This window comes from Symphalangus syndactylus, chromosome X (genome assembly GCF_028878055.3).
Source record: "Symphalangus syndactylus isolate Jambi chromosome X, NHGRI_mSymSyn1-v2.1_pri, whole genome shotgun sequence".
Classification (NCBI taxonomy): Eukaryota; Metazoa; Chordata; class Mammalia; order Primates; family Hylobatidae; genus Symphalangus; species Symphalangus syndactylus.
The window spans coordinates 62,541,386-62,679,210 of NC_072447.2; the positions used below are offsets into that span (position 1 = coordinate 62,541,386).

At 50.6% G+C, this 137,825-nt stretch overlaps 7 protein-coding genes and 1 non-coding gene across 27 annotated transcripts; 1 reads left to right on the forward strand and 7 right to left on the reverse strand.

Moving 5' to 3' along the window:
• Window positions 1-10,887: 10,887 nt before the first annotated feature.
• TIMM17B (translocase of inner mitochondrial membrane 17B) lies at window positions 10,888-15,242 on the reverse strand. 2 transcript variants are annotated; one of them, XM_055268136.2, is made up of 7 exons: window positions 15,136-15,242; window positions 14,163-14,262; window positions 12,748-12,897; window positions 12,477-12,540; window positions 11,536-11,664; window positions 11,339-11,449; window positions 10,888-11,256 (listed from the first exon to the last, which is right to left on the reverse strand). In XM_055268136.2, exons 1-7 carry the CDS (start codon window positions 15,159-15,161, stop codon window positions 11,168-11,170), a joined length of 669 nt encoding a protein of 222 aa, XP_055124111.1. In that variant the 5' UTR covers window positions 15,162-15,242; the 3' UTR covers window positions 10,888-11,167. The 2 variants fall into 2 exon arrangements, with proteins under 2 accessions (XP_055124111.1, XP_055124113.1); XM_055268138.2 differs by lacking the exon at window positions 12,748-12,897.
• Window positions 15,243-15,330: 88 nt separating this feature from the next.
• On the forward strand, window positions 15,331-20,563 carry PQBP1 (polyglutamine binding protein 1). 6 transcript variants are annotated; one of them, XM_055268131.2, is made up of 7 exons: window positions 15,331-15,504; window positions 15,904-15,988; window positions 18,609-18,720; window positions 19,349-19,461; window positions 19,652-19,936; window positions 20,152-20,215; window positions 20,348-20,563. In XM_055268131.2, the coding sequence occupies exons 2-7, from the start codon at window positions 15,922-15,924 to the stop codon at window positions 20,502-20,504; spliced, it is 798 nt and encodes a 265-aa protein (XP_055124106.1). In that variant the 5' UTR covers window positions 15,331-15,504; window positions 15,904-15,921; the 3' UTR covers window positions 20,505-20,563. The 6 variants fall into 6 exon arrangements, with proteins under 6 accessions (XP_055124106.1, XP_055124105.1, XP_063490545.1 ...); XM_055268130.2 differs by having other exon boundaries at window positions 15,331-15,493; XM_063634475.1 differs by lacking the exon at window positions 15,331-15,504 and adding an exon at window positions 15,560-15,580.
• A 41-nt stretch (window positions 20,564-20,604) lies between these two features.
• On the reverse strand, window positions 20,605-30,108 carry SLC35A2 (solute carrier family 35 member A2). Of its 6 annotated transcripts, none has more exons than XM_055268106.2 (5): window positions 28,966-30,108; window positions 27,237-27,419; window positions 23,831-23,982; window positions 22,178-22,920; window positions 20,605-20,885 (listed from the first exon to the last, which is right to left on the reverse strand). In XM_055268106.2, the coding sequence occupies exons 1-5, from the start codon at window positions 29,054-29,056 to the stop codon at window positions 20,858-20,860; spliced, it is 1,197 nt and encodes a 398-aa protein (XP_055124081.1). In that variant the 5' UTR covers window positions 29,057-30,108; the 3' UTR covers window positions 20,605-20,857. The 6 variants fall into 6 exon arrangements, with proteins under 6 accessions (XP_055124081.1, XP_063490540.1, XP_055124084.1 ...); XM_063634470.1 differs by lacking the exon at window positions 20,605-20,885 and adding an exon at window positions 21,033-21,819; XM_055268109.2 differs by lacking the exon at window positions 20,605-20,885 and having other exon boundaries at window positions 21,033-22,330; window positions 27,237-27,420; window positions 29,279-30,108.
• Window positions 30,109-30,577: 469 nt separating this feature from the next.
• Window positions 30,578-36,515, reverse strand: PIM2 (Pim-2 proto-oncogene, serine/threonine kinase). The gene is made up of 6 exons (XM_055268133.2): window positions 36,182-36,515; window positions 35,944-36,053; window positions 35,192-35,242; window positions 32,403-32,775; window positions 31,779-31,955; window positions 30,578-31,678 (listed from the first exon to the last, which is right to left on the reverse strand). The coding sequence occupies exons 1-6, from the start codon at window positions 36,240-36,242 to the stop codon at window positions 31,515-31,517; spliced, it is 936 nt and encodes a 311-aa protein (XP_055124108.1). The 5' UTR covers window positions 36,243-36,515; the 3' UTR covers window positions 30,578-31,514.
• A 3,128-nt stretch (window positions 36,516-39,643) lies between these two features.
• Window positions 39,644-76,255, reverse strand: OTUD5 (OTU deubiquitinase 5). 7 transcript variants are annotated; one of them, XM_055268096.2, is made up of 10 exons: window positions 75,208-76,255; window positions 61,815-61,908; window positions 52,654-52,718; window positions 52,393-52,564; window positions 52,161-52,309; window positions 43,293-43,496; window positions 41,289-41,490; window positions 41,071-41,184; window positions 40,577-40,738; window positions 39,644-40,354 (listed from the first exon to the last, which is right to left on the reverse strand). In XM_055268096.2, the coding sequence occupies exons 1-9, from the start codon at window positions 75,793-75,795 to the stop codon at window positions 40,614-40,616; spliced, it is 1,713 nt and encodes a 570-aa protein (XP_055124071.1). In that variant the 5' UTR covers window positions 75,796-76,255; the 3' UTR covers window positions 39,644-40,354; window positions 40,577-40,613. The 7 variants fall into 7 exon arrangements, with proteins under 7 accessions (XP_055124071.1, XP_063490512.1, XP_055124075.1 ...); XM_063634442.1 differs by having other exon boundaries at window positions 40,577-40,735; window positions 75,208-76,254; XM_055268100.2 differs by having other exon boundaries at window positions 40,577-40,735; window positions 52,408-52,564; window positions 75,208-76,253.
• Window positions 76,256-77,377: 1,122 nt separating this feature from the next.
• On the reverse strand, window positions 77,378-77,481 carry LOC129476542 (U6 spliceosomal RNA). The gene has a single exon (XR_008654978.1). It is a non-coding gene; the product is annotated as a U6 spliceosomal RNA (small nuclear RNA).
• Window positions 77,482-79,567: 2,086 nt separating this feature from the next.
• KCND1 (potassium voltage-gated channel subfamily D member 1) lies at window positions 79,568-92,099 on the reverse strand. Its single transcript, XM_063634421.1, has 7 exons — window positions 90,623-92,099; window positions 87,655-90,504; window positions 85,396-85,558; window positions 85,213-85,296; window positions 85,028-85,126; window positions 84,505-84,755; window positions 79,568-80,945 (listed from the first exon to the last, which is right to left on the reverse strand). Exons 2-7 carry the CDS (start codon window positions 88,773-88,775, stop codon window positions 80,720-80,722), a joined length of 1,944 nt encoding a protein of 647 aa, XP_063490491.1. The 5' UTR covers window positions 88,776-90,504; window positions 90,623-92,099; the 3' UTR covers window positions 79,568-80,719.
• Window positions 92,100-92,239: 140 nt separating this feature from the next.
• GRIPAP1 (GRIP1 associated protein 1) lies at window positions 92,240-121,317 on the reverse strand. 3 transcript variants are annotated; one of them, XM_055268085.2, is made up of 26 exons: window positions 121,240-121,317; window positions 118,511-118,577; window positions 118,311-118,372; window positions 117,229-117,255; window positions 116,305-116,412; window positions 112,536-112,686; window positions 109,699-109,883; window positions 109,458-109,505; window positions 108,744-108,775; window positions 108,607-108,654; window positions 108,383-108,482; window positions 106,901-106,978; window positions 106,607-106,699; window positions 104,069-104,203; window positions 102,588-102,683; window positions 102,041-102,253; window positions 101,796-101,909; window positions 100,609-100,686; window positions 100,410-100,505; window positions 100,229-100,285; window positions 100,028-100,127; window positions 97,129-97,259; window positions 94,745-94,867; window positions 94,530-94,623; window positions 93,674-93,828; window positions 92,240-92,801 (listed from the first exon to the last, which is right to left on the reverse strand). In XM_055268085.2, the coding sequence occupies exons 1-26, from the start codon at window positions 121,279-121,281 to the stop codon at window positions 92,709-92,711; spliced, it is 2,526 nt and encodes an 841-aa protein (XP_055124060.1). In that variant the 5' UTR covers window positions 121,282-121,317; the 3' UTR covers window positions 92,240-92,708. The 3 variants fall into 3 exon arrangements, with proteins under 3 accessions (XP_055124060.1, XP_055124061.1, XP_063490469.1); XM_055268086.2 differs by having other exon boundaries at window positions 93,674-93,810; window positions 121,240-121,311; XM_063634399.1 differs by lacking the exon at window positions 121,240-121,317 and adding an exon at window positions 120,238-120,256.
• Window positions 121,318-137,825: the final 16,508 nt, after the last annotated feature.

Genomic DNA, 137,825 nt, shown 5'->3' on the forward strand with positions numbered 1-137,825 from the left:
TTTTTTCTGCAGCTGGCTACAGAGAGAAGGTCGGAGTAACTCACCAGACCCACCCAAAGTTAGGTGTTTTGTTAGCTTATGTATACAATTCAAACTCTATGCCTACGTGCAGGAGTGTTTCTTAATTAATCTAATTTTTTTTTGTTTTTTGTTTTTTTTGAGACAGGGTCTTGCTCTGTCACCCAGGCTGGACTGCAGTGGTATGATCTCAGCTCAGTGCAGTCTAGACCTCCCCGTCTCAAGCATTCCTCCCACCTCATCCTCCTGAGTAGCTGAGACTACACACCAGCGCCACTACACCCAACTGATTTTTAAATTTTTTGTAGAGATGCGGTCTCCCAATGTTGCTGAGGGTGGTCTCGAGCTCCTCCTAGGCTCAAGTGATCCACCCGCCTCGGCCTCCCAAAGTGTTGAGATTACAGGCGTGAGCCACCTCACCTGGCCATCTAATCCTCTTACCTAGGGGTCTGAAGGTAGGAAAGTTTATTTCTTTTTTTTTTTTTTTTTTTTTTTTTTGAGATGGAGTCTCGCTCTCTCACCCAGGCTGGAGTGCAATGGTGTGATCTCAGCTAACTGCAACCTCTGCCTCCCGGGTTCAAGCGATTCTCCTGCCTCAGCCTCCTGAGTAGCTGGGATTACTGGCAGGCACCCACCACGCCCGGCTAATTTTTATATTTTTAGTAGAGATGGGGTTTCGCCACGTTGGTCAGGCTGGTCTCGAACTCCCGACCTCGTGATCCACCCGCCTCGGCCATCCAAAGTGTTGGGATTACAGGCATGAGCCACTACGCCTGGCCGGAAAGTGTTTTTTTTTTTTTTTTAAACGAAGTCTCACTCTGTCGCCCAGGCTGGAGTGCAATGGCTCGATCTGGGCTCACTGCAACCTCCGCCTCCCGGGTTCAAGTGATTCTCCTGCCTCAGCCTCCCGAGTAGCTGGGACCACAGGCACATGCCACCACGCCTGGCTAATTTTTGTATTTTTTAGTAGAGACGGGGTTTCACCACATTGAACAGGCTGGTCTTGAACTCCTGCCCTTGTGATCTGCCCACCTTGGCCTCCCAAAGTGCTGGGATGACAGACATGAGCCATCGTGGCTGGCCAAGTTTCTTAATCTTAATCCTAAATGGGTTTTGGTAGGGGTCGCATGTGTAGGAATGCTTTTATTACTCTATCAGGTTTTGAGGTTGAGAAATCCAGGAGGGGTTTTCATGGTTTGTTTTTGCATTTCGGCTCTGGTACTCAGGCACCAGTTTTCCCAGGTCAGTATTCATTTTTTACTCCTGCTTTAATGTTTGACTTATACACTCATCATTACAACAAGGGGCTTATGGAGACCTGGCCTGCCACAGTTCCTGGAAAAGATGGAGTGGATACACTCCTCCCTGTTTCTCCTACAAAGTACAGCTGAAACCAATGGATGTTACATAGAAAACAAGCCTGAGAAGACTGCAAGGTACGGAAGAGCCAGCAGATGGCTAGGGATTCTGACTCGAGAAATGACATGGTGCTGAGCCCTGTGGGTTTTCTTATGCATTCAAGACCAGGTGCTGGAGAAAGCAGCAACCCAGAACACCAAGCAGTGCAGAAAAAAAAGACCCAGGAAAGCCTGGCGGGCACAGTGGTGCATGCTTGTAGTCCCAGCTATCCAGGAGGCTGAGGCAGGAGGATCGCTTGAGCCCAGGAGTTTAAATCCAACCTGGGCAACATAGTGAGACTTCCATCTCTAAACAAACAAACAAAAGACTCAGAGACCTGGGGAAACCTCTTCCCCTTAGCCAAAGGACCAGGTAAGGGGCAGCCTCCTAAGAGGGTGTGAACCAAAAAGTATCCCAGACAGGTCTCAATCAATGTTGAAGTTTACTTTGCCAAGGTTGGCCAGGTGAGGTGGCTCATGCCTGTAATCCCAGCACTTTGGGAGGCCGAGCCAGGCGGATCACTTAAAGACAGGAGTTCGAGACCAGCCTGGCCAATATAGTGAAACTGCATGTCTACTAACAACAACAAAAAAACTAGCCAGGTGTGGTGGCACATACCTGTAATCCCAGCAACTTGAAAGGCTGAGGCATGAGGATCGCCTGAACCCAGAAGGCAGAGGTTGCAGTGAGCCAAGATCTCGCCACTGCACTCCAGCCTGTGTGACAGAGCAAGACTCCATCTCAAAAAAAAAAAAAGTTTACTTTGCCAAGGTTAAGGACAATGCCCTGGACACACATCTGTGCCTGTGCCTTTCTCCAAAGATGATTTTGAGGGCTTCAATATTTAAATGGGAAAAGCGGGCTGGCGGGGAAAGAGGGAGGGTGTGGTCATCCACAGGTTGCAAGAGAAAAGGAGCAGGTATTTGAGATGGAGTCTCACTCTGTCGCCAGGCTGGAGTGCAATGGCGTGATCTCGGCTCACTGCAACCCCCGCCTCCCGGGTTCAAGCCATTCTCCTGCCTTAGCCTCTTGAGTAGCTGGGACTACAGGCGCCCAGCACCATGCCCGTCTAATTTTTTTTTTTTTTTTTTGAGACGGAGCCTCGCTCTGTCGCCCAGGCTGGAGTCCAATGGCGCGATCTCCGCTCACTGCAAGCTCTGCCTCCCGGGTTCACGCCATTCTACTGCTTCAGCCTCCCGAGTAGCTGGGACTACAGGCGCCTGCCACCATGCCCGTCTACTTTTTTGTATTTTTAGTAGAGACATGGTTTCACCGTGTTAGCCAGGATGGTCTCGATCTCCTGACCTCATGATCCGCCCGCCTCAGCCTCCCAAAGTGCTGGGATTACAGGTGTGAGCCACCCCACCCAGCCACGCCCGTCTAATTTTTGTATTTTTAGTAGAGACGGGGTTTCTCCATGTTGGCCAGGTTGGTCTCGATCTCTTGACCTCGTGATTCGCCCGCCTTGGCCTCCCAAAGTGTTGGGGTTACAGGCGTGAGCCACCGCGCCTGGCCAGGGGATTAATCAACTATGTATTATGGCTGGGCGCGGTGGCTCACTCCTGTAATCTCAGCACTTTGGGAGGCCAAGGTGGGCGGATCACTTGAGGTCAGACGTTGGAGACCAGCCTGGCCAACATGGAGAAACCCCGTCTCTACCAAAAATACAAAAATTAGCTGGGCATGGTGGCGGGTGCCTCTAATCCCAGCTACTTGGGAGGCTGAGGCACAAGAATTACTTGAACCCAGGAGGTGGAGGTTGCAGTGAGCCGAGATTGTGCCACTGCACTCCAGCCTGGGCAATAAAAGCAACACTCCATCTCAAAAAAAAAAAAAAAGGGGGCTGGGCGCAGTGGCTCACACCTGTAATCCCAGCACTTTGGGAGGCCAAGGCGAGCAGATCACGAGGTCAGGAGATCGAGACCATCCTGGCTAACATGGTGAAACCCCATCTCTACTAAAAATACAAAAAATTAGCCAGGCATGGTGGCAGGCACCTGTAGTCCCAGCTACTCAGGAGTCTGAGGCAGGAGAATGGCGTGAACTTGGGAGATGGAGCTTGCAGTGAGCAGAGATCATGCCAGTGCACTCCAGCCTGGGCAACAGAGCAAGACTCCGTCTCCAAAAAAAAAGGGCTGGGCACAGTGGCTCGCGCCTGTAATCCCAGCACTTTGGGAGGCCAAGGCGAGCGGATCACGAGGTCAGGAGATCGAGACCATCCTGGCTAACATGGTGAAACCCCATCTCTACTAAAAATACAAAAAATTAGCCAGGCGTGGTGGCGGGAGCCTGTAGTCCCAGCTACTTGGGAGGCTGAGGCAGGAGAATGGCATGAACCCGGGAGGTAGAGGTTACAGTGAGCCGAGATCGAGCCACTGCACTCGAGCCTGGGCGACAGAGCAAGACTCTGTCTCAAAAAAAAAAAAAATATGTATTCTGAGTGTTTTGAGAAAACCAAAGCTTTAGCAGCAAAACACCTGGGAAAGCTTCAGCAGAAAGTCTTTCTCCACCACAACAATGCTCCTGCCTACTCCTCTCATCAAAGGCAATTGTCATTTCATTTTTCCACACTTTTTGAAGTCCCCTTGTATTGTGGCTATTCATCCTTTGTCAACCATATGTGTTTGAAGCTGACTACGTCTTTCTGGGTAGACATATCTGTATGTTGTTCTAGGCAGATGGGCCCCACAAAACCACTGCACTCCTGTTATGGCTGGGAAGAGCAAGCAAATATTTCCTATGCCTCTAGGGGATACAGATTTAACCAAGAGTTAGACCTGGAAATACCCCATAGTCAGTTTGAAGGATAAAGCAGGAGCATCATACATGAGTCAACATCCAAGGACCACATAGTATCTGGCACATCTCAGAAGATGCCTGTATTGGCCGGGCACAGTGGCTCATGCCTGTAACCCCAGCACTTTGGGAGGCCAAGGCAGGCGGATCATTCAAGCCCCAGAGTTCAAGACCAGCCTGGGCAACATGGCAAAACCCCATCTCTACAAAAAAGTATAAAAATTAGGTGGATGTGGTGGCGCATGCCTGTGGTCCCAGTTACTCAGGAGGCTGAGGCAGGAGAATCACTTGATCCCAGGAGGTTGAGGCTGCAGTGAGCTGCGATGGCACCACTACACTTCAGCCTGGGTGACAGAATGAGACCTTGTCTCAAAAAGAACGAAAGAAAGAAAGCCTGTTTGAACTGAAAGGGAGCTAAGTGGGGGACAGATCCTAAAGGAATCCTTTGATTTTGTAGAAGGAAAACATAACATGCTCATTATTTCACTGAAATTTAAAGAAAATCCTCTTTGCTGCTATCCTTTGTATTTTGCAATAAAAAATTAGCTCCATAGGCGTAAATGTATTTTCTTTTTAATATTTACCTAATTAAATTCCAGATCCAGACACTAGCCTTAATAATGATTGTCTTTATAATTAACTAAAGGAATCTAAGTTTCCTTTTGGCTGTGGGGGGAGAGAGTCCAATCTCCATCATAAAGTTAGTTTACACCATCTGATTTGGTGAAGTGCTGAATTGAGAAACTTTGACAAGAATGTCTGTCTTGAGTCCCTGTACAACTACAGAACCCTGTGAAATGCCCAGGATCGTTGCCAACGCCATCTCCATTAAGTCAAGTCTGTCCACAGTGGGGAGAGCAAAAGGTTGGTTAACAAATACAAAAGTACAGCTATAGGCCAGGTGAGGCTGCTCCCGCCTGTAATCCCAGCACTTTGGGAGGATCACTTGAGCCCAGGAGTTCAAGAGCAGCCCATGCAACATGGTGAGATCTTGTCTTCAATAAAAAATAAAGGCCGGGCGTGGTGGCTCACTTCCGTAATCCCAGCACTTTTGGAGACTGAGGCGGGCGGATCATGAGGTCAGGAGATGGAGACCACCCTGGCTAACATGGTGAAACCCCGTCTCTAATAAAAATACAAAAAAATTAGCCGGGCGTGGTGCCAGGCGCCTGTAGTCCCAGCTACTTGGGAGGCTGAGGCAGGAGAAAGGCGTGAACCCGGGAGGCGGAGCTTGCAGTGAGCCGAGATTGCGCCACTGCACTCCAGCCTGGGTGACAGAGCGAGACTCCGTCTAAAATAAAATAAAATAAAATAATAAAAAATTATCCAGGCATGGTGGTGCACACCTGTAGTACCACCTACTTGGGAGGCTGAGGCAGGAGGATCGCTTGAACCCAGGAGGTTGAGGGTGCAGTGAGCTATGATGGTGCCGCTGCACTCCAGCCCAGGTGACAGAGTGAGATCCTGCCTCAAAAAGAAAAAGTCACACTGTACCCCATAAATATTTACAATTATTATGTGTCTATTAAAAATAATAGGCTGGGGCCGGGCAAAGTGGCTCACATCTGTAATCCCACCACTTTGGGAGGCCAAGGCAGGTGGATCACCTGAGGTCAGGAGTTTTAGACCAGCCTGGCCAACATGGTGAAACCCCATCTCTACTTAAAAAAAAAAAAAAAAAAAAAATACAAAAATTAGCTGGGCATGGTGGTGTGCGCCTGTAATCCCAGCTACTCGGGAGGCTGAGGCAGGAGAATTGCTTGAACCCAGGAGGTGGAGTTTGCAGTGAACTGAGATCACGCCACTGCACTCCAGCCTGGGTGACAGAGCAAGACTCTGTCTCGAAAATGATAATAATAATAATAATAATAGGCCACTACACTTGTAATCCCAGCACTTTGGGAGACCGAGGCGGGCGGATCACTTGAGGTCATGAGTTCGAGACCAGCCTGGCCAACATGGTGAAACCCCGTCTCTACCAAAAATACAAAAATTAGCTGGGCGTGGTGGGATGTACCTGTAATCTCAGCTACTCGTGAGGCTGAGGCACGAGAATCGCTTGAACCCAGGAGGCAGAGGTTGCAGTGAGCCGAGATTGTGCCACTGCACTCCAGCCCAGGGAACAGAGAGAAAACCTGTCTTAAATAAATAAGATAATAAAAGCAAAAAGAGGAATGTTTGTCCTTGAAATTATTACTTTAGCAAAGAAGGCTCATAAAACCTTCAAATGACACCTGAAGTTATAATTGAGAATATGTTGTCTATGTTGTAAATGATATCTCTGAAACTCTAAGTGCTGTAAATAAGGATTTTGAACTCCTGGCCTCAAGCGATCCTCCCATCTTGGCCTCCCAAAGCGCTGGGATTACAGGTGCGAGCCACTGCGCCCGGCCGTGGATTTCAGTCCCAGCCTTGCCCTTCTGAGGCAGTGTAGTCATGGGAAGTTGCTTCGCCTTTTTGTGTTTCAATTTCCTCAAGTGCAAATGAGGACAAAAGGCAGTTTTGTGTCACCTCAGACGTGGTCCTAAATGGGCGCACTGGGATGGTTCGCATTTTTTAACGTCAGAGCATCAGTCTCTAAAGATCTGCCCCTAGGTTGGGGTCAGGGGTGTCAGAGCTGCCCTGCCTGTCAAGCCCTGTTCTCCAACTGCCACTAAGAGAGCAGCGGAAATAGGAACACTGAAACCAGCAGCCCCAGACTCAAGGTGAAGTGCGTGCACCTCTCTTCCGTCTCCCTTTTGCTCCTCCTCCCTCTGCATTGACTCCATCTCTTGCTCCTCTGCATCCGTCTTACCTTCTCAATCTCGTTCTCTCTCTGCTCCTGTTTTTCTTTTTTCCCTGTTATCTCTGTCTTGTGTCTTTATCAATGTGTCTTTCTCCTTCTTACTTGTTTTTTTGGACGGACCAGGCTGAAGTGCAGTGGCGCGATCTCGGCTCACTATAACCTCCGCCTCCCGGGTTCAAGCAATTCTCCTGCCTCAACCATGCAAGTAGCTGGGATTACAGGCACCCATCACCGCGCTTGGCTAATTTTTGTATTTTTAGTAGAGATGGGGTTTCACCATGTTGGCCAGGCTGGTCTCAAACTCCTGACCTCATATGACCCGCCCACTTCAGCCTCCACAAGTTCTGGGATTACAGGCATAAACCACTGCACCTGGCCCCTCCTTCTCACTTTTTTTTTCAAGACAGGGTCTCATTCAGTCTCCCAGGCTGGAGTGCAGTTATCTGCAACCTCTGTCTCCCAGGTTCAAGCAATTCTCCTGTCTCAGACTCCTGAGTATCTGGGACTACAGGCATGTGCCACCATGCCCAGCTAATTTTTGTATTTTTAGTAGAGACGGAGTTTCACCTTGTTGGTCAGGCTGGTCTCGAACTCCTGACCTCAGGTGATCCACCCACCTCGGCCTCCCAAAGTGCTGGGATTACAGGCATGAGCCACCACGCCTGGCCTCTTGGTATCTTTTTCTGCATCTCTATCTCTCCGTAAACTCTGGCTTCTCTTTCTATGTCTTTCTCCCTATTCTTCTCTTTCTGTCCCTTTGATTCCCCCATGTCTGTCTCTTTCTCCCTGATCTGTCAGGGTCTGTCCCTGAGGAAGTGAGTAAAGTGATCCCACACCTGTCAGGGCTGGACCCCCTTGCTTTTCTCTGATCCCACCCACCTCCTTAACCCCTCTCGCCCACTGACTATTTCCCTTCTCCTCATGCAGACAGGTGGGTGGCAAACTCAAGGGCTACCGGGGTCACACTGTGAAAGCACCAGCCAGGGAGACTGCAGCAGAAAAATGAGGATGCGGAGCTGAGAGATCAAGACAGATAGAGGCAGAGACTAAGGGTTTAGGCAGGGAGGAAGCAGGAAGAAACAGGAGGAGAGCCGCTGAAGTCCTTGCTGGAAGCAGATGGGATTAAATGAGAGAGGAGACTGGGAGAGTGCCAGAGAGAGACACCAAGAGGATGCAGGTGAGGTATCTGTCCCCTGAGGCCCCGCAGCTAGAGTGTGGGTGGGCGGCAGCCGGAGGAGGCCTGGCCTGAAGCCAGCTCACAGCTCACCCGCTCCTCACTATGTCTCCTGTGTTTGCCTGTATCTGACGTGGTATTCCCCTCTACCTGCCTGCGTTTCTGACCCTCACGCAGCTTCTTCTATTTCTTAGCGTCTCTCTCCTTCTTTTTGTCTCTGTCTCTTTTCATTGATCTCTTTCCACCTCTCTGTCGGTCTCTACCTCCCTACGTGCATGTCTGTTTCTATTTCTCTCTCTCTCTTCATCTCTCCATACCCCGTCTTCCCTTGGTCTCGGTAGTCTCTTCTCGTCGAAACAACCGAGGGTCTCACCCCGTATTCCCTTCTTTTAGGAACAGAGGCTGCCGGCCCCCGGCCTAGGTCAGTCAGAGGGCGGGGCCTCAGGGCTCGCCCCAGCCGCGCCCCAGCTCGCGAGCCGCGGAAGACCCAGGGCGCCCCAGCCCCACCTCGGGGCCTGGTGAGCCCGGGTGATGCCGTTGACGCCAGGCCTCCACGGAGTCCCCCCTCCCCCGGCACCGTCCCCAGCCGCCCTACGACTCTCACGCGAGGCCCCTAGCCTCGGTTTCCCAGCCCGCTCCCTCGCTTCTAAACATGGTGCTGGTCCCGCCCCACTCCAGGTGACTCCGGCCTCCCAGCCCCGCCCCAGCCAGCGGCCGGAGGAGGCCCCGAACGTCGCCGCAAGCGGTCAGGCCACCCGGGCCGAGGGCGCGCTGAAGGACCGCTCCTAGGCCCCGCGGGTGGGTCCGGCCGCCCCCAGCCTGGAGACTGCGCAGCGGGCCCCGCGCGCAGGAGAGGGGCGGGGCATGGCGGTGGGTCCAGAGGCTGTCGAGGGCGGGAGCCTGCGGGTCTCGGGGAGCATGGAGGGGCGCAGCCTCAGAGGAGCAGGGTGGTTGTAGGCAGGTGGGGCCCGCCGCGGCCTCAGGGGACGCTGCTGAGCGAAACGACCAGGGCGGGGCCGAAGACCCCGGGAGCGTGGAGCCTCCAGCACTCTCGGAAGGGAAGGGCCTCCAGGAACTACTCTCCAGGGGCGGCGCTAGATCCACGCAGGTGAAGGCCTGCAGGGGGCAGGGCCGGCACAAAGATCCAGAAGGGGCGGGACTAAAGGAGGCATTGGCCGGGGCGGGACTAAAAGAGGTATTGGCCCCAGGACACAAGGAACTCCCTGGGTCTGACTGGCGCTCCGGTCTCAAAGATGCATGCCTGATGCTGCCGCCACGGTACTTGTGGAGATGCCGGGCCCCGCGCTGCCCTCCCTGGTCCCTCAGTGGCGTGGCTGCGCCCTGCCCCGCACTGGGTCGCTCAAACAGGTGTCACAGCTGTCACCGCTGAGGACTCTTTACATTCCCACAGACCAGTTTTGTAAGGGACTGGCTTGCAAGAAAGGGACGGTCTTCATGTCTCTCGAGGTCATTCGCCACTGGAGCGGTTTGTGCAGAGGAAACCTTTAACTCCTCAGGAAGCTTTTGAGCCTCCCCGTGGCTTCTGCACCCCAGTGTAGGCAATGTTTGCCCCACCCATGTAGAGGTTTTCGCAGAAGTCACAGCTTGGGGGCGGGGGCATGTCCGCCCAGAAAAATCTCCTAGCTCCCCCATCCCAAAATGAAAACTCATTTCTGGTTATTTTGTGGTTACCCTTTAAAAACACTTGACCTGGCCGGACGCAGTGGCTCACGCCTGTAATCCCAGCACTTAGGGAGGCCGAGGCGGACGGATCACCTGAGGTCAGGAGTTCGAGACCAGCCTGGCCAACATGGTAAAACCCCGTCTTTACTGAAAATACAAAAATTGGCCGAGCGTGGTGGCTCACGCCTGTAATCCTAGCACTTTGAGAGGCTGAGGTGGGCGGATCACTTGAGGTCAGGAGTTCGAAACCAGCCTGGCTAACATGGTGAAACCTCGTCTCTACTAAAAATACAAAGTTAGCTGGGTGTGGTGGTGGACGCCTGTAATCCCAACTACTCAGGAGGCTGAAGCAGGAGATCGCTTGAACCCGGCAAGTGGAGGTTGCAGTGAGCAGAGATCACACCACTGCACTCCAGCCTGGGCGACAGAGCAAGACTCCCTCTCAAAACAACAAATAAAAACACTTGACCACACTAAGCAGAGAAGAACAGAAAAGCAGCTCTGTGACAGAAGGGGAGGCTGATCCAGGGCACCTTCTTTGAGGGAGCTAAGTCTCCTGGCCCCCTTCTTCCATCCCAGATCCACCCTGAGGCCACATGGAGGGAGGGGAAACACCTTCACAAATGCCATGCTAAGTGTCCAGAAAGAAGGGACTCCTGTGAGGCCACATTTCCTAGCCTTGGTGACTGGGGCTTGTGGAACAGGAGTCAGGGGTATTGGGGTGTGTGTGGGGGATGGGGTCAGGGATGCAACATCCAGAACCACCCCCGCCCCCAGCAATCCTGGTGTTTATTCACTTCTTTCCCAAGCTTGTTCCTCTGACAGCTAGGACCCATCACCAGGCCCCAGACAACCTTATTCATGTCCCTAATTAACATCTTCATTCTCCCTTCCTGCTCATCCATCCCACAGACGTTTACTAGAGCCCACTTGCTGTGGGCCTCCAAGTCCTAGGGCTTCCGAGTCCCTGAAGGAGGCTCTGCCCCTTGTCCTAAGGAGGGGCCCCATAGGCAGTTCAAGGAGTCCACACATAGGCATTTCAAAACGGGCTTTAAATACTCATCAGGGTGCCACACAAAGGAGCTGGGGTGAGAACTTCGTACATGTGTGTGTGGGGCTGGGGTGCCCTGAGAGAGAAAAAGGGGACCCATCTGTCAGGGCAGCTGGGGTGCCCCACCCCCACCCTGGGACTAGGGAGCAGAGTAGAAGCCCTCTCTGGAGGGTCCCAGGGCTAACTGGGAGCCAGCCCTCCCTTCGAGGTAGATCATCGGGGAGGGAACCGAGAAGTAGCTCCCATGGTGGCAGTGGCTTCCTCAGTGGTACTGCTGGTAGCTGGGGTAGCCTGGGGCCGGGGTGCCATCCTTAGGGGGCAGCTGGCTGGGGTCCTCCAGGAATGGGGGCGCTGGAGAAGGGAGACTTGGGTAAGGATGAGTGGAAGAGGCCAGGTGGAGCATTTCCCACTCCCCCGACCACCAGTTACTCACCATTTCGGAACTGCTGGGCCGTGTAGCGAGTGAGGAGGATGCCAACGCCCTCAATGAGGGCCAACAGGATGCCCCCCATCATCGCTGAGCCCACCATGGCCAGTGGGCCACCTGGGGGAGTTGGAGGCAGAGAAACAGAGGTGAGGGCAGGCAGAACAGGGTGGGAGGGGCTTGGGCCAGGGCCAGGGGTCACTCACTGCGGGCAGCCAGCACAGCCCCGGTCAATGCTCCACTGGTGATAGAGTTCCAGGGATCCTCCTTGCCCCGAAGCCGCACCAGGCCACAGTCGATTGTGGAGAACAGGCCACCCCACACTGCGAAGCTACCTGTAGTGGAACCGAGGCCTAATTAGTTCCTGGGAAATTCTGAGAATTCACATCTCAGGGGACTTCCAAGGCCTGAATGCTTTGGCCAAGAACAGGGAGAAAAACCCAGACACAAATGCAGATAGCAAACCCACACAGAGTATTTCCTATCTGTCCCCATCCTGTGGTAGCTCCCACTTCAAGCCGTCTGTAATCACCATCAACATTCCCTTCACCTTTATGGGGAGCTGACAAATGTTTACAAGCAGGTTTATCTTCATATGGCTTTTAACAGAGCAACTTTGAGCTTCATAATCACCACACAGAGTTGGAATTCTGATTTGGGTTTCAGTGAGAAGGAAATAGGTTAGGAAACCCAGTTAATATGATAGTTAAAATGTTTACTGAGGGCTTACTGTGTGCCAGGACCTGTTCGCGGTACTGTGTTATTTGACTTCTGCAATTTTAAATTAGTTAATGTTATTAAAGTGTTTAGCATAGCAACCAGCACTTAGTAGTATGTAAATTACATAAACTATAAAACTACTGATGAAGTGGTTACTGTTATCACCACCCCCACGGTACAAGTGAGATTCAGAGAGGTTAAGCCACTAGCCCAGGGTCACACAGCAGGGAACAGTCAGGACCTAGATTTAAACTCCAGAACCCACTTTCTTCCCCTCCATATTCAATTGTTGGGAAACATCACCCCGCTGGAAAGTCTCCGGCAGGCGCTAGAATCTGAACCCCCAACTTGCAGCCTAGACCCAAAGAATCAACCACTCCCACATTTGCCAAAACATCTCCTATATCTATCTCCCCAAGCCCCTCACCTCCAATCTGGGGGGCTCGGATCCTCACAGCGTTGGCACTACCTCTCAACCGGTGCCGAATTCCCTGGGGAAAGGAAGGAAGGGCGTTAGGGCAGGGCTGAAGCCACTGGCAGACAGGTTTCCAACTTTTAAGAGAGGGAAGAAGATGGGGGACCTGTTAGAGGTATCAGCGGTAGAGATGTGGAAAGTGGCCAAGAACTAGTAGCCTAGTGCTAATTCATTCATACGTTTGTTCGTTCATTCATTCAGTGAATGATTAACAAGTACCTACTATATGTGCCAAGCACCATGCCATATGCAGGGATACAGCCATGAACAAGGTAGACCTGCTCCCTGCCCTCTCAGAGCTCACATTAACGGTGGGAGACACAGATCTTGAGCAAGGGCAGATAAACAAGGGAGCTTCAGACAGCAATCTGCACTGTAGAGGAAATGCCATGAAGAAATATGACTGGGGCTGAGGGGTCAGGAAAGGCCTCTTGAAGGAGGGGGAATCTGTGCTGAGACCTTGATGACAAACTTGGGCAAAGATCAAGGGAGGAGAGTTCCAGGAGTCTAGGGGAGGGACGGGGCTACATACATAAATTGCAGAGACCTTGGCTAATAGATGGCATTTAAAGTCATGGCATTTGCGATCTTCTGGGAGGGGGGGTGGTCAGAGAAAAAGAATTATGTTAAAAGAATTCTCTCAACTTTAAGGCAGTCTTCCCTCTGCCAATTAAATTCCTGTCATTTTCCTCTATCCAGGTTTCTGAGCCAGAATCTGCCTCTAGGTAAAATGTGTCTGGTCCTGGCGCAGTGGCTCACACCTGTAATCCCAGCACTTTGGGAGGCTGAGGTGGGTGGATCACTTGAGTACAGGAATTAGAGATCAGCCTAAGCAACACGTTGAAACCCCGTCTCTACAGATAAATAAATAAATAAATAGCCGGGCGTGGTGGCGCAGTCCTGTGGTCCCAGCTACTTGGGAGGCTGAGGTGGGAGGATCACTTGAGCCTGGGAGGTGGAAGCTGTAGTGACCCATGATCAGGACACTGCACGCCAGCCTAGGCGACAGGGCAAGATGCTGTCTAAAAAACAAACAAACAAACAAACAAACCTGGCCAGGCACAGTGGCACACGCCTATAATCCCAGCACTTTGGGAGGCCGAGGTAGGTGGATCACCTGAGGTCCAGAGTTCGGGACCAGCCTGGCCAACATAGTGAAACCCCATTTCTACTAAAAGTACAAAAATTCGCCAGGTCTGGTGGCACATGCCTGTAGTCCCAGCTACTTGGGAGGCTGAGACAGGAGAATTGCCCGAACCCAGGAGGCAGAGGTTACAGTGAGCCGAGATCGTGCCACTGCACTCTAGCCTGGGCAACAGAGCAAGACTCTGTCTCAAAAAAAAAAAAAAATCTGTCTGGCTTTGCACATACATTTAAAATTTGGTGATGACTCTTTGAACGACACAGCAGTTCCACAGAGGAGCTCCAGTTGGGTGGGGTGGAGGGTGGAAGACAGAGGCCATGTTTGCAATCCCTACAAAATCCCAGATACAGGAGCCAGGCTCGGCACATAGTAGGTGACTGGGCACCAGAATGAATAAGTGCACGTGACTGGCAGCTCCAAGCAGTTTTCAGAGCAGCCTCCCTTGTGGGCAAGACAGCTGACCCCACACCAACCCAGGGAAGGCCTGGACTCACAACAGGGGCATTGCGGAAACCCTTGACGGCCTGGAAGACTCCGCCACCGATGACACCCATAGTGAAGGCTCCACCGCAATCATCCACAATTCGCCATGGGCTGCAAGCAGGAAGGGAAGGACGGGGTTAATGTAAGCCCTCCCCCAGGTCCTGTCACAGGAACTCTTTTCTAACTGGGAGAAACCAAGTCACCAGAATGGGAAGTTCCTAAGTAGGAACAAACACTTCAGATAATAAGGAGCTAGTTCTGTCACGCTTTTTCCACACACCCCCCCATTAAGGCGAGAAATGGGGCAAAGGGGGAGAAATATTAGTCTTCGCCCTGTCTACCAACCAAGGAATCAGCCAACTGTTTTACTGTGATCAAAGATTAAATGAATTGGCACACGCAGAGTTGACGTTTCAATAAGCGACATAGGCGTGTTAACTAGCCAAGACAGACTGTCAGCAAAGCAGGACCGCGTCGCACCCCTTCTCCGACGGTGAGTCCGTCCAACCATGCCCCGCCCCTTTTCAATCCGGCACAACTGGGAAAAACCAAGAGCGACCCCGGGAAGCATCCACCGTCCCCGCCAACCCTCAACAGGCTCATCCGTGCCCCGCCCCCACTGACAAAGGCGACCTGGGAAAAACCACCCGCGGCAACTCTGGGGATTTCCGGTCAACACCGTACCACCCCTAGCCGGGATGGATCGTCCAGCGTGTCTCTTTTCGTTAACAGGGACTAGGAGATTACGAAGTCAGGAGAAACATGGCGTGGTTCGGCCTTCGCCGCACCTTCTGAGGGCAGACGGTTGTGGCCCCTCATAACGGAGCCCGAGTGACAGGAACCGAGTCGGGGTAGCGGGAGATACGTTAAGAGTCCCCCGAATCTGGTACATGGTTCTGTGCGGCCGATGCCTCCCCCGCCCGACCCCCACGGCTGGCCTTGGCGTCGCAGCAACAGTCCGGATGCCAGTGCCCATCGCCGTACCAAGGCTCCCGAGCGTACTCCTCCATGGCGCTGGCGTCTGGCCGCGCAGTCAGGCCACGCCCCCAGCGTAGACGCACAGCGGCGTCGGAGCCTTCCGCCTATTACCGGGCAGCGATTGGGTCGCTATGCCGCATGTCACGCCAAGGACGCACTGTCATTGGCCAATCGAGTTCTGCCATTTGTTCATTGCCTCCTGAGCGTAGTCCAGTTACTTTCAGGTTCGGGGAGTGAAGACCTCATTGAGAGAAGGTCTCATTCTGTGTTTTGGGAAGAGAGTTGTGCGGGCCCAGGTATCGTAGCGGCGACACGAGAGAGACGGCCGGTGTGACAGCCTTCCACTACCTGCACGAGTGTATTGGTAACGTTGGGGTGGGTGCACTCTTTTGGAGCTGGAGGAAGTGCTGCCCTCTGCTCCCCCATCCCAGCGCTTTGGTTTCTCCCACCGGTCAGTCTTTGGGGGACGCTGGATGAGCCCATTTCTGAAGTGCGGAGGGGCCGGGCTTCTTAGGCGGTGGGCGGAGCCTGGGCCTGGGCGAGGAACAGGGCCCTGGAGCACCTGGTTTCGGGACAGTAGGGTTGGTGGGAGTTGCGATGATATTGCCACCTACCTCTTACATCTTTTAGTGCGTATGTTCTGTCCACCCAGCTACTGGTTCATTTGAGTAGATGGGAGTCAGATGAGTACATGTTTACGGGAGGCGCTTGGTTACGGGATCCAGATATGAATCTTTATCTGAGCTGCTTGTCAGTTTGTTCGTCTGTCCCTAGGTCTGTCCGCTATCAGCTATGCCGCTGCCCGTTGCGCTGCAGACCCGCTTGGCCAAGAGAGGCATCCTCAAGCATCTGGAGCCTGGTGAGACGGCTAAAAGCAGATGGACCTAACACGTGCCAGCCTCGACAGGCACTTTTGTTGTTGATACTGACGCTTGATACCTAGCATGGGCCAACTGTGCACCAAGCAATGGGGTGGCAGGCATTTTTCGTTGTTAATGATATGGATTCCTGACATCCATCCCTACCGCGTGTCAAATGGAGGGGGTTGGGGGAATAGATATTTCATTCTTTTTTTTTTTTTTTTTTTATTGAGGCAGAGTCTCATTGTGCACCCAGGCTGGAGTGCAGTGGTGCGATCTCGGCTCACTAAAACCTCCGCCTTCCGGGTTCAAGCGATTCTCCTGCCTTAGCCTCCCGAGTAGTTGGGACTACAGGCACGCCCCGCCCCACCACACCGGGCGATTTTTTTTTTTTTTGAGACAGAATCTCGCTCTGTCGCCCAGGCTGGAGTGCAGTGGTCGTGATCTCGTCTCACTGCAACCTCCGCCTCCCGGGTTCAAGCGGTTTTCCTGCCTCAGCCTCCCAAGTAGCTGGGATTACAGGCACGTGCCACCACACCCGGCTGATTTTTGTATTTTTAGTAGAGACGAGTTTCACCGTGTTGGCTAGGATGGCCTCTAACTCCTGACCTCAGGCCATCCACACCGCCCCCCCCCCCCCCCCCCCCCCCCGGCTTTCCAAAGGGTTGGGATTACAGGCATAAGCCACTGTGCCCGGCTGATATTTCATTCTTAACAATACTGACTGGCTGGGTGTGGCGGCTCAAGCCGCTATTCCCAGCACTTTCGGAGGCTGAGGCGGGTAGATTGGTTGAGTTTAGGGATTTAGAGATTAGCCTGAGCAATGTGGCGAAACCCCATCTCTACAAAAAAATACAAAAATTAGCCGTGTGTTGTGGTGCATGCCTGTAGTCCCAGCTACTTGGGAGGCTGAGGTGAGAGGATCGCTTGAGCCTGGGATGTCGAGGGTGCAGTGAGCCGAGATTGTGCCACTGCGCTCCAGCCTTGCCGACACACGGAGACCCTGTCTCAAAAAAATCCAAAAAAGAACAGAAAATAATACTGACCACTTAATGCCTATTTGGGGCCTACTGTATGCCAGGTTAAATCCATGGATTACTCTAAGGGGGTGATGACATAGTATCTAATAGGAAGTACTGCTAACCTCTACTGCTGTCTCCTGTGTGCCAAGTGTAGTTGCAGTGAGGATCTATCATTTAGGCCTACTGTGTTCTGGCTGCAAATCACACCTTATTGTCAGTAATACTAAAAACTGGCATCTATTTGGGGCTATAGTGTGCCAGGCACTGGAAAATGCATCTTCTCCTCATTGATAACTGACATCTATTACAAGCCTACTGGGTGCAAGGTATAGACCTTGTGGTTAATAAAATTGGCAATGATCCCAGGCCGGGCAGGGTGGCTCATGCCTGTAATCTCAGCGCTTTGGGAGGCGGAGGTGGGCGGATCACGAGGTCAGGAGATGGAGACCATCCTGGCTAAGAGGGTGAAACCCCATCTCTAATAAAAATACAAAAAAATTAGCCGGGCGTGGTGCCAGGTGCCTGTAGTCCCAGCTACTCGGGAGGCTGAGGCAGGAGAATGGTGTGAACCCGGAAGGCAGAGCTTGCAGTGAGCCGAGATCACGCCACTGCACTCCAGCCTGGGCGACACAGCGAGACTCCGTCTCAAAAAAAAAAATAAAATAAAATTGACAATGATCATTGATTTACTTTTTTTTTTTTTTTTTTTTGAGACAGAGTCTCGCCCTGTCACCTAGGCTGGAGTGCAGTGGCGCGATCTTGGCCCACTGCAACCTCCACCTCCCGGGTTCAAGCGATTCTCCTGCCTCAGCCTCCCGAGTAGCTGGGACCACAGGCGTGCTCCACTGTGCCTGGCTAATTTTTGTATTTTTAGTAGAGATGGGGTTTCACCATGTTGGCCAGGCTGGATTTTCTTTTAAGCCTATTGAGTGACCTGTGCCTATGGTATATATATTATTTATTATTTGTTTAGAGACAGGGTCTCACTCTGTTGCCCAGGCTGGAGTGCAGTGGCACAATAATAGCTCACTGCAAGCTCAAAGTCCTGGGCTCAAATGAGCCTCCTGCCTCAGCCTCCTGAGTAGTTGGGACTACAGACGTGTGCCACTGTGCCCAGCTAATTTTTTTTTTTTGTACTTTTTTGTAGAGACAGGGGTCTCACTATGTTGACCAGGTTAGTCTCAGAGACGGGGTTTCACTATCTTGGCCAGGCTGGTCTTGAACTCCTGACCTCGTGATCTACCCACCTTGGCCTCCTAAAGTGCTGGGATTACAGGCGTGAGCCACCACGCCTGGCCAAGATGAGTAAATTTTTTGATGAATCCCTATCAACTCTGAAACCAGATAGCTTTGGCTAACAGTAGAACTCATCATCTGAACCCAGAAACAGATTTAGGTAACCTTTTTTTGTAAACCTCCTAATACAGAGAGTGGGATTTGGAATGTGAAAGATAATTCATATGCTTCCTGGCACACACACACACGTGTCTTTTACGTGTGGCTTGTGTGAATGTGAGTGTGTGTCTCTAGGCTCTACATGTAGGATGAGGTCCCCTGGTCCTTATCTGCTCTCCTCATCCCCACCTTGTTCTACCAGAACCAGAGGAAGAGATCATTGCCGAGGACTATGACGATGATCCTGTGGACTACGAGGCCACCAGGTTGGAGGGCCTACCACCAAGCTGGTACAAGGTGTTCGACCCTTCCTGGTGAGCCTGGGTGAGGGGGGGCTAACTTCTGACTTCACCCTTCCTGTGCTGACCTTGGTTGTGAGGTTTAGGTGGACACAAGGGAGGGAGCCTTGGGTGGAGGGCGTTGGCGTTAGGTATCTGCAGGACTCAAGTTGCTGCCCGCTGGGGCCTGGCTCCTCTGGGGTTGGAAGACTGTCTTTTCTCTCTTTTTTGAGACGGAGTTTCACTCTCGTTGCCCAGGCTGGAGTGCAATGGTGTGATCTCAGCTCACTGCAACCTTCGCCTCCCGGGTTCAAGCGATTCTCCTGTCTCAGCCTCCCAAGTAACTGGGATTACAGGTGCACACCACCACACCCGGCTAATTTTTGTATTTTTTGTAGAGATGGGGTTTCATCATATTGGTCAGGCTGGTCCCAAACTCCTGACCTCAGGTGATCCGCCTGCCTCGGCCTCCCAAAGTGCTGGGATTACAGGCATGAGCCACCACGCCCAGCCGACAGTGTTTTCTCTTCAGGAGAAGAGATTCTGGGGATCCTGCCTGTGGGGTCCTGACATGGGGCAGGTATAGGCAGAGACTGGGGAGACAAGAGTTGAGGATCCAAGGCAAGGACATCTGTGCTGACACTTCTTTCCTGCGGCCCCACAGCGGGCTTCCTTACTACTGGAATGCGGACACAGACCTCGTATCCTGGCTCTCCCCACATGACCCCAACTCTGTGGTTACCAAATCGGCCAAGAAGCTCAGAAGCAGTAATGCAGGTGAGTTGGCAGGTACAAGGGTGCCGTGAGTGATCTTAGCAGTTCTCACAGAGAGGCCAAGTAGAATGATAGTGGATCAGAGGGGCAGGTGAGACCAGGCGGGCCCAGCCTCAGGCAAGGGAGGTTGTTGAAGGCAGAGGCTGCTGGGTCCTGGGGTGGCAAGAGGTCACTTCAAAACTTGTGTCCTCAGATGCTGAAGAAAAGTTGGACCGGAGCCATGACAAGTCGGACAGGGGCCATGACAAGTCGGACCGCAGCCATGAGAAACCAGACAGGGGCCACGACAAGTCAGACCGGGGCCACGACAAGTCTGACAGGGATCGAGAGCGTGGCTATGACAAGGTAGACAGAGAGAGAGAGCGAGACAGGGAACGGGATCGGGACCGCGGGTATGACAAGGCAGACCGGGAAGAGGGCAAAGAACGGCGCCACCATCGCCGGGAGGAGCTGGCTCCCTACCCCAAGAGCAAGAAGGGTAAGCTGGGCAGAATGGGGCTTGGTGAGACCAGCAAGGTGCAGGGCGCACTGTGTGAGGAAGCCTGCCCTCAAAAAGATGCCTGGACCTGGGGCCTAGAGGAGGGTGCTGTGGTACATGGCAGCCAGGGGCTTCATTTCTTCTTGTGGGGTGGGGCTCAGTGATCAGGGGCTCCTGGTGCCTCTATTGAAGACTTTGCCCTGCCACTTCCACAGCAGTAAGCCGAAAGGATGAAGAGTTAGACCCCATGGACCCTAGCTCATACTCAGACGCCCCCCGGTAAGTGACAACCCCTCTTGACTCAGTACGTGGACACCATCCTCCGGCCTCCTTGCTCCATTCCTCATTGGGACCAGGTGGGCCGTGTCTGCCACATCACCCATCCCCATCCCCTGACTCTTTCACCGGCAGGGGCACGTGGTCAACAGGACTCCCCAAGCGGAATGAGGCTAAGACTGGCGCTGACACCACAGCAGCTGGGCCCCTCTTCCAGCAGCGGCCGTATCCATCCCCAGGGGCTGTGCTCCGGGCCAATGCAGAGGCCTCCCGAACCAAGCAGCAGGATTGAAGCTTCGGCCTCCCTGGCCCTGGGTTAAAATAAAAGCTTTCTGGTGATCCTGCCCACCATGCCTGAGTGCTTCCTTCGAGGCTGCCCAACCCAAGTCGGCAAGATGCACAACACATTTTATTTGCAAAAACTCAGCTAAGAGATAGTGTGAAGCTGGCAGGGGCTGGGGGGGCTGAGCTGAGCTGGGTCATGAGAGGGCTTAGTCATGTCGGCCCTGTGTGGGGCGGGGATGGTGGGGACAGGGAGTGCAGTGTCTACCTCACCCTACCCCTAATACTGATCAGAGTTTGGTCCCAGCTGGGCCAGGGCAAGAAGAGAGAACGAGGCCAGGCCAATGTCTTCAATCCCAGCGGCTAGGAACCCTTCACCTTGGTGAGCAACCTGTGGTGGGAATGGGGAGGAAAGAAAAACACAAAGCTGGGCTACGCCGGCAGGCGGGTTTCCTGAGCAAGTGAGGGCGGCAGTGGTGAGGCTGGTAGTCCTGGGGTTAGTAATGGTGCCCCCCTGGTCAGAAAGCTACACGTGGACTAAATAAATACAACATCTTTATTTGGCATTGGATATCCTGACATTTGTTCATTACAGTTCCTTAAAAAACAAACCAAAAAATCAGAACAAATTAATCAATCAAAAATAAAGATCCAATGGCTCTATTTACATATAGCAAAGACAGCCCAGGCATCTTCCATGCACACACACACCCCGCCCCGATACAGTTAAGGGGTTAATAAGCTTTGGGGAGCGCAAGAGGCAGGTTCCACAGTTCATCAATCCCAAGACACCCCCATGAGGTAGGGGTGCTTCACACAGCCAGACGGATATCAAGAGTATGATTGGCAGCTTTATTTTTCCTCTCCTAGACGTCTCCAAAAATAACCCTACATCTGGCAACTGACAGTGTTTTAAATACAATGAGATTCAGCCACTTCAAGGACCTCCATTTTTCCCACACCCTGGATCAATAATAATATGATTATACCACAAATTCCAAGTCAACTAAAAAAAACAAATGGCCCCTACCACACCTTCTGCCAGAAGGGCTGATGCAAAAATCTTAGCTCTTGTCCCTTTCTCCCTGGGGACTCACAAGAAGCCCATCTTCAAGGTGTCAAGGAAGCTGGCCCAAGGCCACACAAAAGACGGAACTGGTAACATGATCCAGAGCAGTGGTAAGGGAGAAGAGAAGGCCTCAAACTATGGGCAAATGAACGCCACAGGTAGGCATCAGTCATTCCTGAAGAGCTGCGGGAGTTTTGTCCAGTGTGTCCTTATGGAGGTGGAGGGACTGCTGGGAGGGACTCTCCCAGACGAGACACTTCCAGAAGAGGGCACAGGGTCGGGGAGGGGACAGACAAAAAAAAAAGAGGCCTTGAATGACAGTACCCCCAACCCTGCCTCCAAAGAGGTTAGAGGGAGCAGAGGTGGCAGCTCTAAAACCCCCTCCAGGGGAATGGGGTCAGCCTACCAGGAAGGGTTCACGTGACAGCGAGCTCTAGTCCCACACCCCTCCAGAAGTCTCAGTGACCTGGGAGAAAAGACCATCTCCCAAACCCAGAGGAGCCAGGCCCCGGAGGGCGGCGACTTGGGTCCTGCAGATGCCCAACACCCTCCACCCCAGTCCCCCTCCCTTGTGTCCCCCCATTGCTGCCAGCCCTCACTTCACCAGCACTGACTTTGGCAGAAAGGGCTCCGTGATGAGGTCTCCACGGTGGGAAGACAGCTGCGGTGGCGGTGGCTGCCCGGGAGGCTGCTGGTGAACGCAGGGCCCGGAGGCGGAGGCAGAGGCAGAGGCAGAGGCTATGGCTTTGGCTGCACCTCGGGGAAGGCTGTAGAGGTAGACAGCACCAATGACGAGTCCAGCGCCAAGGGCAAATAATGGGTCCACGTGGAAGCCAAAGAGGCGAATGGAGGCAACAGTGGACAGCACAATGGACAGGGAAGTGGCAAAGCCCTTGAGGATATTGTCAGCGTACTTGACAACCACAGCCACCAGTAGCCCGCCGAAGGCCTGGTTGAGCACCACGCCCCAGACAGCAGGCGTGTACCCAAAAAAGAAACCGCGGGTGGCCACGGCGGTACCCTCAGCCCACCAGAGCCCCACCAGGCCCAGTGCTGTGCCGAAGAGGCCCAGTTGCAGGTTGCGCAGCCACACGGAGCCTGAGCTGCCTTTGAGGATCTTCTCAAAGTAGACACCTGCGAAGCCGGAGGAGAGACAGGAGGCCACGACGGCTGCCAGGCCTGCCCCAGGGTTCTGATCCAGTGGCCGTGGGCCTCCCCCACCGGCTTGCTGTGCCTGGACAATGGCGACGCCAGTGAAGAGGAGCAGCAGGGAGGCCCACTGCAGCCGGGAAAGGCTGCGATTCAGCATGAGCACGGAGAACAGCGCTGTGGTCAGGATCTTCAGCTGGTATGTCACCTGCGAGTGGCACGTGGAAGGCACTGAGGGCTGACCCTGGCCTCCAACAGGTGCACATGGGGGGCAGCACCCACTGTGGGCCCCCAGGCACAACGGAGGGACAGGGTGGGGGGTATGACAACAAAAGCAGCAAAAGGAGCCAGCCACTGGCCATTGGCTGAGCTGCAGCGAAACAGTTCTGAGGTCTCTCCCAGCAAGTGCATAAAAGGATGGCTGTGCCAAGAAATCCACATCCCAATCCCATTTCCTGGCTGTGTGACTGGGGACAAAGCACTTGCCCTGTCTGAGCCCTGGCATCATCCTCTATAAAAGATGGCTGAGGTATGGAAGTATCTTTGTGATGAGGGACTTGATACAAATGAATCAATAGCCACAACAATGTCGGCAAATACTTACATAGTGCTTACAATGTATCAGTGTGGTTCTAGGCACTGCACATGAATTCATTCATTTAATTCTCACTACACCATTCTGAAGTGAGCACCACTGTAAGCCCCAATTTAAAGGTGGGAAAACTAAGGCACAGAGAGGTTAGGTGACGTGCCCCAAAAATCACACAGCTGGAAAGTAGCAGAGCTGAGATTTGAACCCAGACAGCCTGGCCCCAGAATCCAGGCTCTTTAACCACTTCACAAAACTGCCCACAAATAGCCTAAAGCTTATCTGTCGCCAATCAAGGGCTCTTCACGGGTATTATTTCTTTTAAGTATCCTAGCATCTCAGTGAACAGGCATTACTATTTCCACCCCCAATTTTCACAGACGAGAAAAGGGAGGTTGAAGGAGTTCCAAGGACATTCTGAAGATGACATAGCCCCTGTCCTCTGCAACACCCCCCCACCACGGTATTCCCATACTCCAGTCCCCAACCTAATTAGTTCCTCTGGGGCCATGCTGGGCTTGGGGCTCACCTGGAAAGTGGCAGCTGGTAGGTTAGAGATGGCAACATACTGGAGGTTATTCTGCAAGGTGTAGATGAGAGAGGGCACTGCGAGCTTGAGTGTGTCCACATACTGCACCAGGACGGCCTCATGGAGGAAGAGAACCAGGTGCTTCACGTTACCTAGGTGGGAGGAGGAGAGCCCTTCTTAGCACTGACAGCCATACATGGGGAACCCCTGAAGGCTGGGAACAGGCCTTGCTCCCGTGACTCCCCCATCCACCCTGCTGTCCAATCCCTGGGGGCTGGAATGAAGTATGTGATCTCACTTTTCCCTAGAGTACAACCATGTTTCCAGCAAGCTTTTCTGAGACTCAGTTTAATGGCAGCAAAAGTATCAGCCATCCGTGTCTGCTAATCACAGAGCATGTCACTCATGTTAGAGCCTACCTCCCTGGCAGAGAGCCCCATTCAGGGCAAGCACTCAATACTAAATACATTTGTGTACAATGAAATAACCATCATTAGGCCAGGCGCCGTGGCTCACGCCTGTAATCCCAGCACTTTGGGAGGCCAAGGCGGGTGGCTCATGAGGTCAGGAGTTCAAGACCAGCTGGGCCAACAACACTGAAACCCCATCGCTACTAAAAATACAAAAATTAGCCAGGTGTGGTGGCACGCGACTGTAATCCCAGCTACTTAGGAGGCTGAGGCAGGAGAATTGCTTGAACCTGGGAGGCGGAGGTTGCAGTGAGCTAAGACCATGCCATTGCACTCCAGCCTGGGCAACACAGTGGGACTCCATCTCAAAAAAAAAAAAAAAAGAAATAACCATCATTAACTTGGAGCTTATGAAATAGAAGCCCTAGGAGCTCGGGTGGAGGGCTGTCTCCCACACAGAAGAGAAGTTTAGTCTAGACTTTTTTTTTTTTTTTTTTTTGGCACAGTGGCACCATCTCGGCTCACTGCAACCTCCACCTCCCAGGTTCAAGCGATTCTCCTGCCTCAGCCTCCCAAGTAGCTGGGAATACAGGTGCGTGCCACCACTCCCAGCTAATTTTTTGTATCTTTAGTAGAGACAGGGCTTCACCGTGTTAGCCACGATGGTCTCGATCTCCTGACCTCGTGATCCGCCTACCTCGGCCTCCCAAAGTTCTGGGATTACAGATGTGAGCCACCACACCAGGCATAGTCTCGACTTTTAGACTTATCCTAGCTCCTCACTGACCCATGTGCCATCCGAGGGCAGGGGCCATCTCCCCCTTGTTGCATCTTTCTGTCAGCCCTAGACAGAGTTGCCTCTGCCACATGGATGAATGCAGGCTTGACCATTAAGCAGAAGTCCGCTTGGGACCTGCTCCAGTGAAAACATGATAATCGGGCTGGGGGCAGTGGCTCACGCCTGTAATCCCAACACTTTGGGAGGTTAAGGCGGGTGGATCACCTGAGGTCAGGAGTTCAAGACCAGACTGGCCAATGTGATGAAACCCTGTCTCTAGCAAAAATACAAAAATTAGCCTATAATCCCAGCTACTCAGGAGGCTGAGGCAGGAGAATCTTTTGAACCCGGGAGACGGAGGTTGCAGTGAGCCAAGATCGTGCCATTGCACTCCAGCTTAGGCAACAAGGGCAAAACTCTGTTTCAAAACAAACAAAAAACATGAGAATCATTTCCTATGTAACAAGGCCTTTGCAAAGCTCGCCCCACTTTTTGGCAGTTCATCTTTTTTTTTTTGGCGGGGCAGGGTGGGTGGGTGGGTGAGGAGTCTTGCTCTGTCGCCCAGGCTGGAGTGCAGTGGCGTGATCTTGGCTCACTGCAACCTCTGCCTCCCGGGTTCAAGCAATTCTCCTGCCTCAGCCTCCCAAGTAGCTGGGATTACAGGCATCCGCCAACACGCCTGGATAATTTTTGTATTTTTAGTAGAGACGGGGTTTCACCATCTTGGCCAGGCTGGTCTCTAACTCCTGACCTTGTGATCCACCTGCCTCTCGGCCTCCCAAAGTGCTGGGATTACAGATGTGAGCAACCACGCCCCGCCAGCAGTTCATCTTTTAAGTCACAGCTGGGTGTCACTCCACAGGCAAAACTTCTTCGAACACTGAACAAGGTTGTCCCAGGAACTCCTACTGATGTTCATTCACCAAACCCTGTCCACTCCTGGTCTCCAAACTTGAATTCAGGGGAAAAAAATTCCGGGCGGGGGAGGGAGGGGTGCTGAAATTGTGGCTAAGAGATGAAGGCCTGTGATTAAGTCTGTGGCTATCTGTTATTTCCATCTTCCATCAGCAATGAGGACAAGCTGCTCCTCTGCATTGCTAACCTATCTACCCCCACGGCCTGAGGCAGTGTTCACATCTACACTGTTCACAGAGTTAACAAAGGTAAGAGCAGGTCTCTTGTTAACCTGGAGTTAACAAGTGGGTGAGAATGTTCTCTTCAATGTAAACAAAGGGCAAAGGTGCATAATTCATCTCCATCCCTTTACTTATGCAAGACCTTTTTAGAGAAACAATTGGGCAACACTTCAAAGTAGAAGACCTTCAGGGAGATGTTGAAATTAGTAGATAAACCCAACTCCCAATTTACAAGATATGTAGAAGACAGAATATTTGTTAAATTTTTGAGAATATTTGCCTCAGGGAGGCAGTCAGCAAAATCCAGACTACCCAAAGTCTACAAGACAAATGACCTGTTTTCTCCAACAAATTAATTGCAAAGACCGAAAAACCCCTAGAGATTAACAGATTTAGAAGATACCAAAGAAGGCCAGCGTGGTGGCTCACGCCTGTAATCCCAGCACTTTGGGAGGCTGAGGTGGGTGGATCACAAGGTCAGGAGTTCGAGACCATCCTGGCTAACATGGTGAAACCCTGTCTCCACTAAAAATACAAAAAAATTAGCTGGGCGTGGTGGCATGTGCCTGTAATCCCAGCTACATTTATTCAAGATAATTCAGGGAAATTTACTTCCATACAATATTACTTCGTGTGGGATTTACTTAAAAATAATAAGGGGATAAGGACGTAGGTAGACATAGAGATTGGCAGTGAGTGAACAATCACTGATGTTGTTTAAAGCGGCCATGAGTTGCTAATTGCTGACTCTGGAGGATGGGTACACGGATATTTTACTATTTGATTATTCTCTCTGATTTTGCATGTATTCGGAATTCTCCATAATATGAAGCTAAATCACATGTGAGAGACCCCTGCTACTTTATAAGCATAGACAATCTCACTCCTACAGCCCACACAGGCCGGCTCCCCGGCTGTTAGGGCTAGAAAAGTGTAAGATGCCGCTACGCATAGCTGGAGTGGCGCCCCAGGCAGGTTGAGATTTGGAGACACTCCTGAAGCAAACCGTCTGTGTGAACACACACACATACATGTGGCGTCTCACCCACCGACCCCAGTGCAGCCCCGTCCCTGGCTCGTACCCCTCTTCTGTGCGAAGAGCAGCAGCAGGCAGGTGAGACCTTTGAGCACTTCCGCCATGACCACAGCAGTGGTGGCAAAGAAGCGGTCCCCTGGCAACGTGCGGGCGTAGCGGATGCTGAGGATAAGGGAGGCATTCTGGACCACCAGCACAGCTAGGGATATGTACTTCAGGCGCCTGTGAGCTGTGGGGAACGGAAGGGGCAAGGGGGAAGGACGGAGTCAGAAGCCGCTGGGGCACAGCCACACCACCACCCACCCCCTTTCCTTTCTCACCCAGGACCCTCCTAGCCACGGCTACTTGCTCCCTCAGCCTGCCTGCCCTCACCCAATGAGGGTCTGACTCCTACCGGCTTACTGCCTCACCACGAGCAGGAAGAGCCAGAAGGGAGAAATGGGCCCCACCCTGTCCAGTCCATACCTGGAATCCTTACCTAGGTGTCAGGTAATGGCTGAGGCAAGCCCTGGCCACGCGCCTCGGCTTCCTCCTAAGTGAGAAGCAACTCTTCCCCAGACAGAATACTGACAACTACATTCTCCACATTTATTGAGTGTTTACTGTATGCCTATCACTGGGTTAAGGAATTTCTATGGATTACCTCAATAGACTCATATCACTGTCATCTCCAAAAGAACTGCGAGGATTCCCATTTATGGATGAGCAAACTGAGAATTTATATGAAATGATGCTCCTGTTTAACAAGGGACTGTCTCATGTAAAGAATAATACATCAATGCAGGGAATGAGGCCACTATATGAGGTATGTTCACCCCTAAGAACAGTCCTTCTCCCATCTAAGAAATGATTCGATTCCCTCACACTGAGAATGGCCTACATCCCATATGGAATGATCCTCCTCATACCCAGAATGGTCTCTCCAACCCCTCACTCCTGTGACAACTGGTTCCTCTCGAACCAGAGTAGTCTACTAAATACAAGCAATGATTCCCACATGCTCCCAGGGACTGAATCGTGTATCAGGAATGGTTATCCCACCAAGAAAGGTCTGGCTCCCTCAACCACACGAGGAAATATTTCCCTGCACTCCACATGGTCTTCCCTCCCACCACCACACACCAACCCTCTAGCTAATGAATTTTTCCTTGCTCTACCCACACTCACAATGAGCTCTCTCTGTTATAAGGAAGGACCCGGCACTCTCAGAACGTTCTTTCTCCACCATATAACGGTGAGCCCTCCCACCTGAATGCACAATGAACTCTACCTCCATTAGGAAGGGAGCCCCCAGAACGGTCTCCTCCGCACATAATGAAGGACACCCCCATCCTCAAAATGGACCCTCTCTAGTCACATAAAGAACGACTCGCCCCACCCTAGCTCACAATAGTCTCTGTCCCTTTATAAGGAAGGAACCACCACCCTCAGAATAGTTTCCCCCTTCTTCAGTGAGGAACTCCCACACCCGCAGAATGGTCTCTTCCACACGGAAGGACTCCACATATTCAGAATGGTTTCGGTGGCCTTAGCCTTCCCAAAAAGAATTACCCACCACACTCACAATGGTCTCTACTCTCCATATGCGGAAGGATCCCACAATCACTCAGAATGTTCTCTTCCCCGCCCCCAACACACAGACAATGTGCACACACAGACACACACACACGTCGGTCCATACGGGATGCTCCCGCTCACTTTAGTGAGGAACATTCCCGACTCCCAGCGATCCCGACCTCCGCCTCCCATGCGACCGCTCGGGCACAGACTCTCACCCGCACTCGCGGTCCCCGGCTCCAATACACCCGCGGAAACCGCCCCTGGCCCGGGCGCCGCGGTAGAACCACCAGCCCCAACCGCTGCCATGTTGGCATCTGCCTGGCCCGTCCCCTCGGCAACAGAAAACCACTTCCGTGTTCGTCACTTCCGCTGCCGGGCCACCTAAGTAAAGGTGGTGCGAGAGCCGGGATCGTCGGGGTGGTGGCTTTTCTCCTCCGCTCCTAAAAGCTCAATGTATGAGTAGCCCCGGGATTTCCAAATTCCGTCGGGTCGGGACGCCGAGGACACGGCCCGATCGGCCTACCCATCGTCCCTACAGAGCTTCATCGGCCCATTCCTGTCACTAGACCGGCCTTGTCCTGCCGTTCGTCCACTTCACTGATCGCGCTTTCCAGATCACCCCCCGATCCTGTCTCCTAGTCTCATTGGCTCACCCACCCCTTTCATCTCGGCTCTTTATTGGCAGCTTCTCCATAAGGCACCGCCCTTTCCGTATCAGAAACTAACAGGTGCTTCATGGTTGGACTGAAGTTCCGCTTTCCCGTCTTCCAGCGAGGCCCCGCCCGCTGGAGAGCACACGGGAATCTGGGGACGAAGAAACTTTGACCTGGTGGGGTCGGGTGAGGGCGTACCGGCATCAGGTGCGAGTCAGGAATGTAAGCTAGTAGATAAAAGCAGAGCAGGTGAGGATAAGCAAGTGAAAATGCAAAGGAAAGTTGACGCACAGAAAGGAAGACAAGTGAGTCACCACTGAGGATGGCAAATAAAGGGGACAGGCGAAACGCTCACAGGTTAGCTAGCACTTGGAAGCAGGGCAAGAGTCCGGACCAGAGGCGGTGGCTCACGCCTGTAATCCCAGCACTTTGGGAGGCTGAGCCGGGCGGATCACCTGAGCTCAGGAGTTCCAGCCTGGGCATCTCAAAAAAAAATTACCCGGGCGTAGTGGTATGCACCTGCACCCAGCTACTCTGGAGGCTGAGGCAGGAGAACCGCTGGAACCCGGAAGGCGGAGGTTGCACTGAACCGAGACAAGCAGGCCAAGAGAGGGGACAGCTGAGGTCGGAACAAGTGAAACCAACATGGAATAGGGCAGGCCCGGTTAAGTCAAGTGTTGGAGAAATTAGAGGGATGGGTATGTAAGGGTAAAGATGGGGGAGAGGCTAAAGATTAAGAGCAAAACAGGTGACTATACCCTGGACAGATTCCAGTCAGCGCCCAACCCCAGCCCCGCCCTCGCCAGTACCCTGATAGGGCTTTTCCTCTCCAACAGGGAAAAGGGCTTCTTCATTACCCCGGGGTGCCAGGTTAGGTAGTTTTTCTGCTTCTGAGATGGCCATCTTGATTGGGGATGTGCCCTAAACACCTTCAATATGCACAGTTATCTCCAACAGAGAACCCTTCTGCACATACTGGGCACTGTGTAAGATCAGGGGCAGGAGGAATCAAGATTTTTGTGTGTGTGTGTGTGGTGCAGCTTCAAGAATCCTTAAAGCTCTTTAGGATGGCAACATAAGACTGTGGCTTCCTGAGGACAAAGCAGAGGGACAGTCTGTCTCAGTGCACAGTAGATGCTCCATAAAAGCCTCACACCTACAAATGGCCAGCCTCTTCTGATTCTATTACTTTTATTAAATAGTGGGTTTCCACACATGGCTTTTTAAATAATCCAGGCAGGAGAAGAGAGGAGGGCACACTTTGAACTCCCCTCCCCACAATACGTGATTATTTACATTTTAGCAATTGGACAATCCCGGCTCAGGAGGAGGTTGCAAGAATCTGCAAAAGTTGGAGGGGGCGCCCCAGGAGAACAAACAGCAAGCCTTATTTCCCCTAGCCCATCCCCCAAAAAACCATCCATCCCATCCTAGTGTCTGGTGGTGTCCGGTGGTGTCCATCTTCCATTCCTTCCCAAATTATGGAAGTAAGGTTCTTCTCACCAGAATAAGAGCACTTGGGATAACAGAGTAGGGTCCCCTCACCAAAAAAAAAAAAAAAAAAAAAGCAGCCTTGGGGTAACAACAGGGCATTACCTCCTCCAGAATAACGAATCCTGGGCTGAGGCAGGTAAGCAGCTTGACCCAATATGGGACCCTAGGCTAGGGGAAAGGGTCCCTTTACTAAAATAAAAGCTACTGGGGTATTGGAAGGAAAGCACCCTTGCCCAAGTAAGAGCATATGAACTAAGTTTGTGTGGTGGTAGTAGGAGGTGCCAATAAAGGGGTGACACATCAGAATATGAGTCCCGGGGCTCAGAATGGGAACAACTTCACCAAAATAAACTTCCTTAGCAAAATGAGAAGCAAGAAGTTCCCCCTCCAGAATCAGGGACCACAGGTTCTGGGAGGAAGGCTCCTTTGTAGGATTGGGAAGGGAACTGGGCAGACTTGGTTTATGTCTTCTAACCCCTGATCCTCAATCCCTTACCTTAGTAATACTGGATTTTAATGACCGGTAATGACCTGTAAAACCAAGTCAACAAATGTCCATCTATCCCTGTGACATGGCCATGGGATGGCTCTTCCGACCACTGGGGGCCAGGCCAGGCTTAGGGTAGCAAGGACCAGGCCAAAGGGGCGGGGCCTCCTTTGGAGGGGTTGAGGGGTGCATCCTCGGCTGGTGTTTGCATCCAGGGGTCCAGCAGGATCTCTTCCAGTGAGGGTCGGGAAGAAGGTTTGGGGGCCAGGCACCGGCGGATTAGGGCACAGCAGTCTGTGGGCCAAGAAGCAGAGAGGGAAGATTAGCAGTCAGTAGGGGGTACTGGTCCCTGAGAGGGATGGAGTCTTCTGGGCTGGGGTCAGTGAGGCCTCACCTGGGGAGACATGGGCAGGGAAGTGGAGCTCAGCTTCCAGAATCTCCTGGTCCCTCTCGAAGGGAATGTCCCCACACACCATGTCATAGAGGAGGATGCCCAGTGACCAGACAGTGGCCGGGAGTGCATGGTACTGGTGTCGAGAGATCCACTCCGGGGGGCTGTACACCCTTGTCCCTGCACACAAGCCAGGGGTTAGACCACTCAATCTCATGATGCTCTTCTCCAACCCCAAACTCCCCAGGAAAGATGGCCTCACCACAATTAAGAGCACTCAAGATAAAAGCAGAGTCCCCTCACTAGATAAAGAGCAGCTAAAATAACAGAGTCCCTTCAACAGAATAAAAGCACTGAGAAGTAACAGGATCCCCTTACCAGAGAAAGAATACTCAGGATGGTAACAGGACCCCCTCACCAGAATAGGAGCCCAGAATAAGGTTAGCACACCGTTAAAAGATGGACTTTATCAGAGGGCAAGGCTGAGAATCCCCAGTATTAGCAATTGATCATCTTATATAATGCAGTATGAGTCAAGGATTACAGGACACCCCACCACTGGAGGCCAACGGTCACAAGGCCATCAAGTAAAAACAATCCCTCTGGGGAGATTTAGAGAAGCCTTACCATCAAAGTCAGTGTAGGGTTCATCATGAAGCAGGGCACCAGAACCAAAATCAATGAGTTTGGCACAGCCACGGCGTAGGTCTATCAGGATGTTCTCATCCTTGATGTCACGATGGACAACTCCACGGGAATGGCAGTGCTGGATGGCTGCCACTACTTGGCCAAAGAAGCAGCGGCTTGGGCCTTCACCCAGCGGGCCCTTCTCTGTGATATAGTCAAAGAGATCCTGGGCGGGCAAAGGCCGCTCGAGGACCAGCATGAAGCCCTCCTGTGTCTCAAACCAGTCAAGCAGGCGGATCACGCCAGGGTGCCCACCGCCTGCACCCACTTTCCATAGCAGTGCCACTTCGAGTGGGCATGTGACTGAGTCTGACTGGGGACACAGGTGGGGTGGGAAGCAGGGAGAGAAAAAAGACAGATGTCAGGGCAACAGCTCTGAGGCTTTTTACCTAAGCTCAACTCAGGGCCCCTTTTCCTGACAGTGTGTCCTTGAGCAACTCACTTCCCTTCCTGGGCCTCAGTTTCCCTAAAGACACAAACACACAGCGTTTTAGAGGGTGAAACCAGCAAAGAGTCTGCACAAATCTCTCATGTAGTAGATCAATAAACATTTGAATAAACAAAAGAAGTTCAGCCGGGCACAGTGGCTCATCCCTGTAATCCCAGCACTTTGGGAGGCTGATGTGGGTGGATTGCTTGAGCCCAAGAGTTCAAGATCAGCCTGGGCAAAATGGCAAGACTCCATCTCTACACAAACACAAAAATTAGCCAGGCTTGGTGGCATGCACCTGTAGTCCCAGCTACTTGGGAGGCTGAGGTGGTGGGAGGGTTGCTTGAGCCAAGAAGGCAGAGGTTGCAGTGGAGATCCACCACTGCACTCCAGCTGTCTCAAAACAAACAAGCAAAAATAGAAAAATCTGGTTATTAACTTAAGGCTTTCAGCAGAAGCAGCACCACCATTATGTGGTGTTTTGTTCCTTGACATATCCCAGATTAGAATAGTACCTTACACAGTAGGTGATCAATAAATGTTAAACAGATGACAGCACTTAATAGCATGGGCTCTGACAAGCAGTTAGCACTCAGTAAACACTGTTATTGTGTAATAGTTTGTTTTGTTCACGGACGTATATGAAGCACTAGAACAGTGGCTGCTAAAGAGTAGAGCTGAATAAGTATTTGTTAAACAGGTGAAAACAATTAGTAAAAAAAGGACCTAGCACAAAATGAGCTCTCAATACTTATGTAATACTTTGCTGAGTGTCTAGAATTATGTCTGTCATATAGTAGGTGGTCAATATACCTAATTTGTTTAACAGCTGAGTGATTTATTGCAAAGGACTTAGCACAAAAGGACTTAGTGTTATCATGTGTTTTGTCAGCATCACCAAGCACCTAGAACCAGCCAATAAAAAGCCTAAATGTGGCCCTGCGCAGTGGCTCACGCCTGTAATCCCAGCACTTCGGGAGGCCAAGACAGGCAGATCATCTGAGGTCGGGAGTTCGAGACCAGCCTGACCAACATGGAGAAACCCCATCTCTACTAAAAATACAAAATTAGAGGCCGGGCACGGTGGCTCACGCCTGTAATCCCAGCACTTTGGGAGGCCCGAGGCGGGCAGATCACTAGGTCAGGAGTTCCAGACCAGCCTGGCCAACATGGTGAAACACGGTCTCTACTAAAAATATAAAAATTAGCCGGGCGTGGCGGCGGGCACCTGTAATTACAGCTACTCAGGAGCCTGAGGCAGGAGAATCGCTTGAACCCAGGAGGTGGAGGCTGCAGTGAGCTGAGATCACGCCACTGCACTCCAGCCCAGGCAGCAGAGTGAAACTCTGTCTCAAGGAAAAAAAAAAAGTCATAAATGCAGCCGGGCGTGGTGGCTAATGCCTGTAATCCCAGCACTTTGGGTGGCTGAGGCAGGCGGATCACCTGAGGTCGGCAGTTCAAAACCCGCCTGGCCAACATGGTGAAACCCTGTCTCTACTAAAAATACAAAAATTAGCCGGGCATGGTTGTGCGCTCCCGTAGTCCCAGCTACTTGGGAGGCTGAGGCAGGAGAATCGCTTGAACCCAGGAGACGGAGGTTGCAGTGAGCCGAGATCGCGTCACCTCACTCCAGCCTGGGCAACAGAGGGAGACTGTATCTCCAAAAAAAAAAAAAAAAAAAAAAAGTATAAACGCTACTGGCCACAAAAGCCGCCCCCCACTGCCTCCCCAAGCCCTGTGCAGGTACACTTCGAGCAGCAACCTTCTGGGCTGAGGTAGAGCCCTCTCCTGGCCAGGCTGCTGACTTGCACAGCAGCAGACGTTTTCTCACCGAGATGCAAAAATTCCGATATTGCGCAGGCGCACCCTCTCCCTTTGGGTCCCACGGACTGCGCAGACGCAGTTTCCCCTAGAGCCCGCCAGGGGGCGCTCCCAACTCTACAACTTGCCCAGACCCGCCCTGATGTCCGTTAGCGTTATAACGGCAAGAGAGAAGCAGCCACCAACACCATGGCAACCAGTGACCTCTGCCCCTTGTTCCCCACCAGCATGCCCTGCGGGCAGTCCCCCAGCAGTGTTTGGAGGGAGGATGGGAAAGGTTTGTTGGAGGGGAGAATCCAGGGCTCTAGGGGAATTGGGGTGAATCAGAACTGTATGTCACCCCAAGGGAGTATAAATGGGCTGGCAGTATTCTCACTGTTACAGGGCCCAGGGAGTCATACATCCCCTGGAAAAAGCAAGGAGGTGAATTCATCAGTGATGGAGTAGGTAGGTCAGGAAGGGCTCCGAAGGTACTCACCAAGGGGGACCAGCCCAGCACACGATTCCGGGGAATCACTTTGATGGCCACCTGGAGAAGAGGGCCGTGATAAGGAGGCCAGCAGGTGATCCCCAGATCCCTCTCAGTCTAGACCTTCTGCCTACCTCCAGTATTCCTCCATCTACCAGCACTCTAGTCTTTCTGGTCCCCAACCACAGCACCCCACAGAACCCATACCAGGGCGTCTCCCCTGCCCTCCAGGTCCTCGGAACCAAGTTTATCTCTCCCACCTTCCTTAGCCCTGGGCTCTCCGTTCTCAGGCATCAGGACTCATCACTCCAAGTCCTGAGTTCTAGATTTCCTGATAGCCCAGGTCCACAATCTTCCTATTTAGCTCTACGATACCCCAACTCTGTACCAGGGTCCTGGTCCGCATGGCTCCACACTGGACACCTACCTCCAAAATTCCCACAAATCTCACATCTAGGTCCCCGCTTTCACACACATACACAGCCTGGACTCTGGGGTCGAGGACCTCCGGAATCTGAAGCCCCCTGCCCCCCCCATAACCTCCTAGACCGACACACACACCCGCACGCACACACACCTGGCCCTCTACACACACTGCAGGCTCACTCCTCAGACGGACACACACACACACACACACACACACACACCTGGTCCTCTACACACTCTGCAGGCTCACTCCTCGGTCAACCAGCATTCCAGGGCCAGGACCCCCGGCCCCCGCCACACGCACCTGACCCTCCCAAGACCCTTGTGACGGATACCTGGAGTCGATCTGTGAGGCGGTGTCCTGCGAAGACGGTGCCAAAGCCCCCCTTACCCAGGAGGGGGCCGAGTCGATACTCGGCCTCGAAGGCTTCCCGATCCTTGCCTCCTACGCAGGCGGAGGCGAGGAAGTCAGGGTGGCGGCGTGCTGAGCCCAGCCACGACTCCCTCCCCCCGCGCTGCAACCCATCATTCCAGCCCACCCCGTCTGGTTGCAGTAGGGGAAGATGTACTCACCTGGCGGCGGCGTGGGGGTCACGGGGGGCGCAGGAGGCCCCTGTAGAGGCTTGGTCAACATGGAGGTGGCGCTGCGCAGATTGAGCCCACTGAACCCGCTAAGCCCGCAGGGCGTGGACGCCCGGGGCAGCGCAGCTGGGGAGCCAGGGCTGGGGGGCGCCAGGGTGGAAGGCAGAGAAACTGGTGGCCCGGAAGCGCCCGCAGACGGCGCAGCGTTAAGATTCGCCGCGCGCGCCAGCCCCAGTGCTACTGAGCCTGGGCACGCGCCTCCCGGGAGAGTCACCCTGGGCGACAGCCCCGCCCACCTGGCTTTGATCAATCCGGACGCGGCACCTGCTGTACCACAGCCAATCGGAGCCAGTTCTTATTTGCATACCACCCTCATCGTTTCAAGGGCCCCCTTATGCAAATACACGCTCGATTCTTCCGAGGAGGCGGGGCCAGCATGTAAATGAGGGGGCTTGAGGTGGGGCTCACACTAAGAGGAAATCGGTTCTGGGAATCCCTTTGCAGCACCACGCTTGTTTTGGTTGTTGCGCGGGGTTGTTGTTGGTAGTGGTGGTGTGTGTGTGTGTGTGTGTGTGTGTGTGTGTGTGTGTGTATTTACACTTAAAAAATAACTGCGCAGTATCCTTTCCTGGGAAGTTGGTTTGCCGCCGCTGCCTGGATATTAGCAGAGATAGCGCCAGGCCGGGCTTCTAACAATTCGCGCCTGTGGCTATCAAAGACCCCGTCTCGAAAGGTGCTTGTCGGACTCCTTCCGGGCGACTGGCGGCCTTCATTGGAAAGCTGAGGCCAGGGCCCTGGAAATAGCTGGTAGCCAGGGAGGGGGAACCCCTACCATCAACGCCACGGGTGTACATTGGTCAAAGGCAGCATTGCCTGGTGAGTGTTTATTGGAGCTTTTAACCCTGAGCCCTGGGCCCAGTCAGCAGGTCTAGAATCTAGAACAGCAGGGGGTGGTTCTTGGGGGATGGGGGTGAGCCCAGAGTGGTGGTGGCATGGGGCTGCATTTGGAGTTGAGAGAGGCAACGACTGAGAGACATGATAGAGGCTGCTAGAGAAGTGGCAACTCTCAGACACAAATTTGTGAAAAACACCCAGAAAAGGCGCCACACCCCAGGAAGAAAAATGCACTCCAAAGACACATGAATGCCAAGATATACACAAACACATACTGTCAGACACATTCACAGAAACGACCTAGATACACATGCAGCCAGAGACTGACATACACTTTCAGGCAGGCACACTGTCAGAAAAATAGTTATGTCCTAGAATGACACCCAGAGACACACTTACAGAAAGGCACTCACGCAGACCTACATTTGCCATGTGATGACATAGAAATGTCCCGTCAAACACACTGGCAGAACTTGTCACAAACACACTGTCACCATCAGACATGCACTGTCACAGCAAGACTTGTACTGTCCCAGAAATGAGAGACGCAGAGTCTGTCACAGGAAGATGCACAGATGCTCCAGGGACACACATGCACTGCTCTGAATGCAGACATGTACTGATGTGATAGAGTCACATTTTGTGGCAGTGTCACAAAAACAGACATGGATAGACCTGTTCAGACACAGACACACATACACCATGACACATGCAGTTTATCAATGGAACAAACTGTCCAGAAATAGCTACCCAGAATCTGTTGCAGGAACACAAACGGACATCCACCCCATCAGACAGAAACCACAGATGCACTGTCACAGACAGACCCACGCAGGCATGCACGCATCTTGGATTTAGACACAAACTGTCAGAGATAAGAGTCCCACACTCAGTCACCATCTGACACACCTGGAAACAAGCCCTTCATCACACACACAACTGGAGACACTCTGTGAGCTGCACATGAAGACTTGGACTCACCACAATCACACACACACAGACAACACCAAAAAAGCATACATGTACTCTCCTTTGTTCACCCAACATTATTAGGGGGTGGTTTGCTATAAGCCTGCCAGGCCTTGGTGGGGATGTTAGTATCAGAGATGTACAGATAAGTCAGGCATCAAACCTGTGCCATGAAGTTTATCTGTAGTACAGTTACTGGGGAGATTTTTAGATAGAAGTGAGAATGTGAATGGGCTTCTCAGCAGGTGACGCTCTATCTGTCTTGAAAGACAAAGAAGGTTGGTGGCTCAGGACAGGGGAGGGCAAATTGCAGGCAAAGGCCAACAACACTGGACCGAGCGGCGAGAGATTGGCAGGGGCCAAATGGTGCAGAAACTTCTACAAAAAGAGTAATACTAACATTTGTGCTCTCTCAATGTGCCAGGCACTGTGCCCAGTAGTACATTACTTTGATCATACATATTCCCTCTAGATGATCACAGCAGAAGCATGAGGGAGTAGATATCACTTTTTTTTTTTTTTAAGACGGAGTCTCGCTCTGTCGCCCAGGCTGGAGTGTGGTGGCACAATCTCGGCTCACTGCAACCTCCACCTCCCGCGTTCAAGCGATTCTCATGCCTCAGCCTCCCAAGTAGCTAGGATTACAGGCACGTACAACCATGCACGGCTAATTTTTGTATTTTTAGTAGAGATGGGGTTTCTCCATGTTGGCCAGGCTGGTCTCAAACTCCTGATCTCAGCTGATTCACCCACCTCAGCCTCCCAAAGTGCTGGGATTATAGGTCTGAGTCACTGCACCCAGCCTAATCACCTCTTGTACAGATGAGACACTTGAAACAGAGAAGCAATTGACCAGGGCCACACAGCTAGAAAACACCAGGAAGGTTTCAAAGCAACTCTACAACAAATACATGCTTGGCCATTGGGTTCCAGACACACTCCGCAGACAGCCACTCAGCTAGCCATGCCCTCAACTGCAGAACCAGACACACATCCTGTCAGAGGATCTCCATTATCATGGCATGGTGAAAAACCTGCTTGAGAAAACCTGAGGGCCAGCCAGCCTTCTTTACCTTGGATTTACCCCTAGGGAAGGCAGGGAAAGAGGTGTCAGACTGGGGGGACAAGAACAAAAAAGGGTTTAGCCATCCTTCACCTTCTAAAACCTAGTAGGTGAGGCCCCTCCGGTTACTTCCACTAAACTCATGTTGCTACAAAGTATCAGTTGCGCTTTTCCAAGGCTTTTCTTCATCAGATCACAAGAGCAGCATTCACGGTGAGAGGCAGGCGGAGAAGCTGGAATTCAGGCAGGAAGTTCAAGCTCACAGTCCTCTGCTACCATCACACCCCCAGGAAATAGGGTAGGCAGGGGTGGGGTCTGCAGGCAAAGACGCAGCTTTTCCAATGGTAATAGGTCCAGAAGGAGGTTTAATAAGCAGCAAATCAAATACAAACTCCAGGCCCCCAGACAGACCCTGCTGGAGAGCATTCACACCTCTGAGGTCAAGCCAAGGTCCGTGTCATTGCATTGTCATTGCATCCTCTGCCCAGAGGCCCGCCCAACCCCTGCCCCAAACAGAACAGAGCCGCTCAGGGAAACTGACATTTGGTTTTATTGTGCCAAGGACATTACAGATGGCGGATCTTGTCAACACCTGCAGGGCACGGGTGCCCCATCTGCCAAGGCTGCTCCCACACTCCCTACACTCAAATCCCGGGTGGCAGCCATTATCCCCAAAGATGACCCCCACCCCAAGATTCCAAAGAGGCTAGTGGTGGTGGAAGCAAAAGGAATGCAGCAAGGTCAGGGTTTCATTGTCCAAGCCGGCCTGACACCTGCCACCCTGCCCTTGCCCAGTGCACACCCTAGACCCTGGGCCGGCCTCCATGCAGCTGGAGGCCAGAAGACAGCAACCCATATCTTTGCAGCCTCCTCCATGCCCCATGGCCTGCCTGCCCAGAAAGATGCCACCTTCACAGAGCCAGTGCTGTCGTTTATATCATTTTTGATTAGTTGATTTTATAAGATAAAAGTATATTTTAATAAAGAAAAAATTCAACATTGAAGGCTCAGACGTTCTTGGGGTTCTGGGAAGGGAAATTTCCCACTTCTTCCTCCCACCTCCCTGGCATCAGTGTCGGGGGGGAGGGGTGGTGGCAAGTTTTTCTCATCTTGGAAGGAATGAGGGGCAGGGAGACTTTCCTCTGTCTGAATGTCTCTCTCCTCTGGGGCTGCCTGGCTGCCAGTTGGTCTGTCTCTGTGTGCCTCTTGTCTATCTTCGGCACCCTTGCCCGAGTCCCCTGTGGAATGCAGGGATGGTTCTGTGCGGGGTAGGGGGGCAACAGGGCACGTCAGCTGGCAGAGAGACAGGTGATAGTGGCAGCGGCAATGAGAGGGAGCACAGGGGTGGGCTAGCCAGAGGGAAGTGAGGAGGAGGGAAAAGAGGGGAGAGCAGAAAGAACAGAAGGAGGCAAGAGGGAAGAAGCCAAAGAAGGTGAGGTGGCACCGGAGAGCAGGAGTACTGGGGTTGGGAGATGGTGTCCCATCCCTGGGTCTCCATCAACTCTTGTCTGGGGGTGGGTCTCTGTGCACTTTGTTTTTCTTCATACTGTCTAGGTATTCCTGTTGGGACACTGCCAGCACCGATGCTAGGATCTCATCATCATCCCAGTCATTCAGACCTGCTGGGCGAGAGGAAGAGGAAAAGGATGATGGAGCGCTCTCAGCCTGCCTTCTCCTCACCGTGCCGACATCTGGGGCTCTGGAGAAATCCCATAGGGCCCTTCTCACTCCTTTCTCAAAACAGAAGGATCTGCTAGGCCTGTGAAACCCCACTTAGACCCCAGACCCTTCTGGGGCAAATTCCTTGGGTCTGAAAAATCCCCTCCAGTGCCTCTCCCTTCTTTTCTTGGGGAGATGGCCAGAGGCTCCAGAAACCCCCTCTCAGGACTTGCCACTTCTTCCAGTCTCTCCCAGCTCCTAGCAGCCTCCATCCCCCCAGACAAAGGAGGCTTACCAAAGGCAGAGGGGGACATCTGCTGAATGAGGGCCCGGCACTCCAAAGCAGGGTAGAGGGACACAAGGGGGGAAGTTGCCCGGTCGGCCCCTGCCGAGAACTGACTGCTTGTACCTGAAGCAGACGGACAGTCAAAGGTAGGGACCCAGGATCCAGGACCCAGGACCCAGGCAGTGCCTCCTAACTCCCAGCACATTCCCTGTGGGCAAATCACTGACCTGGCGCACAGGGTGAAGGAGGTTTGGCAAGAGCTAAAACAGTGCCTGGGGAAGGGGGCTTCATGCCCAATTCAGCATGCAGCTCAGGGTGCTCAGGTGACGAGGCTGAACTCCGCTGCCGCGGGGACCGGCTAGTCCACTCCTCCAGGCCACTGGAGGCTGCTGCTGTGGCCGAACTGCATGTGGCGCTGGCTTTCCGGGGCTGCAGTGGGGAAGGAAAATGTGTTAAGGACCACCAGCAGCCATGACCTTCCTGTGACCCATCCTTGAATGCTGGCTCCCTTCCCAGGACCTTGGCTATGATACAGCTTCTACACAGGTCAACATCATCCCCACTCACACGGTGGACCACAAGGCTCCTCACAGGACAGAGGTGGAGCTCCTTACCCTTTCTCTCACACCCCTACAGCCAATCTGACAGGAAACCCTGTTACCTCTATCTTGAAAATAGATCCCAAATCCAACCCCTTCTCACCACCTCCACTGCCAGCACTGGCCACCAGTCACCTGGCCTACTGCAGTAGCCTCCTCCTCACTGGCCCCTGCTTCTGCCCTCACTCACCAGACTCCACTGGATGACTAGCAGGCAAGGCGATCTTGTTAAATCTCCAACCACATCCTGTCTGTCCTCTGCTCACAATCCTCCCATGGTTTCTGCCTCTCTCAGAGTAAATGCCAAAGTCCTCGCCACAGCCCACAAGCCCCTACTCAATCGGACCCACAACCTCTCTGACTTCATCTACTACTACATTCTGTTCGGACACACCGGCCTCCCTCTGGGCTGTGCCTGAGTTGTACCAGGTGTGTGGGTCTGCTGTCCTCCCCTCCATGTGCACTCAGCTAACTCTCACTTTCTGCAAGGTTCAAATCTCACCTGCTCTGAGGCCTACCCTGACTGTGCTATTTCATACCGTGAACGCACATTCCTGCTCAGCCCCTTTATCCTGGCTCTACACTTTCCATCCACAGCATTTCCAAACTAATTTATTCATTATATTTATTATTTTATTTCACTCTGCAAAACTGTGAGCATCACAAGGACGGGGATCTTGGTCTGCTGGGCTCACCTATGTATCCCCATATACTGAAAACAGGGCCTGCCACAGACTGGTAGTAGGTATTTGTAGAATAAAACTCAGCTCCTTCAGCCGGGTGCGGTGGCTCACGCCTGTAATCCCAGCACTTTGGGAGGCCAAGGTGGTCAGATCACGAGGTCAGGAGATGGAGACCATCCTGGCTAACACGGTGAAACCCCATCTCTACTAAAAATACAAAAAAGTAGCCGGGTGTGGTGGCGGGCGCCTGTAGTCCCAGCTACTCGGGAGGCTGAGGCAGGAGAATGGCGTCAACCTGGGAGGCAGAGCTTGCAGTGAGGCGAGACTGCACCACTGCACTCCAGCCTGGGCGACAGAGCAAGACTCTGTCTCAAAAAAAAAAAAAAAAAAAAAAAAAAAACTCAGCTCCTGCCAGCCAACATCTACAATCACTCAAAACTCCTTGTGATTTTACAATTCCTCAGATGCTTCTCTGCCCTGCCCCTCCCCGCTTCCCTAACAATTCAACCTTCCTCTGTGAAGACTAACCGGAGCCCCAACCTCCACTGATCTTCCAGCCAGGGTCAAGGACCCCACCAATGAGTTGTCTCCCCCAACAGATGAGATCCTTGAGGGCAGAGTAGTCCAGATCTGATGTTACATTCTCAGTAGAGACCTGGCACACAAGGGCAGTCAACAAAAGCTTGTGTCTCTGAAGCTATCCATTATTCCCTTGTGTCACCAGCGGCATGGCTGCCCTCCTCTCTCTCCTTAAGTGCCTGTTCTGCACAAGTATTTAAAGTTCCAAGGTACAATGCCAAAACTAAGACCAAGATGAGTTACAGATGGTGCCGGATGCTTCCTTCCCTCCCAGATATCAAAACTGCTTAATTTTTTTCTGCTCGCTTGAGGGCAAAGCATGAGAAGTAATGAGTTTTTGGCCAAGCCTGTGACAGAGTCCATGACCCACCTGGCTGGGGCCTCGGACCTGGCGAGCCTGTTTCTCCTGATCCCGCAACCACTGCAGGTAGGATTCCCGAGCCACCTGCTCCTCGATGGCCTCATTTGTGGCCTCCCAGTCCGTGGCCCGTTTCTTGTCTTCTAGCATCTGCTGTTCGATCCATGACTCCTCCGACGTTTTTATGGCATTCTTCATCAGAGACTGCTCTGCAAACTGCAAGGAGGGAGAGGAACAGGGATGTGCAATAACACTCTGAACCTGCCCAAGAGCCAGAACAGGCTCAGCGAGGTAGGCCCACAGGCCCCAGAAAAAAAAGGAGACAGAAAAGCAGGTACTCCCACAGAGCAACACTCTGCAGACTACCTCTTGATTGGGGACCAGGGGAAAGCAGGCTTGGGATGTGGGACCTGTCATTCCAAACTCCTGTGCTTGTAAGACCTGACGTCAACCCCTAAACCACCTCAACTGAGGCATTGAGACTGCAGCAGTCAGGTGCCTTCCAACCTGGGACTTTTTTTTTTTTCTGAGACGAAGTATCGCTCTGTTGCCCAGGCTGGAGTGCAGTGGCGTAATCTCGGCTCACTGCAACCTCCGCCTCCCAGGTTCAAGTGATTCTTTAGCCTCAGCCTCCCAAGTAGCTGGGATTACAGGTGAGTGCCACCACTCTCGGCTAATTTTTTTGTATTTTTAGTAGAAATGGAGTTTCACCATGTTGGCCAGGCTGGTCTTGAACTCCTGACCTCAGGTGATCCACCCGACTTGGCCTCCCAAAGTGCTGGGATTACAGGCATGAGCCACTGCACCTGGCCCTGGGCCTTAATTTAAAGAAGCCTCATCCAGTGATGACTGTTTCATAATGTTGAGGACTTTCTCACACATGAGCAGATGAGACACATACAAAAATTAGCTATGTGTGCACAGGGTGGAGGGAGTATTCAAGCATGGGAGGGGTTGGGGGAAGTAGTGGGTGTGTGGGGGAATAAGGGGGCAGTATCAACATGGTGTGGGGTGCTATGAGTTACAGGACACTACATCAGAGTACTGTTTTTCAGGCTGAGATCCAACAGCATTTTTAAAAAATAGAAAATATCAGAGTATATCCCAGGGAATAAGTGCAAATGTTGTTTCATGAAGCTTTAGTTAACATTATTTTAATGCACATATACACATCACACACAAATGCATATATGCTAAGTAATCATGTAAAATGTATTCTTTTTCCTGCAGACCTTGCATTCAGATAAAATGTAATTTTTTACTGTGAATAGTTAAAAACAATTCGTAAAACTATGTTAAAACAAGCCAATTAAAAAAATAGTCAAAAAATCTAACCACTCTGGCAGTGTTAAACACACTCCAAGTGTTTTTTCTACTCACTCACTCAACAACAATCAACACAGGAGACTTCTGTGACCAAGTGTGCGGGCTGGGGGGGGAGGGTGTTTTCCCACACAGCAAGCAGCGGACACCTGGTGTCCGTCCTCCAATGCAATTCAATACCCAGAGACAGCCTGGGATCCCACAGGTTGAGGGCTCAGTCCCACAAGACTCCCCCCACCCCCCCTTCAAACACCAGTCGAAAGTCTGGGCCTCCAGAATTTCTGACTGACCAGCTATAAACTGGGATTCCCACAATACTTTTTGGGGGGTTCAATTAACTTGCTAGAGCAGCTCACAAAACCCAGGAAACACGTCTGCCAGTTTATTATAGAGAAGATTAGAAAGTATACAGATGAGATGCACAGAGTGAGATATGGGGGAAGGGACGTGGAGCTTCCATGCCCTCCCTGGGGTGCCACCCTCTAGAAACTTCCATGTATTCAGCTACTCAGAAGCTCCCAGAACCCAATCCTTTTGGGATTCTTTGGAAGCTTCATTATGCAGACATTATTGATTATGCCATTGGACATCGGTGATCAACCTAATCTTCAGCCTCTCTCCCCTCCCCAAAGGCTGGGGGATGGGCTTAAAGTTGCAAACCTCTAATCCTGCCTTGGTCTTTCAGGTCACCAGCCCCCATCCTGAAGCTACCTAGAGGCTGCCAGCCATCAGTCATCTCATTAGCATACAAAAAGGCATCACTTTGGAGATTCTAAGGATTTTAGGAATTGTATGTCAGGAAGTCACAAACACAATTCACCAAAGAAGCTATACAGATGGCAAATAAGCATATGAAAAGATGCTTAACAGCATTTGCCAATAGGCAATTGCAAGTTAAAATAATGAGATACCACTACACACCTAAGAGAATGGCTAAAATCCAACACAATGACAGTATCAATTGCTGGTAATGCTGAGCAACAGGAACTTCTAAATCGTTATGGTGGGCATGCAAATTATACAGCCACTTTGGAAGACAGTTTCTCAGTTCCTCATAAATCAAAACATAATCTTACAACGCAATCCAGCAATCTTGCTCCCAGCTATGTATACAACTGATCTAAAAACTTAGTCCACAAAAAAACCTGCATGCACGTTACAGAAGCTTTATTCATAATCATCAAAAACTGGAAGCAACCAAGAATGTCTTTTAGTAGGTGAATAATTAAACTGGTACCTCCATAAAAGGAACATTAAGTGATAAGAAAGAAACCAGCTAACAAGCCATGAAAGAACATGGAGAAACCTTAATGCATACTGCTAAGTAAAAAGAAGCAGTCTGTCACGCTGACCATTTTAATTTCAGGGGGAAAAAAAGCAAATTGGCTGCAGGTGGCTCACCCCTGCAATACCAGTACTTTGAGAGGCCAAGGCAGGAGGATCACTTGTCCCCAGGAATTTGAGATCGGCCTGAGCAACACATTGAGACCCTGTCTCTACAAAATAAAAATATTTTTAAAGTTAGCCAGGCGTGGTGGTGTGTGCCTGTGGTCCCAGCTACTTGGGAGGCTGAGGTGGGAGGATTGCTTAAACCCAGGAGGTCAAGGCTGCAGTGATATTGTGCCACTGCACTCCAGCCTGGGCAACAGTGATACACTGTCTCAAAAAAAACAAAAAAAAAGCAGTATGAAAAGGCTACATACTGTATGATTACAATTATATGACATTCTGAAACAGGCAACTCACAAACACAATAGATTAGCGTTTGCAGGAAGAGGGAGGAAGGGAGGGGTAAGCATATGGAGTATGAGGAATTTTAAGGGTGGTCAAACTATTCTGAATAATACTGTAATAGTAGATACGTGACATTATACATTTGTCAAAACCCATAGAATGTACAACACAAAGAGTGGACCTTAATATATACTATTTAAAAAAAAATTAGGAAGGCTGGGCACGGTGGCTCATGCCTGTAATCCCAGCACTTTGGGAGGCCAAGGCGGGTGGATCTCCTGAGGTCAGGAGTTCGAGACCAGCCTGGCCAATATGGTGAAACCCTGTTTCTACTAAAAATACAAAAAATTAGCTGGGCATGGTGGCGCGTGCCTGTAATCCCAGCTACTCAGGAGGCAGAGGCAAGAGAATCACTTGAACCAAGGAGGCTGAGGTTGCAGTGAGCCGAGATCGCACCACTGTACTCCAGCCTGGGTGACAGAGCAAGACTCTGTCTCAAAAATAAAAACTAAAATTAAATTAAATTAAAATTAAAAGATCTATGGCCAGTGCGGTGGCTCACGCCTGTAATCCCAGCACTTTGGGAGGCCGAGGTGGACAGAGCACCTGAAGTCAGGAGTTCGAGACCAGCCTGGGCAACATGGAGAAACCCCGTCTCTATTAAAAATACAAAAATTAGCCAGGTGTGGTAGTGCATGCCTGTAATTCCAGCTACTCGGGAGGCACGAGAATTGCTTGAACCCAGGAGGTAAAGGTTGCGGTGAGCTGAGATCATCGCACCACTGCACTCCAGCCTGGGCGACAGTGAGACTCTGTCTCAAAAATAAACAAAAAAAATATTAGGGGATCTGAGATCCCAGCATAGAATGCAAAAATGTGACAAAATAATACAAATGTATTACAAACATGAAACAATCTTGGCTGGGCGCGGTGGCTCACGCCTGTAATCCCAGCACTTTGGGAGGCCGAGGCGGGCGGATCATGAGGTCAGGAGATTCAGACCATCCTGGCTAACACAGTAAAACCCCGTCTCTACTAAAAATACAAAAAATTAGCCGGGTATGGTGGCAGGTGCCTGTAGTCCCAGCTTCCTGGGAGGCTGAGGCAGGAGAATGGCGTGAACCCGGGAGGTGGAGCTTGCTGTGAGCTGAGATCACGCCGCTGCACTCCAGCCTGGGCGACAGAGCGAGACTCTGTCTCAAAAAATAAAATAAAATAAAATAAAATAAAAATAAACACCCTCATTTGAAGGGGGTGGGGGCAAAAGTAGGTCACTTTCAAAATGAATGGAGTCTGTAACACCAAAGGCAAAAAAGAACTATATGTAGCATTGTGTTGTAGTGATAAAGTTGTTTCCCACGGGGGTACGAGTGAACAAGTGTGATTCTGCTACATGTGTATGCGGAAGCGAGCAGTTACATAAATGGATGGTAGGAACCAGTGCATATAGAGTGGGAATTTGCAGAAGAACAAGGGGAGAAGGCTAGAATGAAGCATGTGATAATGGATCTGAGTTGGAGACATCAGTAAGGATTCATGTTTAATATAAATACTGATGGTTACAGGTAGAAATATTTATAGATATGTGTACACAGGCCACTATACATACATGTAGCTCCTTGCTCTATCAGCTGAGAGGGCCTAGAAGCATGGACAACCTGATATCGAAGAGCATATTCAACACCTAGGTCTTGATTTCTGTTAACAGTCTCCAATACATTCCAGGGCTCTTTAAAGAAATGGCTGATTCAGCTGGGCACAGCAGCTCACACCTGTAATCCCTGCACTTTGGGAGACCGAGGAGCGTGGATCACCTGAGGTCAGGAGTTCGAGACTTCAGCCTGACCAACACGGTGAAACCCCATCTCTACTAAGCAATACAAAAATTAGCTGGGTGTGGTGGCGCATGCCTGTAATCCCAGCTACTCGGGAGGCTGAGGCAGGAGAATCGCTTGAACCTGGGAGGCAGAGGTTGCAGTGAGCTGAGATGGCGCCCTTGCACTCCAGGAGCCTGGGCAACAAGAGCGAAACTCTCTCTCAAAAAAAAAAAAAAAAAAAAAGACCATACTGATGTAAATAAATAACTGGAAAAATTAATAAATTAAGGATGAGTTAAGGACGAGAGACAGATCCTCCTTGAAGAATTCCAAATAATCTATGTAGACACTCTACCCTCAAGGGGATGGGGCATAACCATTTCTTAGGTGTGGGCTGCACATAGTGACTTCCTTCCACACAGTACAGTATGGGAAAGATGGGAAAGAGTAACCTTAGGTGGAGAAACCTAACAAACACTACTTCTGCCAGTTGATAAAGGGTAACACCAACAGGCATAAATGACACTCATAGTATAAACCCTTGAAATGATGTAATGAGAATGGCACTTTACCTCTGTGATCTTCCTCCCTAAGACCCACAACCCTAGTTTAAACATGAGAAAAAGTCCAAAAGAGACATTTCCTACAAAATATTTGATCAGTACTCCTTAAAACTGTCAAGGTCATCAAAACAAAACTGAGAAACTATCAAAGATAAAGGGGCCTAAGGAGGCATGCAGACTTCATTTAATAGCAACGTATTAGGCCGGGTGTGGTGGCTCACGCCTGTAATCACAGCACTTTGAGAGGCCGAGGTGGGTGGATCACCTGAGGTCAGGAGTTCGAGACCAGCCTGGCCAATGTGGTGAAACCCCGTTTCTACTAAAAATAGAAAAATTAGCCAGGTGTGGTGGTGGGCACCTGTAATCTCAGCTACTTGGGAGGCTGAGGCAGAAGAATCGCTTGAACACAGAAGGCGGAGGTTGCAGTGAGCCAAGATCGCCTCATTGCACTCCAGCCTGGGCCACAGAGAGAAACTCTGTCTTAAAAAAAAAAAAAAAAAAAGTATTAATATTGGTTCGCACATTGTAACAAATGTACCATAATCATCTGAGCTGTTAATAATAGCAGAACTGGGCTGGGCGCTTTGGCTCACGCCTGTAATCCCAGCATTTTGGGAGGCCGAGATGGGTGGATCACCTGAGGTCAGGAGTTCGAGACCAGCCTTCAACATGGTGAAACCCCGTCTCTACTAAAAACACAAAAATTAGCTAGGGCCGGGCGCAGTGGCTCACGCCTGTAATCCCAGCACTTTGGGAGGCCGAGGCAGGCGGATCACAAGGTCAGGAGATCGAGACCATCCTGGCTAACACGGTGAAACCCCGTCTCTACTAAAAATACAAAAAATTAGCCGGGCGAGGTGGCAGGCGCCTGTAGTCCCAGCTACAAGGGAGGCTGAGGCAGGAGAATGGCGTGAACCCCGGGGGGCGGAGCCTGCAGTGAGCCGAGATCGCGCCACTGCACTCCAGCCTGGGTGAAAGAGCGAAACTCCGTCTCAAAAAAAAAAAAAAAAAAAAAAAAAAAAAAAAATTAGCTGGGCGTGGTGGCAGGTGCCTGTAATCCCAGCTACTTGGGAAGCTGAGGCAAGAGAATTGCTTGAACCTGGGAGGCAGAGGTTGCAGTGAGCCAAGATTGAGCCATTGCACTCCAGCCTGGGAGACAAGAGAGAAACTTCGTCTCAAAAAAAAGATAATAATAATAATAATAGCAGAACTGTGTTTGGGAAGAGGAGGATATGTGGGAATTCTGTATTATCTCCTCAATTGTTCTGTAAATCTAAAACTGCTCTAAACAATTAAGTCTATTAAATACAAAAACTTAAAACAATCATTTTTATTTTTTCTTTCAGACAGAGTCACGCTCCATCACCCAGGCTGGAGTGCAGGGGTGAAATCTCAGCTCACTGCAACCTCTGCCTCCCGGGTTCAAGCAATTCTCCTGCCTCAGCTTCCCAAGTAGTTCGGATTACAGGTGTGTGCCACCACACCCGGCTAATTTTTTTAGTATTTTTAGTAGAAACAGGGTTTCACCATGTTGGCCAGGCTGGTCTCGAACTCCTGACCTCAGGAGATCCTCCCACCTCAGCCTCCCAGTGTTGGGATTACAGGCGTGAGCCACCACACCTGGCCAGAACATTCATATTTTTGAAGAAAGAAAAAGAGGAAGCTGGGTGCAGTGGCTCATGCCTGTAATTCCAGCACTTTGGGAGGCCGAGGCGCGGGGATCACTTGAGCCCAAGAGTTCAAGGTCAGCCTTGGCAATATAGTGAGACCTTGTCTCTACAAAAAAAAATTTTTCATTTTTTTATAAAAAATTTTTTTAAAACACTGGCCAGGCATGGTGGCGAGCACCTGTAGTCTCCCAGCTACTCAGGAGGCTGAGGTGAGAGGCTTGCTTGAGCCTGGGAAGTGGAGGCTAGCTACAGTGAGCCTAGATTGCCCCACTGCACTGCAGCCTGGGTGACAGAGTGAGACCTTGTCTCTCCACCCGCCCACCAAAAAACAAAATGAGCCATTAAACCAGGACAAGTCACAGATGAATCTTAAATGCATAGCGTTAAGTGAAAAAAGCCAGTCTGAAAAAGCTACATACTGTACATTTCCAATTATGTGACATTCTAGAAAAGGCAAAACGAGAGTCAGTAAACAGATCGAAAACAAAAACAAGAAAATTCTGAGAAACTGTCACAGCCAAGAGGAGATAAAGGGGACACAACAACTAAATATAATATGGCACCCTGGATGGGATCCTGGAACAGACAAAGGTCATTAGGGAAAAACTGAGGTAATCTGAGTCAAGTATGGTCTTTAGTTAATAATATGTCGATATTGGTTCATTAACTATGACAAATGTACTATGTTAATACATTAATCATAGTGAGGCATATGGGAACTCTGTAATATATTTGCAACTTTTTTTTTTTTTTTTTTTTGAGACAGAGTCTCATTCTGTCGCCCAAGTTGGAGTGCAGTAGCACAATCTTGGCTCACTGCAACCTCCACCTCCCAGGTTCAAGTGATTCTCCTGCCTCAGCCTCCCGAGTAGCTGAGATTACAGGCACCCACTGCCACGCCCAGCTAATTTTTGTATTTTTAGTAGAGACAGGGTTTCACCATGTTAGCCAGGCTGGTCTTGAACCCCTGACCTCAGGTGATCTGCCAGCCTCGGCTTCCCAAAATGCTGGGATTACAGGTGTGGGCCACCGTGCCCGGCCTCTTTGCAGTACTTCTGTAAATCTAAAGCTGCTCTAAAATTAAGTTTATTTAAAAACAAAACAAAAAAGAACCCTATGTTGGAAGGTGTGTTGGTGTCAGGCTATGTGTTTCCGAAAATGAAGGAGTACTTTGTGTTTGTAGAAGTGAAACCTGAATAGAAGATACCAAAATCCTCAGCAGATGACTATGAGAGAGAGAGAAATGAATGAGAATCTATCAGTATGTGCTGCGAAAATGCACTGCCACCTTCTGAACACCTACTAGGCCCCAGGCCCAGTGGGAGGTGCTTTCTGTTATCAGCCAAGCTGCTAGCCTGGAATACTTACAGAATCTGCCTAGATCACACAGCCAGTGAGTGGTGGGGCCAGGCCTGTACCCCATGTCTCTGTGACCATGGCTGTCTGTAACCACTATGATCCCGGGAGAAAGATCCATGCCAAGATGCCCAGAGCAAGCCCTGGCTCACTGCTCCCAAATAGGACTCCATATCCTAAAATGCCAGCCCTCAACGGGCACAAAAGATAGGTAAGCCAACTCAGACAGGCAAACCAAGACCAAAGAACAAGCCCTGAGAGATCACCTTAAGTAACTCCCTATTTTTTTTTTAATAAGGGTGAGACCTCAGGGGAGAGAGGAGACAGGATATTTTTGTGAGTTAGGGGCAAAACAGACTCCAACAGGTTTCTGACCTCTATATCCAGCAGCCATTCTGGGCACAGGGACCCACTCACCCCTGGTTTGAATGATGGCAGGCCCAGCCCCACACCAATGGTGGCCTTGTTAGGATTCACCACTGAATTATAGTGGATATTCCGATGGTAGCTAACACGAATGGGTTCGTCCTCGTTTTGATGTATCCCATGGAATGTGTTGATGGGTTCTGCAGAGAAAGAGAAGGAGGGAGCATCCACAGCAGGCCAGGTAGGGCAGGCTCGAACAAGGCGCCATCTTTCCCTCACCTACCCACTGCAGAAGTACCTGTGCTGTACTGGTACACCTCCACAGGACGGTTGTACATCTCTGCCATGGCCTGCATCTCAATGTGGTTGCCATGGCAATTGTTTTTCCGCTTCCTGTTAATGTAGGTGGTAAAGTCCTCTGTGACATAGTTGGAGAAGTAGTCGGCATTCTTCATCTGCAGAATAGATTGGAAGGTTAAGGTCTGTGTGGAGAAGAAATCCTCCCACCCTGCCCCTCCCCCAAAGGCCTCCCCCATTTTCTCACCAGATAGTCCATGCAATGCTTTCGCACAACCTCATGCATGTCCTGGTCTCCATACACCTGGTCAGCTGTGGGGGCAGAAGAAAGCAGCAGCTAGGGTCAGAGATGCCAGAGAAGAGCTCTGCATCATAGAACATCCTTTGGGGAAGAGGAACTGGGGGACCAGGGAAATTCCCTTTTCTACCCCAAGGCCTGGAGAGTTCTTGCCCTTGTAGGCTAGAACGGGGTCATGGAAAAATAAGGCAGGCAGGGCCAGACTTGAAGAACAAGAGAGTGCAGGTGAGAGGAAAACAGCCACACGCCTCTTGGGCAGATAATAACTTTGTCTAGGGTACACGTGGCCACTCAGAGAAATCAACAACATTCTAAGTTCCACAGGTTGGCCTCAAACGCTATTGATTCCCACACCCCCCCTTTGCTTTCCACATGAGGAAACTGAGGTTCAGGGGGAGTTTGTGGTTTGTCCAAGGTCACAAAGAGTCAGTTTGTGACAGAGTCAACTCTGAATTCAGTTTTCCTGACTCCCACGAGTCAACATGGCCTTTGTAGGTTGGAAAAAAAAGGGAACAAAGACAAAAAAAGGAAAGAAAAAAAAAAATGGGCTCCAAGCCCAGTTCTGCCAGATACTAGAGAGCTGAGTGACCAGAGGCAAGTGACCCAAGTGTTCTGAGCCTCATATACCTCATCTGTAAAATGGGAACAAGAGGGATAACAGGCCAGGCGTGGAGGCTCACACCTGTAATCCCAACACTTTGGGAGGCCAAGGCGGGCAGATCACTTGAGGTCAGGAGTTCGAGACCAGCCTGGCCAACATGGTGAAACCCCGTCTCTACCAAACATACAAAAATAAGCCGGGCATGGTGGCAGGCGCCTGTAATCCCAGCTACTTGGGAGGCTGAAGCAGGAGAATCGCTTGAACCCAGGAGGCAGAGGTTGCAGTGAGCCGAGATCATGTCACTGCACTCCAGCCTGGGCAACAGAGTGAGACTCTGTCTCAAAAAAAAGGCCTTTTGTGGGGATTAAATGAGATAATGGGTATAAAATAACTACCACTGGGCTTGGGACAGAGTAGCCACAGAGTAAATCAGAATTCCTTCCTCCATAGGGAGGCCTGAATGTGGGGTACTGTGAAGGTGACAGAGGTGAGTAAAATCCTGCCCCTACCTTCGGGGAGCACACAGTCTAGTAAAAGAGGTAAGACACACATGCAACTAACTTTAGCTTAACTCAGGATGGGCAGCCTGTGGCCCGAATAGTCCAGGCGTCGTGAGATTTGGTCAAACTAAGGCGAGAAGGAAACACACTCCCTCTGCTTCGCTTGAGGATCTTCACACATGCCGTTCCTTCTCTTCAGGACGCTCCTTCCATCCTCGTCAGCTGCCTACTTCTCAAACACCAATGTGTTCTTTATTTATTTATTTATTTATTTATTTGAGACAAGGTCTCGCTCTGTCGCCCAGGCTGGAGTGCAGTGGCGTGATCATAGTTCACTGCAGCCTTGATCTCCTGGGCTCAAGCGATTCTCTCGCCTCAGACTCCCAAAGCGCCTGGATTACAGGTGTGAGCCACCGCGCCTGGCCCAACATGTTCTTTAATACAGTTCCCCACTACCCAGGGCACCTCTATCACCAGATTTATCAAAGGTGTGCATAGACTTCTGCCCGACCACACTGGGCTCCCACAGAAGGCAAAGGGCAGTTCACACCAAAGTCCACCCCCAGTTCAGGGCCCGATACAGTAAAGGAAATCAGGAAAAGTTTACTGAGCAAATGGATAGGCTGGGTAAGCCAGGGAGCTCTTCTCCCTGTGAAATTAAAGTGGGCCTGAAGATCATGCAAGTCTGATTTCCACTGGTTTTGGGAATTTCCCTTTGTTTCCCCAGAAGACCACTGCTCTGATGGGATCTCCCTGGGGCACGGGGCTAGGGTCAGGTCACACAGGAACACTCCTGAGTTCTTCCCTGTCAGTCTACCTCTCTGAAGAACTGTCAGAAGAACGCCTTCCCTGCCTTCCCCTTCCTACCCTGAAGGGTTCTGTGAGAAAGGCTACTCTGAGATAGAAAATAGGGCCCACGTTTGTCTCCAGTCCTCTTGGAGGTGAAGAGACCTGAAGGGTAAGGGGGTGTGGAGGTCGTGAAGGCGGGAAGGGGGTAGCCCCTTCACCAATGTAAACAAGGATGTGGGTTCTGCGGCCACACTCTCCCCCGCCCTCCCCAGCGGCATTTCCAGCAAGTCACATGTCCTGCGCACAGGCTGGGGGCCCCCTGCTGCTGCCTTTCTTAGAAGCCAGGACCACAGAGCCCGCACAGTGAGCTACTTGAGGAGCTATTTCTGTAGGCTGAGCTTGGGGTACTGGGAGGCAGTGCTGTTGGCAGCTGCAGTAAACAGGAACAAAGATGAGAGTGAAGGGGTTAAATAGGGGTTGGCTGGCCAGGCTCAGAGAGATAGGCTGAGGTGCTGGAGAAAGCCCATCTCCTATGGAAAGGTCAACTGTCATTTCCAGGCCTGGGAGTTCTATCTTCAAGAGCTAGATGCCAGATGCAGGAAAATGTGGGAAAGAGAGGAGACTGTGGAACAGGGAAGGGATCTGGGGGAAAACCCCCTGAGGGTCCCATTTCTCTGCCACTGACCCCTTTGCCTGGCAGAAAGGCTCTGCTGCCTCCTAGCTATGTGGCAATGGATAAGGCCTTTAACCTCTCTAAGCTGAAATGTCCTCATGCATAAGGTGGAGACAGTAACTCCTCTTCCATCTGCTGGGTGTTGTCAAAACTACACAGGAGGTTTGCCAAGCACCTAAGGCACAGTAGCTGGTCAAGAAACAGGAACACAATTTGTCATGACGACAATGATTCCTTCATATGCTAGTTACCCACGAGTCAGCCAGAATGTTGCCATAACCACTTATGGAGCCTTTTCTCATTTCTGCTGCAAATCCTCAGCCAGAGGAAAGCCCCAAATGCAGACCTAGGATGCATGTCCTCTCCTGGCTCTCTACCTTTAGTGAAACCAAAGGTCCAAAGGTCTACCTCTAGGCCCTTAGTTCTAACAAAACTTCAGCAGTTAAATTAATATCAAATTAACAATACAGGCTTCATAAAACAGGGTCCTAAAGTATGGACGAGTTATGACATTTCTTTACTTATCTGTAAAATGTAAAATACCACCTTCTCTCCTCAATCCGATGATGCAACTGATAGGTGATATGGTATAACATGTACCTAATCACAGCTTTTGAGGGGAGAAACACACCACACTGATTATAAGGTATACCCTAAGTTTGGAATCATTAATATGGAAGAAAATATACATCTCCAAACCAAGGAAAACAGCAATAGTACCACCCCAACAAGGGAGAATAGAAAGATTTCTCCAATAATATAAAGGCAGGAAAAGCATCTAAGCACAGAGCTAAACACATAGGAAGTACTCAACAAGAATTCATTTTTGGCCAGGTGTGGTGGCTCATGCCTGTAATCCCAGCAATTTGGGAGGCCAACGCAGGTGGATCACCTGAGGTCAGGAGTTCGAGACCAGCCTAGCCAACATGGTGAAACCCTATCTCTACTAAAAATACAAAAAAACAGCCAGGCGGGGTGGTGGACGCCTGTAATCCCAGCTATTTGGGAGGCTGAGGCAGAAGAATCACTTGAACCCAGGAGGTGGAGGTTGCAATGAGCCAAGATCACACCACTGCGCTACAGCCTAGGCAACAAGAGCGAAACTCTGTCTCAAAAAAAAAAAAAAAGAATTTGTTTTTCTGACTTTCCTAGCTCCACCTCTGTCCTCCAGAAGGCTGGCACACAGGGCTGGGGGCCAGGCTTGACTTCCCTGTGGAGGGGTCTGAGGTTGGGGGGATGACCTGCAGAGGTAGGGGAATTCAGAGAACTTGTTTTGATAGAAACTGAAACTCCTCCTCTTGCTGACGCTGCACTTGTGGGCAATCTGCACCTGTTCTCCCCTCCCAGAGGCCAGCTGGAAGGGGGTCCCCCACCATTCTACCTCTGTTCCCATCTCCAACAGGGCTCAGAAATCCTCAGTACAATACTACAATTGGTCCCACACCAAAGACTTTTCACACTCCAACTCATTCTATCCTTACCAAAATACTCTTACTTTACCCAGGAGACACAGAAATGTGGCAAAGCTTGCCTGGGATCACAGATTTAGGGGGGTGAAGGGGAGGCCAGGCTCTCAAAGGGTAACTGCTGGCCCCAGCTGATATTACCACCCTCACCCCAATCTAGCCACCATCTTAGTCACCTTACTCCCTGGAGCAGGACCTGATCTTGTGTGCCTCAGTTTCCACACCAGCACAAGCAGGAATCAGCTAGAACCCAGGAAAGGCATGGGAGAGGGCAGAGATTATAGATATCAGGGGCTGTATCTCTCCCTAGGGCCACAGAGGCCAATATGAACCTTACCCTCCCCATACGCACCCCACTTCTTTCCTTTTTCTGGACACACAGAGACACCAGTATAGAAATGCGCATGTGTATACACATACAGCAGAGCCTGCCAAAGATGCTCCCTGAGGCCAAATGCTCACCCAACAAATCCCACAACAGAGAACTATCACATTCAATGAGTAGATGCCCTTGCCACTTCAGGAAAGACTGAAGATGTGAGGCTCTATAAACTGAGGGACTCCCTACCCCACCAACCTCCTTCCTGGCCTCTGGCAGAGTAGGTGGAGGGCAGGGGAAATAACCAAGAGCTCTAACAGACTAGCCTCAACCTCTCTCCTCTGTTGCCCGGGGGAAGTCCTTATGTAACTAATGTAATGTAACCAATAATGTACCCGGATTTATGTTAAGAAGCAAGACATGAGACCCTAGATTATCTTCCTATAGGGTCCTACCATTTGCTTTAGAGACATCTGAGAACTGTCTACTCCCCAGGTAGCTGCCTGCCTCCCAGAAGAGCCACAGCAAGTCCCGCTAAGAGCAAAAAAGGAAGCTAGGTGTCTACAGGGAACCTAAAAACAAACCACACAAATGTGTGTACACACAGCTGCAGAGGGAAACAGGGACCTGGTCTGCTCCCCACTACCTTCCTGGTCCAGTGGGAACCCTGGGCCCACTGAGAACCAATCTCCTGAGGAGATGAGCCAGGACAAAGGTCTCACTTGCCTGTCACGCAGCTGTGGTGTGACCTGGTCTGTGGCCCCAACTACCCCAATTAGCATACCCTCAGTGGGAGAGACAGGAGTACTTATCCCCCTGGATAGTCTGGTTCCTGAGATGTGTGCTCCTCTGCTCAAGGATTCCCACTGCAAGGATGAGAAATCTGAAGGATACAGGGGAGAGAGAGGCTGAAGGAAGCTGGTGTTCAGGAAATGGCCCATGGGAATCTTCTTTCTGTGGCCTGGTTCAACCTCAAATACCAATGTTCTGACACTGGTTGTATGACCTAGATAGGGTAGGGTCTTGGCTTTCTCTTGAGGCCTCAGTTTCCCCATTTATAAAACAATCAAAATTGATCTCAGATCCATCCCTCCTAGTGCTGATGGTTCATGTTCCAAGACCAAAAGGCCCAGAAGAGTGGGCCTAGCTAATAATGTTTCTGGGCCTCATCGTGGTAACATGCACAGCCCTTGCCACTCCCCCATGGGAGTGGCATGTAGAAACAACCATGTGGCCTCCACTCTGCCCACAGAAGCTAGCACCAGGACCCTGGTCAGGGTTAGAGGTTTCTGCTGAGTCAAAGCCACGTGGAGGGAGGGAGCAAGGGAGAGATGCAGAGTCATGTTTCCAGGATGAGGTTATCTGAGCATAACAGGGACAGGGTGGGCCACAGGATACCTCTGAGGCTCAGGTTCCCACCTCCACTCCACCCAAGCCTTCACTGATGCTTATGAATTCCCAATAAGAGGAGGTGGGAGAGAACTGAGCGCAAGCAATGGATATTGCTTAACTCAGGGGAACCAATGACAGGCAGGCAGCTACCTGGGGAGTAGGCAATTCTCAGAAGTCTCTAAAGCAAATGGTAGGACCCTATAGGAAGATAATCCAGGGGAACAGAAGGCAGAAAGCCACCTGCCTCAAGACTCCCAACAACAGAGGGCCACGTGCTCCTACTTGGAGGAGGTAAGGTCCAGAGAAGTCAAGGAACACAGCCAAGGTCATCCAGCCAGTTGACAACCAAGCTAAGAAGCTAAGGATCCTAGGATCATAAAAAGAATGTGTCCTGGCCGGGTGCGGTGGCTCATGCCTATAATCCCAACACTTTGGGAGGCCAAAGCGGGTGGATCACGAAGTCAGGAGTTTGAGACCAGCCTGACCAACATGGTGAAACCCTGTCGCTGCTAAGAACACAAAAATTAACCAGGTGTGATGGTGCATGCCTGTAATCCTAGCTACTCAGGAGGCTGAGGCAGAAGAATCGCTTGAACCCGGGAGGCGGAGGTTGCAGTGAGCCAAGATCACGCCACTGCACACTCCAGCCTGGGCGACAGAGGGAGACTCCATCTCAAAAAAAAAAAAAAAAAGAATGTGTGTCCTTTGGACACCTCTGGGTTCCCAGGCCAGCTCTGGCTAATGGCCCTGAGCATGTCATTTCCCTTTCTATGCTTCAATCTTTTCACCTGTTTCATGGGATAATGATCCAAGTTTTGCAGTGAGCCTGAAGCACCCAGCTGAATGCCTAGCACACAGCAGGGGTCAAGGAAACAGTGCCCTCTATGTTTGCAACCTCCCACCCCAACTCCAACTCTCTGCTCCACGTTCCTTCCACTATTCAACACATGGCAGGAAGTCAGCCTGTAGGGCTTCACACTACAGTCTAAGCTGACTGCCATCTGTCCCCATCCAGGCGAGGCTGGAAACAGGGGGGCAGCAAAAAGCCCAGGGACAAAGTCCCCTTCCCAGGCACATGTATTATGCACTCTGTACCAAGGAAACCTCCAGATAAGGTCTGGAGACCAAGGGCCATGTACTTCGGGGGAGAGGCCACAGGACTTCTGAGGTTTTACAGAGAAAAGCCAAAGGCAGCCCAGTCAGGGGAAATGTATAGCCATAGTGCCGATAAGGAAAGGCCTTCAACCTGCCCTGGTCAGCTCTTCCTGTAAGTAGAGGCCCCTTAATGAAGGCCCCAGTGGGAGGAAGGGTCGAGGGTATTTGGGGAAAACAGCTAGATACACACACACACACACACACACACACACACACACACACACACAAATACTGCTCTTGATACGAGTTACTACAACAAGCCAGGTCCTCACTAGCTAGCCCCAAGGGTCGGGGGTATTTGGGGAGAACAGCTAGATACACACACACACACACACACACACACACACACACACACACACAGCTCTTGATATGAGTTACTACACAAGCCAGGTCCTCACTAGCCAGCCCCGAGGCTTACCCTCAATGACTGCCCAAGACTCAGATGCCCGCTGCATTTTCTAATCCTAACTCCACCAGAAGCTCTGCTTACCCTACATCCAGCCTGAGGTCTCAACACAGGGCCTAGCATCTAACAGGTCCCCACCTATTCTTTCTTTGCCTTTCTTTTGTCCAAGATGCCCCAAAACGCAGCTCTTCCTCTGGGAAACATCCCAGGGAAAACACAAACTTGAGCCAGAGGGGTAGGAGAGGTAAGTTTTTTTCCCAGTCCAATAGAGCCCATTGCCTGAGCCTCTTCTGCCTGGCAGAATAGAGAGGAGACCACTCACTCCACCCTTTCAACAAACACATGTGACTCTGAGGCACCAGTGAAAATGGCATCTGGGTTTTACAAATGCTACTGTTCCATTAGGTTCTACTATATGTGTCAGGCACTAAAGGGATTTACCAAAGCAACTTCATTAAATCGTTACAGCATTAGGGTCTTTTAGCCCCATTTTAGAGATGAAGAAACAGTCTCAGGAAAGAAGAGCTGCTTGCCTAAGGTCATACCAAGAATCAGTTGTGCAGCCAGGGATGGAGCCTAAAACACCCCAGCCCACCAATAGACATGGGGGGTACCCACAGACGGAGAGAATAGCAGACCAAGAAGGAACTCAAGGAGGCATTGAGAATCAACACCATTTCACAGACGGGAAGAGCAAGGCCAAGTGTCACAGCAGTTATGAGTCAGGGACAGAACTAGAAGGTAGGTCTTCTGACTCCCAGCTCAAAGCTCCTATCAGAGGGCACTTTTCCTTGGTAGATATCAGAGCACCAGAGGGAGGATCAGGTCACATTCCCAGCTTCCCCTTCACCCTAGCACAGGACCTCACAACTACTTGTTGGGTCACAGATTCACAGCCAAAATGGCCTCAAAGATCCAACTCAGACTGGATAACAGATGGTATTAAGGCATTATTAATTCTGTTAGGTGCAGTAATGGCATTTTCATTATGTTAAAAAGAAGAGAGTAAGTCTGTATCTGTCAGAGAAACATACAGAAATATTTACGAATGAAATGATCCAATGTCGGGGTTTTGCTTTAAAAATACTCTTCTTTCAGGGGAGTGAGAAAGAGTGGGCGGGATAGTGATGAAACAAGGCTGGCCACGTATTGACTATTTTGAAGCTGGATGATGGGTACATGAGGGTTCATCATTCTCTCTACTTTCATATAAGTTGAAAAAAAATTCTATGATACAAGAAATTTGTAAAGATCTAGTCTGATAGCCCCCATACACACAGACTGAGGAACAGAGACCCGCAACACACCAGAGATGGGATCTGGGTATAAACCTAGGGGTCATACAGCCCAGGGTGGCAGCAGTGTGCTATGGTTAAGAGCATGGGCCTGACTAATCTAACCCAGACACTGAATCCCAACTCTACCACTTATTATTTTATTCCAGATAAGTCACTCACCATCTCTGAGCCACTTTTCTCATCTGACAAATGGAAGCAACAATAGTCCCTACACTCACCTAGCTTAGAGGGGAATCAAAGAGGTTTCCTGTAGCACCTGACAGAACAATGTGTCCCAAAGGATATTATTTTCTTTATCACTCTTCTTGCTGTTATTATTCATATTAATCTTGCACCACTACAATATCTCAAGACCCACGGCTAGAGGTCAGATACCAACTTGAGGCTGGAGCCTAGAGTCCCTAAAAGATTAGCTAGCTCTGCCTCAACCCTGTCTCAGGGGCTATTCCTGATAACTGGGACACAGCTTAGGGGCAGCCCTAGGCCCTTAAGGACTAAGGCAGAGACTCACCTACAGCCCGGAAGAGACAGGCGCCATCCTCCTTCATCTGCTTGATGATGAAGCCCTTCTTGTCTCGTAGGGCCTTTTCAAACCAATGCTCCTGCTGGAGGGAAGAGGTGGGGGTCAGCAACAGGGAAACCCTGTACTCCCTCCCCAGGGCCCCGACCTCAAGCTCCCGAGAGGCCTAGATCATTGACAGAGAGGACGCTGGCCAAGGTAAAGTTCTCAGCCCTGTTTGACCACTCCATGCATGTGAAGTAGGAGACTCTTTTAGGGAATTAGTTGCTGAGTGAAACTAAGACTTGCTTCCAAAAGGGTCCTAGGTGCCCTGAGAACAGTGGCCCCATATGCCTTATGGCTTCTGTTGACCTTGCAGGGCCTGGCCCAGGGAGCCACACTGCCCCAGGCAGCCAGAGACTCAGCAAGTGCCTGGGTGGAGCATGTGGCTCTACCTCAAGGAGTTTCATCTAGGAAAGGTGGTGAAGAGGGAGTAACTAGCAAGAACCTAGATCCTGAACCTGACAAAGGGCTAGAGGATTCCAAGATATGCTGTAGGCCGGGCGTGGTGGCTCGCGCCTGTAATCCCAGCACTTTGGGAGGCCAAGGTGGGTGGATCACCTGAGGTCGGGAGTTGGAGACCAGCCTGACCAACATGGAGAAACCCCGTCTCTAATAAAAATCCAAAAGTAGTCGGGCGTGGTGGTGCATGCCTGTAATCCCAGCTACTCAGGAGACTTAGGCAGGAGAATCGTTTGAACCCGGGAGGCAAGAGGTTGCGGTGAGCTGAGATCACGCCATTGCGCTCCAGCCTGGGCAACAAGAGCGAAACTCTGTCTCAAAAAAAAAAAAAAAAAAGAGATATACTCTAGAAGGCAAAAGTGTGCAAACAATGTTTTCATCTGTGACTGAACACATTTAACAGGTATCTACACATATATACATATGTATGGGCCGGGCGCGGTGGCTCAAGCCTGTAATCCCAGTACTTTGGGAGGCCAAGGCGGGCGGATCACGAGGTCAGGAGATCGAGACCATCCTGGCTAACACAGTGAAACCCCGTCTCTACTAAAAATACAAAAAATTAGCCGGGCGTGTTGGCGGGCGCCTGTAGTCCCAGTTACTCGGGAGGCTGAGGCAGGAGAATGGCGTGAACCCGGGGGGCGGAGCTTGCAGTGAGCCGAGATGGCGCCACTGCACTCCAGCCTGGGCGACAGAGCAAGACTCTGTCTCCAAAAAAAAAAAAAAAAAAAAAAAAAAAAAAAAAAAATATATATATATATATATATATACATATGTATGTATACAAACACACGTACACAAAATTGGGAAGGCTAGACAGCAAAATATTATCCCTAAGTCCTGGTGTTATCAGCGATTTTATTGCACTTTTCCTTTCATAAAGTTACACTAAACCCAAAAAGCTTTGAAAATCAAGTTTTTTGTTTTTTTTTTTTTTTTTTTTTGAGACGGAGTCTCGCTCTTTCGCCTAGGCCGGAGTACAGTGGTGCTATCTCGGCTCACTGCAAGCTCCGCCTCCCGAGTAGCTGGGACTACAGGCGCCTGCCACCATGCCTGGCAAATGTTTTGTATTTGTATTAGAGACGGGGTTTCACCATGTTAGCCAGGATGGTCTCAATCTCCTGACCTCGTGATCCGCCCGCCTCGGCCTCCCAAAGTGCTGGGATTACAGGCGTGAGCCACCGTGCCCGGCCCAAAAGTCTTTATCTAATTCATTTGGCATCATAACCTGACCAGAACTGACAAGAATCTATTTATCCCACTTGGGGTGAATATTCAAATATTTCAATGCAGAAAACATTCAGGTGTTTGCTTATGAGGTGCTGCCTCAGACCCTGCTGGAGGTGTTATGTAATACAAAGTATACACACCAGGTAAGTTTTATAAATTCTGTATTTTTCCTAAATTCCAAAGCACACCTGGCACCACGAAGGTTCAACTTAAATGAACCTGTACAAATGCATATTTTTTTATTAAAAAAATAATGACCACATAACCTCTTAAAACAATTTCAAAACAAAACCAACCAGAAGCAGCAGACCTTTCCTGGGCCCTTCACGCCCTCTGCTGGCTACCAGAAGCAGCCAGCCTGACCCAGCAACAGGGCTGCAAACTACAGGATCCCAAGCCTGCTCCTTGGGGACACAGGCCTGCCCAGGGATTTATAGGATCTGGGGTATTAGAGACCAGACATAGGGGCCCACCTATCTGTAAGGCCATTTTTCCCCAGCTCAGGCAAGGGGTGGAACCCATCCCCTAAGAAAGCCAGAGGAGAAGCATCTCTGGCAAAGTTGTAAGCACAAGGTTTGGAAGGCAAGAGCTCTGGGTTCCAATCCCAGCTTTGCCACACACTTGCTGTCCGATATCAGTCTCAGTTTCCTATGGAATGGGGGATATGTTGATCTACCGGACAGAGCTGTCAAGAGGTTCAGAGGAGTTTCAGGACCTAAAGCAGCTTTGTAAATAACGTACCGTATACTGGGGGAAGTTGTTGCCAATCACAGAAGGGGAAGAGATCGGCACAGAGATTATGTACAACTGAGAGACCCTCAGAAAGTCCTAGGTGAGTAGCAGGACAGGAGGGGAGGAAGAGGTGACAAGGGAATACCCAGCCAGCCCCATCATCAGGGCCCACACCCCAGGAAGATGTGGCTGGATTTCTAGAGATGACAAAGACACCTGGAAGCCCTTAATGAGCTTCCATGCACAGCAAAAGGACTCCTGTTTGTGCACAACATTCCAGTGGTCCAGGTGCCCCTCCTTGCCCCCAAGCCTGTGGATTAACACACTCCAGCCAGTTATGCCCAAGTCCATCTGGCCACGCAGGGTCAGCCATCTCTCAGAGTCATGGGCCTGCCCCAGCCAGGGGTCTCCAGCAGAGATGGTGCAACCACAACTATAGTCCCAAACCTGACACAAGAATGGGTTCTTAAAAAGAAGGGAACACAGCGACTTCCTGGCTTTGGAGAGAGGGGAAAAAGAGAGGAGAAAAGGAGATCAAACAGGAGAGGGGCTCCTACTTATCCATTCAAGAAAGACTTACCAGGTAGCTACTAAGTAAGATACTGGGCTGGACAGTGAGGACAGTAAAATGAATCAGACTTAGTCGCCACTCTTGATAAGCTCACGAACTACTTAGCAGAGGGGCAGGGAAACAGGTAACCACCACAAGGTATGAACAAGGCCGTGAAAAATGTAAATGCCCGGTGTTGTGAAACAGAAAAAGGCTGGGCGCAGTGGCTCTCGCCTGTAATCCCAGCACTTTGGGAGGCCGAGGCAGGTGGATCACTTGAGATCAAGAGTTCAAGACCAGCTTGGCCAACAGGGTGAAACCTCGTTTCTACTAAAAAATACAAAAAAAATTAGCTGGGCATGGTGGTGCACGCCTGTAATCCCAGCTAAATCAGGAGGCTGAGGGAGAAGAATCACTTGAACCTGGGAGGCAGAGGTTGCAGTGAGCCGGGATCACACCACTGCACTCTAGCCTAGGCGACAGAGTGAGGCTGTCTCAAAAAAAAGAAGAAAAGAAAAGAAACACAGTCATTGGGCCAGGCGCGGTAGTTCACACCTGTAATCCCAGAACTTTGGGAGGCTGAGGTGGGCGGATCACCTGAGGTCGGGAGTTTGAGACCAGCCTGACCAACATGGAGAAACCCCATCTCTACTGAAAAATACAAAATTAGCCGGGCGTGGTGGTGCATGCCTGTAATCTCAGCTACTCGGGAGGCTGAGGCAGGAGAATTGCTTGAACCCGGGAGGCGGAGGTTGCAGTGAGCCGAGATCGCACCATCACACTCCAGCCTGGGCAATAAGAGCAAAACTCCGTCTCAAGGGAAAAAAAAAAAAAAAAAAAAAGAAACAGTCATTAAGGCTAGCACCTGAGAGGAGGTGCCACCTGACCAAAAGATTAAAACACCAAGACCTCCAAAAATGCTTGTTAACTGGATGAGAAATGAAGTCACTTCTGCCACGAAGTACCAGGAATGCCTGGAGCCCAGCAATGAATTCAGTAGAGCTAAAGTTCTGGGTAGTACTAGGCAGGTAAGCAGGGAGGGCCAGGAAGAAAGATGAACGCATATTAACTGAATACCTGCCCCATGCCAGATGCAAAGGGTGACCTCATTTAATTGTCCTGACCACAGCCCAGGTGGCAGGAAACATTACCCTCACTTTACAAAGGCAGAAAGGAGGCCAGACACGGTGGCTCACGCCTGTAATCCCAGCACTTTGGGAGGCCAAGGCGGAAGGATCACCTGAGGTTACGAGTTTAAGACCAGCCTGGCTGACATGGCGAAGCCTTGTCTCTACTGAAAATACAAAAAATTAGCAGGGCATGGTGGCATGTGCCTGTAATCCCAGTTACTTGGGAGGCTGAGGCAGGAGAATCACTTGAACTCGGGAGGTGGAGGTTGCAGTGAACCGAGATGGCACCATTGTACCCCAGCCAGCCTGGGCAACAGAGCAAGACTCTGTCTCAAAAAAAACAAAAAACAAAACAAAAAAAAAACCAAAGGCAGAAAGAGAAAGGAGCTGGAGTTTGGATACCAGCAAAGCCTAGTGTAGAGGCAACAGGGAAGGCCCCCACGAGCCACAGCATGGAGGACATACCTTGCAGCCCATCCATAGAATATCCTGGTTTGTCTCTAAACATGAAAGAGACCTGAATAGGCCCCTTACACTGCAGGGTTTGGGTCCTGGGGAAGTCAAACTGGCATCCAGGCTTGGATCTAGAGGCTGGACTGCTAGCCACCCACTGGCTTTGTCATCAGCAGCCTGAAGAGTTTGGGCCCTGGCCCTTCTCTTTCTCCTTTTGAGGAGAAAATGTTGCTTAGGAAGGGCTAGTAGGGGATAGCTCAGCCATAGATAAATGTAAGCTCCAACAATGCCCTGGCCTGAGGAGGCTGTGAACTTTGCAAACCCACTGCTGAGCCTGTGGGAAAATCCCTCCATATCTTTGAGCCTCCACAAAAAGGCTAAGTAAAGCTCCCTAACACCAGAGTATCCCAGGAGCTGAGGCAAGATTCTGTAACCTAGTGGTCTAAAGGCCCAAGTGAAGTTGGAGCAGGCTGTGGAACCCAACTGACTTAGGTTCCAATCTAGCTCCACCAATTATTAGCCATGTGATGATGAACTGCTCTGAGCCACAGTTTTCCAATCTGTGAATGGGGATACCAAGCCTCCCAATAATAGGGATGCTGCGCAGACTCAAAATATTACAGGGCTTTGCCCAGTAAGAGACCACTTAATGAGTTCCCTTCCCTTCCCCAGGAGGGAAAAAAGCCTCTCTAGTAGGCTGATTAATAGCCACGTGAAGATATCAAACCCTAACCCCCCTGGAACTTGTAAATGTTACCTTATAATGAAAAAAGTAGGGCCAGGTGTTGTGGCTCATGCCTGCAATCCCAGCACTTTGGGAGGCTAAGGCAGGCAGATCGCTTTGAGCTCAAGAGTTCAAGACTAGCCTGGGCAACATGGTGAAATCTCATCTCTACAAAAAATACAGGCCAGGCACAGTGATTCATGCCTGTAATCACAGCACTCTGGGAGGCCGAGGCGGGTGGATCACCTGAGGTCAGGAGTTCGAGACCAGCCTGGCCAACATGGTGAAACCCTGTCTCTACTAAAAATACAAAAATTAGCTGGTCATGGTAGCAGCCGCCTGTAATCCCAACTACTCAGGAGGCTGAGGCAGGAGAATTGCTGGAACCTGGGAGGTGAAGGTTGCAGTGAGCCGAGATTGTACCACTGCACTCCAGCCCGGGTGACACAGCAAGACTCCGTCTCAAAAACAAACAAACAAATAAACACCAAAAATTAACCGGGCATGGTGGCTTGCACCTGTGATCCCAGCTACTCGGAAGACTGAGGCTGGAGGATCACTTGAGTCCAGGAAGTGGAGGGTGCAGTGAGCCAAGATTACGCCACTGCAGCCTGGGTGACAGGCCAGCACTGTCCTAAAAGAAAAGTCTGGGCACAGTGGCTCATGCCTGTAATCCCAGCACTTTGGGAGGCCGAGGCGGGCGGATCACCTGAGGTCAGGAGTTTGAAACCAGCCTGGCCAACATGGCAAAACCCCATCTCTACTAAAAATACAAAAATTAGCCAGGCGTGGTGGTGGGCACCTGTAATCGCAGCTACTCAGGAGGGTGAGGCAGGAGAATAGCTTGAACCCGGGAGGCAGAGGTTGCAGTGAGCCGAGACTGCGCCTGGGTGACAAAGCGAGACTCCATCTCAAAAAAAAAAAAAAAAAAAAAAAAGAGAGAAAAGAAAAGAAGTGTTTGCAGATGTAATTAACTTACATTATTAAATCTGGAGATGGGGGGTTATCTTAGAGTATCAGGTAGGACCTAAATGCAATCACAAGTGTCCTGGCCGGGCGCGGTGGCTCACGCTTGTAATCCCAGCACTTTGGGAGGCCGAGGCGGGCGGATCACGAGGTCAGGAGATCGAGACTACAGTGAAACCTTGTCTCTACTAAGAATACAAAAAAAAATTAGCCGGGCGTAGTGGCGGGTGCCTGTAGTCCCAGCTACTTGGAGAGGCTGAGGCAGGAGAATGGCGTGAACCCGGGAGGCAGAGTTTGCAGTGAGCCGAGATTGCGCCACTGTACTCCAGCCTGGGCGACAGAGCGAGACTCCGTCTCAAAAAAAAAAAAAAAAAAAAAACAATCACAAGTGTCCTTATAAAAGAGAGACAGAGGAAAATTTGATACAGACAGAAAAGGAAACCACATATACAGAGAAGGCGATGGTGAAGATGGAGGCAGAGATTAGAATGATGCAGCCATAAACCAAGGAATGTTGGCAGCCACGAGAGGCTAGAAAAGGTCTAAATTCTCCCTGAGAGCTTCCAGAAGGAGTGTGGCCCTGCTAACACTTTGACTTGGATGCAGTGAAACTGATTGTGGACTTCTGGCCTCCAGAACTGTGAGAGAATAAACTTTTTTTTTTTTTTTTTTTTTTTCTGAGATGGAGTCTCGCTCTGTCGCCCAGGCTGGAGTGCAGTGGTGCAATCTCAGCTTACTGCAACCTCCACCTCACTGCAACCTCCAATCCGTTTCCTGGGTTCAAGCAATTCTCTGCCTCAGCCTCCCGAGTAGCTCGGATTACAGGCACCCGCCACCACACCCAGCTAATTTTTGTATTTTTAGTAGAGATGGGGTTTCACTATCTTGGCCAGGCTGGTCTTGAACTCCTGACCTCGTGATCCACCCGCCTCGGCCTCCCAAAGTGCTGGGATTACAGGGGTGACCCACCACACCCAGCCAACTTCTGTTGTTTTAAACCACCCAGTCTGTGGTAACATTTGTCACAAAAGCCACAGGAAACTAACACACCCCCCTTGGTAGCACTCCTTGGTGTCTGTTCCCTAGTGCCTTACAGGTGTGAGACAATATGGCATGGATCCCACTCTGCAAGGTCCACCCGCCTACCATCCTCCAGGGTGGGAGGTTAGAATTAAGGCAGCAGGGGCCTGGAATCTCCCTTCTCAGCCTGGGAAACTACTGACCCTGCCTATGGATGGATGAGCTGCCACTGAAGTGGGGGGGTGGGGGTGGGGGGCAAAAGATGGCAGCAGCAGTGGCAGTTCATGGACAGATGTCTTCCCAGAGCCCATGGCCAAGAGGTGTTTAACATTCTGTGACTCACAACTCTGTCCCAGAAGCCCTGGTGCCAAGACCACCCCCTCCAGCAAAGCACCCAGGAACACTAGCCTGGCTCCATGGACAAAACACAGGGGGCCGGGAGCGGTGGCTCACGCCTGTAATCCCAGCACTTTGGGAGGCTGAGGTGGGCGGATCACGAAGTCAGGAGATCGAGACCATCCTGGCTAACACGGTGAATTCCTGTCTCTACTAAAAATACAAAAATATTAGCTGGGCGAGGTGTCAGGCGCCTGTAGTTCCAGCTACTCGGGAGGCTGAGGCAGAATGGCGTGAACCTGGGAGGTGGAGGTGGCAGTGAGCCAAGATCGTGCCACTACACTCCAGCCTGGGGGACAGAGTAAGACTCCGTCTCAAAAAAAAAAAAAAAAAAAAAACACACAGGCAACCCATCCAACGAGAAACATAGACACACTACTCTCTAAGGACCAACACAAGCCCTCCAGGGCAGAAGGGGAAAAGAGCAAGGCCCCAACATTTGGCTAGGCCACTGAGGGCAGGGGGATTAAAAACCTCCAAGATCAGCAGGGTGCGGTGACTCACACCTGTAATCCCAGCACTTTGGGAGGCCAAGACAGGCGGATCACCTGAGGTCAGGAGTTCAGGAGACCAGCTTTGCCAACATGGTGAAACCCCATCTAAATATACAAAAATTAGTCGGGCATGGTGGCAGACGCCTGTAGTACCAGCTACTCGGGAGGCTGAGGCAGGAGAATCACTTGAACCCAGAAGCCGGAGGTTGCAGCGACCCGAGATTGCGCCACCACTGCACTCCAGCCTGGGCAGCAGAGCGAGACTCCACCTTAAAAAAAAAAACAAAAACAAAAAACAAAAAAACCCAAGGTCCTGTTATTCAGTAATAGAAAGGAATGAAGTACTGATACATGCTACAACATGGATAAGCCTTGAACATACTATGCTAAGTGAAAAAAGCCAAGTAACAAACAACTGCATATTCTATTATTCCATTTACATGAAACATCCAGAACAGACAAATCAATCAAGGCAGAAAGTAGATTAGTGGTTGCCAGAGGCTGGAAAGGGATGAGGAAATTGGGGGATCATAGCTAAAGAGTGCTGGATTTCTCTTTAAGGTGATGAAAATGTTCTAAAATTGACTGTAGTGATGTGATGGACGCACACATCTGTGAATATATTAAAAGCCACTGAACTGTACACTTCAAATAGGTGAATAGTATGGTACATGAATTACATCTCATTACAGTTGTTAAAAGAAACACACCCAAGGGCTCAGCACCAGCCAAGAAGGATGCTGAACACTGCTTGAAACGTCCTAGCACAACCCCCAAAGGCCAAGGGGTCCCACTTAAAACTTTCATGAAGGGTGAGGGGAGTGGGAGCAGGGAAGAGACTATAACTCCCTTCAGAGCAATGAGTCCAACCTCCCTCCTCACCACTACCCATTTCATGGAGGGAGAAACCAAGAACCAGAAAAGGGAACTGCCTGAAGACCACACAAAAGCTTACTGCAGAAACAGGGCTCAAATCCACGTTGCCTGGGCAGAGACCCCTTCGTGCTTCCCCACCAGCTAGCTACCCAATTCCAGTTGGGATAAGAAGAGCCCAAGAAATCAGCAGGTTCCTAGATGCCAAATGAAGGACCTTTGCTACCAAAGATAGGTTACTAGGAGTGGACAAAGGCTCCTAGGACGAACCAAGATGACCCTGGGGCAAACTGCCCATTCTGGGCAAGAGGAAGAACCGGCCAAGGTCCAAGGTGAGCAAGGTCAGATACACCTGGGCATGGACAAACTTTTGCAAAATGGGCAGCTGAGGGGGGAAGTAGTTTGCCTAAAACTATAAAGCAGGTAAGGAGGAGATGCTGAGGTCTGGAAGGCGATGACAGAATTGAGGGATGATGGCTCAAAGCTTGCCTTGCTCCAAAGCCCAAACTCCACACACAACTCTACCTCTCTACACCACTATCCAACAGGCCTCCTGACAGGAAATCCCATCGAGCTTGTTCATTACAACATGGCTGCCCACAAAAAATGGCTGTTCATCAACCCTGAGCCTCACACAAAACAGGCTGCTTGTCCTGCCCACCAAGCTTGGATGGCTGAGAGGGAACAGAGGAGCCAGGAAGAGAGGGGAGAAACCCAGTTCCTCCTCAAAAGACATCCACCATTCTTTGCCAGCTCCGGGTCCAGAGAGCTTTGGACTGAGTTCCCTAAAATCCCAAAGCTAAGTAACACCTCACCAGCATTTTGCCTGGCCAGTGAGGAAACTGAGACCCAGAGAGCATAGGTAGAACCTACCCTGGTTCATCTAGCAAAGCCCTGAAAGACCCAGAGTTGGAACCCAGGCACGAACTACAGTGCCACGCCCCGCTTTTTCCACCACCTCAGTTCACATGCCCCTTCTCAAAGAGCTCTGTGGGGTCTCCAAACTCAGGATGCTTACAGGCCAACCTTTTCATACAGCAGACTCTCAGCAAGGCAGCCATGCCTGGGAACCCCTGACATCACCACCCACCCAGCACCTGGACCCCAGAGTGCCAAAAAGACTCCTAAAGGAAGTAGGGATACAAGAGAATCAGGACAAAGAGGAAGCCCAAGTAGTCAGAACCCCAGAATCGCCATCCAGACTCCCTCTCAACGACGCCTCTCTTCCCAAGGGATCCAACTGGCCTCCGGGCTACAACCACCCCTAGTGACAGTTTAGGACCAAGACTGGGGTGGCAGGAGGAATCTTCCCTCTTCTCATCCCCAAAAGCTCTCAAGTTGGACCATGTGAGGCAGGGAGAAGAGGATCATCTTCTTTGTCCCAAGAAGTGTGGGGACAGAAAGCCTCTCCTGTCATTGTGAAGGGCAGGTTTCATGAACCCACAGAACTTGATTTTCATTTTTTTTTATTAATAAAGATGAGGTCTCGCTATGTTGCCAAGCAGGTCTTGAACTCCAGGGCTCAAGTGATCCTCCCGCCTCAGCCTCCCGAGTAGCTGGGACTACAGGCATGCGCCACTATGCCCAGCTTACTCCCATGTTCTTATGGGGACAAGTATAAGGGAGGGACTGCAAGGGGCATAAGGAGGTGTTTTTGAGTTACCATGGCAGCATAGGATGTTCTTTCTCTCTGTCCCTGGGACCAGGGATGTATTGCAAGGGAGGGGAGTAAGGAGGTGTTTTTGAGTTATCATGGCTGCATAGGATGTTTTTCCTCTGTCCCTGGGACCAGTGATGTATGGCTCCTTGCTTCTAGAGAAGGAAAGAAACTACCCAACCAGGGAGAGAAGAAATAACTGGTCCTGACCCTTGAGTACAAATGGCTTATCGTGCCAGAATTAATGATGGGAGGAAGGGACCAAGAACAAGGAGCTCAAGACAAGGCTTGGGGCCCCTGTGAAGTACAGAAAGATTTACCTGAGCCAAGGGGAAAAGGAATGTGGGAGGAGAATTTCCCCAGAGTGGCGATGTCCCAAACCCCTTTCCTGTCCCTGGGAAGAAAAAAGCTTGTCAAAAGCAGTTCAAAACTTATTATATGACCTAGAGGTGAGAAGCAAGCATAGCTAGGTCAAGGAGAGACTCGGAATCGCTCCTGGTTTCAGAAGGGAGGCTCCAGACTCCATGTCCCCAGGACCTGACAATCTTCTCATAGAAAGCAGGAGGACCTTCTTGGCCCTGGCCACAAGGGAGCTCAGGATAAGGGGTTCATATGACCCTGAAGAGCATCCAGGTCCTTCTGTCCAGTGGGAGAGGATGACCTCACGTTCCTCTCCCTGGACAGAAAGGATTGCCTGGTGTGGTAGGAGGAGAGCCTCATGCCCAAGTGGGAGCCAGGCCCCAGTCCCTAGGGCAAACAGTATCTTGTCCCAGAGAGAAAGCTCGGGCCCGGACTCTTTTCCTCAGAATCCTACCCTATTCATGTCCCCAAAAGGAGTTGGGAGTCTTAAGGCCCAAGTCCCCGAGGCAGGAAATCTTATGTCCCTAAATTACCCCTAAGACTAGGGTGTATGTAAGTTGTCTGAGGTGAGGTGACAGTACCCTCAGGGCAGGTTCAGAAATCAGGTCCTAAGGTGGGGAACAGGCCTTCGCACACCTGAGGTAGGATTCAAACCCTTGGAGGTAGACTCAGGACCCTGTTCCACAGGGATCCTTTATCCATGCCCCAAGGGAAGGGTCTCAGGGCTCAGGTCTGGGGGGAGAAGTCCTCCTGTTTCTCAGGTGTACACCTTAAGTTCCTTGAGGAGGAAGCTCAGACCTTACCTCTAGACACACAAGTCACCAAGGTATGTATAAGTCTCCTGTCCCTGAAGGAAAGCTCAAGTGTCCTTGGCAGAGTGGGTCTCAGGCCCTTAAAAGTAGGCAAAGATCTGTAGGGAGGCCCCAGACATCATTTCTGGGATCCCATGTTGCCCATGTCCCCTGAGCAGTCGTCTCAGGCTCAAGTTCCCAAGGCATGGGTCGTATGTCCCTGACAAAAAGCTTAGGCCCAAGGTGGGAGGGCCTCAAACCCCTGTTACAGAGGGGAAAATGGGATACTGTATCCCCAAGGTATGTTTCAGTCCCTTATAATTGGGATAAAAGGGTCACATATGCTCGTGGGGTGGGGAGTCTCAGACCCCCAAAACCACTCAGACACCAGTCTTGAGAAGAAGGATCTCCTAAAGACTTCAGCTTGTCTGAGACCTTTGCAGCAGGACACCAGGCCCCTGAAAACGCCTCAGACTCGGTCTCTAAAAACCTCAGTTCATAAGCAGGTGGATCTTAGGCCCTAGGATCCAACGCTGTGAGTCTCATTTTCCTGAAGAAAGGTTCAGGCTCCTGGTGGGGGTGCTGAGGGCCCATCTCTTCTTACAAGAAGCTTAAGATCCTGAAGAGGTTCAGGCTCTTGTCTCCCAAGAGGTAGGTCTCAGGCCACTGATAGGAAATGCAGACCTTTGTCACTCAGAAAGGAGAAGAGTCTCTTGTACTCAAGTAAAGCTGCTGGTCATTGGGTGTTGGTTTTGGTCCCTGTCCCCAGGGGCAAGGGAATCGTATCTCCCTGTGAAAAGTCTTACATCCCTGGAAAAAGCTTAGAAGATCCCTATCCTTAAGGGGGGCATGTGTGTGTGTGTCAGGACCTTGATTCTAGAAGCAGGACTCTCAGGCCCCTGAAGACAGACTTAGGACCCTTGAGGTCTCAGGTCTGGCTATTCAGTGGTCCTGTGCAGTGTTACCCAGCGAAGCGGGAGAGGATTGTCCTATATGCAGAGTGTCTCAGACTCTTGAAAGGGCTTAGGCTCCTTGGGGATGTTCAGCCCCGATCTCAGAGGTCTTCATCTTATTTGACTTTCCTGGAAGGGGAATCTCAAACTTCTATCCCAGAGGAAAAGAGCTCTTAAGCCACTGAACACATACCCAGGTCTCTTGGGAGACCTGAGACTCCTGCTCAAGAGGGGCGCGATCCTACCTGTGTTTCTTGGAGAATTCCCACCTATTGGCCCTGCAAGATGAGGTTCCAGGGACTGGAATGACGACTACAGACCCTAAAAGAGGCATCGGATCTTTAAGTCTGCCACCTTATAGTAGGCCTCTAGCCCCAAATCCCTGGAGGGGAGGAAAGAAGGTGTCTCACACCCCTACCGCCAGAGAAGACTGTCAGGCCCAGTGAAAACGCCTAGATCCCTTGGGGCGATCTCAAACAGCCTTCCTTGAGTCCCTTCACAGTCTGGGGGTCCCATCTGCCGTGGCCGCTCACCCCTCACCCCACAGCTCTTACCTGCTCGACAGTGGCAGGGTCCATAGCCTCGATGCGTGCTGCAGCCGCCTCATACTCGTCCTCACTGTTGTAGCCTGCGCCGACCTCCTCACGCTCGGGACTGCCCCCGCCAACCGCGCCAACCCCGGGAGCTTGACGTCGCCGTTTGCTGTGCCCAGGCCCGGAGCAGCAGCCGCCCACGCCTACGGCACCACCCACACCCACCACCACGCCCGCGGCACCCACACCCGCCGCCGCTGCGCCCAGCGCGTCGCCGGGACCACCGCCGGGACCACCTGGGCCCCCGCAAGGAGGTGGAGAAGCCTGTTGTGGCCGGGGACCCGCCACTGCACCAGGCGGCACGGCCAGCGCCCAGCGATGAAGAGCGCCCGGCGGTCCTGGTAGCGGGCCTTGAGGCGGTGGCGAAGCTCGCGGACGGGCCCCCACGACGCCGGAGTCACGGTCGCGATCGCCGCCGCCCACGCCCGTGCCGCCGCCGCCCACGCCCCCGCCGCGCCGCGGCGCCGGGGGCAGCGGCCCGGGCGGCGGCGGCTCGTTGGCGGGGTCGGCGTCGGGAGGCGGCGGCTTCTTTTTGGGGAGTATAGTCATGGCTGCACTGCCGAGTACCCCCCAACAAACCCGGCGCGTGGCACGCCGGGAGAGAACCCGGATGAGGGGGCTAGTGTAGTGCGCGAGGCACGACGGGAACGGCGAAACCCGGATAAAGGGATCGCGGCACCGGTTCGAGAACCGTCGGCGGCGGCGGCGGCGGCGGCGCGCGGGTCACGCCGGGAGGAGAACCCGGATGTAAAGTCCAAGATGAAGGCAGTGCGGTGAGTTTGTCTTAGCCTTCTATCCAAGTCCAGCAAGTTTATTGCTACGCTTGTTCCGGCCTTCTGCTTCAAAGGAAACAGAACCAAAACAAGCACCTCTTCGCTCCGCCCCCTCGCAGGTTCTTGCACTACCGGGTGGGGCCCCCGGGCGCTGCGCACGCGCGCCAGGGCACAGCCCCGCCCCTTGCTCGGAAGTACGTGGGCAAAATCGCCGCCGCCGCCACAACAATTGCAAACACCAACCAATTGAGCAGCTGCGTGGGTCCTCGACGACGCCCACGGGCCAATCACAGGCGAGTGCTCGCCCTCCGGTGCCCTCCGTCTCAAATTTCAGTCAAAGTCGACACCCTGGTTCCCAGCCTTTCTCCCCGTCGGTCCCGTCTTGCGCTTCACTTTTCTCCCCAAGCTCTGACTCGCAGGCGTCGGTACTGCGGACGGACAGCGTGGCCTGTCCCACGTATGACAGGAAAAACACCTCCCCTCCAGGCTTCCAACTTCAACGCTGTCAGCCGGAATGACTGGAAAACATCAACACTCCCGGAGCATAGCATCCCCCTGTAGCGTCACTTCCGGTCCCACCCACCTACAAATACCCTTCCGGGGGAGGCGGACACCGCTTCACCCCGGCAACAGCCTGAGTTCTGCGGTGATTGGTTAAGATACGCCGTCATTCGCGTCATACCGACCAACCTTGGGACAGACAGGCACCGTGGGGACAGTGGTTGTTTGGGAAACAGACACGCCTTCTCTGGCACTACAGCACTTTCGGCCTCGCGTTGACCTCCTCGCCCCTATGGCTAGTGCGCAGGCGCGGCCCAGCCTTTTTTTTTTTTTTTTTTTTTTTTTTCTAATTGAGACAGGGGTCTCTGTCGCCCAGGTTGGAATGCAGTGGCGCGATCATAGCTCATTGCAAACTCCAACTCCCAGGTTCAAGCGATCCTCCCGCCTCAGCCTCCCGAATAGCTGGGACCACAGGCGCGCACCACTACGCCCGGCTAATTTTTTTTTTTTTTTTTCACTTTTTTTTAGGGACAAAGTCTCACTATGTTGCCCAGGCTTATCTCCAGCTCCTGAGCTCAAGTGATCCTCCCGCCTCGGCTTCCCAGAGTGCTGGGATTACAGGCGTGAGTCACTGCGCCTGGCCAAGCCCAGCCTTTTTCTAAAACTGAGTTTGCTTGGGTCGATCGAGGTTTATGAAAGCTCTGTCACCAGTCAGCGTCTCGAAATGGGATTGGCAGAATCCCTGCTATTGAGTAGCTGGAGAGCTACACGCTAATCCTAGCTCTGCCCTTCCTGTCTGAGTGATCTTTGTCAGTCATTTAAAACCCACTCCGTCCTCAATTTTTGTTGTTGTTTACTTTTTTATAGAACGCTTCACGTATTTGCGTGTCATCCTTTTGCATAGTGCCATGCTAATCTCTGTATCGTTCTAATTTTAGTATATGTGGTGCGAAGTGAGCACCCATCCTCAATTTCTATTCTATAAATTGGCAATGATAATTCCAATCCGAGAATCAGAGATTAATGCTTGTGAAGGGCCTGGTGTTGTGCCCAGCACATAGGAAGTGTTCAATAAAGTAGTCTGCATGGTGGTGCAGTGGAAGGCTTTGGAGCCAGAAAGACCTCAGTTCCAGGCACAGATGGACCATTACCAACTGTATGACCTTGAGCAAGTCATTGTGTCGCTTTTGAGATTACCCATGTGTAAAACAGGAATGATAATGCCTGCCCAGACTACCTCAGGGAATGGTTATGGGGTTCAGATGAGCTGATGAACCAAGAAGGTATTTGGAGTTCACTTCCAGTCTTAGGAGACAAACCATACAACAGGTTGACTGAAAGAGACCATGGGAAAGCTGTTTTGAGTATAGCCTTTCCTCCCTTCAGATACTAACCCTAGTTGAAATTCTTCCCTGAAAGGTGTAAGTAATAAATGGGCTCTAAGTAGTGTTTTCTGCTCATGAGACTTAATGGGAGGGGACTTTCACGTTTACCGGGCCTGTTGTGTTCAGGGCTCTGTGCCAAATGCCTATGCACATTATCACATTGAATCTTCTCATGATCATCTCACTCCAGCCCCATATATTTCACTCACTACACATCTAAAACTGAACTCATTATAGCAATCATGGCTACCCTTCACCAAGTACTTACTATGTACCTAGCACTGAGTGCTAACAGCTTTGATGTTCCTTTTACCAGGGAATAGCACTCCCATCCAGCCGTTGTCCAAGCCAGAAACTGGGAGTCAACCTTGACTGCTCCCTCTTCCTCAACTCCCAGATGCCTGTCAATCCCAAGTCCTGCCAATTCTGCCTCCCAAATCTCTAGACTCTCCAATTCTACTGCCACTACTCTGATCCAAGCCACTGTCCCCTACCACCTGGACTATTATAAAAGCCTCCTCCCTAATTTTCTTCCTTCCAGGACTGTTTCTCTATATCCACTCTCCACAGCCAGAATTATCATTCTGAAAACACAAACTTCATCATGACTTTTCTGTTTAAAAGTCTTTAGAGGTCCCCACTATCTTTAGGATGAAGTTCAAAATTCGCGTCATAGCTTCAAAGCTTTTTGTTATCTAGCCTACCTCTCCATCCTTCCTCTCCTCACAGCCTCACTATCCTCCCCAGCTGGACTGAACTACTTTCAGTTCCCCAAAGGCCTGAGCTCACTCTCTAACCTCCAGGTCATTGCACATGCTGTTCCCTCTGCCCAGAACATTGCATCCTTTCATTTGCTGCCTGGCTAACTCCAACTCATTCCCTGTGTGTTGGCCAAGTTAAGTTCTCCTGCCATCTGCATGCTTCTATAACCCATGGATCTTAGTTCTGCCACACCATGTTGTAATTACTTGTCTGCCTTCCATGCTCAACTATACATCAGAGACAATGTCTACTTTGCCCATTTTTGTATCCCTAGGGCTGGCACATGATGGAAGTTAATAAATATTTGGTGACTAAATGAATTATCCCTATTTCACAGACTAGCAACCTGAGGCAAGAGAAGGTAAATGATTCTCTCACCCAGGGATTGGAACCCAGATCAACCTGAATCCATGGTCTGTCTGCTCAGTGCTCTATAGAACTCAGCCACACACTAGCCTAGTGTAGCCAGTAGCCCAGAAGAGAGAATGTAGGGGGCGTCCACAAGGAAGGGAAATTCACCAAACCAAGTGATGCTTTTATTAGGGTTAAATTCAGGGTTGTTTGCTGTCAGGAAGGCTGGGTTTAAGCCTCCTCTAACTAACTATGTGTTTCTCTGGGTCTCAGTTTCCCGATCTGTGAATCAGGAAGCTGGCGCAGATGATATCCAAGGAGGAATGTCTCAGGACCCCCTGGCCTGTCTCACTGGCTGTAGATGAACTCCTCAAACCACACTCATTTCTCCTGGATCCCCATCTTCCAGAATACATCACCAACCATCCATCTCCCATACCTTGACCCATACCAGCCCTTCTCCTAGCCAAAAGGGATTGAAATCAGAGTGTTGTCAACCCCCAAGGCCAACCCAGCCCCCAAACCCACAGAGCGAGGAGATACTCTCAGTCCTCATCTCTCCTCTCAGGTTTTATTGACTGATGGAAACTACATCTTTGTCAGCCGCCAGCTCCATGGGGACAGTGCTGGGGACAGGGAACCTGAGATGATGCCAGATTTCAGCCTGAGAGCAGAGTTCTGGAAGGTGACCCAAGAGGGAGAAGAAAGGAATATGTGAAAAGGAATTGTAGGGGAGGAGGAGGAGGAGAAGTTCCTCCTGTCTCCTATAACTCCCAAAGTTCAGAGACATCCCAGGCCAGAGCCCCTGATCTCCAAATACAGCCCAGCTCTTGCTGGTTGCCAGGCTCTTATCTCAGCCAGTCCAGACTCCAGCCCACCCCAAGAAGGAGGCAAACCAGAGGAGAAGAGAGGAGGAGGAGTAGTTAGAGGTGGCCCCTCTGATTAGGGCAGATGTAAATGCTGCAGCAAACTGGTCAGAGGCTTTGCATAATGACACGGCAGCAGCTGCTATTGCTAGAGTTTGCTGGGGGCCCAGCAGAGGACAGGGTTGCGGGGTCCATTTCCAGCAGCCAGGGAAGGGGATGGTAGAATTTGTGCTATCTGAGTGTCTGTTGGGAGAGGCAGCCTGACCCCTCAGGCAAGGCCTGGGGATGGCAGGTCGCTGCAGAGGCCACAGCCTATGAAGCCTGTGTTTGCATTCCAAGCTTCAGAATCTGGAAATTGCTGGGCCAGATGGAGGTGGGGACCTCACGTAGAGGCCAGATCAGAGGTGAGCGTTCTCTTCTCTGAACCTGCAAAGCTCCATATCCCAGCCAGAGGGAGGAGGAAATCTCAAACTCTCCTTCTTAGGGTAGAGCTCAGATGTCGGATCAAAGCTTTACCTTCATCTGAGAGCCCAAGGGGAGGAGCATGCAGGAGTCCAGCTGGGAGAGTGGGGCCAGTCCCAGTGTGCTGGGGCAAGGAGGCCAGGGGCCTGTGGAAGCCCAGTGCTTCAGCTCCCACCAGGAAAGATGTCTGGGGTGGGAGGAAGTTTCCCATTTCCTGGCTACTTCCCCAGTATGTGGACCATTTCATGAAACTCCATTGCATAGTTCTCAGTAGGGGGGCAGAAGGGGTGCCCCTCTCTGCCTCCCAAAAATATGGCTTTGGAAAGGAGTTCCCAAAAATGAAGAGGACTCTCTGAATTGGCAGGCCTACCCCTCACAGGGATGAGATCTTGACAGTCTCGGGGAAGAGGCAAGGGGTACCCAGGCCGGAGTTCCTGAGGGTGCTGCCGGCCCTGCCACCGCCACCAGGGGAGGAAGGTTGGCTCTCATCTGGGGTGTTGGCAGGAGGGGTAGGGATACTGATAATGGCAGCCACGAAGTCCCGGCTGTCGCAGTTCAGGTCAAGGCTGTCATGGGGCTTGGCATTGAGGCTGGAGCGGCTGTGGACAAGGGTGGAGAAGATGGAAGGCTCTTAAAAAGTTATCTTAGGCCGGGTGCGGTGGCTCATGCCTGTAATCCCAGCACTTTGGGAGGCCGAGGTGAGTGGATCATCTGAGGTCAGGAGTTCAAGACCAGCCTGACCAACATGATGAAACCCCGTCTCTACTAAATACAAAAAATTAGCTGGGCATGGTGGCGCATGCCTGTAATCCCAGCTACTCGGGAGGCTGAGGCAGGAGAATTGCTTGAACCTGGGAGGCAGAGGTTGCAGTGAGCTGAGATTGCACCACTGCACTCCAGCCTGGGTGACGGAATGAGACTCTGTCTCAAAAAAAAAAAAAAAAAGTTATCAGCCGGATGTGGTGGCTCATGCCTGTAATCCCAGCACTTTGGGAGGCCGAGGCAGGCGGATCACGAGATCAGGAGATTGAGATCATCCTGGCTAACACAGTGAAACTCCATCTCTACTAAAAATACAAAAAATTAGCCGGGCGTGGTGGTGGGCACCTGTAGTCCCAGCTACTCGGGAGGCTGAGGCAGGAGAATGGCGTGAACCCGGGAGGCGGAGCTTGCAGTGAGCTGAGATTGCGCCACTGCACTCCAACCTGGGCGACAGAGTGAGACTCTGTCTCAAAAAAAAAAAAAAAAAAAATTGCCGGGCGCAGTGGCTCACGCTTGTAATCCCAGCACTTTGGGAGGCCGAGGCGGGCGGATCACGAGGTCAGGAGATCGAGACCACGGTGAAACCCCGTCTCTACTAAAAATACAAAAAAAAATTAGCCGGGCGTGGTGGCGGGCGCCTGTAGTCCCAGCTACTCGGAGAGGCTGAGGCAGGAGAATGGCGTGAACCCGGGAGGCGGAGCTTGCAGTGAGCCAAGATCGCGCCACTGCACTCCAGCCTGGGCGACAGAGCGAGACTCTGTCTCAAAAAAAAAAAAAAAAAAAAATTAATACTTGCCACAGCAATCATGGCATTTATTGAGCACCTACTGGGTCCCTGGCACTGTGCTAAGTACTTAAGTACTTCTCCTGCATCCCCAATTATGGTGGTAAAGCGTGAGGACTCTGGAGTCAGATAGTCCTGGGTTCAAATCCTGGTCCCACTTTAAACACTCCAAACCTCTCTCTTCTCTCATCTGTAGCATGGGACGAACACTATCTCCCACCTCATAGGTTGCTGTGGAGATTAAATGAGATTAAAAATGATACGAAGTGCTCAGAGCAGTGTCTGGAACACAATGAGCATACATATGAAAATGTTATCTCTCATGGTTACTCCTAACAGTGTCCAAGTCCTTACAAACTGTCCACAGTAGGATCTAAGGTAGGACCCTCACTCCTTTCTGAGTTTGCCTCTTACCACTCTCCCCCAGCTCACTCTCCTCCACCCATGATAACTTCCTTGCTATGTCTCTAATGTGGACCCACATCTGCCTCAAGGCCTTTGCACAGGCTATTCACTCTGCTTAGAAAGCTCTTCCTCTAGTTATCTGCATGGCTCACTCCTTTGCCTCCTTCAGGTCTTGGCTCAGTTGTCACCTCAGTAAAGCCTTCCCAGACCACACTATTAAAACTGCATCACCAGCCAAGAGTGGTGGCTCATGCCGGTAATCCCAGCACTCTGGGAGGCCGAGGCAGGTGGACCACCTGAAGGTCAGGAGTTTGAGGCCAACCTGGCCAACATGGTAAAACCCCATCTCTACTAAAAATATAAAAAATTGGCCGGGTGCGGTGGCTCATGCCTGTAATCCCAGCACTTTGGGAGGTCAAAGTGGGCAGATCACGAAGTCAAGAGATTGAGACCATCTTGGCCAACATGGTGAAACCCCGTCTCTACTAAAAATACAAAAATTAGCTGGGCGTGGTGGCACGCACCTGTAGTCCCAGCTACTTGGGAGGCTAAGGCAGAGAATTGCTTGAACCCGGGTGGCGGAGGTTGCAGTGAGCCAAGATTGCACCACCGCACTCCAGTCTGAGCGACAGAGCAGGACTCCGTCTCAAAAATAAATAAATAAATAAATAAATAAATAAATAAATAAAAATAAACATAACAAAAATATAAAAAACTATCTGGGTATGGTGGCGGGCACTTGTAATCCCAGCCACTCAGGAGGCTGAGGCAGGAGAATCGTCTGAACCCGGGAGGAAGAGGTTGCAGTGAGCCAAGATTGCGCCACTGCACTCTAGCCTGGGCAACAAGAGCAAAACTTCGTCTCGAAAAAAAAAAAAAAATGCAGCCAGGCGCGGTGGCTCACGCCTGTAATCCCAGCACTTTGGGAGGCCGAGGCAGGTGGATCATGAGGTCAGGAGATCGATACCATCCTGGCCAACATGGTGAAACCCCGTCTCTACTAAAAATACAAAAATTAGCCGGGTATGGTGGCATGTGCCTGTAGTCCCGGCTACTTGGGAGGCTGAGGCAGGAGAATCGCTTGAACCCGGGAGGCGGAGGTTGCAGTGGGCCGAGATCACGCCACTGCACTCCAGCCTATCAACAGAGCAAGACTCCGTCAAAAAAAAAAAAACAAAAAAAACTGCATCACCACCCTGCTGTATGCTTTTTTTTTTTTTTTAGACAGCGTTTTGCTCTTGTTGCCCAAGCTGGAGTGCAATGATGTGATCTCAGTTCACTGGAACCTCCACCTCCCAGGTTCAGGCGATTCTCCTGCCTCAGTCTCCCAAGTAGCTGGGATTACAGGTGCGCGCCACCACACCCAGCTAGTTTTTTGTATTTTTAATAGAAACAGGGTTTCACCATGTTAGCCAGGCTGGTCTCGAACTCCTGACCTGTTATCCGCTCGCCTCGGCCTCCCAAAGTGGTGGGATAATAGGCATGAGCCACTGCGCCCGGCCTGCTCTATGCTTTCTAGCCCCCATCCCTGACTGACTTTTCTCCTTGGTGTTTACAGCTGTTTGATATGCTATATAATCTGTGTATTTGTTTATTAACTGTCTTACCCCACTAGAATAGAAGTTCCAGAGGACTGGGATACAGGGGCTTCTGTCTGTTCATTCACTGCCGCATCCAAGTTGCCTACAACTGTGCCTGCCACACAGTAGGTGCTCAATAAATATTTGGTGAAAGAATGGATGAAGAGGCCAGGCGAGGTGGCTCATGTCTGTAATCCCAGCACTCTGGGAGGCTGAGGCAGGTGCATCACTTGAGGTCAGGAGTTCGAGACTAGCCTGGGTAACATGGCAAAACCTCATCTCTACTAAAAATACAACAATTAGCTGGGCGTAGTGGCGTGTGCCTGTAATACCAGCTACTCGTGAGGCTGAGGCAGGAGAATCGCTTGAACCCAGGAGGTGGAGGCTGCAGTGAGTTGAGATCCTGCCATTGCACTCCAGCCTGGGTGACAGTGAGACTCCGTCTCAAAAAAAAAAAAAAAAGAATGGATAAAGAATGAGTTACAGACAAGATAAGCCCAAGCTTCCAGCATGGAGGGGTTTGGGTTCGAGCTTCACTTGCTAGGCCTGGAGTTATGAAATCTCAGAGCTGCTGGTCTAAGCTCTGAGCTTCCCCAGGTGTGGCTAGCAGATAGGAGGGCTGCTTACCTCTGAGGGGCAGGGCTCCTGCACAGCCCTGCCAGCATGTCCAGCTCCTGCATGCTGCCACGGCTGACTGAGGCAGTGGAGTTGGCAAGGCGGATGGCACGGCGCTTGGCCCTGCGAGGGCAGCAAGAAGACAGCAGGCTTCCGGGTCCCATTGGCTGGGAAGACACAGAGGTGCTGCGGCTGGTGCGGCCACCTGGTGAGACGGCTCCCAGGGCTTCGCTGAAGGTGAGCTCATCTGTGAACTCATGGCACTATGGGCAGAAGGGAGGCAGGGTCATGGGGCATCCCATGGGAGCTGATCCCACCCTCAAGCCTTTGCTCAGGCTGTCTTCTCCTTTCTGGAAATTACTCCCTCTTCCCTTCCCTTGCCCATCCTTCAAGGCTTGGCTCTCCTGTAGCCTCTTCCAGGAAGCGCTGTGTGATTTCCACAATTTGTAGTGAGCCTCCCATCCAAGGGAGAGAGCTGGCATGGCCACAGAGGGACCCCCTCTATTCTGCTATATCACCTCACATTAGGCCTCACCGTTGTCTTCTCTAGACAGTGCAGCAAGTGGTGATGTTGCTGTTCAAAGGCAGAACGGTTCCTGACACAAAGAGCCTGTTCCTCGCCACTGCCGCTGTCCTGGAGTGGATGGAGCAGAGCGATAAGGGCAGCACCTTCCTCCCCCTGTTATGGCTCACTCCAACCCTATCCAGGCCCCGACCCACCTCAAGGCCCCCATTCTGCTTGTACTGCAGGAAGGCATTGGTGGTACCACTCTTTGCCAATCGGATCCTTGCCAAGCGCACCTTCTGCAGAGAGAGGAGATAAAAGGTCAGGTGGGTGAGCCCCAAAGTAGACTGGCTTGGGGTGTGGGGAGTAGGAGGTGCTCGGATGGAAAGTGTGGTTACCTGCTGTGCTCGGCGCTTGTCAGCCCGCTGGTTCTGGTGGTAGATGCGGCTAAAGTTGGACACAATGACTGGCACAGGCAGGGCAATGACCAAGACGCCACTGAGTGAGCAGATGGACCCGAAAATCTTGCCAGCAATGGTGCTGGGCACCATGTCTCCGTAGCTGGAGCGAGGGGAGGTAGGCCAAGGTCAGGAAAAGTGCCCACCTACCTTTCAGTCCCCCACTCCATCCCATCTAACTGGACTAGCTCTGTGACCCTGGCCAGGCACTCAAACCTTCTGAATCCCTCAGTTTCTTGCTCTGTAAAATGTTGGGGGGTCAAGTGAGAAATGGGCCTGGCCCTCAACCCCTACCATCTGCTGCCCCTGTCTAAGTTACATACCAAGCACCTGAGTCAGCCAGAAATCTATGAAAACCAAGCAGAGGGGAGCATGAGGAAGTCACAGGCAGTGAACACAGCCTCCTGGGGAGAGAGTCCCAGCACCACAGGCCAGCCGAAGGGCTTCAAGTCCCAGGAGGAGTGTTTTGTTGGTTTTGGCTGCCTCTGTCTTACCTGGTCTAGGTAGGACCCCTTTTCATTCCCCTATAGGGGAATCCTTGAAAACTGTCCACATGTGACGAAACAGGGAGGAGCTTTGAAACCTCCCTGCCTTTCTCCATGCCACCCACCTCCCACAGAGATAGAGCAGAGCCAACCTTACTAACTTGTTCACAGAGAGCTCCCCTGAAGATCAGGGAGATTCTGTAACTGACTCGCCCAAGATCACACTGCATACTTTTGTTCTGACCGCAGAACCAATCAGAACTCCTCCACAGAAACACAGCCTCTGCAGTCTTCAGCCTCTAAGCCTTTTCTCAGGCTGTGCCCTAGGATGGCTGTTCCTTATTTCTGTATTTTGACTCATTTTAAGCATTCAGGACTCTGCTCAAAAGTCTCTCCAACTTGGCCATTGCTGGCTCTGTGATGTGTCATCTCAGACCGTGTCCTCAACTGTGAGACATGGGCAGCCATCCACCCTCACAGAGTTGTTGGGAGGACCTGAATAGAGTAAAAGCCATCAAAATACTCAGTTCCAGCCCACTGTCAGCGCTCAGTATTTTTTGTCAGTCTGATCCTGGACCTCCAACCAAAATTGGGGTTTCTACGCTTTAGAAACCCCAAATCAACTTTTTTTGTACCTCTATGAAGAAACTGAGCAAACCCAATTCATTCAGTTATTCCTTCAACAGATACTGAGCACCAACTGTATACCCAATCCCAGTGATGGAAACTTAGAGAAGGATCACAGCATCTGCCCTTGACAGTATCTTTAGAAAGCTCGTGAGTTCGATGATTCCATTTGATACTTTTATCCCAACTCTGTTTCTTCTGCAGGGATCGACAAAAAAAAAAAAAAAAATGCTGAAAACATCTTGTTCTGGGAAACATCAAGGAATCGCAAAGGCACAGAAGTAGTGCCCCACACAGCAGACAATTCTAGAAGGTTGGGAGACATGGGTCCCCAAAACAGAAAAAGGTGCTAGAAAACCAACACCTATGTATCCTGCACCAGAAACATTCAGAGAACTTTCACAACTATGATGTCATTGAATCCTCTCTAGATGATGAAGGGATCAGCGTTTCCCATTTTACAGAGGGGAAAACTGAGGCCATGAGAAACCATCAACAGAAAGAGAGCAGCTAAGACAATCCTTGAACCCAAGTCTCCTGACCTAGAAAATCAAGGCATTGTCAGAGCTGGGAGGGATCTGAAGAATTAAGTCCAGCTCCCTCAGTTTGTACAGATGAGCAAACTGAAGCTCAAAAAGAGAAAGAGGCCAGGCGTGGTGGCTCACGCCTGTAATCCCAGCACTTTGGGAGGCCAAGGCGGGCAGATCACCTGAGGTCAGGAGTTTGAGACCAGCCTGGCCAACATGGTGAAACCCTGTCTCTATTAAAAATACAAAAATTAGGCAGGCGTGGTTGCATGTACCTGTAATCCCAGCTACTTGGGAGTCTGAGGCGGGAGAATCACTTGAACCCAGGAAGCGGAGGTTGCAGTGAGCTGAGATCTTGCCACTGCACTCCAGCCTGGGCGACAGAGTAAGACTCCGTTTAAGAAAGAAAGAAAGAAAGAAAGAAAGAGAAAGAAAGAAAGAAAGAAAGAGAAAGAAAGAAAGAAAGAGAGAGAGAGAGAGAGATCATTCCTTTAAACTTCCTAATTTTACAGAAAGGGTGAGTGTAATCAGGCAGCCCCCAATGCAGAGTCCACACTCACCCAAGCGTGGTCATGGTGACAATGGTATACCAGAAGGCCGCAGGGATGCTCGTAAAGTTGGTCTTGTTTGTGCCCTTCTCGGCATAAAACATGACAGTGGCAAAGATGATGATGGCCATGGTTAGCGAAAAGAGGAGAAAGCCCAGCTCAGAGGCACAGCTCTTGAGTGTGTAGCCCAGAATCCTCAAGCCCTGTGAGTGCCTGGAGAACTTGAAGATGCGAAACACCCGGAACACACGCAGGGTGACAAAGGCGCCTGAGACATCGTCGTTCTTGGGCACCAAAAGCCCAATGTAGTAGGGCAGGATGGCCACCACGTCGATGAGGCTCATGACACTCCGCAGGAAGCGGCAGCGGCTGGGGGCGGCAAACAGCCGCAGGAGGTATTCACCTGTGAATATGAGTACACAGGCTGTGTCCATGCAGAAAAAGGCCTGTGGGAAGCGTTCGCCACAGGGCTGCTCCCTTGAGGACCTGCGTGCAGAGCCGCGGCACGGGATGGTCTCTACCACATTGGCAATGACCGACACGGCAATGAAGAAGCCGGTCACATAGTAGAAAACGAGGGCTGCGGTGCTTGTGTGTGGATTCTCGAAGGCCCGCCAGAGCCGCTGCCGCAGGGAGCTGCCTGCTGGCAGGGCTGGGCCGTCCCCGGCCTGCTCGGCCTCCTCGTCCTCTGCCAGGCGCTCGGCATTCTCCTTCTTTCGGTCCCGATACTCTTCAAGGCAGCAGTCACCGACTAGCTCGGGAACCAGGCCGTAGAAAGCCAGCTCTTCGTCGAAGGCCTGGATGCATTCCTGCCGTGGGCAGTGCAGCCGCCCCGTTCGGTAGAAGTTCAGCACGTGGCGGAACATGTCAGGGTCGCGATCGAAGAAGTACTCGCCTGAGTCAGCATCGTAGAAGAATTCCTTCTCTGAGCTGCCCAGCAAGGTATCTGGGTAGCGGTCCAGTGTATTCTTCCAAGTCTCAAAGCGCCGTCCGCTCACGTTCACCACCAGAACCTCATCTCCTCGAGATGCCTTCACCCCCGGTGCCGGGGGCAGGGGCTGCTGGGCCAGGGGCAGCCAGCCCACCGCTGCCGCCCGGGCAAAAGGCAGCCACGTGGCCAGGCCTGCCGCCATCGTGCCACTCCCCAAGCCCAGGGAGACTTAGTGAGGGTGGCGTTTAGGAGAATGTGGCTGTCTCCAGGATGGTGGGGGCTTGGAGACACCTTGAGCCACCCGAACAAGGAAACTGGGGGTGTCTAGAGAGGTCAAGAGGAAGCAGGAGGAAGAACTAAAGAGATGCGAAGGAGTTTGGGGGACATTTACAGAGCCTAGGAGGGGCCTGGGCAATGTTCTGAGGGACTGAGAAGGGCCTTGGGGACATGGAGAAGAGCAGAAAAGGGGTGTGGGGATGGGGCCAAGAAGGAGCTGAGGGAGGGTTTAGAGAGACTGAGATGATTCTAAAGAAGTCAGCCTGTGCCTGAGAGGTGTCTGGGGGCGTCTAGAGGGGCCAAGAAACACGTGGGGAGTTCTCTACACTCTCAAGAGTCTCAGGGAAGGCAGAAGAGCCTGGAACTCCTTTGCGGGGGTGGAGAGGAGACTGGGGCATCCAGAGGGGTAGAAATGGGACCAGAGGTGCTTGAAAGAGACTTGAGAGTGCCTGGAAATGAGGGTTCTAGAGGGGCTGAGACAGGTGAGGAGGGTTGTCCACACCCTCAAGACTTCTAGGGGAAGCATAAGAGGGTTAGACCCCCCTCATGGATCTGGAAAGGGAGCTGGTGCATCTCGAGGGGTGGCTGTGGATCTAGGAGGTTGTAAAGAGGCTGAAAGGTGTCTTGGGACTGCCTAGAGTTGCCAAGAATAGCCCGGGGGGGTGTCTGTACTCTACAGGAGTTCTGGGGAAGAAAAGAGAGGCCAGGGCTTCCTAGTAGGGCTGGAGAGGGGAAGGGGTTATCTAAAGGGGTAGACAGGGGGCTGGGTTATTTTTTGAGAGGCTGAGAGTTATCTGGGGGAGGTGGGTATCTAGAGGGGCCAAGAAAGCCTGGTCAACACTCTCAGGAGTTCTACAGGGAGGAAAAAGGGGTCTGGGGAATTCCAAGGGGCCGGGACTCAAATGTTAGGAAGTTGGGCACAGTCCCAGAGCACCCAGAGGATCTATGAAGACTAAATAAGAGGAAGGGGGTTACCCCCAAAATGGGATTAAGAGGGGGGTGGGGTGTTGAAAGGGAGTTGGGTGTGTCTCCAGGGAGGGGGGCTCCTGGGCTTTGCAGGAAGCTGGCAGGAGAGGCCGGGAGAAGGCTGGGTCCCACCGTTGGGGGCAGGTCTGGGGAAACCACACCCCGAGGGGCTGGCGGTGTGTGCTGGGCAGTGGCAGTAGCAGCAGCGGCAGCAGGAGGAAGAGAAGCAACCACAGCCAGGCGTAGGGGAGAAGGTGGCATAGGCAGGGAGAGGGCGCGGGGTCCCTGGAAGGAGGCCTGGGAAGGGCAAGGTCCAGTGGGACCCCTGGGGACTATCCCAGGATGGGCTAGGGCGTGGGGGCTGGACCAGGGAAGGATGAGGACAGCGCTAGTGGTGGTCCCCCTCCCCCTCCCTCTCGGGCCGTCCTCACCTGTGTCCCCGCTGCAGCAGCAGCAACAGCGGTGGGGCTGGGGGTACCAAACACCCGAGCTCCTGGCCCCCTCTGCAGAGCTGCCTGAGTTCTCCTCCTCTGGCTCTCTCTCCCCGCCCCTCCGAGCTTGCCGGGAGATGGAGAGAGAGGCAGGGAGGGGCCTCGTGGCTCCCCGAGCCCCCTCCCCTAGGACAGCCAGAGAGGGACCCTGGGGAGACTCCGCCTCCTACAAAGCTGGTTGGGCCTCAGTCGCGTCATCTGGAAAATGGGGGTGGCAGGGAACTTTGCCAATTCTCCCCACCTCCTTCCTGGACTCCCCTCTCTTCCTGCCCAGCTCCTACCCGCTCTGCCCCCAGGGGCCCCCACCCCCACTCGCCTGAATCAGCAGCACTTAGCAGATCCGATCGATGGGAAGGCGTCTGTTAATGGCCCCAGAGCGGAGTGCCACAGGGAATGATGCAGCGCTGTCCCCTCCCTGCCCCCCAGACTGTGGAAGGGCAGGAGAGCCAGGAGTCGGGGGTTATTGCTGGGGAGTGTTTCTCTAGATGGCCAAGCTTCCGAAGCCGCCCCCTTGAGGGGCGCAGCATGGATTAGAGCCCCAGCTCTAAGACTTCGGCTGTGGGACTGGAGCACGGGACTTCCTGTTTTTAGATATGAAATGAGGGTAAAGGGAATGTAGAGGGGGACAATCCAGGTCCCACTCCCCTACCATCTCAGGCAGGCCCCACTCCGAGGGGGTAGTCTCTTATCTGTCCATATCCAGTGGCCTCAAATCACACCTCCTCCGGTAGAGGGCTCTGCTTCTGGATGGCAGGAGCACTGATAATGGAATGCCTCTGGCTGGCTATGGGTGGGTTCAAACCCCAGCTTTGCCACTGACTTGCTGCATCCTTGAGCAAGTGACTTGCATTGTTTCCTCAACTGTCAGATGGAGAGACTTATCCCAACTTGATAGCGTCATTTGGAGCATTACATGATGTGAAAGGTGATAGCACTGGACACAGCACACACCGGGGATGCTTAATCTTAATTAAAGGAGTGTGATGACAGGGGCACCGTAATGCAGGGCCAGGCCTAGCCTTTCACCCAATTTACCCACCCGTGTAATCTTCCAATTGCCCATTTGGCACACTCCTGATTTGTCCATTTCTACATCCATTCCTCCACCTACCCATCCATCCATTCTCCCACCCACACAACCAATTCCTCTATCCATCCCTCCACCCACCCATCTGTCCACTTAGTCGTTAATCTACCCACCCACTCATTCATCCATTTGTATTTGTAAGTTCACCCCATTTGGCTATTTGCCAATCTATCTGTATGTATCCATCCTCTGCCCATCTCTTCCCACCCGGAACACACGCAGGGTGACATCCTCTGCCCATCTCTGTCCATACATAGCTCCACTCGTCATTTCTTCTCCCACTCTTTACCCTTCCCATTCATTAGCTCATCTACCCATCCATCCATTCCCCTAACCATTGGTCTATTTACTCCTAACCTGTCCATAAACCCATCCATCCACCTATCTACCTAAATCATCCACCCATCCATTTGTCCATAGACCTATTATCCATCTGTCCATTTACATCTCTACTATCCATCCTCTATCCACCTACCAATCTACCCATTTATTCATCCAACCACCTATCCATCCATCCATCCATTTATTTCCTAGTCTATCCATCATCAGTCCATGCAACCGTCCACTTACTCATCCATCGGTCCATCCAACCACTTATCCATCCTCCCGTCTGTCTACTCATCTATACCCACAATCCCATACATGTCTACCCATGTACATATCTGCAGGTATTTCAGCTCCACTCAGTTTGAGGGGCTGGTCAGCAGTAAATGGAGACAGGCTGGATGAGGGTGGGGAAAAGAGAGTAACGTTGCAGCCAGAGACCTCCCTCCCTATTCCAATGGTGTGAACCTCCCCGCCCCCAGCACATCCCTCCTGGTTGAAAAGAACGAGACGAGACAGTCAGTGGGTGGGCCCGTCTGGCCAGATGGTATTTTGGCTGCACAGCCTTTACACACACACACGCACGTGTTGCTAGAACGCTGAACATGGACCACACACCCACCCAACATCCCCAATCCCAAGTGCAGAGTAGCCAGGCTCCAGACATAAATTAAAAAATAAAATAAAATAAAATAAAAAAGAGTTGGTCTCTGGGAAGGAGAGCTCATGCAGAGATGAAGACAGAAGCCTTTGGGAGCCAGGACCAAGAAGAAGGAGAAATCCCTGCCCCTTCCCTCACGATCCCCACTCCCTGGTGGCCTCTGCCCTAAGACAGGATCATTAACACTAACCATCAGGCCTCTAGCCCTTTTAATGTCCAGTCTCCCAAGCTATTTGATTTTGGCTCCAGCCCTCATTTTTCCACCACAGCCCAAGGGAATGGCATCCTAAGGGGTAGGAAGGGGAGGAGGTGGGTGCAGCCTGCAGGTCTTTAGCTGGTTTCTCCTGGCTCTATGTCTGGGTCAGGAGGCCCCACGCACTCCTTGCTGAGCCGCACAATTTCCTGGGACAGAACTTCCATATCCTAAGAAACAAATGAACCATCAGGGGCCAGAGAAGGGGACAGGCTGCTCCCTTGCCAAACGTAGGGTATCATCTGTGATTTCCTTCACACCCTTTCATTAATCAATGCTCAGCTGTGTCTGGCCTGGGATGGGAAGGTACTTGGAGAAGTTCACAGCACCCCCAACAGTGGGCTGGGCTCAGAAAAGTCATGAGGATGGGTGGGGAGCTACAGATAATGGGAGTGGGATGCCTCCTGTGGCATGGTGCTGCTGCAGGATACACCACCACTCTGGCCACCTGCTCTTCTACTAAGTGTGAGCTTGCTTCTCAAAGGCAGAAGCTGGGTCTGACTCCTTTCTGACTCTCAGAGATGGGGAAAGTCTTTGGGTGGCAGGTTGGGCAGAAAGATGTGTGTGGGGGGCCATGGGCATGGGGGATCTATGGTAGACAAATTGGTGGATGAATGAATTGTCCAGAGGACAGATGGAGATCAACAGGTGGGCAAGCAGGTAACTGGGTGGGTGAAAGGTAACACAAGGGGCAATTGATGAGTAGATAAGAGAATGATATGTCAAGAAATGGGTGGCAGGACATGGGGTAGACAATGAGATGAGTAAGTAGTAGATTGGGTAGATGGACAGATGGGCAGATGGTTGGGTGAATGTGTAGATAAATGGATGAGTGGATACATGGAAGGAACGAATGGATAATAAGTTGAAGAGAGGGTGGAAGATGAGAGCATGATGTAGTAGTTGATGCGTGGGTAGGAGGATAGCTGGGAGGACAGGCTGGGTGGGTGGGCAAGGGAACTGGCAGATGACCCAGGGGCTATGTGGCTGGGTAGGCAGGTGGCTGGGTGAACAGATGGGTAGGCTGGCAGGCCACACTCGCCTTGTGCAAATGCATATTCTTGGTGAGCTGCTCCTCCAGCATGTTCTGCAGCTTCTTGTTCATCTCCCGAAGGTTCTCGTCGCCTGGCTTCACTAGGTCTCTCAGGACACTGCCCAGCCCGCTGCGGTCTGTGTGGCCTGCTGCCACAGACACATCTGCAAGGGCCCAGGCTGAAAACCACCCCCTCGGCAGAGCCAGGGGAGAGCCAGGCAGAGCCAGAGGAGAAAAGAGGGAGACGAATACCAGGGGAGAAGGGAGCAGGAAAAGCCATGTCATGTAAGACAGAGGCTTTGACATACAAAACCTAGCTCTGTCACTCACTAGCTCTATGGCCCCGAGAAATGAGGATAACTAACTTGTGGAACTGGAAAGATGCACATGACTGCATGTGAAGCACAGAGCACACAGAAAGTCCTCAGCACATGTTGGTCAGTATGGTTCTGATTAATAAAGAAAAATCTGTGAAGGAGCAGGTTTGAAAGAAAGCAAAAGCAATGAACAGAGAAGGAAAACAATATAGACAGCGAGACAAGATGGAGTGGGGTGAAAAAGAGAAACGGAGAAGAGAGAAGGGAGAGGGAGAGGAGAGGAAGATGAGGCACAGGAAGAGGAAAGGAGAAAGTGGACAGAGAGACAAACTGGAGAATGGAGAGTGGAGAGATGACAGAGAAAGAGAGAAGAGGGAGGAGGCAAGATCAAGAGACAGTGCTTTCCTGTTCTCCCCTCGACAGGCCATGGTCTTGTCAGTAGCTTCACTGAGTTCCGAGAGGAGAGGAGAGAAGCCGCAGCACAGAATGGAGAGGGAGGGCCAGGTGAAGGCTGGACCAGGGCTGAGGGCCGGGGAGGGGGCACTGACCGATCCGGCTGTCCATGACGTAGGTCTCAATGATGGCGCTCTTCCGGCAGAGGTCCTCTGCCATGGAAGCACTGCTCACCTCCAGGTGCTTCACCTGCAAGATGGCCCAGCCCACCTGAGACCCCTCTACTGTACATGTTCACACATGAGGCGGGCCCGGGCAGACCCCACACCCCCAAGGGCACTTCAAGTGGGGATGGGCAGGCAGGGAGCACCTTCTCCTCCAGCATCCATTTCTCCTGCTGTGTCTCTGCCAGCCGCTGAAAGAGCTCAGCCACTTCCTCATCTGACAGCTCTGCTGGCCGAGGGGGCTGCGCCTGAGGGCTGCTGGATAAGGACTGCAGGAAAGAGAAGGGGAGAGGCCAGCCCTGGGCTCAGCACCAACGACCCCAGACAGGTGTCAGGGACTGGGGAGGAGAACCAGGCCAGAGGTGGGTGAGAGAACGTGGGCCCTGAAGCTGGGACTGTAGGCCCATCTTGGTACCCTCAGACTCTTGTTATCTCCTCTGCCTAAATGGGGGTAGAGAGTAAACCACATCAGAGCCTTGTGGAGAGGATTAAAGGAAGATCCCAAAGCAAATGAGATCTAACTTCCAGCTGACAGGAAAACTGGAAGAGAGGGACATGTTAAATCATACCACCAGGAAGCCAGCAGAAAAACCCAAAAGGTAGCATACTTCCTGTGGGGTGACTGGGCTGGCCTCTTCAACAAGTTGGTCTCAGGAAAAAAGGGACCACACTAAAGAGATTTAAGGGCCATAAAACAACCAGATGTAACATGTGCTCTGAATCTGAATGCTAGTTTTCATAAAACCAGCAAGAAAGGACATTCTGGGGCCAACTAGAGAAATCTGGTTAAGGTCAAAGTATTAGACGACGTGAAATTTTTTTTTTTTTTTTTTTTTTTTTTTGAGATAGAATTTCGCTCTTGTTGCCCAGGCTGGAGTGCAATGGAAGATCTTGGCTCACTGCAACCTCCAACTCCCGGGATCAAGCGATTCTCCTGCCTCAGCCTCCCGAGTAGCTGGAATTACAGGCACGCGCCACTATGCCCAGCTAATTTTTGTATTTTTAGAAGAGACGGGGTTTCACCATGTTGGCCAGGCTGGTCTTGAACTCCTGACCTCAAGTGATCTGCCCGCCTCAGCCTCCCAAAGTACTGGGATTATAGGCAGGAGCCACCGCACCCAGCCAATGACATGAAAACTTATCAAATTGGGAAGGTAGAGACAACAGTTGAATAAAAACAGGTTAATCTCATCTAGATTTTAAAAAGAGAGAGAATTCTGGAAGGGTATGAGCTAAGAATTTATTTATTTATTTTTTGAGATGGAGTCTCACTGTTGCCCAGGCTGGAGTGCAGTGGTGTGATCTCGGCTCATTGCAACCTCCACCTCCCGGGTTCAAGCGATTCTCTTGCCTCAACCTTTCGAGTAGCTGGGACTACAGGCACGCACCACCACGCCCGGCTAATTTTTGTATTTTAGTAGAGACGAGGTTTTGCTATGTTGGCCAGGCCAGTTCTCAAACTCCTAACCTCAAGTGATCTGCCTGCCTCAGCCTCCCAAAGTGCTGGGGTTACAGGCATGAGCCACCGTGCCCAGCCCTGAACTAAGAATTTATAATGGTGACTTCTGGATGGTGAAAATATTATTTTTTTTTGACATTCAAGGTTTTTTTGTTTTTGTTTTTTTTAAATAGAGTCGGAGTTTTACCATGTTTCCCAGGCTGGTCTTAAACTCCTGAGCTCAAGTGATCCGCCCACCTTGGCCTCCCAAAGTGCTAGGATTATAGGGATGAGCCACCACACCCGGCCAGACATTTAAGATTTTAAAAAATCTTTGCTCATTTGTGGTTTTTAAAAAATGTACTACAATGTGCACATACTATTTTTTTTTTTTTTTTTTTTTGAGACGGAGTCTCGCTCTTTTGCCCAGGCCGGACTGCAGTGGCACTATCTCGGCTCACTACAAGCTCCGCCTCCCAGGTTCACGCCATTCTCCTGCCTCAGCCTCCTGAGTGGCTGGGATTACAGGCGCCCGCCACCGTGCCCGACTAATTTTTTTTTATTTTTAGTAGAGACGGGGTTTCACCGCGTCAGCCAAGATGGTCTTGATCTCCTGACCTCGTGATCCGCCCGCCTCGGCCTCCCAAAGTGCTGGGATTACAGGCGTGAGCCACCGCGCCCGGCCGCGCACATACTATTTGTGGAACAATAAAAAAGTTATTTCCAAAGGAAAGTGGCTGGTAAGGAGGCTGACATGACAGCCGGCAATAATAATTAGTGATCATTACAAGTTGGGAAAAGGGACCTTCTCCTTGGATGGTGCACCTACTATGAGCCACATACTTTATGGCACCAGAGAAGGGGGAATTAGCCCACAGATGATGAAACAGAAAGTCAGAGAGAGAGAATGATTGGCCTGTCCTGCATGTAGCAATCTGAATCCAAGTTGGTGGGCTTGGGGAAAAGTTGACAAGAAAATATGTGTGCTGCGCCCAAAGTAGGAGATGGATTTAGGTGAGGAGAAAAGGGGAGGGGTTCTCAGATTTTTGGGTTGAGAGAAGCTGGAGCTGTAGGTTCTTCCTTTCCCCTTACCCTGGCTGGAACAGCCGAGCTCTCCTTTTCCCGCAAGATCTCCCGGTAGCTGAAGGAGGAGATGCTACTGCTGTCCCCTGTCTGGGTCCGGCTTGGTGAGTTCATCTCTGAGAGAACCAGCTCCTCAAGGCCTGGGCGGTGGAGGGAAGAGAAACTTGAGCCCCAATACCCCTGAGTCCCAGGGCAGCAACCAGCAGGAAGGGGCAGAAATAGATTTAACAGAGATGGAAAGAGAGACACCTGGGCATGGGGAAAGGCAGAAGCAGACAGGAGGACAGGGAGAGACAGAGACAGAAAAAAGAGCTGAGGCCGGGCGCACTGGCTCACACCTGTAATCCCAGCACTTTGGGAGGCTGAGGTGGGCCGATCACTTGATGTCAGGAGTTCGAGAACAGCCTGGCCAACATAGAGAAACCCCGTCTCTACTAAAAATACAAAAATTAGCTAGGTGTGGTTGTGTGTGCCTGTAATTCCAGTGATTCAGGAGGCTGAGGCAGGAGAATCGCTTGAACCCGGGAGGCAGAGGTTGCAGTGAGCCGAGATCGTACCATTGCACTCCAGCCTGGGTGACAGAGTGAGACTCTGCCTCAAAAAAAAAAAAAAAAGAAAGAAAAGAAAGAGCTGCCTTTCTGGAGAAACACATACAAAATGAGAAGGAGAAAATGGAAGAGGTTGGAGAAAGACAACGATGTGGGTACACATGAGCCTCAAGTGGCAGACACACTTGGACACAGGGTTCAGAGAAAGAAAGACAGCTAGAGAGGGCACAGGGCACATCCACTTGCAGAAAGAAAATGCCAGAGATGGAAAGCCAGAGCAGATGACAGAAACTAACAGAGACCCTGGAGAAAGAAGTAAGCCAGAGCAGAGACAGAGACAGAGAGAAAAAAAGATGCCGGGTGCGGTGGCTCACGCCTGTAATCCCAGCACTTTGGGAGGCCGCGGCGGGTGGATCACGAGGTCAGGAGATCGAGACCATCCTGGCTAAAATGGTGAAACCCCGTCTCTACTAAAAATACAAAAAATTAAGTGGGCGTGGTGGCAGGTGCCTGTAGTCCCAGCTACTCGGGAGGCTGAGGCAGGAGAATGGCGTGAACCCGGGAGGCGGAGGTTGTAGTGAGCCGAGATCGCGCCACTGCCCTCCAGCCTGGGTGACAGAGCGAGACTCTGTCTCAAAAAAAAAAAAAAAAAAAGATGCAAGCAGGCTCTTGTAGCCACGCACTTAAATCTCAATCTCAGTTTAATCTAATGGACAAGGTGAATGTATTGAATGTATGGTATACAATTGTAACTTTTCCCAAGATTCTTTTTTTTTTAGACAGAGTTTCAGTCTTGTCGCCCAGGCTGGAGTGCAATGGCGCAATCTCGGCTCACTGCAACCCCTGCCTCCGGGGTTCAGGCAATTCTCCTGACTCAGCCTCCCAAAGTAGCTGGGATTACAGGCGCCCGCCACCACACTCAGCTAATTTTTTTGTATTTTTAGTTGAGACGGGGTTTCACCGTGTTGGCCAGGCTGGTCTTGAACTCCTGACCTCAGGTGATCCACCCACCTTGGCCTCCCAAAGTGCTGGGATTACACCTTTCCCAAGATTCTTACATTCATCTGTGATAAAACAGAAACAAAACTCCTTTCTAAAGAAAGGTTACTTCAGGAGACCAAGTGCCTCAGAGAGAAATTGATTTGGTGAGAGATACACATCTGTTTTGCCACATCACTTAAAGCCCTCAAGGATCTCTGGCAAGGGTGGGGTGACTGAGTGGGGATCCGTAGGTATCCCGAGTGGGGGAACAAGGGACCAAGTTTTCTCTGAGTCTGTAATCTAAGAGATGCACCAGAGCCATCACTGCATTTTACTTTTAAATGTATTTATAGGCCATCCCCGTCTAAAAAAAGGCTGAAGCAACTAAAGTTGTGTGTGTGTGTGTGTGTGTGTCTTCTGCTTGAAGTGGCAGAAATAACAGATTGGATTAGCTGTATAATGAAAACACCACAGTGTTGCTGGCTGTGTATAAGTCTGTCTCCCTAGCTCAGCTGGGGGCTTCTGGAGGGTAGAGACTCGGGGAGTTTTATATCAGGGACCCTGTACTTGAGCATGGAGATTTATAGAATGAGAGATTGTATACAATAGATTTAGAAACGCCAAGTGAGGTGTGGGAGTGTGTAATGTAGTACATACAGTGAGGAGACAGACAGAGATATAAACAGAAGAGAGAGGAAGAAGAGACAGAGTGGCGGGAAGAGATAAAGGGACAGAGAAAAGAAAGGGCGGGGGCCGGGCCCAGTGGCTCATGCCTGTAATCCCAACACTTTGGGAGGCTGAAGCGGGCGGATCACCTGAGGTGGGGAGTTCGGGACCAGCCTGACCAACATGTAGAAACCCCATCTCTACTAAAAATACAAAATTAGCTAGGTGTGGTGGTGCATGCCTGTAATCCCAGCTACTCAGGAGGCTGAGGCCGGAGAATTGCTTGAACCCAGGAGGCAGAGGTTGCAGTGAGCCGAGATCACACCATTGCACTCCAGCCTGAGCAACAAGAGCAAAACTCCGTCTCAAAAAAAAAAAAAAAAAAGAGAGAGAGAGAAAAGGAGAAAACTAGAGAAAGAAAGCAAGGAGATAAAGGCAAATATAGAGGAAAGAGAGAGAACAAACTGAGACAGAGGCAGAGACAGAAATAGAGAAGAGACAGGGCAAAAACGAGACAGAAAGATAGAAATAAAGAGAGAATGCAGAGAAACAATCAGAGGAGAGACAGAGAAAAGGTAAAAGACAGATGGAGTTCCAGAGCGACAGAAGCAGGAAAGCACAGCTGAGGAAGATGCAGGACTAACCTGCAGCCTGCAGGCCCAGGCCCTGCCTCCTCCATGCCTCAGCCTCCTCTCCCTGTCCTAGTCCCTCACCTGAGCGGCTCTTGCTGTTAGTGAGGATGTCCTGCAGCCGCTCCTGCAGCTTATCTGCCCGTTTCCGCTCCAAATGCAGCTGCCGCTTGAGGTCCTTGAGCTGTGGGGGATAGGGGTAAGATGAGGACTGAGGCCCAGTGGGCCCATGGGAGGCAGGCTACAGGTAGGAGGGAGCCGTGCTTGGGCACCCCTCCGTCTTACCGCAGCACTGCCCTTCTTCTCCAGGATCCTCTGCCCATCCACTGTGTCCTTCACCTCCTGTGGGAGAAAGCAGGCATGGCTGGCGGGTGCCAGAAGGGCTGCCTGAAGCGTGCTCCCTCCCTGCCCCTCTTGCACGCTGAGGATCAGGGGTGTGTCTGGGGATGTGCAGGGACCCGCTGACCTGCTTCAGGCTGCTAATGGTCTTCAGGTGGCAGTCCCGCTCCTCCTGGGCCTGCTCGAGCTGATCCCGCACATCCTGTAGCTCCTCCTCCTTGCCCTGCAAAGCAGAAAGCAGCTTAGGCATTGGCTTGGGAAGCCTCTGTCCTCCCAGGAGGGCCCATCACTGTCTGGAGAGAGGAACACCATCATGCGAGAGGCACCTTCAGCTCGGCAGCGTGCTGCTCCCGACACTGCTTGAGGGCTTCCTCTTGTTCCTGCTGCTGCTGCTGCAGGGATTCCTACAAGACAAGTCCCAGGTCTGGCCACAGCCCCCCAGTAGGTATCATGCCCAGTTAGGGGTATCAGGGACTGCAATGGGGGCCCAGAGGTATGCAGAAATGACCCTCCTGCAGGGAACCCCACACGCCCTTAGGCAATATGCAGAAGTGTCACATCTAAAGTTGCACCATTCACATGGTTGACTTAGATTTGCATTTACATTTTATTTTATTTAACAAAACATAACACAGTGCTTACTACATGCCAAGAATGTTCTAAGGGTTTTACATATATTAACTCATTTTCTATAATCCCCCCGTAATACCTAGATGGTAGATATTATTGTTATCCCCTTTCTACCATTGAAGAAAACAGGCCACAGAGAGGTCAGATAACTTACCCAAGGTCACACGGCTAGGAAATGGCCCAGCCAGGATTCAAACCTAGACAAACAACTGACTCCAGCCTGTGCTCTTCACTGCTACATGACAATGCCTTTCAATGTATTATGAGATTTCCAGAAAATGGCAACAAAGGTTCTTTTTCCGAGACAGAGTCTCGCTCTGTCACCCAGGCTGGAGTGCAGTATACGATCTCAGCTCACTGCAACCTCTGCCTCCACGGTTCAAGTGATTCTTCTGCCTCAGCCTCCTGAGTAGCTGGAATTACAGGCGCCAGCCACCACGCCCGGCTAATTTTTGTATTTTTAGTAGAGACAGGGTTTCATCATGTTGGCCAGGCTGGTCTCGAACTCCTGACCTCAAGTGATCCACCCACCTCAGCCTCCCAAAGTGCTGGGATTACAGGCGTGAGCCACCACACCCAGCAGGTTCTTGTTCAAATAACATCAGTGTATCGCATTAATTTCCTGACAGAAGTACAGTTTCAGGAGAAAGGTGCCTTTCCAAATTTGCACAAAGGCAGGGCAGCCTTAACACGTGACAGTCTGTCCTATCTGATGGCCATCCCCTGATCCACTCCAGAGGGCTGCTATTGAGCCAGGGGACTGTGGGATATCCTTAAGTCCAAAAAATCTCGGGAAGTTCCAGGGCCTGACCACTCCTGCTTCTATGGTTTGACATGAGGGCCCCAATCAGCCTTTGTTCCTCACCAGGCATCACCAACTCACCTCAGCTTCCTTCAAGCGCCGTTCAAACCAGCCCTTGGCTCCATCCATGGAGTGTACCTGAGCTTGAAGTTCTTCCACTGTCTGCTGGAGAGTCTCCAGCTCCCGTGTCCGGGCCTGGGATGGGGCAGACTGTCATGGGCCAGGCAGGCAGAGGAGCAGGCACCTGATGCATGCCACCCACTGGCCTATCAGCCAGTGGTTCCCAGGTTTTAGAGGAAGAAGGGCATCGCCATCTACCCACCCACCTTCTCCTCCCGAATCTGCCCACGGAGCTCCTCCTCCTGACGCTTCTTGTCTTCATGCAGCTCTCGGAGCTCACGCTCATAGCGGGCACGCACCCCCAGCACCTCCTTCTCATGCCGTAGACGAACTGCTCCCAGCTCTTCTTTGTGCTGGGACTTCTCTTGCAGCGTTTCCATTGCTAGCTCATCCAGCATGGCCTTCCGCTTCTCAGCACTCTGGGGGACAGGACGATGGCAGTCAACTTCCTTCCACAACATCGAAAAAAGGCCTCCAACCCTCTTCCCATGCCCAAGGAACTAGTCAAACTCCACTCCCTCCCATCCCCATTGAAATGGCTAAGGCACTCACCCATCCTTATAGAACTGGTCACTTTCTTTCTTTCCCCTCCCACTCTCATGGATTTGGCCAAGAAACTGGTCAACCACAAACCAGTCAATTTTCCTTTCCCTCCTATCCCCACATATTTGGTTATATCACCTCCTCCCATCTCCATGGACTGAGCCAATTCCTACCCCCCATCCTCTCCCCTCAACCCTCATGTCCCCCTACCTTCCGAGCCTCCTGTAATTCCTGGGTCAACTGCTCCTTCTCCTGCCCTATTTCTTGAAGTTGTTCCAGCAGCCGACTATTGGCCCGTAATGACTCCTAATGCAGACACCAAAGGTAAAGAGTTTGATAAAGAGCATCCAGTAGGTGCTAGTCACCCAGGACCATCTGGTAGACCATCTCCCTTCTCCCTGGTAAAGTTGGTATTGTGATCTCAATTTCTAGATAGGAAATATAGCAGAGACTGCTAGTTGCTCCCCAGTATTCATTCTCCCTTACTTCCCTAGCAATAAAATTTATCATCGGGCATACAGCTGTCTAGCAGATGTTTCCCCTCCTCCCTTATGGTTAGGTGTGGCCATGTGATTTATTTCTGTATGCGGAAGTGGTGAGCGTAATTTAGGTTATGCTCTTAAAGGAAAGGGGCACACTCTTCCCTGCCCCTTTCCTCCTTCCTTCCAGATAGAATACAAACATGGTGGTCAGGGAGCTTCAGCAACCGTCTTGGATGCCAAGATAAAAGTCTTGTGTTGAAGGTGGAGGAACAGCAATGGAGAAAGAACCTGGGTCACAGATGACTGGAAAGCCATCATTCCATCCCTGAACTTTTAATGAGAGAGAACTAAATTTGTATCTTATTTAATCTATTATTATTCTGGTTTCTATTATGGAATCAGAATGGATATCCCTTGGGAGGCTGAGCCGGGTGGATCTCCTGAGGTCAGGAGTTCAAGACCAGCCTGACCAACACGGTGAAACCCCGTCTCTACTAAAAATACAAAATTAGCTGGGCGTGGTGCCAGGCGCCTGTAATCCCAGCTACTCAGGAGGCTGAGGCAGGAGAATCGCTTGAACCCAGGAGGCAGAGGTTGCAGTGGGCTGAGATCGCGCTACTGCACTCCAGGCTGGGCAACAGAGTGAGACTCCATCTCAAAAAAAAAAAAAAAAAAGGAGGCCAGGCGTGGTGGCTCATGCCTGTAATACCAGCACTTTGGGAGGCCGAGGCGGGCAGATCACGAGGTCAGGAGATCGAAACGATCCTGGCTAACGCGGTAAAACCCCGTCTCTACTAAAAATACAAAAAATTAGCCAGGCATGGTGGCAGGCGCCTATAGTCCCAGCTACTCGGGAGGCTGAGGCAGGAGAATGGCGAGAACCCAGGAGGCGGAGCTTGCAGTGAGCCGAGATCATGCCACCGCACTCCAGACTGGGTGACAGAGCGAGACTCCAACTCAAAAAAAATAAAATAAAATAAAATAAAAATTTAAAAAATGAAAAAGAATTGATATCCTAACTAACTGAAGAGGCTCAGTTTCAGAGAAGTGAAATGACTTGTCCCAGAACACACAGGTGCTAATAAGTTAGGGAGCCAGACTGGAACCTAGGTCCTCCTGACTCCAGTCTTCCCACTCCACCTTACTGGGGACTTCACTGGGCCATTACTAGGGAACTAGGAAGAGACAGACCAGAGCCAAAGGTGTTACCTGGAGCTGGGAGTTGAGGTCATCTTTCTGTCCCATAAGGTCCTCATACTCAGCCTGCCGCTGCTGCAACTCAGCTGCCAGCCCAGTGGTCTGTTCCCGGAGCATATTCAGTTCTTGGGTCTTTGCTGTTTGGATCTGGAGAAAGTAGTGGTGATGAGAAGTAGAATGAAAGGGACCCCAGGGGCCAGGGACAGGGTATGAGCCTCCTAGTTCCAGGGAAACAGGGAGGGAGGTAGGAAGAGAACCAGGAAGAGAGAGGAAATTTCAAACAGAAAAACAATGAAGAGAATGGGTAAATGTGGTATGTTCATACAATGGAATACCACACAACGGTAAGAGAAAAGACCTGTGCTGCACATGGATAAACTTACATAGTGCTACCAGAAAGAAGTCAGAGACAAAGAGCAGCTGATTCCATTTATATGAAGTTAAAGAACAAGCGAAATGAATCTTATGTTGCTAGAGATCAGAATAATGGTTACTTCTGGGGGAGTACTGACTTTGAAGGGGTAAAGGGGACCTTCTGGGGTACTAAAAGTGCTTTATACTTTGATCTGGGTGGTGGCTATGGTGGCGGGGAGAGAAAGAGAGAGAGAAAGAGAGACAGAGGGAGAGAGAGAGAGAGAGAGGAAGAGAGGATTCACTGAGTGTACACTTAAGATTAGTACATTTCATGCACTTTACTAGAGAGAAACTAGAAAGAAAGTAAAGCAGAAGCCAGGCATGGTGGCTCACGCCTGTAATCCCAGCACTCTGAGAGGCCGAGGCGGGTGGATCATGAGGTCAGGAGTTCGAGACCAGCCTGGCCAAGATGGTGAAACCCCGTCTCTACTAAAAATACAAAAATTAGCTGGGCATGGTGGCACACGGCTGTAGTCCCAGCTACTTGGGAGGCTGAGGCAGGAGAATCGCTTCAACCCGGGAGGTGGAGGTTGCAGTGAGCTGAGATCGTGCCATAGCACTCCAGCCTGGACGACAAGACCGAAACTCCGTCTACAAAAAAAAAAAAAAGAAAAGCAGAGACAGGCCAAGCACAGTGGCTCACACCTATAATCTCAGCACTTTGGGAGGCCGAGGTGGGAAGATAGCTTGAGGCCAGAAGTTTAAGCCAGTCTGGGCAACATAGTGAGACCCTGTCTCTACAAAATAATTTTTTTTTCTCTTTTTTGAGATGGAGTCTCGCTGTCACCCAGGCTGGAGTGCAGTGGCGTGATTTCGGCTCACTACAACCTCTGCCTCCCAGGTTCAAGCAATTCTCCTGCCTCAGCCTCCCGAGTAGCTGGGATTACAGGCATGCGCCACCATGCCCAGCTAATTTTTTTTGTATTTTTAGTAGAGATGGGGTTTCACCATATTGGCCAGGCTGGTCTCGAACTCCAAACCCCATGTGATCCGCCCGTCTCAGCCTTCCTAAGTGCTGGGATTATAGGTGTGAGCCAGTGCGCCTGGCCTAATTTTTGTATTTTTAGTAGAGACAAGGTTTCGCCATGTTGGCTAGGCTGGTCTTGAACTCCTGATGTCAGGTGACCCACCCACCTCTGCCTCCCAAAGTGCTGGGATTACAGGTGTGAGCCATCACGCCCGGCCAATAAGTTTTTTTTTTTTTTTTGAGACAGAGTTTCACTCTGGTTGCCCAGGCTTGAGTGCAATGGCACAATCTCGGCTCACCACAACCTCCACCTCCTGGGCTCAAGCGATTCTCCCACCTCAGCCTCCCGAGTAGCTTGGATTACAGGCGCCCACCATCACACCCAGCTAATTTTGTATTTTTAGTAGAGACGGGGTTTCTCTATGCTGGTCAGGCTGGTCTTGAACTCCTGACCTCAGGTGATCTGCCCGCCTCGGCCTCCCAAAGTGCCAGGATTACAGGAGTGAGCCACTGTGCCCGGCTTTTTTTTTTTTTTTTTTTTTTGAGATGGAGTCTTGCTCTGTTGCCCAGGCTGGAGTGCAATGGCACGATCTCAGCTCACTGCAACCTCCGCCTCCTGGGTTCAAGAGATTCTCCTGTCTCAGCCTCCTGAGTAGCTGGGATTACAGGCACACACTGCCATGCCCAGCTAATTTTTTGTATTTTAGTAGAGATGGGGTTTCACCATGTTGCCCAGGCTGGTCTTGAACTCCTGAGCTGCTCAGGCAATCCACCCACCTTGGCCTCCCAAAGTGCTAGGATTACAGGCATGAGCCACCACGCCTTTTTTATTTTATTTTATTTTTTTTTTGAGACAGAGTATATTGCTCTGTCGCCCAGGCTGGAGTACAGTGGCGCGATCTCGGCTCACTGCAACCTCTGCCTCCTGGGTCCTGGTTCAAGCAATTCTCCTGCCTCAGCCTCCCCAATAAAATTTTTAAAAGTTAAAAAAAAAAAAGTAGGGTTGGATGGCCAGAGAGAAGAGGGCTGGACGCCAACAGAAAGGAGCAACAGAAATAAAGATAGGAAACAGCATGGGGTACAGACCACCCTACCCTGATGTGGACCAGAAGCAGATGGAGATGGGGGAACCGGAGAGGAATCAGCAAGGGCCCCCAGGTGTTCTTTACCTGCTCCAGAGCAGCCAGGCTAGTCCTCAAGGCATTGTTCTCAGCCAAAAGCCCTTCCACTTGTTCCTGTGCATCTGCACTCTGGATGGATACCTGGCCCCACGCCCACAGCACGTGAGAGTGGGTCCAGAACAGGGGGACAGAACCTACCCACGACCAAGAAAGAAAGGACACACACACACACGAAGGCCTGGGGGAAGCAGGACCCCTGGGACGTTGCCTGCCTATGTAGTACCCACTCAGGCTGCCCCCATCCTGAACCCCAGCTCCCTGAGCCCACCCAGTACAACATACCTGATCTTGTAGGGCCCGCAAAGCTGCTGCATGTTCCAGGCGCTCCCCCTGCCGCTGATCTCTCAGCTCTGCCAAGCTCTGTGGAGACCAGGGGAGCCCATTTTACACCTCAGCCTCTCCTGGGGTGCATATAACTGTACAGACTCTCTGACCACCCAACAGCATATTCTCAGCACCTGTGGGTCTCAGACTATCCAGCCAGCAGCAATCTCAGGTTCACCCAGACGCCAGGTCACTACCCTCAGGGGCCTCAGACACAGTCAACCCCTCTATCCCAGCGTCCAAGATCTCAGGCACATCTAGGCTCCTGGCCCTAGCTGCTACGCGGTTCAAACTTACTCAGCTCCCATCCATAAGAGGTCTCATACTCACCCAGATTTTAGCTTGGGAGCTCCAGGATTCTCAGACACAGCCCCATGGATCTCAGATGTAGTCAGCACCCAAGGATGACAGCTTCACCCAGCCTCCCAATCCCAGCCACCAGCGGTTTCAGACACACTCATCTCCCACGTCCCTACCTCCCAAGTGAGATCCACCCAAACTCATAGTCCCAGATCCTAGAGGTCTCAAACTCACAACCTCCTAGTTTCCAGGTCCTGGTGAACTCTCAGACTGACCCCTTCACCTGTCACTCTGCTCCCCAGTGTCTTGGGATCTTCAGACCCAGCTAACCACCAGTTCCTGGGGGTCTCAGCTTTACCCAGACTCCTGTCTCAGATCCCATGTTCTCAGTTTCTAGGGACTTCAGAACCACAAGCCACCATATCCTCCATTCCAAGGGACCTCAGACTCACCTTTTCTAGAAGGAAACCCAGAGGCTTCAGAATCATCCAGCCCCTAGTCCTCAGGAGCCTCAAACCCACCTAAACTTTTGCTCCAGCCCCTGGAGGTCTCAAACTGACCAGCTTTTTGTTCACAGCCCCCAAGGATCTCAGGACTACCTAGCCCATATGATCCCACTTCCTAGGTGTCTTAGGCCCAAGCCAGCGCCCAGATCCTGAGGGTCTCAAATGCACTCAGCCTTCAGCCCCAACTGTCTCACCCTTGAAAGTTGTATATCTACCCAGCCATGTCCTCAGCCCTTCGGAGTCCCAAATTTACTGACATCCCAGCCCCTAAAGATTTCAAAGTCACCCAGCACCCAGGGAGTTCAGACTTATCCCAATTCCTGGTCCTAGGCCCTAGTGACCACAGATTCATCCAGACTGTGGTCTCAAACCTCCAGGAGTTTCATATTTACACAAACTTATAGCACACAGCCCCCTAAGTCCTTAGCCCCCTGAGATCTTACACTCATGAAGACTCCTATAACAATTCCTAGGGCTCTCCAGTTCCCATTTTCCTAGCTCCTAGGGGGCCCTAGAACCCATTTCCAACACAGGAAATCTCAGACTCCCCAATCAGCCTCCATGGACCTCAGACCTCTCCAGGCTCCCAGTCCTAGTCCCTACCCCAGGGATCTCAGAACCCAGCCCCCATCACCTGATTGGCAGCCTCAAGTTCCTGCTGCAGCTTCTGGGTTCGAGCCAACTGGGCTTTGTGATCAGCTTCCTTCCGTTGTTGTAATTCCTCAATCTTGTTCCTAGGAGTGATGGGGAGGGGGTGTGTTCGGCATGGCTTGAGGCCCAGTCTCCTAGCTCTGCCCCTGTAGTCTTCACTGGGCACTGTCCCAATTGTCTACCAATGCCCGCAAATCTGGCATTTACCTGCTGTCATTAAATAGAGTCTCCTTTTCTGTCTGCAGACGGCAAAAACTGGGCACAGAAGGACAGATGTAGATGGGTCAGTTCCGTAAGTTAATTCCCCCCTCGGCCCCCAGTACCCTTGGGAAAAAGAAATTTACCTTTCTTGTTTCTTTTTCAGTTTCTCGGAGAGCTGGGGAGAGGGGTACAGACAAGTGATAACATTGAGAATAATATAAAGACAAACCTAAAATTAATAAATATAGATACTTCTTATTAAGTCATTTTTGGAAGCCAGGATTTACTTATGTTGTCTTGTGGAATCCTCAAAATAGCCCTGACAAGTGAGTAGTATCAGTTTTACAAATGGGGAAACTGAGTCTTGGAAAGGTTAAGTAATTTGGTTGCTCAGCGGGTCAGCAACAACAATATTATCTCCACCCAGATCCTTCAGGCTCCAAAGCCCAGTATTTATGCTCCCAACATAGTGACCAATGGCCATGTTATAGAATGGCTAGGCTGGGAGGCCTGGAAAGCAGGATATCATGACTGGGTGCCGCACCCCTGGGTCTCCAGGTCCTAAGATAAGAGCCAGGAGTCTGTAAATGCTTGCATGAATGAATGAATGAGTGAATGGGCAAAGCTGAGAGGAGATGGATGGGATGAAACTTATCATGCACAAGATATAGTGGGACCACATTAGCTCATTCCATACTGAAAGTAACTGAGACATAGGTGTGAGTCTCTCCATTTCACAGATGGTGAAACCTAGGCTTTGATGGGGTACAATGCCCCTTCTGCCCTAGGATTGGGAATGGAATGGGAAAGAATCCAGCAGATTGGGAGTAGAATGGGAAAGAGCCAAGCAGCCGCACCTTAGCAAGTTCCTCCTGCAGCCTGGATGTTTCGGCCTGCTTTGAGCTCTGCAGGGAAGGATGAGGGATGGGAGGGTTGTTGTTAGCAAGGACAAGGAGAAGCCTTCCCCCGCCCTCCTGCCTCCCTCACCCCATCAGCCCACAAGATGGTGATGTCACAGCCATCTCCGTGGGACTATAGACAGAGGTAGAACATCTGCCCTGCCTTCTGGCATTCCAGCTCCAACAGACCCAGGTTCACCTCTAAGCCTTGCAGCTGCTCCCAGAGCAATCTCTTCTCTTCTTTCTCCATTTCCCATTTTAGCTCCACCTCTGCCAACGGCATGGGGGCCAGGACGGTGGGGGCCGGGCCCCCTAGGGGGTCCCCCTGGCCCTCATTGACAGCTGAGGACTTCCCGGCTTCTTTCCCATAGCGTTCCTGCAGGGCTGGTGAGTAGAACAGGGATATATGATGGATGAGGTGGCCTCTGAAGTCCCTTGCCATGCCTCGAATAGAGGGAGAACTGGCCTTCAACCCCTCAGGTGGCAGAGTCCCTGTGCCAAATGACCATATGCCTAAAAGACGAAGGTTCAGCTCTATCCATGCCGCTCACATTTTTTTTTTTTTTTTTTTTTGAGACAGGGACTTGCTCTGTCACCCAGGCTGGAGTGCAGTGGAATGATCACAGTTCACTGCAACCTTGACCTCCCGGGCTCAAGTGATTCTCCCACCTCACTCTCCCAAGTAGCTGGGATAAGAGGTGTGTGCCATCATGCTGGGCTAATTTTTTGATTTTTTTGTAGAGACAAGGTCTCGCTGCATTGCCCAGACTGGTCTTGAACTCCTGAGCTCAAGCAATCCTCCCACCTCAGCCTCCCCCAAAAATCTTTTTCCCTGTCTGGGCACGGTGGCTCACGCCTGTAATCCCAGCACTTTGGGAGGCCAAGGCAGGTGGATCATGAGGTCAGGAGTTCAAGACCAGCCTGACCAACATGGTGAAACCCCATCTCTACTAAAAATACAAAAATTAGCCGGGCGTGGTGGCGCACACTCTTGTAATCCCAGCTACTCGTGCGGCTGAGGCAGGAGAATCGCTTGAACCCAGGAGGCGGAGGTTGCAGTGAGCCGCAATCGAGCCATTGCACTCCAGCCGGGGTGACAGAGCGAGACTCCGTCTCAAAAAAATCTTTTTCCCTAGACAGTCTTGCTCTGTTGCCCCGGCTGGTGTGCAGTGGTGCAATCATAGCTCACTGCAACCTCAAACTCCTGGGCTCAAGCGATCCTCCCAAGTAGCTGGGACTACAAGTGCACACCATGCCCAGTTAATTTTATTTTATTATTTATTTGTTTATTTTCTTGAGACTGAGTCTCTCTCTGTCACCCAGGCTGGAGTACAGTGGTGTGATCTTGGCTCACTGCAACCTCTGCCTCCTAGGTTCAAGTGATTCTCCTGCCTCAGCCTCCCAAGTAGCTGGAATTACAGGCATTTGCCACCAAACCTGGCTAATTATTGTATTTTTAATAGAAATGGGGTTTTGTCATGTTGGCCAGGCTGGTCTTGAACTCCTGACCTCAGGCGATCTGCCCACCTCGGCCTCCCAAAGTGCTAGGATTACAGGTGTGAAACACTGTGGCTGGCTGAATTATTTTATTTTATTTTATTTTATTTTATTTATTTATTTTTTTTTTTGAGACGGAGTCTCGCTCTGTCACCCAGGCTGGAGTGCAGTGGCGCGATCTCGGCTCACTGTAAGCTCCGCCTCCCGGGTTCACACCATTCTCCTGCCTCAGCCTCCAGAATAGCCGGGACTATAAGTGCCCGCCACCATGCCCGGCTAATTTTTTCTATTTTTTTAGTAGAGATGGGGTTTCACTGTTTTAGCCAGGATGGTCTCGATCTCCTGACCTCGTGATCCGCCCGTCTCGGCCTCCCAAAGTGCTGGGATTACAGGCATGAGCCACCGCGCCCGGCCTAATTATTTTATTTTTAGTACACACAAGTTCCTGCTATGTTGCCTAGGCTGGTCTTGAACTCCTAGCCTCAAGAGATCCTTCTGCCTCGGCCTCCCAGAGTGCTGGAATCAAGGTATGAGCCACTGTGCCCAGGCTCTCACAAATATTTTAAGCCCTATCAACCACTAAGATTTTGTTAACTATTAAATTAGCCCAAGCTGGTTTCACAAATCCCATTCTTAATCCTTCAAGCCCCACCCATAGCCCTTGAAGGCCATGCCCACCATATGCCACCACTGACTTACAGCTGAATCCCTCCTAGAGCCTCCTAATTCCTACTCACATTCTACTAAGTCTCCCTCCTGGTCATGGAACCAGCATCCACCACCACAGAAGTCCCAGCTGCTTTCCAAAGTTCCACACACCACATGCTCCCACACTCTATCAAGCTTTCTTTCAGCTTTCATACCAGACCCCACTTACAATCTGGGCTCAGAATCTTCCCAACACTCCATTCATTTTTTCACTTAGCAAATATCTCCTTTTTTTTTTTTTTTTTGAGATGGAGTCTCGCTGTGTCACCCAGGCTGGAGTGCAGTGGTGTGATCTCGGCTCACTGCAAGCTCCGCCTCCCAGGTTCACACCATTCTGCCTCAGCCTCCAGAGTAGCTGGGACTACAGGTGCCCGCCACTGTGCCCGGCCAATTTTCTGTATTTCTAGTAGAGACGGGGTTTCACCATGTTAGCCAGGATGGTCTCGATCTGCTGACCTTGCGATCCGCCCACCTCAGTCTCCCAAAGTGCTGGAATTACAGGCATGAGCCACCGCGCCCGGCCGCAAATATCTCCTTTTTGACATTCAAGCTGCTAATCTGTAACATCTGCTAGGTACTAGACACTGAACTAATGCAGAATGATATCACCTTTTATCTCTACTACAATCTTCTGGGTGACAGACATCCCTACATGCACTGTGTAGATGATAAGGCTTTGGCTCAGAGAGGTGAAATGGCTTGTCCAAAGCCACACAGGGCATGGGCCAACCCTATTTCTGAAGCCCTTCTCCTTCCCCTGAGAGGATGACGGCCTTCCTTGCCCTACTCAAGCCCCAACGTCCCCGCATCCCCAGGTGGGCCTCTATGCACCTGCCACGTTCTTCTGCAAGGCTGTGTTTTCAGCCTGTAGCCTCAGCAGCTCCCCATCCACGAGGGGCCCAGCTTGGGCAACCCCTACTCCTGCAGCCCCCTCCTTCAGTTGCTGGTTCTCTTGCTCCAGCTGTTCCATCTGGCTGCAGAGCTGAACAGAGGAAGAGAAGGGGCAGAGAAGCAGAGAATCAGAGCAGTATTTGCTGAAACCTATATAGCATTTGTCCATGCACTTTACAATTCACTTAATTCTCATAATGACCCTATGATATAGGTGCCCTCCCACTTTACAAATAAGGACATTGAGGCACAGAGATGTTAAACAATTTCAAATTCACACATCTTTTAAGTGGCAGAGTCAGAGAATACCAAGAGCATACCAAGTATGAGGACACCAAAAACCATTTTCCTCTTCCTACTCCCAACCTCAGAGATGCAATCCAATACCTCAGGCTCCTCTGGAAGTTGTTAGTGCTACAGACAGCCTCACTGCAACCCCTCTTCTGTGAAGGGCTGGATCCTAGGCCCAGAGATAGCTCCCTCTCATCCTAAGCACCACAAAGAGCTTGCAGGGCATTTCCAGGGCCAACACTGATGACAGCTCCTGCATTGCCAGCCGTTAGTCTTGGAGAGGTATACAATGCCAATACAACTAAGCCAGCCCCCTGCCCAACTCCTGGCTGAAGTACACTTCTCAAAGCAGTCCTGAGAAACTCCCTTGTCCCCATTTTCAGATGAGGATATTGAGGCCTACAGAGAATTTTTATTTTATTGCCTGCAATATTTTCTTTCTTTTTTTTTTTTTGAGATGGAGTCTCGCTCTGTCACCCACGCTGGGGTACAGTGGCACGATTTCAGCTCACTGCAACCTCCACCACCCGGGTTCAAGCGATTCTCCTGCCTCAGCCTCCTGAGTAGCTGGGACTACAGGCATGCGCCACCATGCCCGGCTAATTTTTGTATTCTTATTAGAGACGGGGTTTCGCCATGTTGGCCAGGCTGGTCTCGAACTCCTCACCTCAGGTGATCCACCACCCGCCTCGGCCTCCCAAAGTGCTGGGATTACAGGCGTGAGCCACCACACCTGGCCTGCTTGCAATATTTTCTATCCAGAACACCAATCCTCTCATCCAGTTCTTCACCTAACTGCCTTCTTTGCATCCCTCAGTGCTCTGCTCAGATGTCACCTTTAAAGTAGTATCCCTCAACACAGAAAATTCCAGTACTCTGTCACAGCACTGTTCATTTCTTTCTTATCTAGTACTAATCACAATTTTCTTTTGTAACAAGCACAGATTCTGAAACCAGACTGCTTGAATGTGAATTTCTACTCTGCCATTTACTAGCTGTGTGACAAATTACTTAATCTCCCTGGAACTCAGTTTTCCTCATCTGTCATATAGGGATACTAGTATCTCATAGGCTTATTTCAAAGATTAAATGAGTTAATAATGTAGAGTACTTCAAACAGGACTTGGCACACAGTAAGCACCATATAAATGTCAGCTACTAGTATTATTTGTTTACTGTTACCATCTTTCTCCTCATCCCACCCCCAGAATGTAGGCTACCCAAGATAGGAGATCATTCTGTGCTGCTTACAACTGTATTTCTAGAACATAGAGCAAGTGGTGGGTACTCAGTAACTATTTGTTGAAGGAACAATTAAGCTGAAATGTCTTAGTAAATAAGGGGTGGTGGCAGGTTTAACGTAGCTCTCTCTGCAAGCACTTCCAGTTCCTGGGAGGAGTTGGAGGAGGAAGGGGACTATGTAGGAAGTCTCTACGACTAGCCCAGTGCTGGCCCAGGGCAGATGCAGGGAAACAAGCTGGATTTATGGAAGAATGTCTGCCCCTGCCTCACTCTGCAAGAATCATGATACCATGGAGGCTGGAGGCAGGAAGCAGTGAGGAGTCAGTCAGTGAAGCCAGCAGTTATGTGAATACCAGGGGCTCTGAACTAGGAACAGGACCGGGGCACTGGAATATATTATGTAAAGGAGTGATGTCATAAGATCTGCAGGTCAGAACAGCCTCTGTGGTGTGAACTACGTAGAAGAAAGTAGAAGTGAAGAGACCAGGAAGGCGGCTGTAGAAACAGCAGATGATAAGTGCTAGAGGCTAAGGCAAAGCAGGGCCACAGGGTGGACATAAAACTTTTTTTTTTTTTAAATTGAGACAGAGTCTTGCTCTGTCGCCCAGGCTGGAGTGCAGTGGTGCAATCTCGGCTCATTACAACCTCCGCCTCCCGGGTTCAAGCCATTCTCCTGCCTCAGCCGCCCGAGCTGGGACTACAGGCATGTGCCACCACACCCAGCTAATTTTTTGTATTTTTAGTAGAGACAGGGTTTTATCACGTTAGCCAGGATGGCCTCAATCTCCTGACCTCATGATCCGCCCGCCTTGGCCTCCCAAAGTGCTGGGATTACAGGCGTGAGCCACCACGCCCAGCCATAAAACTTTTAAAAAGTCAAATATTTTAGAGGGAAGATGAGTTAATAGAAGGATAATATTATAACTAATGCTTCCATAGCTGATACTACGTGCAAGGCTCTGTTCTAAGTTATTTACATGCATTTATTCATTTAATCCTCACAAAAGCCCTGTGAAGAGGCAGGTACTGTTATTATCATGGCTTCCATTTTAAACATTTGGGAACCAAGAACCAGGCAAGTTAAGTAACTTCCTCAAGGTTACAGTTAGTAAAAGGTAGAGCCAAGATTTTAATCTAGGCCTTCTGGTTCCAGAGTCCCTGCTGGTAACTACTACTTGCTCAACTGCCTCTCCTGGTATTGTACCTGCTTAAAGGTTATTTTCGGTTTTGTTTTTTTAAGGTCATAGGCACTATATTCTCAGATGGAGCCTTAGAAATACCATTTTTGGGCCAGGCACGGTGGCTCATGCCTTTAATCCCAACACTTTGGGAGGCCAAGGCGGGTGGATCACCTTTAGTCGGGAGTTCAAGACCAGCCTGACCAACATGGAGAACTCCCATCTCTACTAAAAATACAAAATTAGCCAGGCATGGTGGCATATGCCTGTACTCCCAGTTACTCGGGAGGCTGAGGCAGGAGAATCGCTTGAACCCAGGAGGCAGAGGTTGCGGTGAGCCGAGATCATGCCATTGCACTCCAGCCTAGACAACGAGAGTGAAACTCCATCTCAAAAAAATTTGTTGCCATGAGACTTTTTTCCCTAAAACACACTAAAAACATAGACAATTATTAACTGTGGATACAGAAGACAGATGAGGGAACAAAAGACAATGTCTCCAACTGCCCAGTAGATTTAGAAACAGATGGGACACTAAAATCAATGGAGAGATAGAATTAGTAGCTCCAGGATGAATTATCTGGAAGAGGTAGAACCCCAGGCTCAGGTCAGATGAAGAGAAGAAAGCGAAAAGGGAAGAAGCTCGAACACTTTTCCATCCTATATTAAGCATAAGAACTCTGCCTAAAACCCCCCAACACCTTGCAGCACCACAGCATCAACCCCACATTATACACATGGAGACTTGAAGCTCAAATAAAAGGAGTGACTTGGCCAGGAACCAGGTGACCTCAGGGCTCAAAGCCTTCTAATCCCAGCAGAGTGAGTGGCCCCATCTGTCAAATTACTGCCCCCCAGCGGCAATCCAGGACCTGTTTCAGCACCACGGACAGTGCTCCAGGGACAGACCCTGTCCAATCACTCTCTGCTGCTGTTAGGTTTCAGCCCAGATGAACCCTACCCCTCATTTCCCCTTTGACTATCCCAGGCACCAGCACCTTGCTGAACTCGGCCATTAGCGTGCTGTTCTGCAAACGGAAGTCCTCCTCCTGGCTGTGCAGCTTTGCCTGCAGCATCTCATTTTCACTCAGCAATACCTCGACTTCCTGCAGTGGCAGAAAAGGGCCAGGACTCCAGCAAGGGCAAAAAGGATAGGGAGGTAGGGCAAAGAAACAGAGAGAGGGAGAAAATGACATGGGTGGGAGAGGACATAGGGTACAGAGAATGAGGTGACATAGGAGAAAGAGACATGGGGAGGGATAAAACGAGAGACAGGGAAAGAAAGATAAAGACATGGGAAGGTAGAGAGAAGGGAATACAGGGAGGAAGAGAGTGGAGGAAAAGACAGGAAGATAATGATAGGGGAGAGAGGAGGTAGAGATGGGGAAAGGGGGAGAGATAGAAAAGGGGAGAGGGATTGGGAGGGGGAGAGGGATTGGGAGGGAGAGAGTGAAAAAGATGGAGAGAAGAACAAACAGAAATCAACAGGGAGAGAACAGAACAGGGAGAAGAGAAGGAGGGGTCAGGAAAAGAAATGAGTTAGGAAGAGAGAGGAATGGGGGGGAGAAACAAGGAGTTAGAGAGAGACAGCAGAAAAAAGAGAAATCACAGAGACAGGAACAGGAAGGGGAGAGACAAAGAGAAGATTGGGAAGAGAAACGAGTCAGAGAGACAGGAACAGGAAGACAGACAGAGACAGAAAGAGGCTCAGAGAAAAGAACGGAAAGAGAGAGAAGGAAAGAGACACAGAGTTAGGACAAACACAGGGAAACAAGGACAGATACAGCAACACATGGCAGTGAGGTAGTAGCAGACGTAAAGGCACACAGAGAAAGAAAGGCCAGTACAAGGAAATCTCAGCATACAGAAATAGCCCACCAAGACATCTCCCAGTCACACTCACCCACAAAGGATCCCCTTACCTGAGCTTTCTTGCTCTTGCTCAGTGCCTAAAGTGGGGGTGGGTGGGAAGAGAGCTAAAGTGAACAGAGATGGACTGCCTTACTAGGATATGGAGACAATTGTGCCAAGCGTTTTGGGAGGACAATGATGACAGGGGTTGCAGGATGGGAGCATCTTCAACCACAGAACATGTGTGACAATTTGGAGCCCAAAGGAATGATGGAATGAGTGCATGAGTGAATGAATGAATGCAAGTCTTGCCCTGGGGCCCCAGCACACATAAATAGTCCTTTCTTGGAAGCTCTTGAGGCTGGTTGGGGGATGGGGGAGGTAGGGAGATGCCCTGGTATTTAACCATTTATGGGCTGGATCTCCGGGCTCAGAAACTGTGGCTTCATTGTTACATCTGTCCCTACATGTCTCTGTGGGTCCCTCCCACGCAGTGTGGAAACTGTCGCTCCCCTGCTGGGCAGCCAAGAGCATTGCCAGCTTAGGGGAATCAGCATCCTACCAAAGAGAAGTGCAGCTTCCTGACTGCCGGATTTTCTGCATACTGTATTCGTTCATCCAACAATATTTATTGAGCACATATTATGTATTAACATTGTGCTAGGTATGGCTAGATATGGGGATAGAGCAGTGACAAAGGAGGACCTTGAATGTCTTGAGGGGCCACAATAGGTTATATCCTATCTCATCTTTAGAGGATCTGAGAGGTAGGTTTGCTCTCATTTTCCCAACTGGACCAGGACAGAGATGGGAAGTAGGAGCACAAGGCAGGAATGTGAGTAGAGGATGGGAGGCAGATTCGAGGTGGATTTACTGATAGATTTGAATATTTAATTAAAAGTCAGTGAATGAGAATGAGTAACTGAAATTGGAAATGAATTAAAAGTAAATTAAAATTAATCAATAAATTAAGCAGGATTAGGTAAAATTAGCAACTAAAGAGAATTCCATGAGAATCCTTTAAATGACTACACGAAAACAGCATGCAACATTAGGTCTGGTTCACTGTAGGTGCTCACTGGAGGGATGAATGAGTCAGATAGGTAGAGGCAAGGGTGGATAGGTAGGTGGATGGGTGGGTGGAAGGAGGTACCTTCTGAGCTTTGCTGAACTCCTTATCCAAGTAGGCGACCTTCTGTCGAAGACTGGTGAGTTCTGGTGTCGGGAAAGCAGGGAAACTCAGCCTCAGCCAGTGGCAAGAAACTGAAAGGCCTTCTTGCCAGGCCTCTGAGGGAAAACCTCGGACACCATGCCCCAAAGCCACCCCCATCTAATAAGGCCCTCCTGGCTCACCAACACCATTCTTGCGTAGTTCATCTGAAAGCTGGTAGTTGTTTGTCCGGAGTTCCAGGAGCTGAGCCTTTGGGGGAGGCAGGAAGAGAAAAGACTTGGTCAGGAAAGCACTCCTACCCCTACCATGAGAGAACCAAGCCCCTAAGCCCCACAGACCTTACGCCCTCCATGTGCCTCTGTAGCTACTCCTTAAGACCTGTATGTGCTACACCCAAAGTGACCTTCCAGGCCCTCAGACCCTGGCTCACCTTTTCCAGCTCCACTTACAACCCCAGCCAGCCTCACCCCTCCATCTCACACTACAATCTACGCTGCACTCAGGCCATCCCAGAGCACTGCCCCAGTCAGGGTTTTGCTTGTGTGAGTTCCCTGGCTCTCCATGCCCACAGGATAAAGTTCCTCCTCTTCATCCTGGCTGACCTCTCCACACACTGCACACACACTGTCAGGGGTGTTGTCCATATTTCTGACCAGACATGGGGGCCCCTGATGGCAGGGGTTTAAGGGCCTGTCCTCCTCCCTCTTTCCTAAGGGAAGAGGGTCAAGTATTCTGCCCAACTTTCATTGAGTCGGGGGCTTTCCAGGGTCCCCCCACCTCCAAGGCTCTCCAACTACATCCAGGCCCCCTTCAATAATTAAGGGAGGGCCAGGTGCGGGGGCTCACACCTGTCATCCCAGCACTTTGGGAGGCCAAGGCGGGTGGGTCACGAGGTAAGGAGTCCGAAATCAGCCTGGCCAATATGGTGAAACCCCGTCTCCACTAAAAATATAAAAAATTAGCTGGGTGTGGTAGCGCACACCTGTAGTCCCAGCTACTCGGGAGGCTGAGGCAGGAGAATCGCTTGAACCTGGGAGGCGGAGGTTGCAGTGAGCCGAGGTTGTGCCACTGCACTCCAGCCTGGGTGACAGAGTGAGACTTTGTCTCAAAAAAAAAAAAAAAAAAAAAGAATTAAGGGAAAGTGCCAGGCGCAGTGGCTCACACCTATAATCCAAACACTTTTGGAGGCCGAAGTGGGCAGATCACCTGAGGTCAGGAGTTCAAGACCAGCCTGGCCAACATGGTGAAACCTCATCTCTACTAAAAATACAAAAATTAGCTGGGCGTGGTGGTATGCACCTGTAACCCCAGCTACTAGGGAAGCTGAGATAGGAGAATCGCTTGAACCTGGGAGGTGGAGGTTGCAGTGAGCTGAGATCGTGCCACTGCACACTATAGCCTGGGTGACAGAGAGAGACTCTGTCTCAAAAAAAAAAAAAGAATTAAGCATCCTCCTCCCTACCAGCCCTATAGGACCCTGAGGCTGGTTCTACCCAGCAAGGCCGGTTCCTTCCCATTAAGGAACTTACTGTTCCTTCCTCTACCAGGACTTTTCCCTCCCTCCCACGCCACCAGCCTCCACTCGCTACTCTCTGGTAGTCTGCTCAAGGTCAGAGGGCTTGGCCTTCATAGAATCTTTCCTGCTCCTGTCCTCCCCAGGACCCAGTGATCTGTCTCTCCAAGTACTGGTCCAATTGGAATATCCTCTGTACCCCCTGAGACTTTCCCCCCAACAAAGCCCAGTAGTTCTCCCTCATTCATGGCCCAGTGGGATCAATGTTCCTCATTCAAGGGTACTCCCACTCCCCTCAAGATCTCCCCAGTCATGGTCCAATGGGAATGGCCCTACACCCTTCAGGGTAGGCCTCTACAAGGCCTTGGGTAGGCCAGTTGGATGACTCTTACTCACTTAGAATCCCCTTCAGATGACAGTGGTCTTCCCCATTCATGGGTTAATCAACTCGCCCTTCCATTCTCAGTGTCCCTCACACAGGGACAGCCGGTTTCCCTCATTCAAGGACCAATTAGATTACCTGTCCTCCCTCAGAGTTCCTCCCCTCCCCATGCAGGACCCTGTTCAGAGCCCCCCAGTGAGGAACCCTCTCAACAAGGGCCCATTCATAGTGCAATGCTATGGCCTTTCATTGCATCTCAGAGTCCCCCCAAAAGAATCAAGTGGGGGTACCTCCCCAAAACCCAGTGATCTTTCCTCCTTGTAGTCCAAGGTATCAATCTTTTACCTCCTCTGGTCCTCCCCCCAGTTAATGGGATTAATGGTATTACCCATTCATGGCCTTCTTCACCCCAAGCCTAATGGGATCACCCTTAATCATCCAATGGTGCCGCCCCCTCTTAGGATGCACTACCAACCACCAATGGCACAGGATCTCCACCTCCCAGGAACAATGACAACATCTGGGGTCTTTCCCCAATCCCCGGGCACAGTGGTATCTCCCCAAAACTTACCACCTCCCACCCGCTAATGGTTCTGCCCTCTCAAGGGCTCCCACCACCATGACGCAAACGACCCAACACCCGCTTCCTTCTTCTCCAGACAAAATGGTTTCGCCTCCTCAGGATCTCCTTCCCTCAAAGCCCATTATCATCACCCGCCGACGTTGTGCCCTGCACGGGCCCAAAAGTCTCGTCCCCTCCAGGTCTGAGTAAGGTACCGCCTACTTAAGGGCGCTCTCCCCCGCCCACAATGCTAACAGAGTCCAACCTTCAAAGCCGCAGAGTATCTCGGAATCCAATAGTCTTACCACTCTGAGCCTCAGTTTCCCTTCTCCAGACCCACCCCATAAACTCAGGGTCCATCCCAACCAACCCCTTCTCAGAGCTGATAGCACGACCTCTCTCTACCCCGCCCCGGGTCGCCTAGCCGGGTGGTCTTTCCCACCGCGAGCGGCACCTGCATCCGCTGAAACTCCTCCTCAGACAGAGCTTGCGCCATGTTCCTCCCCCCACCCCCCCCGCCAGCTTTCTGCGCAGACGCAGCTCGCGCCTCCTGGCAGTATTAAGGTCGGACCAAACCACTGGCCAGGAATGGAGGGGGTAGAACCTAAATCCGAAGGGCAGCATTTTGGAGACGCAGAGAAGAGAACGAAACCGACAGGTCAGGTGAACTGTAATACAACGTTCTACCCGAATGTGAGTCATCTGATTGGCTTTTGGGCTCTTCTAGGCCACCCATTGTGATACGACATTATTACATCCCCGTTTCATGGGTGGACTCGTCGCTAGGGAAGTCTTTGCCGACAGAAAATCACCCTTCCGCGGTACTCCTTTAATGAGAATGGGTAACTTAATAACCATAGAAATGAAAGCGGAAGCTTCGCTCTGGTCTTGTTCCCGCCCTCCTCCGGGAGACCCCAAAGGGGAATCCCACCTCTTGTAAAGCCTTTGGCCTTTTTTTTTTTTTTAAGGTTTGACACTTATTTTGTTATCATGATACTGCACGTCACGTTAGGTAAAGGACTTAGCCACCAATAAAAATAGCAGAGTGGAAAGAGTGACAGTGAATCAAACGAAAAAGCTACATTAAAACAAAACAAAAACAAAAACAAACCAGGGTGGTGAAACACCAGGCTCATTCAATTATTAGAATTCACTATAACCCTCACCGATCTGAGAGTAAGAAGTGGTATCTCAGTGTAGTTTTTTTCTTCTTCTTTTTTCTTTCTTTCTGGTTGTTGTTGTTGTTGTTGTTGTTGTTGTTTGAGAGACGGAGTTTCACTTTTGTTGCCCAGGCTGGAGTGCAATGGCACGATATCCGATCACAGCAACCTCCGCTTGGCGAGTTCAAGTGATTCTCCTGCCTCAGCCTCCCGAGTAGCTGGGATTACAGGCGCCCGCCACTACGCCCGGCTAATTTTTTTTTTTTTTTAGTAGAGATGGGGTTTCTCCATATTGGTCAGGCTGGTCTCGAACTCCCGACCTCAGGTGGTCCGCCCGCCTCGGCCTCCCAAAGTGCTGGGATTACAGAAGTGAGCCACCGCGCCCAGCCTTCGTCTTAGTTTCATAGAAGTTAATGATTTCCCTGCTGTGGAAAAATATTTCCAGCAGGACCGGGCGCGGTGGCTCACGCCTGTAATCCCAGCACTTTGGGAGGCCAAGGCGGGCGGTTCACTTGCGGTCAGGAGTTCGAGACCAACCTGGCCAAAATGTCGAAACCCCGTCTCTACTAAAAACACAAAAATTGGCCGGGCGTGGTGGTGGGCGCCTGTAATCCCAGCTACTCGGAAGGCTGAGGCACGAGAATCGCTTGAACTCGCCAGGCAGAGGTTGCGGTGAGCCGAGATCGCACCACTACACTCCAGCCTGGGGGATACAGCGAGACTCTGTCTCCAAGAAAAAAAGAGAAAAAAGAAAGAAAGAAAAAGAAAAGATTTCCAGCCAGGACTCTTTGTTTCCTTTCTTGATTTAATTAACTTTATTGAAAGATAACGCTATTGATCTGTCTATATATATAAATGCACCCATTTTAAGGGTACAATTTAGTGAGCTTTGTCTAATGTATACAACCTTGTAACCACCATCACAAGCAAGATAGGGAACATTGATTCCTTTATACCCTATCCCAAACCACACCCTCTATCCCAGGTAACCAATGATTGGCTTCCTGTTACTGGATTACATTTCTCTTGCAGAGTTTCATGCAAATAGAGTGAGACAGGATGTATCCTTTTCTGTCTGGCTTCTTTCACTCACCATAATCCTTTTGGGATTCATCCAAGTTGTTTTGTGTATAAATATCTTTTTTTCTTTTTATTGATTAGTAAAGTTCCATAGTATGGGCCGGGCGGGCTCAGTGGCTCACACCTATAATCCCAGCACTTTGGGAGGTCGAGGCAGGTGGATCACCTGAGGTCAGGAGTGCAAGACCAGCCTGGCCAGCATGGTGAAACCACATCTCTACTAAAAATACAAAAATTAGCTAGGAGTGGTGGTACACGCCTGTAATCCCAGCTACTCAGGAGGCTGAGGCATGAGAATCGCTTGAACCCAAGAGGTGGAGGGTGCAGTGAGCCGAGATCGTGCCACTGCACTCCAGCCTTAGTGATAGAGGGGAAAAGTCTGTCTCAAAAACAAAACAAAACAAAACAAAATCCATAGTATGACTATACCACAATTTGTTTATCCATTCTCTTAGTGTAGTTTTAATTTGTGTTTCTCTTATTATGAGTGAGATTCACCACCTTGTCCTATGTTTAAGGTCCATTTTATTTTATTTTTAATTTTTATTTATTTATTTTTTTGAGACAGAGTTTCACTCTTGTTGCCCAGGCTGGAGTGCATTGGTGTGATCTCAGCTCACTGCAACCTCTGCCTCCCAGGTTCAAGCAATTCTCCTGCCCCAGCCTCCCAAGTAGCTGGGATTACAGGCGCCTACCACCATGCCCGACTAATTTTTGTATTTTTAGTAGAGACAGGGTTTTACCACATTGGTCAGGCTGGTCTTGAACTCCTGACCTCAGGTGATCCACCTGCCTCAGCCTCCCAAAGTGCTGGGATTACAAGCATGAGCCACCGTGCCCGAACTTTTTTTATTTTTATTTTATTTTATTTTATTTTATTTTATTTTTTTTTTTGAGACGGAGTCTCGCTCTGTCGCCCAGGCTGGAGTGCAGTGGCGCAATCTCGGCTCACTGCAAGCTCCGCCTCCCGGGTTCACGCCATTCTCCTGCCTCAGCCTCTCCGAGTAGCTGGGACTACAGGCGCCCGCCACCACGCCCGGCTAATTTTTTGTCTTTTTAGTAGAGACGGGGTTTCACTGTGGTCTCGATCTCCTGACCTCGTGATCCGCCCGCCTCGGCCTCCCAAAGTGCTGGGATCACAAGCGTGAGCCACCGCGCCCGGCTATTTTATTTTATTTTATTTTGAGACAGGGTCTTGCTCTATCGCCCATGCAGGAGTGTAGTGGCACAATCAGGGCTCACTGCTGCCTTGACTTCCTGGGCTCAAGCAATTCTCGCACCTCAGCCCCCCAAGTAGCTGTGACTACAGATATATGCCACCAAGAACCATTTTAATATCTGTTCTTATTTTTTTTTACTTTAATTATTGTTTTTCTTTTGAGACGGAGTCTCCCTCTGTTGCCCAGGTTGGAGTGCAGTGGCGCAATCTCGGCTCACTGCAATCTCTGCCTCTCGGGTTCAAGAGATTCTCCTGCCTCAGCCTCCCAAGTAGTTGGGACTACGGGCACCCATCATCATGCCCAGCTAATTTTTGTATTTTTAGTAGAGATGGGGTTTCACCATGTTGGCCAGGTTGGTCTCAAACTCCTGACCTGAAGTTATCCTCCCGCCTCCGCCTCTCAAAGTGCTGGGGTTACAGGTGTGCGCAACCGCACCTGGCCTCTTTGTATGTTAGGAATATTAACAACTTTTTTGGGTAGGAGTGGACGGAGTTTTGCTCTTGTCGCCCAGGCTGGAGTGCAATGGCACGATCTTGGCTCACCACAACCTCTGCCTCCCGGGTTCAAGCGATTCTCCTGCCTCAGCCTCCCGAGTAGTTGGGATTACAGGCACCCACCACCACGTTTGTATTTTTAGTAGAAACAGGGTTTCACCATGTTGGCCAGCCTGGTCTCGATCTCCTGACCTCAGGTGATCCACCCGCCTCGGCCTCCCAAAGTGCTGGGATTAAAGACGTGAGCTAAGCTACCACACATGGCCTTTTTCTTTTCTTTTTTTTTTTTTTTTGAGACAGGGTCTCGCTGTCATCCAGACTGGATCCAGACTGGAGTGCAGTGGTGCACTCTCGGCTCACTTCAGCCTCGACCTTCTGGGCTCAACCAATCCTCCTACCTCAGCCCCCCGAGTAGCTGGGACTACAGGCACAGGCTACCATGCCCAGCTAATTTTTTTTTTAATTTTTTGTAGAAACCAAGTCTTACTATGTTGCCCAGGCTGGTCTCAAACTCCTGGGCTCAAGTGATCCACCCACATCTGCCTTCCAAAGTGCTAGGATTTCAGGCGTGAGCCACCACACCAGGCCTACTTTTGTTTTTTTGTTTTTGTTTTTGTTTTTTTTTTTGGATGTGTGTGATTTTTTGAGACGGAGTCTCGCTCTGGAGTTCAGTGGCCCAATATTGGCTCACTGCAACCTCTGCCTCCCAGGTTCTAGCAATTCTCCTACCTCAGCCTCCCGAGTTGCTGGGATTACGGGCACGTGACACCATGCCCGTCTAATTTTTGTGTTTTTGGTAGAGACAGCTTTCACCATGTTGGCCAGGTTGGTCTCAAACTCCTGGCCGCAAGGGATCTGCCCACCTCAGCCTCCCAAAGTGCTGGGATTACAGGCGTGAGCCACCCTGCCCGGCCCTTGCCTACATTTGTAATATATAAATTATGTTGTCACAGTCTCCATTCCATACTGGATCCCCTGACCTCCTGGTTGCCTTTTTTAAATTTTGCATACATTGACAAACTTTTTTTGTATCGTAAAGATCAACAGGTTTTGACAGATGCATTTTAAAGTGTTCCACACATAGATTTTTTTCACATTTCTTGTTAGAGTTCTTCCTAATTATTTTCTTTGATGCTGTGGGTGCTATTGTAAATGAGATTTTCTCTATCATTGTATCTCTTTTTTTTCTTTGGTAGAGACGGGATCTCACTATTGTAAATGAGGTTTTCTCTATCATTGTATCTCTTTTTTTTCTTTGGTAGAGACGGGATCTCACTATTGTAAATGAGGTTTTCTCTATCATTGTATCTCTTTTTTTTCTTTGGTAGAGACGGGATCTCACTATGTTGCCCCAGCTGGACTGCACTGGCTATTTATAGGCATGATCATCGCACACTGAACTCCTGGGCTCAAGCGATCCTCCCATTTCAACTTCCCAAGTAGCTGAGACTACACATGTGAGCCACTATGCGTCTTTATATCCTCTCACTGGTTATTGTTGATATATACAAAAGCCATTGATTTCTCTATGTTAATTTTATATCCTTCCATTTTACTGAATACTTTTATTGTTAGAGTGTTTTGTCATTGATTCTCTAGGGTTTACCAGGTACAAAATCATATCATCTGAAAATAGGGATATCTTTATTCTTTTCCAGTCAGTCACATTGGCTATAATTGATTTCTCTTGCCTAATTACCATTTTCCACTAACAGGAGCCAGGGCCCCTTAGAGAAATAGCTGATTGCAGGGCTGGGGCAAGGAAAGTACAGGATTAGCCTGGAACATCTTGTTTTAACCACACATTGAAAGAATTTGAATTAAAAAAGAATATAGGAGACCAAAGTGATCTAAATAAATAAATGGAGGCGAAGGGAAAATTCTTCCTCACAGAGGAATGCCAACTAATAAATGTACAAGGAATGATGGAATTAGAAAATAACTATTTGGCAACTACTACTGTAATAATTGTTTCAGGCAAGCATCATTGGCCAGGCGCAGTGGCTCACGCCTGTAATCCCAGCAGTTTGGGAGGCCGAGGCAGGTGGATAAATTGAGGTCAGAAGTTCAAGACCAGCCTGGCCAACATGGTGAAACCCCGTCTCTACTAAAAATACAAAAATTAGCTGGGCATGGTGGCAGGCGCCTGTAATCTCAGCTACTCGGAAGGCTGAAGAAGGAGAATCGCTTGAACCTGGAAGGCAGAGGTTGCAGTGAGCCAAGGTCGGGCCACTGCACTCCAGCCTGGGCGACAGAGCGAGACTCTCTGTTTTTAAAAAAAGCAAAACATAGGCCGGGTGCTGTGGCTCACGCCTGTAATCCCAGCACTTTGGTAGGCCGAGGCAGTCGGATCACCTGAGGTCAGGGGTTCAAGACCAGCCTGACCAACATGGTGAAACCCGGTCTCTACTAAAAATACAAAAATTAGCCAGGTGTGGTGGGTTCAAGTGATTCTCCTGCCTCGGCCTCCTGAGTAGCTGGGATTACAGGTGCCTGCCACCATGCCCAGCTAATTTTTTGTATTTTGAGTAGAGACGGGGTTTCACTATGTTTGTCAGGCTGGTCTTGAACCCCTGACCTGACCTCAGGTGATCGCCCCGCCTCGGCCTCCCAAAGTGCTGGAATTACAGGCATGAGCTACCACACCTGGCCCAGAGGGCTAATTTTTAAATTTTTTGTAGAGACGAGATCTCACTATGTTGCCCAGGCTTACTTTTTAATTATAACAAGGATTAGGGTAACTTTATAATGGAGAACACTACCTTAACCTAGTCACCTTTAGCATCACCAGGACAGGGACAAATTGGTATTATGTGCTTTCCGACAAAATGCACTGAGAAAGACATAAATCACTTCTGTGGTATTTCTGCCAAAAATTCATAATCTGAATCGAATCATGAGAAGCTATTAGGCAAACCCCAACCAAAGAACTCATCAAGACATCAGTGTCATAAAAAACAAAGATCACTTGCAGTCAGGAGTTTGAGACCAGCCTGGCCAACATGGCGAAACCTGTCTCTACCAAAAATACAAAAATTTAGCCGGGCGTGGTGGCAGGTGCCTGTAATCCCAGCTACTTGGGAGGCTGAGGCAGGAGAATTGCATGAACCCAGGAGGCGGATGTTGAAGTGAGCCAAGATCGCAACACTGCACTCCAGCCTGGGTGGCAGAGCGAGACTTTGACTCAAAAAAAACAAAAACAAACAAACAAACAAAAAAAACGAGAATGACTTTCTCTTAAATGTCTTTGTACAGAAGAGACTGAGACTATTATCCTTAGAAAGATCTGATTGCAAGGTTAGCCCTTGACTAGCATCTGCAAATTTGGCTAGTAAACAGTTCGCTACACTGATATGAGTTGTTCATTGAGGCTGGGCGCGGTGGCTCACGCCTGTAATCCCAGCACTCTGGGAGGCCGAGGCGGGTGGATCACTTGAGGTCAGGGGTTCGAGACCAGCCTGACCAACATGGTGAAACCCCATCTCTACTAAAAATACAAAAATTAGCTGGGCATCGTTGCGGTGTCCTGTAATCCCAGCTACTTGGGAGGCTGAGGCAGGAGAATTGCTTGAACCCGGGAGGCGGACGTTGCAGTCAGCAGAGATTGTGCCACTGTACTCCAGCGTGGGCAACAGAGCGAGACTCTGTCTCAAAAAACAAAAACAAAAAACAAAAAACGAGAGTGGTTCATTGTGCCTAAACTGTTTGTAGAAACAATGTGGTTTATGCAGAACACCTGCATTCCCTCAGAGTCTAGGATTCTGATACGTGCTAGGTAGAGAGTACCTATGTGACCAGTCCCCACTAAAAAACCTTGGCCACTGAGTCTCTAATGAGCTTCTCCAGTAGACAACACTTTGCACATGTTGTCACAACTCATTGCTGGAGAAATTAAGTGAGTCTTGTATGACTCCACAGGGCGACTCTTGGAAGGTTGTGCCTGGTCCTCTGGATTTCAGTCTCTTGCTCAAGGGAGATACGGAGCATAAAGAAGCCTGTGTATGGATTTCCTGGATCCCACCTGTGTCTTTTTTTTTTTTTTTTTTGAGACAGGGTCTCACTCTGTCACCCAGGCTGGAGTGCAGTGGTGCAACCTCAGCTCACTGGAACCTCCGCCTCCTGGGTTCAAACAATTCTCCTTCATCAGTCTCCTGAGTAGCTGGCATTACAGGTGCACACCACCATCTTGGGCTAATTATTGTATTTTAAATAGAGATGGGGTTTCACCATGTTGGCCAGGCGATGGTCTCAAACTCCTGACCTCAAGTGATCTGCCTACCTCGGCCTCCCAAAGTGCTGGGATTACAGGCATGAGCCACCAGGCCCGGCCAACTTTTTTTTTGTTGTTGTTCTGAGACAGAGTTTTGCTCATGTTGTCCAGTCTGGAGTACAGTGGTGAGATCTCAGCTCATTGCCACCTCTGCCTCCTGGGTTCAAGCAATTCTCTTGCCTCAGCCTCCCAAATAGCTGGGATTACAGGCAGGCACCATCATGCCTGGCTAATTTTTGTATTTTTAGTAGAGACGGGGTTTCACCATGTTGGTCAGGCTGGTCTTGAACTCCTGACCTCAGGTGATCCACCTGCCTCAGCCTCCGAAAGTGCTTGGATTACAAGCGTGATCCACTGTGCCCGGCCTTTTAATTAATTTATCTATTTTTGAGACAGAGTTTGGCTCCCGTTGCCCAGGCTGGAGTGCAATGGTGTGATCTCTTCTCACTGCAACCTCCACCTCCCCGGTTCAAATGATTCTCCTGCCTCAGCCTCCCAAGTAGCGGGATTACAGACATGCACCACCACGCCTGGCTAATTTTTTTTTTTTTGAGATGGAGTTTTGCTCTTGTCACCCAGGATGGAGTGCAATAGTGTGATCTCGGCTCACTGCAACCTCCACCTCCCGGGTTCAAGTGATTCTCCTGCCTCAGCCTCCCTAGTAGTTGGGATTACAGGTGCCTGCCACCAAGCCTGGCTAATTTAAAAAAGATTTTTTTTTTAAATTTTTAGTAGAGATGAGGTTTTGCCACGTTGGCCAGACTGGTCTTGAACTCCCGACCTCAGGTGATCCACCTGCCTCGGTCTCCCAAGTGCTGGGATTACAGGCATGAGCCACTGCATCCAGCCTTTCAGCCTTTTTTTTTTTTTTTTTTTTTTTGAGATAGAGTCTCAACTCTATAGTCTCCCAGGCTAGAGTGCAGTTGCACGAATACGGCTCATTACAGCCTCGACCTCCTGGGCTCAAGTGATCCTCCCACCTCAGCCTCCTGAGTAACTGGGCACCTACCACCATGTCCAACTAATTTTTGTATGTTTTGTAGATGCACCCACCACCACACCCAACTAATTTTTGTATGTTTTGTAGAGATGGGTTTTTGCCATATTTTCTAGGCTGGTCTTGAACTCCTGAGCTCAAGCAATCAGCCTGCCTCAGCCTCCCAAAGTGCTAGAATTACAGGCATGAGCCACCAGGCCAGCTGCAACTACTCTATTAATCCGAAATTATTTCAAGACAAAATTTAAAATGGAAAAACCGGCTAGGCGCGGTGGCTCACGCCTGTAATCCCAACACTTTGGGAGGCTGAGGTGGGTGGATCACTTGAGACCAGGAGTTTGAGACCAGCCAGGGCAACATGGTGAAACCCCCTCTCTACTAAAGATACAAAAATTAGTCGGGCTCAGGCTGGGCGCGGTGGCTCACGCCTGTAATCCCAGCACTTTGGGAGGCCGAGGCGGGCGGATCACAAGGTCAGGAGATCGAGACCATCCTGGCTAACACGGTGAAACCCCGTCTCTACTAAAAATACAAAAAAAAATTAGCCGGGCGAGGTGGCGGGTGCCTGTAGTCCCAGCTACGCGGGAGGCTGAGGCAGGAGAATGGCGTGAACCCCGGGGGGCGGAGCCTGCAGTGAGCAGAGATCGCGCCACTGCACTCCAGCCTGGGTGAAAGAGCGAGACTCCATCTCAAAAAAAAAAAAAAAAAAAAAAATTAGTCGGGCTCCATGGCGCACACCTGTAGTCCCAGCTGCTCGGGACGCTGAGACACAAGAATTGCTTGAATCTGGGGGACAGAGGTTGCAGTGAGCTGGGATCACACCACTGCACTCCAGCCTGGGTGACAGAGCGAGACTTCGTCTCAAAAAAAAAAAAGAAAAGAAAAACAGAAAAATGAAAATGAAACCAAATCTGTACCCTAGATGTGCTTATTGCTCATTGCTAGAGATATATCTGTTTCTAGGCCCTCTCAGTGAACAGACAGGGGACACATACACAGACATACACGCTAGTTCTCTTTATAACATTGCTCTCTTTCTCTGACTATATATAAAACCATGAGATCATCCTGATACCTCCAATTCCAATTCAACACTTCAGGGTAAACTTTTGTTTTCCCCATCCATATTTGTCACTCTTTTAGTAAGTAATCTAACTCCCATTATTCCTAATTACTTGTTTCCTCAAACCTAGATTACACAAAGGAATTTTCAGAATTGCCTAACCTACACCACTACAAAAGCAAATCTACTTACCAGAGTACAATATTTGTTTACAGATTTTTTTTTTTTTTTTTGAGACAACGTGTTGCTCTGTCACCCAGGGTGGAGCGCAGTGTGGCACGATCTCAGCTCACTGTAACTTCCACCTCCTGGGTTCAAGCAATTCTCGTGCTTCAGCCTCCCAGACCTTTTTTTTTCTTTAAGACAGGGTCTCACTTTGTCACCCAGGCTGGAGTGCAGTGGTGTGATCACACCTGACCGCAGCCTCAAACTCTTGGGCTCAAGCGATCCTCCCACCTTAGCCTCTTATGTAGTGGGGACTATAGGTACATGCCACTACGCCTGGCTAATTTTTAAAAAATACTTTTTTGTGGCCGGGCGCGGTGGCTCACGCCTGTAATCCCAGCACTTTGGGAGGCTGAGGTGGGCGGATCACCTAAGGTCAAGAGTTCAAGACCAGCCTGGCCAACACGGTGAAACCACATCTCTACTTAAAATACAAAAATTAGCTGGGCATGGTGGCAGGCACCTGTAATCCCAGCTACTCGGGAGGCTGAGGCAGGAGAATCGCTTGAAGCCAGGAGGCAGAAGTTGCAGTGAGCCAAGATTGTGCCATTGCACTCCAGCCTGGGCAACAAGAGCCAGACTCTCAAAAAAAAAAAAATATATATATATATATATACACACTATATATACACATACATATATATATATATATACACACACATACATATATATACACACACATATATATATAGTAGAGACAGGGACCTTACTATGTTCCCCAGGGTTGTCTCCAACTCTTGGCCTGAAGCAATCCTCCTGTCTCAGCCTCCCAAAGTGCCCAGATTGCAGGTGGGAGCCAGCATACCCAACCCATTGTTTACAGGCCTTTTTCTTTTTTTTCTTTTTTCTTTTTTTTTGAGACAGAGTCTTGCTCTGTCGTCCAGGCTGGCTGGAGTGCAGTGGCGCGATCTGGGCTCACTGCAAGCTCTGCCTCCTGGGTTCACGCCATTCTCCTGCCTCAGCCTCCCGAGTAGCTGGGACTACAGGCGCCCGCCACCACGCCCGGCTAATTTTTTTGTATTTTTAGTAGAGACAGAGTTTCACCATGGTCTCGATCTGCTGACTTCGTGATTTGCCCGCCTCGGCCTCCCAAAGTGCTGGGATTACAAGCGTGAGCCACCACGCCCGGCCTCAATTTTTTGTATTTTTTTTAGTGGAGAGGGGGTTTCACCACGTTGGCCAGGATGGTCTGGATCTCCTGACCACGTGATCCGCCCGCGCTGGCCTCCCAAAGTGCTGCGATTACGGGCGTGAGCCACCGCGCCCAGCCTGTTTACAGGCATTTTTGAGGTAAAATTTACATGTGGTAAAATTCACAAATCAAAATTCACAGCAGCCTGATAAAAGAATACACTTGGCCGGGTGTGATGGTTCGCGCCTGTAATCCCAGCACTTTGGGAGGCTGAGGCTGGTGGATCACGAGGTCAGATCGAGACCATCCTGGCTAACATGGTGAAACCCTGTCTGTACTAAAAAAATACAAAACATTAGCCGGGCGTGGTGGCGGGTGCCTGTAGTCCCAGCTACTCGGAGAGGCTGAGGCAGGAGAATGGCGTGAACCCGGGAGGCGGAGCTTGCAGTGAGCCGAGATCGCGCCACTGCACTTCAGCCTGGGCGACAGAGTGAGACTCCGTCTCTAAAAAAAAAAAAAAAAAAAAAAAGAATACACTCAAGTAGCTCCTACCCCTATCACGATATAGAATGTTTACATCAGCAGGGCGTGGTGGCTCACACTTGTAATCCCAGCACTTTGGGAGTCCGAGGCGGGCAGATTACGAGGTCAGGAATTCAAGACTAGCCTGGCCAACACACTGAAACACCGTCTCTACTAAAAATACAAAAATTAGCTGGGCGTTCTGGCGGGTGCCTGTAATCCCAGCTACTCGGGAGGCTGAGGCAGGAGAATCGCTTGAACCCAGGAGGTGGAGGTTGCAGTAAGCTGAGATCGCGCCACTGCACTCCAGCCTGGGCGACAGAGCTAGACTCTGTCTCAAAAAAAAAAAAAAAAGAATGTTTACATCACCCCAGAAAGTTCTTTCCCAGCTGTTCTCAGTCAATCCTCTCCCCCATGAGGCAATGAGTATTAAAATTTCTGTAATACCAGCACTTTGGGAGGCCGAGGCAGGTGGATTGCTTGAGGCCAGATGTTGGAGACCAGCCTGGCCAACATGGCGAAACCCCATCTCTACTAAAAATACAAAAATTATCCGGGCATGGTGGCATGCGAATGCAGTCCCAGCTAGTCAGGAGGCAGAGGCACAAGAATTGCTTGAACCCGGGAGGTGGAGGTTGCAGTGAGCAGAAGTCACACCACTGCACTCCAGCCTGGGCGACAGAGTGAGACTCCATTTCCGCAAAAAAAGAAAGAAAAAAAGAAATTGAGGGCACATGGCTATCCAATTGTTCCAACATTATTTGTTGAAAAGAATATCCATTCTGCACTTAGCACTTTTTTCAAAAATCAATTCAAATACCACAATATTTTGATTATTGTAGCTTTATAATAAGTCATGAAGTCAGGAAGTGCAGGTCCTCCAAATTTGTTCTTGTTTTTCAAAGTTGTTTTAGTTTTTTTACATTTCCATATGACTTTTAGAATCAGGTTGTTGGCCTGGCACGGTGGCTCACGCCTGTAATCCCAGCACTTTGGGAGGCCGAGGCGGGCGGATCATGAGGTCAGGAGATGGAGACCATCCTGGCCAACATGGTGAAACCCCGTCTCTACTAAAAAAAATACAAAAAATTAGCCAGGCGTGGTGGCGGGCGCCTGTAGTCCCAGCTACTCAGGAGGCTGAGGCAGGAGAATGGCGTGAACCCAGGAGGCGGAGCTTGCAGTGAGCCGAAATCGCTCCACTGCACTTCAGCCAGCCTGGACGACAGAGCAAGACTCTGTCTCAAAAAAAAAAAAAGAAAAGAAAAAAAAAAGAAAAAGGCCTGTAAACAATGGGTTGGGTATGCTGACTTGAGGTCAGGAGTTCGAGACCAGCCTCAACATGGAGAAACCCCGTCTCTACTAAAAATACAAAATTAGCTGGGCATGGTGGTGCATGCCTGTAATCCCAGCTACTCGGGAGGCTGAGGCAGGAGAATTGCTTGAACCTGGGAGGCAGAGGTTGCAGTGAGCCTGCACTCCAGCCTGGGCAACAAGAGCGAAACTCTGTCTCAAAAAAAAAAAAGAAAGAAAAAAGAATCAGGTTGTCAATTCTACAAAAACGTCCGCTGGGATTTGACTGAGATTACATTGATTCTATAGATCAATGTCAGGAGAACTGGTATCTTAATAATATTGAGTCTCCTGCTTCATAAACATGGTGTATCTATTCATTTAGGAATTATTTAATTTCTTTCTTTTTTTTCTTTTCTTTTTTTTTTTTCTTTTATTTTTTGAGACAAAGTCTCACCCTCTCACCCATGCTGGAGTACAGTGGCACCATCTCGGCTCACTGCAGCCTCCACCTCCCACATTCAAGGGATTCTCCTGCCTCAGCATCTTGAGTAGCTGGGACCACAGGCACATGCCCCCACGCCCGGCTAATTTTTGGTTTGTTTTTTGAGACAGAGTCTCCCTCTATTGCCCAGGCTAGAGTGCAGTGGCACCATCTCGGCTCACTGAAACCTCTGCCTCCCAGGTTCAAGCGATTCTCTCACCTCTGCCTCCCAAGTAGCTGGGACTACAGGCACACACCACCATACCGGGCTAGTTATTTTTTATTTTTAGTAGAGACAGGGTTTCACCATATTGGCCAGGCTGGTTTCCAACTCCTGATCTCGTGATCCTCCCACCTCAGCCTCCCAAAGTGCTAGGATTACAGGCATGAGCCACCACACTTGGCCTTTTTTTTTTTTTTTTGAGATGGAGTTTTGTTCTGTTGCCTTGGCTAGAGTGCAGTGATGCCATCTTGGCTTACTGCAACCTCTTCCTCTGGGGTTCAAGCGAGATGGGGTTTCACCATGTTGGCCAGGCTGGTCTTGAACTCCTGACCTCTGGTGATCCACCCACCTTGGCCTCCCGAAGTGTTAGGATTACAGGTGTGAGCCACCGCTCCTGGCCTAATTTTTGCATTTTTAGTGGAGATGGGGGTTTCACTATGTTGGCCAGGCTGGTCTCGAACTCCCGACCTCAAGTGATCCATCTGCTTGGGCCTCCCAAAATACTGGGATTACAGGCGTGAGCCACCATGCCCAGCCCATACATGTTATTTTAAGGTTTCAATTTCCTATGGGTCATTGCTAGTTTATAGAAATACAATTAGCCGGGCGCAGTGGCTCGCGCCAGTAATCCCAGCACTTTGGGAGGCTGAGGCAGGTGGATCACTTGAGGCCAGGAGTTAGAAACCAGCCTGGGCAACATGGTGAAACCCCATCTCTACAAAATATACAAAAATTAGCAAGGCATGGTTGCGTGCACCTGTCTAAGTCCCAGCTACTCGGGAGGCTTAGGTGGGAGGAATGCTTGAGCCCAGAAGACGGAGGTTGCAGTTAGCCAAGAGCCAGACCCTGTCTCAAAAAGAAAAAAAGAAAAAAAAGAGCCAGGCACGGTGGCTCACGCCTGTTACCCCAGCACTTTGGGAGGCTGAGATGGGTGGATCACCTGAGGTCAGGAGTTCGAGACCAGCCTGACCAACATGGTGAAACCCCGTCTCTACTAAGAAAATTACAAAATTAGTTGGGCATGGTCACGGGCGCCTGTAATCCCAGCTATTTGGGAGGCTGAGGCAGAAAAATCACTTGAACCCGGGAGGCAGAGGTTGCAGTGAGCTGAGATCGCGCCATTGCACTCCAGTCTGGGCCACAGAGTGAGACTCCGTCTCAAAAAAAAAAAAAAAAAAAAAAGGACATGTTGGCCTGTTTGTAATGTTATGTTAGGAGGAAAGGCAGTCTTTCACCATTGAGTTTGACATTACTATAGGTTATTTGTAGCTGCTCTTTATCATATGGAGGAGATATTACCTTCTTTCATTTCTAGTTTTCTGAGAGGTTTTTTTGGTTTTTGGTTTTTGGTTTTTTTTCTGAGACAGAGTTTTGCTCTTTTTGCCCAGGCTGGAGTGCAGTGGTGCGATCTAGGCTCACTGCAACCTCCACCTCCCGGGTTCAAGTGATCCTCCTGCCTCATCCTCCCGAATAGCTGGGATTACAGGTGCACGCCACCACGTCCAGCTAATTTTTTGTATTTTTAGTAGAGGCGGGGTTTCATCATGTTGGCCAGGCTGGTCTCAAACTCCTAACCTCAGGTGATCCACTCCCCTTGGCCTCCCAAAGTGCAAGGATTACAGGAGTGAGCCACTGCGCCCGGCTGAGAGTTTTTTTTAAATCAGGAATGGATGGTGGATTTTGTCAAATGCTTTTCTTTGCATCTCTTGAGATGGTTTTTCTTGCATTCTTGGAATAAATTCAAATTCATCTTGATGTATTTTCTTTTGTATATATTGTTGGATTTGATTTACTAAAATGGGCTGGGCACAGTGCCTTATGCCTGTAATCCCAGCACTTTGGGAGATAGAGGCGGGTGGATCACCTGAGATCAGGAGTTCAAGACCAGCGTGGCCAACATGGTAAAACCCCATCTCTACTAAAAATACAAAAATTAGCTGGGCGTGGTGGCACGTGCCTGCAATCCCAGCTACTCGGGAGGCTGAGGCAGAAGAATCACTTGAACCCAGGAGGCAGAGGTTGCAGTGAGCCAAGTTTGCGCCACTGCACTTCAGCCTGGGCAGCAGAGTGAGCCTCTGTCTCCAAAAGAAAAAAAAAAGAAAAAAAACAAGATTTACTAAAATGTTAAGAACTTTTGCATCTGTGTTCATGAAGGATAGTTACATATAGTTTTCTTTTCTTGTAATTTCTGTGGTTTTGTATCAGAGTAATGCTAGTTTCATAGAATGAGTTGGAAAGTATCCCCTCCTCTTAAATTTTCTGGAAGAGTTTGTGCAGAATTCATATTATTTCTTCCATATATATATATGGTACAGTTCCCTAAGGAAGCCATCTGGGCCTGGAATTTCCTTCATGGGAATATGTTTTACTACAAATTCAATTTATTTAATATATATAGGGCTAGTCAAGTTATCTATTTCTTCCTGAGTGGGCATTGGTATTTTGTGCCTTGCAAAGAATTTGTTGTGAGAAGTATGGGCATAAATTTGTTTGTAATATTCTCCTTTATCCTTTTTTTCAATTGTGGTAAAATGTGCATGACATAAAATTTATTGTTTTAACCATCTGTAAGTGTACAATTCAGGAGCATTAAGTACATTCACAGTGTTGTGTAACCAATGCCACTGTCTATTTCCAGAACTTTTTCTTTTTTTTTTTTTTTTTTTCTTTTTTTTTTTTTATTAATTTTTTTTTGCACACAAAAACAATAAACATTTTCTAAAAAATACATACAAACAAAAAGATGCGTATCAAACATATTAGGAAGGTTGCACATGGGAAGTCGGGGAATAGAAATGGGGGGTGGGAGTTAAAATAAATGAGAGAGGGACTTTATATGGATCAGTGATAATAACTCAATCCTCTATTTGACAAAGAAGA

Excerpts from the sequence above, each read along its gene's own strand:
- TIMM17B (XM_055268136.2), bottom strand. The coding sequence starts at position 15,161 with ATGGAGGAGTACGCTCGGGAGCCTTG. Across the intron at positions 11,665-12,476 it reads CCGAGCCCCCCAGATTGGAG|GTAGCTTCGCAGTGTGGGGT; the intron begins GTGAGGGGCTTG and ends GTTCCACTACAG. Across the intron at positions 11,257-11,338 it reads GGCCCAGCAGTTCCGAAATG|CGCCCCCATTCCTGGAGGAC; the intron begins GTGAGTAACTGG and ends TCCCTTCTCCAG.
- PQBP1 (XM_055268131.2), top strand. The coding sequence starts at position 15,922 with ATGCCGCTGCCCGTTGCGCTGCAGACCCGCTTGGCCAAGAGAGGCATC. Across the intron at positions 15,989-18,608 it reads CCTCAAGCATCTGGAGCCTG|AACCAGAGGAAGAGATCATT; the intron begins GTGAGACGGCTA and ends TTGTTCTACCAG. Across the intron at positions 19,937-20,151 it reads CTACCCCAAGAGCAAGAAGG|CAGTAAGCCGAAAGGATGAA; the intron begins GTAAGCTGGGCA and ends CCACTTCCACAG.
- SLC35A2 (XM_063634470.1), bottom strand. The coding sequence starts at position 29,056 with ATGGCAGCGGTTGGGGCTGGTGGTTCTACCGCGGCGCCCGGGCCAGGG. Across the intron at positions 23,983-27,236 it reads GCTCTTCGCACAGAAGAGGG|GTAACGTGAAGCACCTGGTT; the intron begins GTACGAGCCAGG and ends CCTCCCACCTAG. Across the intron at positions 22,921-23,830 it reads TACCAGCTGCCACTTTCCAG|GTGACATACCAGCTGAAGAT; the intron begins GTGAGCCCCAAG and ends TGCCACTCGCAG.
- PIM2 (XM_055268133.2), bottom strand. The coding sequence starts at position 36,242 with ATGTTGACCAAGCCTCTACAGGGGCCTCCTGCGCCCCCCGTGACCCCC. Across the intron at positions 32,776-35,191 it reads TGCTGGGCTGGTCCCCCTTG|TCAGACTCAGTCACATGCCC; the intron begins GTGAGTACCTTC and ends CTGTGTCCCCAG. Across the intron at positions 31,679-31,778 it reads CCCTGCCCATGTCTCCCCAG|ACTGCTGTGCCCTAATCCGC; the intron begins GTGAGGCCTCAC and ends CTTGGCCCACAG.
- OTUD5 (XM_055268096.2), bottom strand. The coding sequence starts at position 75,795 with ATGACTATACTCCCCAAAAAGAAGCCGCCGCCTCCCGACGCCGACCCC. Across the intron at positions 43,497-52,160 it reads TGCCATCATTCAAACCAGGG|TTTGCAGAGCAGTCTCTGAT; the intron begins GTGAGTGGGTCC and ends CCCTCCTTGCAG. Across the intron at positions 41,185-41,288 it reads TCCTTCACCCTGTGCGCCAG|GTACAAGCAGTCAGTTCTCG; the intron begins GTCAGTGATTTG and ends CGTCTGCTTCAG.
- KCND1 (XM_063634421.1), bottom strand. The coding sequence starts at position 88,775 with ATGGCGGCAGGCCTGGCCACGTGGCTGCCTTTTGCCCGGGCGGCAGCG. Across the intron at positions 85,559-87,654 it reads GTCACCATGACCACGCTTGG|CTACGGAGACATGGTGCCCA; the intron begins GTGAGTGTGGAC and ends CCCTCGCTCCAG. Across the intron at positions 85,297-85,395 it reads ACAAGCGCCGAGCACAGCAG|AAGGTGCGCTTGGCAAGGAT; the intron begins GTAACCACACTT and ends CTCTCTCTGCAG.
- GRIPAP1 (XM_055268085.2), bottom strand. The coding sequence starts at position 121,281 with ATGGCGCAAGCTCTGTCTGAGGAGGAGTTTCAGCGGATGCAG. Across the intron at positions 112,687-116,304 it reads TAATGGCCGAGTTCAGCAAG|CTCTGCAGCCAGATGGAACA; the intron begins GTGCTGGTGCCT and ends TCCTCTGTTCAG. Across the intron at positions 106,700-106,900 it reads TGCGGGCCCTACAAGATCAG|GTATCCATCCAGAGTGCAGA; the intron begins GTATGTTGTACT and ends GCGTGGGGCCAG.